At 38.8% G+C, this 132185-nt stretch overlaps 1 protein-coding gene across 1 annotated transcript; it reads right to left on the reverse strand.

Moving 5' to 3' along the window:
* Positions 1–15552: 15552 nt before the first annotated feature.
* RERG (RAS like estrogen regulated growth inhibitor) lies at positions 15553–120647 on the reverse strand. Its single transcript, XM_029205570.1, has 5 exons — positions 120429–120647; positions 116574–116737; positions 26464–26520; positions 17762–17835; positions 15553–16210 (listed from the first exon to the last, which is right to left on the reverse strand). Exons 2-5 carry the CDS (start codon positions 116632–116634, stop codon positions 15803–15805), a joined length of 600 nt encoding a protein of 199 aa, XP_029061403.1. The 5' UTR covers positions 116635–116737; positions 120429–120647; the 3' UTR covers positions 15553–15802.
* Between the last annotated feature and the right edge of the window lie 11538 nt (positions 120648–132185).

Below are 132185 nucleotides of genomic sequence, written 5' to 3' on the forward strand. Positions count from 1 at the left end.
GGTGAGAAGAGTTCCAATCTGCTTTAATTGCTCATGGTGTTTTATGGTCACGATCCGATCATTTATCAGCATCATTATTGGTACAGCATAATTTCTGTTCCCCACTTTGAGCTGTGATTTTAATGGATTGTTTCAGCCAAGGTGGTAGCTGGAGATAGGATGTTGGTTCACTATTAATTTCAACTGGAAAGATAATCAGAGCAGCACATCTCTTGTTTGTTTTTTTGTCATTATCCATGAGATATCTGGATGGGTAGTTCTTTGTCTGCTTTGTTCTCACATATCCTTGGATTATATTCTTTTTTTCCCATAAAAGCTTTCATTCGGTGCACTGGTTGACTTGGGTGCTTCATATTGATTATTAACTAGAGATTAGCTTAATAATACTAAAAGAGAAAAACTAGAAACCCACTTATTGCAGAAAGTCAATATGGATATGGAATGTCCCAATTTTCCATTAAGAATAGTTTGATAAAGATTGCAGAGATAATTAAATCTCAATTTGTCTATTACATGTCTTAATGTTTTCCTATTTCTATTTTTCCCCAAGGCCAGTAGAATGAGTTGGCTAGAGAAACTAGCAAAACGAATTTTAAAATTCAAATTTTAAGTGATGTCATTTGGCTTAAGGACAGAGGCTGAGCAGATGAATGAAAGCTGGATGCCCCTTCTCCTGAGAGAAATGGAGAAGGACCACCATATTGCTAACTTGGCTGTGGTTGCTGTGTTTATTATATGTTTGTACTGCTGACTTAAGTACCTCATACAATAAAATGTAGCAACAGACAGGCGTTGCTTTTTAATCTAAAAAAAGATTCCCTGTTTTTAGTTTGGCACTAAAAATGAGCAGGTGGTATGACTTTGTGCAGTAGATGAAGTATGGAAAATGTGTTTGCAAATTGAATTTTTGTTTTAAAGAATAACTTATTAAATTTTCTGGAGGTGGACAATTTTTAAGGGGGATTCTGTAGTGATTTTTTTAAGTAAGTAAAAAATTCTTTTTATAAATTCAAACCATAATGTTTCCATGTTAAAATAGTATAGTATATCAGGGGCCAGGAGAATGTAACTTGCATTCCAATCCCATCACTCTTTCATTACTTTGCTGTAGAATTGAGAGGATTGCATTAAATGATTTCTAAGAACACATTCATGTCTAAAACTTAGGATTCTGATTTCAATTTTTTAGTGACTGGATTTGTTCAAAATAAAGGAGGATTAAGACTCAATAGATGTTAAACTATTTTAAAGCTGTACCATCCAATAGGGTAGCCACTAGCCATGTGTTGCTATTGAACTCCTAAAATATGATCGGTCCAAATTGAGATGTGCTGTAAGTGTAAAATACACAGTGGACTTCAAAAACTTAGTACAAAAAATTGTGCAATATCTCATGAATTAATAATTTCATATTGATTGTATGTGGCAATGATCATATATAAGGATATATTGAGTTAAATAAAATATATTAAAATTAATTTCATGTGTTTCTTTCTTACTTTAAATGTAAACCTTTTTAATTTAAATAATTTAAATTTAGGCAATTAATAAGAATCTAATAACTTTAAAATAGAAAATTGTAACTTCCATATATGGCTCACATGTTATTTTCATTGCCCTGGACTCCTTTAAAGGGACAGAACATCCTACAAAGGGACACTCCTGAAGAGCAGAGAACTCTCCATTATTGATGGAAAGCCTTGATGATGTAGAAGACATTCTTTGAAGATGGGATGAAAACATTATTTCCTAAAGTATAGTTCACAGAACATTAGTCCTGTGAGGTGCAGCCCCATAGCTAAGTGAGTTTAGGCAACACTTATTGATTTACAACATTCATTAGCATAATATTAATACTTGAATGGATGAATGCTTTTCTTATATTAACATACCGTGTTCCAATCATTTGAAACATAATTCTCTTTTTTTTTTAAATGATGACTAGTAGCAGTCTACAGACTCAAGAAAGTTGCTATTGTGGGAAATGCTGTTGGATTAGATGATCACCAAGTTCCTTTTGTCTCCCCTATGTTTATATAAACTGTATGCATGCTTCTTTTCTAAAAAATCCTTCCTCTATTTTGCATAAAATATTTCCTTACACTTTTCTAGGCTATTTGAAATATCGCCAGTTGGATATGTTTGTGTAATGAATCATCCTCTTAAAAAATACCTGATTTGCCCCACTCCCCAAAGAAAGTATATATAGTGAAGGGTTCAAGGGATAGGAGGACACCAAAATGTGTGGGAAAGATGAGAGGATGCAGAAAATATATTTATCTGTTATGAAATGTTATTTTTTAATGTATTTCTCACCAAGAAAAGTGCTATGTTATCGATTAATAGGCTGCCATGGACAAGCTGGGGAACCTAAATGTGGTTTATAACTTTGTTTGCCAGGGAAATTGCATTCAGCATCCCCAAAAGCCAATTTACAAGCAAATGTTAGGAACATAAATTGTAGTTGGACACTTCCACTATATAGATTGACTCAGAAACTCAGGGAAGAGAAGCAATCAATATCCTGTATTTACTTCAATGTCCTACCTTGTTTCTCTCAATAAGCTCTTTGCTTCTCCTAACAGTGAGAAGATGAAGAGCATGACAGAATAAAAGTTTTTATGGCAATGTTTATAGGATCTGATAAATCATAAAAGCATCAAGAAGGCATCAACAAGCACTTCCCTAGATTACTAAACAGCGAGGTTTTATTCTTAAAAATACTCCTTCATAGAATAAATCAAATTATTTTCTTCTCTCAGAAAACAGGTAAAGATTCGACAGACACATGTACATACACACACTCCCACACTCCATAAGACCAAGCACTCATCTGTGTTTCCTAAGGAAAAATAAAAGGGTCTTTGGATTCACAAGAGAACAGAATGGCATTCTCTTGAAATGGTTCTCTAGTGACTAAAGGTACTTGACGCCAGGGAGCCTGAAATGATATAGGAGCATGGAGAATTTAAATGAAACTATTATTTTAAAATAAAATATTGATACTTTATTAAGAATGGAAAAGATGCAAAATAAAAACCACTTCTGAGATGTTGAACATTTGTTTTATTCTTTATTTTATTTTTTTTTGGATTCCATACATATGTGTTAGCATACGGCATTTGTTTTTCTCTTTCTGACTTACTTCACTCTGTATGACAGACTCTAGGTCCATCCACCTCACGACAAATAACTCAATTTTGTTTCTTTTTATGGCTGAGTAATATTCCATTGTATATATGTGCCACATCTTCTTTATCCATTCATCTGTTGATGGACACTTAGGTTGCTTCCATGTCCTGGGCTATTGTAAATAGAGCTGCAATGAACACTATGGTACATGACTCTTTGAATTATGGTTTTCTCAAGGTATATGCCCAGTAGTGGGATTGCTGGGTCATATGGTACTTCTATTTTTAGTTTTTTAAGGAACCTCCATACCATTCTCCATAGTGGCTGTATCAATTTACATTCCCACCAGCAGTGCAAGAGTGTTACCTTTTCTCCACATCCTCTCCAGCATTTATTGTTTCTAGATTCTTTGATGATGGCCATTCTGACCAGTGTGAGGTGGTACCCCATTGTAGTTTTGATTTGCATTTCTCTAATGATTAGTGGTGTTGAGCATCCTTTCATGTGTTTGTTGACAATCTGTGTATCTTTGGAGAAATGTCTATTTAGGTCTTCTGCCCATTTTTGGATTGGGTTGTTTGTTTTTTTTGATATTGAGCTGCATGAGCTGCTTGTATATTTTGGAGATTAATCCTTTGTCAGTTGCTTCATTTGCAAATATTTTCTCCCATTCTGAGGGCTGTCTTTTTGTCTTGTTTATGGTTTCCTTTGCTGTGCAAAAGCTTTGAAGTTTCATTAGGTCCCATTTGTTTATTTTTGTTTTTATTTCCATTTCTCTAGGAGGTGGGTCAAAAAAGATCTTGCTGTGGTTTATGTCATAGAGTGTTCTGCCTAGGTTTTCCTCTAATAGTTTTATAATGCCTGGCCTTACATTTAGGTCTTTAATCCATTTTGAGTTTATTTTTGTGTATGGTGTTAGGGAGTGCTCTAATTTCATCTTTTACATGTAGCTGCCCAGTTTTCCCAGCACCACTTATTGAAGAAGCGGTCTTTTCTCCATTGTATATTCTTACCTCCTTTATCAAAAATAAGATGACCATAGGTGCGTGGGTTTATATCTGGGCTTTCTATCCTGTTCCATTGATCTATATTTCTGTTTTTGTGCCAGTACCATACTATCTTGATTACTGTAGCTTTGTAGTATAGTCTGAGGTCCAGGAGTTTGTTTCCTCCAGCTCCATTTTTCTTTCTCAAGATTGTTTTTGCTATTCGGGGTCTTTTGTGTTTCCATACAAATTGTGAAATTTTTTGTTCTAGTTATGTGAAAAATGGCATTGGTAGTTTGATAGGGATTGCATTGAATCTGTAGATTGCTTTGGGTAGTATAGTCATTTTCACACTGTTGATTCTTCCAATCTAAGAACATGGTATATCTCTCCATCTGTTTGTATCATCTTTAATTTCTTTCATCACTGTCTTATAGTTTTCTGCATACAGGTCTTTTGTCTCCCTAGGTAGGTTTATTCCTAGGTATTTTATTCTTATTGTTGCAATGGTAAATGTGAGTGTTTCCTTAATTTCTCTTTCAGATTTTTCATCATTAGTGTATAGGAATGCAAGAGATTTCTGTGCCCTAATTTTGCATCCTGCTACTTTACCAAATTCATTGATTAGCTCTAATAGTTTTCTGGTAGAGTCTTTAGGATTCTCTATGTACAGTATCATGTCATCTGCAAACAGTGACAGCTCTACTTCTTCTTTTCTGATTTGGATTCCTTTTATTTCTTTTCTTCTCTGATTGCTGTGGCTAAAAATTCCAAAACTATGTTGGTGAGAATGGGCAACTTGTCTTGTTCCTGATCTTAGTGGAAATGGTTTCAGTTTTTCACCATTGAGAACAATGTTGGCTGTGGGTTTGTCATATGTGGCCTTCATTATGCTGAGGTTAGTTCCCTCTATGCCTACTTTCTGGAGGGTTTTTATCATAAATAGGTGTTGAATTTGGTCGAAAGTTTCTTCTTCATCTATTGAGATGATCATACGGTTTTTATCCTTCAATTTGTTAATATGGTGTATCACATTGATTAATTTGCATATATTGAATAATCCTTGCATTCCTGGCATAAACCCCACTTGATCATGGTGTATGATCCTTTTTATGTGCTGTTGGATTCTGTTTGCTAGTATTTTGTTGAGGATTTTTGCATCTATGTTCATCAGTGATATTGGCCTGTAGTTTTCTTTCTTTGTGATATCTTTGTCTGGTTTTGGTAACAGGGTGATTGTGGTCTCGCAGAATGAGTTTGGGAGTGTTTCTCCCTCTACTATGTTTTGAAAGAGTTTGAGAAGGATGGGTGTTAGCTCTTCTCTAAATGTTTGATAGAATTCGCCTGTGAATCCGTCTGGTCCTGGGCTTTTGTTTGTTGGAAGATTTTTAATCACAGTCTCAACTTCAGAATTGTGATTGGTCTGTTTATATTTTCTATTTCTTCCTGGTTCAGTCTTGGAAGGTGGTGCTTTTCTAAGAATTTGTCCATTTCTTCCAGGTTGTCCATTTTATTGGCATATAACTGCTTGTAGTAATCTCTCATGATCCTTTGTATTTCTGCAGTGTCCATTGTTACTTCTCCATTTTCAGTTCTGATTCTGTTGATTAGAGTCTTCTCCCTTTTTCTCTTGATGAGTCTGGCTAATGGTTTATCAATTTTGTTATCTTCTCAAAGAACAAGCTTTTAGTTTTATTGATCTTTGCTATCATTTCCTTCATTTCTTTTTCATTTATTTCTGATCTGATCTTTATGATTTTTTCCCTTCTGCTAAATTTGGGGGTTTTTTGTTCTTCTTTCTCTAATTGCTTTAGGTGTAAGGTTAGGTTTTTTATTTGATATGTTTCTTGTTTCTTGATGTAGGATTGGATTGCTATAAACTTCCCTCTTAGAACTGCTTTTGCTGCATCCCCTAGGTTTTGGGTCATCGTGTTTTCATTGTGATTTGTTTCTAGGTATTTTTTGATTTCCTCTTTGATTTCTTAAGTGATGCCTTGGTTATTAAGTAGTGTATTGTTTAGCCTCCATGTGTTTGTATCTTTTACAGATTTTTTCCTGTAATTGATATCTAGTCTCATAGCACTGTGGTTGGAACAGATACTTGATATGATTTCAATTTTCTTAAATTTACCAAGGCTAGATTTGTGACCCAAGATATCATCTGTCCTGGAGAATGTTCCATGAGCACTTGAGAAGAAAGTGTATTCTGTTGTTTTTGGATGCAATTTTCTATAAATATCAATTAAGTCCTTCTTGTTTAATGTATCATTTAAAGCTTGTGTTTCTTTTTTTATTTTCATTTTAGATGATCTGTCCATTGGTGAGAGTGGCATGTTAATCTCCCCTACTATGAATGTGTTACTGTCAATTTCCCCTTCTATGGCTGTTAGCATTTGCCTTATGTATTGAGGTACTCCTATATTGGGTGTGTAAATGTTTACAATCGTTATATCTTCTTGGATTGATCCCTTGATCATTATGTAGTATCCTTCTTTGTCTCTTGTCTTTATTTTAAAGTCTGTTTTGTCTGATATGAGAATTGCTACTCCAGCTTTCTTTGATTTCCATTTGCATGGAATATCTTTTTCCATCCCCTCACTTTAGGTCTGTATGTGCCCCTAGGTCTGAAGTGGGTATCTTGTAGACCGTATACATATGGGTCTTGTTTTTGTATCCATTCAGCAAGCCTGTGTCTTTTGTTTTGAGCATTTAATCCATTCATGTTTAAGGTAATTATTGATATGTACGTTCCTATTACCATTTTCTTAATTGTTTTGGGTTTGTTATTGTAGGTCTTTTACTTCTCTTGTGATTCTTGCCTAGAGGAGATCCTTTAGCATTTGTTGTAAAGCTGGTTTGGTGGTGCTGAATTCTCTTAGCTTTTGCTTGTCTCTAAAGGTTTTAATTTCTCCATCAAATCTGAATGAGATCCTTGCTGTGTAGAGTAATCTTGGTTGTAGGTTTTTCCCTTTCACCACTTTAAATATGTCCTGCAATTCCCTTCTGGCTTGCAGATTTTCTGCTGAAAGATCAGCTGTTAACCTTAGGGGATTCCCTTGTATGTTATTTGTTGTTTTTCCCTTGCTGCTTTTAGTATTTTTTCTTTGTATTTAATTTTTGATAGTTTGATTAATGTCTTGGCATGTTTCTCCTTGGATTTATCATGTATGCTACTCTCTGTGCTTCCTGGACTTGATTACCTATTTCCTTTCCCATATTAGGGAAGTTTTCAACTATAATCTCTTCAAATATTTTCTCAGTCCCTTTCTTTTCTCTTCTTCTTCTGGGACCCCTACACTTCGAATGTTTGTGCGTTTAATGTCCCAGAGGTCTCTGAGACTGTCCTCAATTCTTTTCATTCTTTTTTCTTTATTCTGCTCTGCAGTAGTTATTTTCCCTATTTTATCTTCCAGGTCACTTATCTGTTCTTCTGCCTCAGTTATTCTGCTATTGATATTTTCAATTTCATTTATTGTGTTGTTCATCATTGTTTGTTTGCTCTTTAGTTCTTCTAGGTCCTTTTTAAATGTTTCTTGTATTTTCTCTATTCTAGTTCCAAGATCTTGGATCATCTTTACTATCATTACTCTGAATTCTTTTTCAGGTAGATTGCCTGTTTCCTCTTCATTTGTTTGGTCTGGTGGGTTTTTACCTTGCTCCTTCATCTGCTGTGTGCTTCTCTGTCTTCTCATTTTGCTTAACTTACTGTGTTTGGGGTCTTCTTTTCGGAGGCTGCAGGTTCGTCGATCCAGTTGTTTTTGGTGTCTATCCCCAGTGGCTAAGGTTGGTTCAGTGGGTTGTGTAGGCTTCCTGGTGGAGGGGACTGGTGCCCGTGTTCTGGTGGATGAGGCTGGATCTTGTCTTTCTGGTGGGCAGGACCACGTCCGGTGGTGTGCTTTGGGGTATCTGTGACCTTATTATGATTTTAGGCAGCCTCTGTGCTAATGGGTGGGGTTGTTTTTCTGTCTTGCCAGTTGTTTGGCATAGGGTGTCCAGCACTGCAGCTTGCTGGTAGTTGAGTGGAGCTGGGTCTTTGTGTTGAGATGGAGATCTCTGGGAGAGCTTTTGCCGTTTGATATTACGTGCAGATGGGAGGTCTCTGGGGGACCAGTGTCCTGAATTCGGCTCTCTCACCTCAGGGGCTCAGGCCTGAAACCCGGCCAGAGCACCAAGACCCTGTGAGCCGCACGGCTCAGAAGAAAAGGGAGAAAAAAAAGAATGAATGAAAGAAAGAAAAATATAAAATAGAATAAAATAAAGTTATAAAATTAAAAATAAAAAACATTAAAAAGTAATAAAAAAAAGAAAAGAAAAAAAAAAAGGACAGACAGAACACTAGGATGAATAGTAAAAGCAGAGCTATACAGACCAAATCACCCAAAGAAGCATACACATACACACTCACAAAAAGAGAAAAAGGAAAAAAAAAACCATATATATATATATATATATATATATATATATATATATATATATATCTCGTTGCTCCCAAAGTCCACCTCCTCAATTTTGGGATGATTCGTTGTCTATTCATGTATTCCACAGATGGAGGGTACATCAAGTTGATTGTGGAGATTTAATCCCTGCTCCTGAGACTGCTGGGAGAGATTTCCCTTTCTCTTCTTTGTTCTCACAGCTCCCGGGGTTCAGCTTTGGATTTGGCCCCGCCCCTGCATGTAGGTCGCCGGAGGGCGTCTGTTCTTCGCTCAGACAGGACGGGGTTAAAGGAGCAGCTGCTTCGGGGACTCTGGCTCACTCAGGCCTGGGGGAGGGAGGGGCATGGATGCGAGGCGAGCCTGCGGCGGCAGAGGCCGGCGTGACGCTGCACCAGCCTGGGGCGTGCCGTGCGTTCTCCCGGGGAAGTTGTCCCTGGATCACGGGACCCTGGCAGTGGCGGGCTGCACAGGCTCCCCGGAAGTGGGGTGTGGAGAGTGACCTGTGCTCGCACACAGGCTTCTTGGTGGCGGCAGCAGCAGCCTTAGCGTCTCATGCCCGTCTCTGGGGTCCGCGCTTTTAGCCGCGGCTCGCGCCGGTCTCTGGAGCTCCTTTAAGCAGCCCTCTTAATCCGCTCTCCTCGCGCACCAGGAAAGAAAGAGGGAAGAAAAGTCTCTTGCCTCTTCGGCAGGTCCAGACTTTTCCCCGGACTCCCTCCCGGCTAGCCGTGGCGCAGTAACCCCCTGCAGGCTGTGTTTATGCCGCCAACCCCAGTCCTCTCCCGGCGCTCCGACCGAAGCCCGAGCCTCAGCTCCCAGCCCCGCCCGCCCCGGCGGGTGAGCAGACAAGCCTCTCGGGCTGGTGAGTGCCGGTCGGCCCTGATCCTCTGTGCGGGAATCTCTCCGCTTTGCCCTCCGCACCCCTGTCGCTGCGCTCTCCTCCGCAGCCCCGAAGCTTCCCCCTCCGCCACCCGTAGCCTCCGCCCGCGAAGGGGCTTCTAGGGTGTGCAAACCTTTCCTCCTTCACAGCTCCCTCCCACTGGTGCAGGTACCGTCCCTATTCTTTTCTCTCTGTTTATTCTTTTTTCTTTTGCCCTATCCAAGTACGTGGGGGAGTTTCTTGCCTTTTGGGAGGTCTGAGGTCTTTTGCCAGCGTTCAGAAGGTGTTCTGTAGGAGTTGTTCCATGTGTAGATGTATTTCTGATGTGTTTGTGGGGAGGAAGGTGATTTCCACGTCTTAGTCCTCTGCCATCTTGGTCTCCCCTGAACATTTGTTTTAAATAGTTTTCAGGATGGCTTTCTTTGATGTGCCCTCCTTGCTGAATTCCCAGCTGAAAGATATATTTCTTTTTCTGCTCAACATTTTTGAGGTATAATTCACATACAATAAAGAAGCTAATTTTAAGTTTACAAATTGACAAGCTTTAGAAAATGTATGTAGTCATATAACTACCACAGCAATCATAATATAGGCTAGTTCTGTCATCCTAGAAATGTTCCCTTGAGACCCTCTGTGGTCTATTCCCACTTGTTACAATTAATGTAGTTAAAAATATGATTACGTTTAAAGCCACCATCTAGCTCTTATTTTCTATTTATCCCATCTGTTATTTGTTCCTTTATTTCCTCTTTTTTCTGCCTTCTTTTGAATTGTGTATTTCTTATGAGTCCATTCTATAAACACTATTGACCTATTAGCTACATCTCTCTATGTTTTTGTTCTTGCTTTTGTTTTTAATGGTCATTCTAAGATTTATAATATACTCATTCAACTTATCACTGCCTACCTTCAAATAATATAATTACATTTTATCAGCCTTTGTTCCACTGTACATATGTGTTTCCATCCAGTACCCCCTACCCTTGGCTGCTTTTAAAATGTTCTCTTTTGTATTATTTTTCAGGAATTTGATTTTGATGTTCCTTGGTGTGTTTCCTCTGCTTTTTTTACTTGGTGTCTACTGAGTTTCTTGGAGCTGTGAGCTTATAATTTGAGAAAGTTTTCACTGTTATTTATTCAAATACTTTCTTCTATCCCACCATCCCTTTCCTTTATTTCTGGGACTATAATTATATGTATGTTAGATTGCTTGATTTTGTTTCAGATGTCACCGATTCTTTGTTTATTATTGTCTTTTTTCCTCTCTTTGCTTCATTTTGGATTGTTTCAAGTACTATGTCGTTAAGTTCACTGGTAATATTTTTTAGGATCTCATCTGATGTTAATCCTACTCAGTGTTTTATTATTTCAGATATTGTATTTTCCATCTCTAGAAGTTACAATTAGGCCTTGTTTATAGCTTTCATTTCTGTCCTTATAATGTTCATGTCTCTTTCTACCTTCTTAGGCATATGTAGCATATTTATAATAACTGTCTTAAGTTCCTTGTTTGTTATGCTGTCATCTAGCATTTCTTGGTATGTTTCTATTGGTTGATTTTTCTCCTATTTATGGGTCATATTTTCCTATTTCCAACATTCATGGTAATTTTTGACTAGATGCCAGACATTGCAATTTTTGTTTTGTTGGGTGCTGACACCACTTGTTTTATATATTTGAAAGTTGCTAAGACAGTAAACCTTAAGTAGTCTCACCACAGAAAAGAAAAGGTAATTATGTGAGGTGATGAACATGTTAACAGACCTTATTGTGGTAATCATTTGACAATACACACATGTATCAAATATCATGTTGTACACCTTAAACTTGCACGATGTATTGTCTGTTATATCTCAATAAGGCTTGGGAAAAAATAGACACTGGGTTCTAAGCACTAACAGAAAATCTTCCTTCTGATTCTATTTTTAGACCCAACAGTTATATAGTCCCAGAGTACAGTAATGTCCAAACCAAAAAATTTATTCTTAATTTTGATCACCCCTGGGAGTATCATTATTCCAGTCACAAAGAAGCAAGTTTACCACCCTTACTACATGGTAATGCAGGGTGAACATGAACTTTACATGAAAATAAAGAGCAAATGCTCTCTGACCAAAAAAAACACAAACATGTTATAACAGGAGTAATTATATTACCAGGCTCAAATTTTAAAATACCATGGTTCTAGCGCATGAACAAACAAACAGACCAATGAAACAGAACAAACAGTCTCAAAATAGACCCATATATGTGGGAATACAGAATTTGCTAAATGTAGCATGTCAAACCTATGGAGAAAAAAATATTTGTCTTTATTTTTTCTCAGACTGTCCCAATAAGTTATTAGCTCAGGACAACTTTACTCTGAATTCAACTTTACTCTGATTAAATTTGGCCAAGTGAACTGACGAGTTCCTTATCCTCAAAGTGAGCATAGGCTGTTTTAATAAGAAAGCTTGTTTGGTATCATACTTAGAATGCAAGATGTTGTGTTTATCTTTGTATATGTACGTATTACATATATTATTTAAAAGAAAGGTCCTGACTAATTGGTCTCTTCTTTCTGTGCTGTGAGGCATATGAGTACAAACACAATATATAGAAAAAAGTCTTTTGACTCTTGAAAGAAAAGCAATTACCAAAAAGCAAACGTTGGTAGTGGTAGTGTGATGATAACAACTTATCATTATTGTTCAAGAACACACGTTTCCATCATTAAAATACTGTGTGAAAAAAACCGACTTGTTTATAATCTTCATTTGTGGATAAACCTGAGGCATGAGAGGAATAACTAATTTATATTTGTGCAATCTCATGTTCTTCTGTAATTACCACTTGGTACTTTTGCCAGTGGTTCTATGTTTTAACAGGTCTGGATTTGTATGCATATGTCTAAGGAAGATGCTGGTGTTGGTGACTGTGAATTTCACTTCCTTAGTGTTTGACTTAAGGTAGCATCCAGGTATCACACTAGGCCTCCTTAGGAGCGTGCTGTTAATGGGCACTGGCTGAGCTTCATCTCCAAGTATAGTACGAGAGAATGAAAGAGACTATGTTTCTAGAAGAGGACATTTTAAAAACAATTTTACTCTGCTCTCATTTTCCCTACCCTTGTCTAAATGGACTGAAAATGAATTACAGCTAAGTTACCTACTTGGTCCTTTAAGATGCAATTACCTAAACTTGTAGTTCTATGAATTTTTGATATTCTTTCTTACTTCCAAATCCTTTATCCTTTTTCTTTCTCTTATCCCTTCTCTCTGCTTCCCTTCCCTTTTCTTCCTGAAGAATGATACACGTGGCTCTCCAAACTCTTTTAATTACTATACTTACCATCACCTTTCATGTCTCCATCTTTTGGTTCCACGCTATTCTTTTTGCCTAGATATTTTCACCATCTTTCTTTCCTGGATAACTTGTACATACAGTTGGCCCTTGCACAACATAGATTTGAACAGCATGGGTCACTTCTATGTGGATTTTTTTTTTCAACAAACATACTGGAAAGATTTTTGGAGATTTGTGATAATATGAAAAAACCTGCCGACAAAACTCATAGCCTAGAAATATCGAAATAATTAAGAAAAAGGTATGTCATGAATGCATAACACATGTAGATACTAGTCTATCCTTACATAGGCATAAGGTGAGCGATATTTAACATAAAATTAATAATGTGTTAGTTTTCTTACCATTTTATAACATTGTGTTCAAAAAATTACATTACAGTACAGTATACTGCTCTCTCCTAATTGAAGAAATTACCTGTCAGCCTATCGTCATGGGTAAGTGTTTTTTTAAAAAATGTAAATGTTTCCAATACTGTATTATGAATATGACTGTAATGCTGTATGCCATACTGTTATAACCATTCATTCATTAATGTATAGGCTAGGCTATCGTGAAGTAATCATTTTGATGACACTAGGCTACCATAAAGCATTCTTATTGCAGCTTCCTCGTTATCCATGCATGAAGTAAATATGAATTTCTTTTTCACATGGTCTTTCCATTTTTGACATTTAGCGTTAGTAATACGTATTACATCTACAGCGTTTTGTATCATATAAGACAATGTTGCTGTAGGTGCTGACAGATGATTCATCTTGTAAACCGATGATGTAAACTTACGGTATTGATAAGTACCGTACAGTATTGTAAAAGTATTTTCTCTTCCTTATGATTTTCTTAATCACAATTTCTTTTCTCTAGCTTAATTTATGTAAGAATACAGTATATAATGCATATAACATACAAAATATGTGTCAGTCGACTGTTTATTTTATTGGTAAGGCTTCTGGTCAACGGTAGGCCATTAGTAATTAAGTTTTGGAGGGAGTCAAAAATTCCACACAGATTTTCAACTGTGTGGAGAGTCGGCGCCCCTAATCCCCGCCATTGTTCAAGGGTCAACTGTATTCTTCAAGGTTCAGCTCAGAAACCATCAAATGGACTAACATGTCAAGTTACATGCCCAGTTTATCTGTAAATATTTGTTCATGAATGAATGAAAGCATAAATGAAACAAGTCTTCCCTACATTTTCTCCTTCCTGTGTCTTCATTCCACAGCTCAAGAACAAGAGCCATATCTCAGCCTACTAATATACCATAGTGGATCATAGTATGGGCTCTACTGTCTGACTTTGCCTCTCTGGGTTCAAATCCCGGCTCTGCCCACTAAATAGCTGTGCAAACTTGTTTTCCCTTGTGGCTCAGTATCTTTATCCTTACAACTGTGATCATAATACTATCTCTTGCATAGGGGTATTGTGAAAATATGATGAGATAATACATAAGGCGCCTAAAGTAGCACCTAAGCACTCTAAAAATGTAGCTATTATTATATTCAAGTGGTTCCAATTTCCTGACCCACCTCCACAGGACCTTCACAAGAACAGAGCTGTTCAGGTGCTTCTTTTCTATATCACGTTCACTGATTTGTCAGCTCTGCAATCCAACAATCTCTTGAAGTCTCTCCTAAAACTACAAACTTTTTATGTTATCACAAGAAAGACTGCCTGAAGGTGACAGAATGTGAAAGTTATGCTTTTTATTATATTCACGTAAAATAGTCAGTTACACTGAGTTGTCCAAATGCATTGGTGAATTAAAGCCTCCAACTCTTACAAATTTTTATACATATATCTATGCATTTATAAATACACACATATGTAAAAGATATATATTTTCTTCTAAAGTAAAGTGCCCAAATCTTGATATATGGGGGCATAATAGGGAAAAAAGAATCATAAAGCTTTATCAATTATAGACTGTACTTTCTCAATATAAGAATCTGTTTTATACGCATTTATTCAGGTATAGGGAACTCTAATCACTCATTCTTTTCTGAATTCTCCTAAGTGAATTAATTTATCTGAAATATTAGAAGCCACGTAGCCAACTTAATGAATCAGAGGCTGGTTCTTCTTACTGTGCCTGCCACAAAGCCTGAGCTCCCCAACGGAAGAGTAGTTAAGCCTCATTCTTAATTTTCCTGTTGTTTTGAATGTTGTCTTTCTTCTAAGATGATAAGCAGAGGGAGAAATGAACCAGACACCTCTAATTCCAAATCCTCTATTAGCATTCAATAAAGTCAGGGCTTGGTGAAAAGATTCCTTTCGTCTTTACATCGCCCTGGGCGTGGTGAGAAATGGTCCAGGAGGATTTGAATTGAGGGGTCTTGCTGCCTTTGTTATAATTAAATCTTGTTGGAGCCACAGAAGAAGAATTAGGGTGCAATGATCAATAGATCAAGGAGAGAACCAACTCAAATTGAAATGAAACTCTCTATGACAATGGAAAACTTTGTGAGAGCATGTTTGAATTTAAGAACAAAACAAGGGTTAAAGAAAAACTAGATGATTTAAGATAATTCAGAAAAATCCTCACTTCAAATAGAAACTAAGGCTCTATTCCCTGGTCCAACATCTTAAGTACTCTTCCTGTGTTTTCACTGTATTTTCTATTGTCTTAGACTTTTAGGGTGATCATTTGTAGACTTTGACAAGGAATGGAATTTACAAATGCCTTGGAAAAGACTTCCGCCTATCGAAGCAAGGTGAAGATGCCTAAAAATAGCTTAATGCGAACACAGCCATTGCAGAATCTGGTGATTACGTGTTCAAACTGCAAAAGAGCATATTTTATTCAAGCAGGCAAAAGAGAGATTGTCAGCACTGAAATTGCATTAAAACACTCTATAACTTCCCAACATATGGGAGGCTGGGACCAGTGGGAAGCCCAGATGTTTCCCAGAGTCAGAACAAGGAATGGAGTATTTTATTTGGGGGCAGAAAAAGGGAAAAAGGGCAAGAAAGTGTTTCCATTTACCCAACCCACCTGAGCAGGGCCTTCACAAGAACAGAGCTGCCTAACTGCTGATTTTGGTGAGCATCTTGTTAATGGCTTGCTTGACGTGCGTGGTGGAGCTGCGTCGCCTCGTCTTGCCCTGGACCATCCTCCGGCGACGTACCTCTCTACACAGCTCGTAGAATATCTCGGTGATGTTCCCTTCCCCGGTACAGGCAGAACACTCATAAAAAGCACATGCCAATTCTGTGGCCAGCTTCTCCCCTTCTTCTGTACTAACCTGTCTGGAGTGGTCCAAGTCAGCTTTGTTTCCAACCAAGATGAGAGTCACATTCTTGGGCTTTTTGATCTCATCCAGGATGTTCTTAAGTGGCAGCACTTCCTCAAAACTTCCTCGGTCAGTAACGTCATAGACCAGCACAAAGCCTTCCCCCCATCGCATGTGTCCTTCCCTCTGAATGGTGTCTTCCTGTTGGCAAGGAAAATACGGCAGTCGGGAGACCTGGCAGTAATTGCCCTGTATAGATGCTGCAAATGCTAACGGTGATCCCTTAACGACTATTCCTTATGTTCAGTGTCATTAAAATTTCTTGGTAGTCTGCCTGAACAAGCTGACCTTCTCAGTCAGTTTGGAGTAGAAGCATTACTTAGGGAACGAAACATTTTCTAACTGCATAGAACCTAACTTTCGGCTTCTGATTTTTTTCTTGCCACATCATTTAAGTGTGTAATCCCAAGAACTATAAAGAAATTATACTCTTAGTTGAGCATATTGCCTCTGAGACTTTTCATCACAAATAAAGAATTGGCCGGTAGGCAACAGACAAGTAGACCTTATCCCATCCTTTGAGATCAGGATTAGAGGCACGGCATAGTGAACTGGTTTTGATTTTTTTAAAAAATTTTTTTCTCTCTTCAGGTTAGAGACAATTAGCCCCCAGGACAGAAAAACAGTGAAAACTTGTATAGAGAGTCAAATTCAAAGTCTGGGGATTTGGGCTTCTTTTTCTATCTCAACACCCTCCAAATATTATGCAGTCCCAATAATGACAGAACCTCATTTGCAGTGATTCTCAAAGTGGGTGATCCCTGCTTCCTAAGAAGGCAGCATGTGTGATTTGAAAATGCATTGCCTTTATAGGCTCAAATGATTTCTGCAGGCAAGTATTTCCCTGCTGCCTCTCTTTAGAATCAGTGCTGGAAGGTGAGAGCATATATAGGGAGCAGGTAGTGATGAGAAGGAAAACTGTATAATTAGCTGCAAGCATATTTCTTGAATTAAATACTTTAATTCAAGTCTTCTTGGGATCCCAAGTAACTGAAAAGCACCATGAAATCCTTCAGCTGCCTAACCCTCATTCTTAGTGGTCATGCCTAATCTTGGGAACCAAACCTACCTATGAACTTGTTTATAATTTCAGAACGACTGGCTACAAAACAAATTTATATTAGTTTCATTTTAAAATAAATTACTATTGTTCAGTGATGTGGCTCACATTTTCAATCGGATGTGCTGAGGTCTGAAAAGAATATTACAGAAGGGATTCTTAAAATGAAGTATTCCAAAAAAAGATTCTAAGGTCATATAAGTTTAGAATATAATATATAGTAAATTTCTTAAAGATTCACCTTATACATAAGCATATTAAGGCTCTGAGAACTTCTCCAGTAATGATATCTGTTTAACTTTATCACAGCATTCCAATGGGAGTTTTGGGAGATCTCTCCAACTCCACAAAATATAGGTGGGCAATTCTATTCTAGATGATATTATGTGAATGTTATGATATTTTCAAAACCCCTTTGGAATACTGGGTAATTTACATAAGGATGCATATGCAAATAAGTTAATACTGTTGCAAATAAGTTAATATTGTATTTAAAATAACTAGATAATTAAATTTAAAAAGTCTTTAGGCATCATTAGCTAATTATAGGAAAGTATCTTAATTTTGTTCATATTATGCACATCTCATTTTTTATTTGATCCAGAAAATATTTTAGCTTATTCCTCATTCACCTGGCCAGCAGTATCCAGTATCTCCATGGTGACAACTTCATCATCAATGGTTGCTTGGTGTCGGTAGGTTGATTCTGATGAAAGGTGAAAAAGAAGGTGAAAAGGTAAATAAGTGCATGATTTAATTTGATGCTTAGACTTACCAATTATTGACAGGAGTATGTCTGTTTTTATAGCATAAGGGAATGTGCATCCCAGGAAGTCTTTGCCTCTTATTTTATTCTCCTATGAGGCCAGCTTCCTGATGCTCTCTTCCTTCTAGAATGAGGCCTGTACATCCTAAAATGAGAACGTGATTCCCACAAGTGCATTCTACCTTCATACTCCTAAAACTCCAGTTTCTGGAATCATGTTAATTCCTGTTCCAGACAAGATGGCATATAGACAGAAGCTGTTCATTTCTATCTAGACCTCAACCCTAGGAATGTAATAAACATTAGAGGGAAGTGGATGGCTATCCATGTAAAAAATGACTGTGTAAAGCTATGAGGGACCCTTGGGGCAGTAGAAGGTGGTTGGACCCCAGTGACTGGGGGTTGGTGAAGAACAGTTACCCAACATGGAGGAGGGCTGGGCAGCATGGAGGGGAGAGGGAACAAAGCAGAGTTCATGTTGCCTCTTCAAGGTAGAAAAATGGCAGCAGTTCAATACCAGCCGGAGGCTGGTAGGATGATATCAGAGTAGTCCCCCAGCTCTGCTGGAGTCAGGAGAAGTTAGCAGGGCCAAGGGCACCAGATGGCTGAGTGTGCCCCTGAACGTGAAATGGAAACCAGAAGTTAAAATGGTGCTGCTCTATATGAAAACTAGAACAACTGTCATAAAGCACTCAATAACTGATTAAGTTGATGAAGTTCAGGTTGAAGAACTCTCCCTGAAAGCAGGGAGTAAATGATAAGTAAATGATAAGAAGGGAGTAAATGATAAGTAAATGATAAGAAGGCAAATGTGAAAGTAAAATATAAGAGATATGGATAATAGAAATAGACATGTTATTTTCTAATATAAAATCAGCCTCAAAGAGAGAATAAAATCCATAGAAGAATGGAAAATATTTGAGGTTGTAGTGACTGAGAATTTCCCAGGATGAGAGGCATTGAACAACTTCATATCAAAAGGACTGACAGTATAGAATAGATAAACAACAAGGTCCTACTGTATAGCACAGGGAACTATATTCAATATCCTGTGATAAACCATAATGGAAGAGAATATGAAAAAGCATGTATATATGTATAACTGAATCACTTCACTGGACAGCAGAAATTAACACAATATTGTAAACCAACTATACTTCAATAAAATAAGTTTTAAAAAAGAACTAACAGGACACACAAGGAAAAAAGTCCCATGTCTCAACCGGTTACAACAAAATGTAAGGATATCAATGACAAAGAGGAAAATTTTAAAGGATCTAAAGGAAAAAAGCACATCACCTACAAAAGCATGTGATTCAGATTGACCCTGGGCTTCTCCTCAGCAAAACTGAATTCAGGATCCTAATGGAGTCAAGCAAAGCAATGAAACTACAACGAAAGCAATCCAGAATTACAGTTCTAGATAACAACAATTTATCAGGTTGGAGGCGGGGGAAGAGACCAGAGGCAGGTTTGAGTGAGCTAATGTACTTGTCTTACTCCAAATGATGACATGACAAAAAGGAAGAACTGAAAAAAGTGAGCAAATTATTCAACTCAACTGTTAGAAGAGGAAAACAGAATAAATCCAAGAAGATATGAGGAAAGAAGTAAAAGAGAAAACATTAGATAAGGTTGACAAAACCAAAGCACGGTCCTTGAAAAATTTAAAGAAAAAAGGGTGGAGGAAAGGTAAAAATCTGGCAATGTTGACTAATAAATTAAGAGAGAAAGTGCGATCAAACAAAATTTAGCATAAAAAGGGGAAATAATTACACATTCTGGTGAAATAGTAATAAAAATAAAATAATATTATGAACTGTATACCAAACAAATTTCACACACTTGATAAATTTTGTGAGAGAAAAAAATACACAGATTGTTGCAATGAGAAATAGAACACAAGTAGATCAATAGTGGGTAAAGAAATTTAAATGCTGATTGTAGATTTCTCTTTGTCATAATGAAATAACTACACTCAATTGGCTTTATAGGAGATTGCTATTAAACATTAAAGAAGCTGTTCTAGAAAAACAAAAAAAAAGAATAGCTACCCATTACACAAACTCCAACAAGAAGTATTGCAAAAGTAATACGAAGAGAAAAGAGAAAAAATTGTAGCCTAATTTTATTCTTAAACATAGATTCAAAAATTCTAAATAAAATATTACCCAGTTGAATCCAACAGTGTAATAAGAAAAGTACATCATAAACTAGTAGAGTTTATTTCAGTAATGCAAAGTGTTTATAACTATTAGTGCAATTAACACATTAAAGGACTAAAGAAAAAAAACCACATGATTACTTCTATAGGTAGATCTACAGCATGATAAAATGTATATAAGCTTAAAGTATATGCATATATAGAAAAATACTTTTTTCAAAAAATATGTAATAGCTAGCACATACCGCTTATCATTTGAACACGAATGGTTCTAAACGCTTTACTTATGTTAACTCATTTACTCCTTACAAATATTTCATGCAGTATGTATTACTATCAGATCCATTTTATGTGAAGAAACTGAGGCACAACAACATTTAATAAGTTGCTGAAGGTGACACAGGTGTTAAGTGGTAGGTACAGTTGAGACTGGAACCCAGAAGATTGGCTTTGGGAATTTAGGCTTTGAACCACCGTGCTAAGTGGCAACCATATTAGATTATGTACCTATGGGAAAGAGGAGGGCAGTGAATGTCAGAAGAGGGGATGCAGGAAAAATAAAGTGAAATAATATAAAGGCTTCACATACACATGACACGGTGCCAGGAAAACAGCAGCATGATTAACTGAAGTATTAATTAACTCAATTATTTGCACTTCAGGTACCCAAATCACTAACCAAGCAACTAACTAAAACTTAGAAGTTTCTTTCTCATCAGGGTAGCCAGTAAACCAGTGTTTTTATTTCATTTCCTCTCTATCTGTCTCATGTTTCTGACTTTCATTTCTTCTGCTCATCAACTATTTTACAGTTCTTTTCTGACCACGGTTTTAAGTAACTTTGTTGTAAATCAAGTCTCCTACTCAAAATAGAAGCCACAGAAAGGAAACTTAACTAAGCAGCGCTATAGCCAAGCTAGCCTTCGACCTGCCATCAGTCGCGTGTAATGATCATTGCCATAGGCATGGCCCATTGCGAATGTATTTTCTGAAAAATAAAATTTTAAAATGAAGTTTTGTTTTGTTTTGTTTTAGACTCCACATATAAATGATAACCTGGCCATGGACATTTAGGGTGCTTCTATATTTTGGCTATTGTAAATAAATGTACAGTTCAGGGAATATAGCCAATAGCTTATAATAACTTTATATAGTGTGTAATCTATAAAAAATTGAATCACGATGTTGTACACCTGAAACTAATATACTATTGTGAATCACTATTCCTCCATTTTAAAAAATGAAAATGGGATTATGTTCAATAGATTTTAACAAGTGTATTTTACGTTACTGTCATTTTCCTATAATACGTAATCCCTATGTGGTATGTACAATGATTCTCAATTCTAGATCACTCCATCCCCCTACTCTTCTATGTTAAATGGGAGATTATTGTTTTGTCTAATTGAATGCTCTAAAATACCATTTACAGTAGCTACTCATCTAGAAGTTTTCTCTCAGTTATTTCCTTTTCATCTTCAGTGCTCCAGCCTGAAGAGGAGAGGCCAGAGGGCAGCACACAGCTAGGATCCATGCCCTTTTTGTTTCTCTCTCCACTGCTCTGCAGTGACCTTTGCGCTGCCTTCCCTTTGAAAGGACTGGCATCAGCCCTGGAGCCTGGAAAACGAGAGTTCTGGGCTCTAGCCCATCTCTTTGCACCAAAAGTTGTCTGACAGGGACATTTTTCTCAGTTGCCCCCATGATAAATAGGATATGTATTTCAACCACAGAAGGTCACAGTAGGGGGGGAATAAAATATAATGAAAATGGTATGAAGTTGTGCGATTCTTTGGCTGTTTGTTAACCGAAACGGAAACGTTGAAAGGCAGGAAATGAGGGAATGTTAGCCACAGACAGAGCAGCGGGTGGTAGCAGTGATTTCATCTAAGCTGAACACTGGTTTCATGCCATTTGAAGCATTTTTTTCTTTAAGCCCCTTCTCTCTCTCATTAGGAACCCATGTCTACATGTAAAACAGTGGAAACATTGCTTACAGAGGCAAAACCTTGTACATCGTGTGCTAGAATTATCCGAAGATAATTCTAAAAAATGTACTAAGTACTTTGGAGTGAAATTCTACTATTCATTCTAAAACATGAGAATAAATGTGTATGTGTTTGGAGGGTGGAAACACTTTTCTTTTTTTCATACTAACAGAGAATGATAATTTTTAGTCTTTTTTCTTGAATGTTAGGGAGAATGATTGTTTAAGAGATACTTTGAAGTGAACCAAATATTGTATACTGTAAGGTCAATATTAGTTTCAAGATGGAATTAGGCATATTAAATATATATATATATTAAACATATATCTGAAGTTCACTGTATATGAGAGATACATGATTTATAACCTATATTCATTACCATTTTATAAACAGAAGTATATTTTGTATACTAAAAGAAGCTGATGCTCAAAGGGATGTTTTGTGTGATTAATCCTTTCACTAATTTAGCTCTTCTGCAAATTTCAACATATTAATATGGACACTTGGCTAGTACAGTAACAATGACAGTAATGTTTATTTATGCTATAGTGGGAATTGTACTAACTGGAGTTCTATTGCTGGTCTAACCACAAACTAGCCACGTAATCTTGGGTAAATTTACTTCTTTGGACTTGCTTCCTTATTTGCCAAATGACGATCTCAAAGTTCCTTGCTGTGCCAATATTAAATAGTTCTGTGAGTTGTCTGAGCACCTCTGCTTTAGTATCCAGTTGAGAGCATTTGTTCCGGGTGTGTCTCTCTCTTAGAATGAGCCTTTCCAAGCAGAGGGAATTGTAATGCAGGCAGGAAGAACCAATCTCAAAATCAAAGTGTCAGTGTGTCCAATATGTCTCCCACTTCCTACCCTCACTCTTGTCTGAGCCTTTACTAACCAAGTAGAGACACCATAATCCATTCAAACACAGAGTAGGGTGCCTCCTAGGTAGTAGTAGTCTCTCTCTCTCTCTCCAACTGCCCCCAACAAGCATAAGTACACGTACACACACAACTGTACACGATCTAAGCCTTTGTCTGTGTTCTCTACCATGATCAGCATTTTCTGAAGGTAATATGACTCTCAGAGGTAGAGATTCAGTTCTTTTTTTGGAATCTAATCAGAACACAGAAGCTGTCCTGCACCCAGAACACTGCTGCCACCTCCATCAATCAGGGGTTTTTCCTGGTTAGGTGGTCCAAGTCCCAAATCCTATAGGCTCCAGCGGTGGTTTTCGAATGCAATTCACAGACCAGCTCTGGCCTCTGACAAAGATTTCACTGGTCCGTGGCGAAACGAGAAAAATTTAAGGAAAACTAAAATTGTCCAATGTAAGGGATTGAATTTTTTCTTAGATTATATCCTTCAAAACACTTGGAGGCTAATAATATTTCCTTCTTTTATGAAATGTAAGTGCCACCAGAATGTTTAATTTTCCCTCAGCCTCTGAGCCTCCATCCCTAATTGGAATTCCTGTGATAGTTCCTCTCCTTAAAAAAAAAATATCTAAATTTTGGGAATCACTTGCTATTTTCTTTATAGAATTATCTGAAGCAAGAATTATCTGTAGCAAGCATTTTCTTTATAGAATTATCTCAGAGCAATAGATATTCCAGTGTTGTTAACATGTTGAATGGTGTTCATCGTCTTCAGCGTCTCATGGAGCAATAATTCTGTTACAGGTTGAAAAAAGGCCCCATGTTTTGGAGGAAGGCTGTGCATTCAGAATTCAAAACTGTCCTTTGCAAATATGCCATTTTACTTTCTAGGTAGCTTTCCCTTTGGATGGTGGTTTTGAAACTCTATAATAATAGTATGAAGTTACATACAGGAAATTCTTGGTTCATCTTGAATCAGATGGATTGGAAACTCCTGTAGGCTAGAACATTAGTGACTTCTAGTACATGAGTGTACACACACACACACACACACACACACACACATCCAGTTTCCAGGGTGACTGAATGAAAGCCTCACCTGGGAGTGAGCCATCTATCTGATACTCCTGAAGTCAGATGAGCACTCTTGTTGCCTAGCAACTGCAATCCTTTTGGAGCAGCACGGTACAAGGTCACTCAATAAAATTTCATTCTTCTTTTTTTTTTTTTTTGCGCTACGCGGGCCTCTCACAGTTGTGGCCTCACCCGTTGAGGAGCACAGGCTCCGGAAGCGCAGGCTCAGCGGCCATGGCTCACGGGCCCAGCCGCTCCGCGGCATGTGGGATCCTCCCGGACCGGGGCGCAAACCCGTGTCCCCTGCATCGGCAGGAGGACTCTCAACCACTGTGCCACCAGGGAAGCCCAAAATTTCATTATTCTTAGTGAAGGAATCCCGAGTTACAGATAACTGATGCAGGAGATTTCTATTAATAGCTGTCGTTTTTCAGAAGGAATAAAACCAAAGGGAAAATGGTTCCAAGACTAATTAAAAAGTAACATTAGTTACTAGAACATATTCAGAGAGAGCTCAAAAATTTTATGAGATCATTTTTTAGAAGCTTCATCTTTCATTGAGATGTACTGGTACAGTTAAATAAAATTAGTATTTTTCTATTAAACTCCCATAAATTATCAAGATTCTCAGGGACTATAATCTTTATAAAACTTAGATAAGTAATAAAAATATAAGAGGAGAGTAAGCATTTACTTAGGTGGGGCAAACAATAGATAATGAATGATTTTTTCAAACCAAGTGCATTTTTAGATCCACATATATCATCTTAAGATTAGATTGTGGCTATATTAAAACATGTCAAAAATTATTGATGTTGAAAAACATTTTATTTAAAAGCAGAAACAGAGATGATTAATGAATGTAGAGACATGCTGTTCTCTTAGATTCAAAGATTAAATATCTTAAAGCTGTGAATCTTCTCAAAGTAATTTATAGTTTTAATGCAATTCCAATAAAAATTATGTCATGTTATGATAGAGTTTTAAAAATTGACCTGGAAGAATAAACTAGAGATAGTAGCCAAGATAATTCTGTAAAAAAGTAAAGAAGGAAGGCTTTCTCTACTGGGTTTCACCATGTTCTCAGGAACATACAATTATCAAAAGAGTGTGGTAGTGGCATTGGATGTGAAAAGCAAATCTAGAACTGCCTCCTCACATGCATGATCCCATGTATGAAAAAAAGGCAGCATTGGAAGCAGTGGGGAAAGGTGGGGATGGTTCAGTAAATAATAGGAAGACAGTTGGTCAACTATTTGGAAAAGATGTTGGGTCTTCACCTTTTACTTCTCAGTAAAATAAATTCTATAGATGAAAAAGTTAAAGATTAGATAAAATATAAGATCACTCTCTACCCCCTTCCCTGTTCAGTTTCCCTTTGTAATGCTTATCACTATTTGACATGTATATATTTGTTTTTTGACTCTTCTCTCTTCATTAGACTGTAAGTTCAACCAAAGCCCATGTTTTCTCCCTCTGCCTATTGATTTATCCTCAGCACCTAGAATCATCATAGGAGGCATTTAATACATACTTGTCAGATGAATGAGTAAAAGCAATGAAAGGAGTCACAAGAGGAAAGAAAGCCCCCTTTTAAACTGAATGTGTGTAACCTTGTAGTGATAAACACAAAAACAAAAAACAAACCAGGAATCACCTTGCCCCACTTCATCATTCTGAGTAAGGCCAGCTCCGTCTGGGACACTGTGCCTGGTAATGAAACGATGTATGCCTCTCTCTCTTCATATGGATTTCAAAGACGTTGACCTTTACAAAACCAACTGAGGTCCCGAAGCATAACAAACAAAAACTCAAAGGCTTAATTCAGAGTCAAATCGTAGCTTATTTGGAACCCATGGATTTTCAGTGTTATTCTGAAGATGAGAACTAAATAGATTACGAATAAGTACTCTGCTTTGGACTATGAAAAATACATGTGACGAATACCTCATCCATTAACACTACTGCTACTTTCAAGATCCAGAGATATCAATTTTTGCTGCTTTTTTATTTTTTAAATAGGCTTAAATCAGATTCATTGGATAGAAGAGGGGGAGAAACATAGATTATTTATACATTTTCCCAAAATGAGCATTCACAAGTTTTATATTACTGTTATCCTTTCCTCCCCATGCCATTCTCTCCCACACCCAATTAGCCACGACCGCTGCATCCTCTTTCTCCCACTAGAATGACGCTACGTTTACTGATGGAAGAGCATCAAGTTGTACCCATTTCCTCCTTGTCTCTGGTTTGACCTGATTTCATTCTATGCATTAAAATTCCACAGGGTTCTAAGCACAGATGGCATGCAACGAACATCCATCTTCTTACAGGGCTTCTTCGCATGATTTGATAAAGCACTTCCCAAATAGCTGCAAGATGCTTAAAAACGTTGCAACAGAAAATGTCATTCTCTCTTTTGGGTCAAAACTTTGATCAGAGAGAAGGATGAAACAAAATTTGACCTACCGAGGGTGGGATCATATTCCCAGATGAACCGTTTGGTCAGAAATCTCACTACAAGAGCTGTGGAAAAAAAGAACAACATTTCAATCAAATTTGTTAATTTTCTTATAGTTCTTACCCTCATCAGGAAAGAGAAATAGCCCATACAACTATATGTGTTTTATGTTTCCTGGGCATATAAACCCAATATAAACCCGATATATCGATTTATGTTTATACAGATATTTTTAAAATTTCATATTGTGGCCTAAAAATTGGTGTAATGTTTTAATGGTTTGTTGTGCATTAATGAACATCTTAGATTTGTTCCTTTAGTCACAGAGTTAAAAACATCACAATGTGAAAATGCGCACATATACAGTTTTTAGCAAAACAATGAATGTAGCCGTAAAGCATTACAATATGGATGTCTAAAGTTTGAATACTGATAATGATTGATAAAGACCAGTTAAAATGTGATGATTTTTACTGTAATGAAAAGATATTTGTATTATAAAAAATATTCAGAATTACAGACTTTATTAGTGAATCACTAAAGCTTCTCAAAAGTAAGGTCAATGAAGTACTTACTGTCAGGATCTGGAACTATGCTATTCACTTCACTTGCATGATCTCCTCGACCAGCGCTTCACCCCTGAGAGGCAGGTACTAGGATTGACCCCATTTTTCAGATAAGGAAACTGAGGCTCTGAGAGGTTAACTCATTTAACTAAGCTCACCTAGCTAGTTAGTGGCTGAGTCAGGATGTGAATTCAAGAGGCTGTTTCCAAAGCCTGTACTTTCTCCATTGTCTAAACTGAATTTAAGGCCAAGGCCATCTGGCTAATATTTAACTAGAAGGTGAGTCAGAAAAAGAGCGATGCTTGAGAGAGGTGGATTCTATTGTCCTTAAAAAACCGATGGGACACATGCTGAACATTTTCTTATTCTTGTATTATAGTTGAAAACAATGGTTTTTAATCTTAAAAAAAACTTTTTTTGGAGGAGAGTATCACAGACAGTTTAAAAATAGAATGTAAACTTTGGACCCTTTCCCTGGAAAAATGTATATACACACAGTCTAGTATATAATTTCAGCAGGCTCACCAGCCCTTTGAATACCCTTGATGGTCTTTCTGGGATCCCACTGACCCTAACTAAAGAATCAATGTCTACTGTATTTTATCATTTAAAAATGTCTATTATGGTAGTTTTACTGAAATGCCTTTTATGTAGTAGTCTATAAAGATAATCCTTGGAGAAAAAAGACTATTTAGTTGAAAGTCACCGTCAGTCTCTCCTTTGTCCATTGCCTCTGTTAAGATCAACAGGGTATATACCCTCTTACCGCAGTGGTTTATATGAGAGATCCCAGTGCAAATTGCAATGAAAACCTCATAAAACAGACTACAAGTAAACGTGCCTTGGCTGGAGACTGAAAGCAGCAATGTTCTTTCTAATTACAGAGTGTGAGGCCGAATTTGAGCCAAAATATTTGCAGTGCCTAAAGTAGCAAGGCCACTGACCTTATAATACTTCCCACGGTGAGTGTACGTGTGGTTTGATCTTCAACTTGCAGAGTCTGTCACTGTCCACTCTCTTGAGACTGTCTTTTTCTTTTTTCATGTAAGAAACTGTAAGCCCTAGACAGATATTCTTCTGTTTTTCAATTGTCAGTGTTAGTCAACATAACTGCTTACAGTATTCAAAGAGTTTCACATTTTGTCAGAACATGGAGTTTTAACTCAAAATGTTGTGACCTAGAAAAATTCATTTATCTGGCATTTCAAGCCATGAGCTATTAAAATTAACAAAATTTTTTACATAACTGAAGTTTGAAGTACCCCAGTTCCCAGACCATTTAAATTTAATCATTTCGCAAAGAAATCTTTATAAAATGTTTTAGACAGGCCATTGCCTTTCAAAACCAAGTATACCGAGTAGAACTAAATCACTCTTAAACGTCTGGATCTTAGTTAAGAATCTTGATTAGTGCCCTGTGTAGTTATGTGGCGATACTTTTAGAAGCTGTAGAGTCATTGAGGCAAAACAATTCTAAAGCGCTAGGGCTTTTGCATATTTTTAATTTTTGGTTATATAAATGTAATTTTTCATATACACACATATATAATATTTTCCTCCCTGAAATACCATGGCTTTCTCTCTCTTTTTTTTTTTTTTGGCGGTACGCGGGCCTCTCACTGCTGTGGCCTCTCCCGTTGCGGAGCACAGGCTGCGGACGCGCAGGCTCAGAGACCATGGCTCACGGGCCCAGCTGCTCCGCGGCATGTGGGATCTTCCCGGACTGGGGCACGAACCCGCGTCCCCTGCATCGGCAGGCGGACTCTCAACCACTGTGCCACCAGGAAAGCCCCATGGCTTTATCTTTTTGCCACGGTTTCCGAGACTACCTTTAATAACCTATCTATAAATGTACTTTGTTACTTTTATCATTCCAAAGATGGATAAGCCATATTAACAAGCTTGTTAGAATTTTGCCTAATATTGGAGTAAATCAGTTCTGGGGTTTGGTTTTAAACAATTTGTTCCAAGAATATAAAAATGATTCTGGTGCACCTTTGAGTTATCATTTTGTTGTTGATAACGTCATTCCTGCTGACTCCTGGGTTTTGGGCTTAGTTTCAGATTGTCACCTTGCAATGGGCAGTGCTGCTCGGCTTAATCAATGAAATCAGTCTACACATTTTTAAAGGGATCTACATCTTTATGTCATGGTTATTTTAACAAAAGAATCATACATTTAAAAAAAATTCAATCTACTTCAAATGCAGTAAAAATCATCAAAAGCCATTTTGAAAAATGGACATGTCATATATTCATTTTTTGAAAACATGTTTTCATCTCTCACAGATTATTCATGGAAAAGACAAATGCATTTTATATATTATTAAGTTTTCAATAATATCATAATGTAAAATTATTAGTCAAAAGAATGCAAATAATTTTACATCTTTGGAAATGATATCTGCTAAAGGCTTTATTGTTACTTAAATTGTCTGAGGTGCGTAAGTGACATTCACCATTTATTGATGCAATTACAAAACTTCACCAGTATTATTTCATCCCTAGTTTTATTATAATTTTATTATGAAATATAATTTTCGTATGGGATATATCTTACCAAGTCTCACCTCCTCCACCACGACTACTCTCATCACATGGTTTTACCTCTTAACGATAATACAATTGCTTTCTCAGGGGTGTCCCTATTTTAACTGCACCCCCCAGTACTCCCTTAAACTACTCTCCACACAGCAGCCAATGATTCTGTTAAAACTTGAACGAACTCTCACATCTTTTCCCCAAACGTTCGCTGACCTCATCTCATTGAATAAGTATTTTTCGAGTGACTTCTCTGTGCCAGGTTCTGTTTTAGGTGTTTGCAATAATCCAGTAAACAATTGAGACAAAGATCTCTGAACTTACCAAGCTTATATTCTTCTAGGAGGAGACAGATAAAAAATAAAAATAATAAATAAATTACAATAGTCTGTTAGAGGTGTTAAGTGCTATCAGATAAAATAGGAAGAGCAAGGTAAGGGGGATTCAGCATTGGGAGATGAGGGTGTGAGAGTTATTATTTAAGATTGGGTGACCAGGGTAATTCTTGATGTGACCAGGGTAATTCTCGGTGAGAAGGTGATAGAAGAAAGAGATGAGGGAAGATATGTGGGGGGAACAGTGCTTCAGGAAGAGGGAACAGCCAGTGCAAAGGCCCTACAGCAGGAATGTGTGCTTGATATGCTCAAGGAATATTAAGCAAGCCAGTATGGCTAAAGCAGAATGAGCAATAATAAGTATAGTAGTTGATTAGGTTATTTCCTGTCTGTCATGATTATCAATATAAGCTAGTTTCCAACAAAACGGAAAATTCACTAAGTAGAACTTAATCGAAAGAAATATTATTAAAAGCGACGTCAAGATAATAAATAAATAGGATAAAATTCTGTTTATAAGCAAGAGTTAGATGGGAAAGTTTCTATATTAAAATAGCCATACTATTTCTAAAGGTTAACAAGACTGGGATAGTTTTTCAAAATAATTGCTGATGTCATTATCACGATGAGGCAGACATCTGAAGTACCAGCTTTAATGACTAGAATGATATTTTTAAATGAAAATTGATTGGATGTAATCTGTGCAATAAACCAACTTTTAGAAAGAAATGAACTTTTCAAGGTAAATGAAAACTAACACACATGATATTCTTATACTTTAAAAAAATTTAAGAGATAAATTCAAGAGAGATTCAGACAGAACTTTCAAAGGTTACTTTTTAGACTCATATTCTTAAAAAAAATCCTGTTATATATGTCATTATTTTTCACTTATACCATCATGAAATAACTTGATTAACAATCTGTATAATACAACTGTGTTGTAAGATACTTAAGCATATGAGACCCCCTAAATATTTGTGATCATTGTCTTTTCTCTAGGTCTCTTAAAGATGTATCCTTATTATTAAAAATCTAGTCTTTTTGTCTGAAAGGAACTTTTATCTCTTTACTGATGCATATTGAATGTGTTCTCAGTTAAAGCAGTCTCCAATTACCTGTCCTTTCCAAACTCTGGCTTTCTCATCTATAATATATGGATAGCAATATCACCTTGTGGCTCATAGTTGATTCTTTTGCTTCTCCTGGATCCTCATATACCTCTGCAACATGAATTTCAATCATTTCCCATAGCACTCCTTACATCACGCCACCAGACTGATTGTACTCCTTACTAACATCATGCATATTCATCTCTTAATGCCTCTAATCACATTGTTACTGCTGCCTTGAAAGTCCTTATCTAACTAATAAAATCCTAATCATCCTTCAAAATCTAGTTCAAATATAACCTCCTTTATGAAACCTTTCCTTTCTTTCTGTATCAGTTAGCAATTGCCATGTAACAAATACAACCCCAAACTCAGTAGCATACAACAATAAGCATTTATTATGGGAAAATTATCATGTGCTTATAGAATCGTGGTCAATTGATTATCTTGGGAAAAAATCCAGCTGAAAAGTGTTTAAAATAGTTAGGTCCGAATTTTTAGGATAGGAAAAGAATTTCTGCTTCAATTGAGAGTACTTCAAGGAACATTAACTTTCACCTGCCCATTTTGACTAACTTTTGAACTTGCCTTTGATCCTGGTAACACACCCAGTGAAAACCCTTAATTTCATATTATGCTAAGATGGTGCTCATTATCTCCTACATTCATATCATAATGAAAAGTTATTATGAATATGTATTAAGTGATGTATATGGTTTTTATTCAGTAACCTGCAGGACTTTCATACAAAATATATTTATTTTTAAATTGTAAGACCAGGTAACTTTTAAATACTTTTAAATGACCTTCCGCAAGAGTCTATTAAATTGAGAGCAATTATTTCACGAAGAGTTTTAATTATGCTATGAAAAACAAACAAAAACTTTTGTTATAGGAAAAGAAAGCAGATATGGATAATACTAGCATAATCAGAGTCCATTCTGGGTTGTAAGTATATTTACTGCCTGTTATCTGAATTATTTTTCCTATTTTTTTACAACCAAACTTCTCAATGTTTAATACACATGTTAAAGCTTAAAAACCATGAAAAAACATTATAGTAAACTTACACAGTATCCCAAATGTGAAACTTCTCAAAATTATGATGCATAGAAGACAGAATGTCTCTCTTTTCCTCTTCTTCCCGTTTCTACTTCATTACACTACTTACAGTGTAACTACTTGGCCAGCAAAAAATGTGAAACAATGGTATACATTACCAAGCTTAAGTGGGCGGCAAGAGTCAACACTAAATTGCTTTCAGTTTGAATTTTATGAGTGATAGGGAAAATGTCACAATAAGTAAAATATGTGAAAAATCATGAAAAAGAGAAAGAGGAAAGAGTTTAATACCACTTGGGAATGGTTTCCTCACTTCACTAAGCACAGCCTCAATTTAAACAATATCATAAAAATGATAATGGGAAAACAGTAAGAAAAATATCGTGCAGTTTTGTCGGTATTGTTATCCACCTTCCTTTATTGAGTGTGTGCTATCAGGTCAGGTGCTGTGCTATATCTTTACATGTATATGTTTACTCTTCATTGCCCCATAGCATGGAATCTATGCATGTGATTATGTATATGGATACACATATTATAGGTATGTGTGTACCTCAAGGAAGAAATTGAGGCTCAGATTATTTACATTTCTTCCTGAAATATGTGCCCACTCTTGTCTGACACCAGTGTGTCACCCTCTCTCTTTTAGTGGAAGCCCCTCTTTTTACAGATGAGGAATTTGCCACTAGAAAGCTGACAAGTCTTATTGGTATACTCCTCTATTGTTACTAGACTCTTAATTTGAAAAATTTCAGGGAGAAAGTTGTATGTACTTTAGAAACAGGGTCCATTTTGAAGAAAATATATTGTTTAGTCACCCAACACTGCTTTTGTGACCAAAAAAGGGATCAAAACCCTGGTGAAAATAAAGCCTTGAAATGTCTCTAGAAAAAGAGTGAGTTTCTAGACGCTTCTGAACACTCCTGGGCTTCTTTTCTTGCCTTCGTGTGGGGCACTGACCCTACTCCTTTCATTCTGTAATGCGTGGTGTTCTAACACACAGGGAGAAAATGTAATCATCCTGATGGTATCATTTGGCTTCATCGGAACGTGGTTTGCTGTTTGTTTTTTCAAGGTTGCTTTCAAGGTTTAATAATTATTATTTTAAATACAATGCAGAGATCCTTACTCATTTCGAGTGTCCCATAAATAATTTCAGGCTGATTTCTTTTTTAACTTTGCACCCAGGAAAGTCCAAAGAAGCTAAAAACTAGTCAGCATATTAAGTAGGTAACCCAGAATGGAACTAAATCAATGAAAGGGAAAAAGAAAGATGTATTTAGAAAGCAATAGACTCATAGATAATGTTACTATTCACCAGAGCATTTCTACTTGTGGTAACCAGTGAAGGATCACCTCCTCTTTCAAGTCTTCCCTGGCCTTCCCAAGCCGTTAATCACTCCCTCTGTGATGTGAAATTGTCACTTGTTTCTTCTCTATTATAAAACGTGCACAGCTGCCTTGTAAATTATTCACTTATACTACCTTATGTGTTACAAATTGTGAGTGACCTGAGATCAGAGATTAAGCCTTGTTCACCTTTATCTCCCATGGCTGGCATACTGCCTGATACATGATATGTGCTCAATAAATATTTGAAGAAACCAATGAGGAAACAATTAAAATCTGGATAAATTATTTGGCCCCCGTATTACTACTGTACTCAGGTTGGTACTCTAGTGTGCTTTTATTATCTGAAAACATCTTCTTTACAGCAGAACTTCCAGTGAATATATGGCACCACTTCTCAGGTTCAATGCCTACTTCAGATGTCTATTGAAAACCTGATTCGTCAACCTACAGGACCCTCCAGGCCCCTTCTCTCGGGCCAGAGGAAACCACAGCCCCAGACCTCATACTACTATCAGCTCTAAGTTTAACTCCAAACCTTCAGTGTTCATAAGCGTCAGGGAAATAAAAATGAGCTTACTTACAGAAATAGAGCGAATTCTACCTTAGACCTGTGGAGATAGTTTATTGCTGAATACATTAACTTTGTAGAACTAAGTACCTATTTAATAACTATATGAGCTGTTGGATTAAAGTGTATACACTCTTAGAAAATACCACTAAGTAGATTTTAGTTATGATTTAAATAAAGACACTAATGGAACTTCTGGAATGCTAACTCTCAAAAGGGTAGTTTGTATTGAATATTGACTACAAGCTTATTTATTTCTCATAAACACTCTCAAAAGTAGGAATTAATGTTCCTATTTTACACATAAGAAACCTGAACTGAAAAGTAAATAAACTTGTCTATTTTGCAGAGCAGTCAAGTGACAGAACTGATTGAACCCAGGTTTGTTTACTTTAAAATGCATGCTTTTTCTAATGTCCAATATTTACCACTGTATTTTAATATTTCTATGGATATGATTTAATTCTGAATGGTTGGAATTGTTTTCCCTATGAGCTTACATCTGACAAAGAGGCATGCTTTGAAGAGTGCATTTTTTGTTCATGACTAGATTTCTTCGTCCTCAGTGGAGGGAATATCCATGACCAGAAACCATGGCAACACAGAAAGAGAATATGAATTTCAAGATGCAAGAAGGAAATTTTATATAAATAAGATTTGTGTTTTTCTCTTGAAAAGGTCTTTAAAAGATGGAGCAAAAGAAAAAAACAAGTGTGCAATGATACAGACATAAAGTAGTATATGATAAGCAACTGTTTTCTTACTAGTTTCCTCAGTCATTAACAAGTTCCTTCTTTCAACAACACAGAATAGAATGTCAGGAAACATTTTAGGCAGTGAAGAAGACAGCACAGAAAATAAGACACGGTTCCTATTTTCGAGGAGCTGAGAATTTGCACTTTTGCATGTTCCAGGAAAAATCAAAAGACATGTGGGTAATTTAGAATGTTGTCTAAGTCCTGTTATGATGCCTGGGTAAAAGAAGGAAGGCCAGAGTGAGGTGAGTCTAACCGACTTAAGTGCCTCAAAGCGAGAAAACCTTCTTGTGTTTTCCAGAAGAGAAAGTGTAATAGACAAAATCAGAGTAATATGTATAAAGTGTCAATCCTATGATTGCTTCTGTTCCATCTTTCAGATGGATGGGGTTTGGCTAAAATATAAGAGGAAGTTCAGTTTTACCTTTTTCCTTCCCTCACCCTGACCTCAATCATCCTCCTGTCAAATCAAGCCTCCAGATAAAATTTCCCTATTCCCCACCCCCTGGATCTGACACTTCTGGTCTTTTGTACTTTATTCCTGGGTCTCTCTTCAACCACCAAGCCCCAAGTTCATGTTCTTCCTTTTAGCAGGCTTCTCTTTCTCTGACTACACTAGCCTCCCCCAAGAAACTTGGGCCATTGTGCCTCAAATCAAGGACTGAACTATGGAAATCTCAGCACAAAGATTTGATCTAGAAGGACCTGTGGGGGACAGCACAGCTCTTTGAAGTTTGGGCTTAACAGCTGCAAGTATGGCTGAAACCAAGAATGTGGCACTTTGGAATCTCAGGACCCCTAGTCAAAGCAGACTAAAAGCCCTTTCTTCACTGAAAGGTTATGGAAATAGGCTGCCCTGGAAATGAGATGACAAAAAAAGCACCCGGAAATTGTGTGACTTGAAATGTCAGATCTTTTTTTTTTTAATTTTTAATTTTTAAACATTTTATTGAAGAGTAGTTGATTTACAATGGGCTAATTGTTGCTGCACAGCGAGGTGATTCAATTATACATATATATTCTTTTTCATCCTCTGAAATGTCAGATCTTAAGGAGAGGGGCTCAGAGCAAAGATGTGTGCACAGAAATCAGATGTCAGATTTACTGATATCTAAATTTAATATTTTCAAATGCTTCTTGTATGGCTCTCTCATTAAGTCTTTCTCTCCTCCCCACATATATGAGATTTACACACATTTATTTAATCATTAAATATTTATTTATCACTGTGCTAGACATGAAAGAAAGCAAGACAGAGGATTCCCTAAGCAAGATCTTTGCAATGACTTCATATTAGACCTAAATTGTGAGCTAGGTCTTGGATGAGTTGAAATTGCTAACTTAGGGAGAGTACTGTAAGCAAAGAGCATCATGTTCAAAGACCTCCCATGAGTCATGGGAGACCCTGGCTCATTTAGGAATCACAAGCCGTTCAGCGTAGGTTGAGTGGTGTGTGGATGGAGCTATGTAGGGGGTAGGCTGTGAGGTTCTTCACAGCCCAGACTTTGAAGGAGCTTATATGTCACATTGACGAGCTTGGATTTTACAGTGAAATCTATGGGCACACACAGGTTCTGAGTAGGGAGATGGCTCAATTTGAGCTGGTTACCTATGGAAATTGTTGTACAAAGTGTGAGAGAGGGATTGGTCTATATGGAATAAAAGTCTGAGTTATTCTCTGAGGCAGAATATAATGGAGAAATTAGTTAAGTGCAAGTGAGGTTGGATTTGAACACGTTGAACATGAGACATTAATGAAAACATCCAGGTAGAGAAGTCTCATCTCTCCATCCATCCACCCATCCACCCATCCATCCATCCATCCATCCATCCATCCATCTTCTATGCTTCTATTTATCTACCCATCTATCATACATTCAACATTTATTTATTAAATGCCTGTCATGTCCCAGTCACTGCTAAGCACTGTCCCATAGGCAGCTGACATCATAGCATGAAGCTGGAGAGAGTTGATAATTGCTAGAATGATACTTTATAGTGATTGGCAAATGCAATGGGCATAGTTAAGATGCTCAATGTAGATAAAGAAAAGAGGACTTAGCACAGAAGTGCTATCTATCTTCAATGTCATCTCATGGTGACTTCTCTTGATTCTTATGTTCTCCTCCTTCTCAACTCCTAAAATTTCTAGCTGAACTAAAAAATTTAACAGATCTAGTCAGGGGACAAAAATTTGTTCATGTAGCCATAGTTTCTGAAGCAGTCCCATCCCCCATCCCCTACTCCCTGCTCTATTTCCTGTGATGGTCAAAATAAATTGACATAAAAAACATTTAAGCCCCATAAAAACATGGAGATTGAGCAATTTAATGGGAATTTTAAATTAATGCAGTATCAAAGTGGTTGCTTTATAATGCCAGAAGTTCAAATGAGATGTAAATTAGTTCCAGATGGGGGTCTAAGGATTGCTTTTAAATTATTGTTTATTTAAGCCTGAACATTTTGACTTGTCCTGCATTCTGACAAAAATATCACTCTGAGAAAGAGTTACAGAATTAAAGTCAGTTCTCTGTGCAGGAAATTTTTAAAGATAAATGGTGTAATCTCCAAGAATTATTAGGGAGATGCTTTTGTATCTGAAAACCTAGCCTTGGAGTCTAGCTTCAGCGCATTTCAAGTCTTGAAAATTGACTTACTTTGGTATGGAATGGTAAGGTAAGGATTTGGTACTGACAACAGTGCTTTAGGAGGACAAATGAGAATGGGCAAAAAGCAGGACCATGACTTATAATTCTTAACGTGTTTAATAGGGAGTAGAGATTTGAGAATGCTTGTAGAGTATGTAAAATCAAGAAAAAACTTTATATTAAATTAAAAATTAGCTTGTATGTTTGAATAACAATAAATTTTCCAGAATTTAAATTGAAAGTAGAAACAAGAGAAATTAACTTTGAAATATGGTAATCAGCTGATTTGGCTTTGTCTCTTCATTTGTTTTTGAAGGTTAATAAGTCAAAAGCTATGGATTCTGTGCCCAGGAATTCGAACCAGTTTTATATAAGTTGGAAATTATTATTCATTTTAATCATTATTCATTTTAATTATAATTCAATTTAATTATAAGTGATCCTTAAGAAATAAATTACCAGATTTCCTAAGCCAGAGTTTTAAATTTAATAATTTATAATTATTTTCATTAAAATAATATTTTATACCAAGCCATTATATTTAAGAAGAATTACCTGTCTTGTATTAAGTATTTTTCTAAATTTTTCAAGAGATTTGGATATAAAATTCTAATTTTTAATTTTTACTCTTTTTTGGAAGAGGAACGTGTATGGTGTTAATGTCTGAATTTCTTTTCCTATGCTTATATTACGAGAACACACAAGAAATTGGCAACTGGAAACATATGGAATTTGTTGGAGCATAAAACTGATTCAGAATGACTAAATATCCCAGACAAGCAGAGGAATATCTCATATGATCCCCACTGAATGCCTTCTTTTACAAAGAACCAAGGATCTTATAAGTTATTCCTCTCACACATGGCCTCTGCTCCAGACTTATTTTGGTTCCTGCCTATATGGGCACAAATGGATTTAAGAGGCTGTGTCTATGACTCTGGTCTTGAAGACTTACCTCTAGCAACTGCGTGTCTCCATTTGTAGCCCCATCACCACTCCTATTGCTATCTTCATAACCTCATAAGATAAAAACAAAACATGGAGCCTTAAAAAAGTCAGAGTTTGTATGGAGAACTAGAGCTTGGCAAAATAAGACTGTAAGTGAGAGGAATTGTCAGAGATTGGGTTGGAAAAGGGCCCACACTATGAACAACCTATAAGCCAAGCTAAGATATTTCTACTTATGCTTAAGATGGTGAGAAGCCATTAAGGTATTATAAACACAAAGATGACATGATCATCTTTTTGTTTTATAAAGGCCACTGCTATTTCAGTGCCAAGGTAAGGCTGGAGACAGGGGGACTAGTTAAGGAGCTATTCCAGTACTACAGAAGGAAAAATTCACTCCTACCCACCAGTAAATGTGTCAAGTCATAATTGGAATTATACAGTATATAGTCTTTTCAGTCTGACATCTTTCACTTAGCAATATGCATCTTAATTTCTTCCATGTCATGTCCTGCCTTGAGAACTTATTTCTATTTATTGCTGAATATTCCATTGTATGGGTATACTACAGTGTATACAGTCACCAACTGAAGAACATCTTGGATGCTTCCAATTTGGGGCAATTATGTTTTGGCCATAAATATTCACATGAAGGTATTTATGTAGACATAAGTTATCAGATAGTTTGGGTAAATATTTAGGAGTACAATTGCTGGATTATAGTGAGACTGCATTTAGCTTTATAAGAAACTGCCAAACTGTTTTCCAAAGTGGCTGTACCATTTTGCATTCCCATCAGAAATGAACAACAGTTTCTGTTGCTCTGTATCCTTGTCAGCATTTAGTATTGTCAATTTTCTTTTGATGTTTTTTTTTTTTTTGCCATCCTATTAAGTGGGCATTGTTATCTCACTGTTGTTTTCTTACAATTCTCTAATGACAGATAAGGTTGGGAATAATCTTTCATGTAATTGTTTGCTATCCATACATCTTCTTTGGTGAGGCATCTGTTCAGATCTTTTATCCCTTTGAAAAAAATAGACTTTATTTTTTAGAGCAGTTTTAGGTGTTCTGCCTTGCCATCCCTCCCTCTCTCCTAACTCCTGGCTACCACTAATCTTTTTATTGTCTCCATAGTTTTGCCTTTTCCCAGAATGTCATATAGTATGAGAGTTCCTGTTGCTCCACATCATTGCCAGCATTTGGTGTTGTCAGTGAGATTTTGGCCATTCTAATAGGTGTGAATGGTTTATCATTGTTGTTTTCATTTTCAAATCTGTAATGACATATGATGTGTAACATCTTTTTATATAATTATTTGGCTTCTGTGTTTTTTCTTTGGTGAGGTATCTTCAGATATTCGGACCATTTTTTAATTGTGTCGTTGTTTTATTTTTGAGTTTTAAGAGTTCTTTGTGTATTCTGGATAGCAGTCCTTTATCAAAATATCCTTTGCAAATATTTTCACTCAGGCTGTGCCTTGTCTTCTCATTCTCTTGACAGCGTCCTTCACAGAGCAGAAGTTTTTAATTTAGAAGTTTTTAATGATTTTCATCAATCATTTCTTTCATGGATTGTGCCTTTGTTATTGTATCTAAAAAGTCATTGCTATACCCAAGGTCACCTAGATTTTCTCCTATGATATATTCTAGGAGTTTTATAGTTTTTCATTTTATATTTAGGTCTATGATCCATTTTGACTTAATTTTTGTGACGGGTATAAGGTCTGTATATAGATTTTTTTTTATGTGGATATTCAGTTGTTTCAGTACCATTTGTTGAAAGACTATCTTTGCTCCATTGTATTGTCTTTGCTTCTTTGTCAAAGATAGTTGGCATTATTTATGTGAGTTTATTTCTGGTCTTTATTGTGTTCCATTGATCTATTTGTCTATACTTCACCAATACCACACTGTCTTGATTACTGTAGCTTATAGTAAATCTTGAAGTCAGGTAGTATCAGCTCAACTTTGTTCTTCTCTTTCAATATTGTGTTGGTTATTCTGGGTCCTTTCCCTCTCCATATAAACTTTAGGATTAGTTTGTCTATGTTCACAAAATAACTTGCAAGGACTTTGATTGGGATTGTAGTGAATCTTTAGGTCAAGTTGGGGAACGTTGTCATCTTGACAATATTGAGTCTTCCTATATATAAACATGGAATTTTTTAGTTCTTGGATTTTTAAAATCAGAGTTTGGTAGTTTTCCTCATATACATCTTATACATATTTTATTAAGTTTCTATAGAATCAATTCATTTTGGGGGTGCTAATAAAAATGATATTATGGGGACTTCCCTGGTGGCGCAGTGGTTGAGAGTCCGCCTGCCGATGCAGGGGACACGGGTTTGTGCCCCGGTCCGGGAAGATCCCACATGCTGCGGAGTGACTGGGCCCGTGAGCCATGGCCGCTGAGCCTGTGCGTCCGGAGCCTGTGCTCTGCAATGGGAGAGGCCACAACAGTGAGAGGCCCACATACCGCAAAAAAAAAAATTATATTATGGGCTTCCCTGGTGGTGCATCGGTTAAGAATCTGCCTGCCAATGCAGGGGACACGGGTTCAAGCCCTAGTCCGGGAAGATCCCACATGCCACGGAGCAACTAAGCCCGTGTGCCACAACTACTGAAGCCCGCACTCCTAGAGCCCGTGCTCCGCAACAAGAGAAGCCACCGCAATGAGAAGCCCACGCACCACCATGAAGAGTAGCCCCTGCTCACTGCAATTAGAGAAAGCCCATGTGCAGCAACAAAGACCTAACTCAGCCAAAAATAAATAAATTAAAAAAAAATGATATTATGTTTTCAGTTTCAAATTCCACTTGTTCATTGCTGGTATAAAGGAAGGCAATTGACTTTTTTAAAAATTTAATTAATTTATTTTTATGCAGCATGTTCCTGTTATCTATTTTATATATATTAGTGTATACATGTCAATCCCAATTTCCCAATTCATCCCCCCCCCCCATTTTCCACTCCTTTGTGTCCATACGTTTGTTCTCTACATCTGTGTCTCTATTTCTGGGAAGGCAATTAACTTCTGTGTTTTAATCTCATGCTGCAACCTTGCTATAATCACTTATTATATCCAGGAGGTTTCTTTCTTTTTGTCTCTTCTTTTGGATTTCCTACATATATGTGATGGCATTATTTCCTTCTTTCCAATCTGTATACCTTTTATTTTCTTTTCTCGTCTTATTGCATTGGCTAGGATATCCAATACAGTGTTGAAAAGGAGTGGTGAAAAGGTCATCCTTTCCTTGTTTCTGATCTTAGCAAGAAAATTTCTAGCATCACACCATTAATTATAATGTTAGCTGTTGGGGGTTTTTTTGGTAGATATTCTTTATTAAGTTATTCCTCTCTATTCCTAGGTTGCTGAGAGTTTTCATCATGAATGAGTGCTGAATTTTGTCTAGTGCTTTTTCTGCACCTATTATTGTGATCATGTGATTTTTTTTCTCTTGCCTATTCATGTGATAGTTCCATTAGCTTATGTCTAGGTAAGCTAATCTTGGCTATAATTTTCTGTATTCACATGTCTCTCTCTAGATTTCAGGATATGGTATATTGCTCAGCAACTTCAATTTTTTTGATTGGACCAAAAAAAGTAATTGATTTTGTTTGTTCAGCTTTTTTGTTGCTGTTGTAAGGATAAGAGTGATGATTTAGAAGCTCTTTACATTTCAGGGTTGAAATTGGAAGGTTGTTTAGATATTTTACAGGATAAGTAGGTTTCAGAGCTTCTTCATCTTACTGTTATTTCTGCCTTTTCAGTATTCTCTCACTGTTCTTTCAGCTCAGCCATATGTGATATATATTCTAGCATTTTTCATGTGTGCAATGCAAAATGGATTTCACTGACCTACATTGGCATCATAGGACTTAGAAACAGAGTTCAATTAACAAGTATTTAATATTTCACCATTAGTTTTATTTAGTTTTTTCTAACTCTTTCAAGTTACTCATATTCACCTAACTTTAGACATATACACATATATATGATTACATACTCTTAATTATCCTCTACTAATAAATAAAAATGTGTTAAATTTTTTCATATACTCATAAACCTACATGTGTTATCTTTTAGTCTTAATAATCCCAGAGTCATTGTTTTCTTCAAATGAGCAAGTTATACTTCAGATTCACTTTGCTAGTCTTATTTTCTTTTCAACGCAAATGACACAAGGATATTCTCTTGCTAGCAATTTCTCTAACGGTAAATTGTGAGACAAGACCAATATCTAATATCTAGAAATTAATAAACACAGAACAATGTTTCTATGTTGCTCACTAGGGTATTTTATAAGAAGATTTCACTTTATAATTACCTTTGTTCTGAAATAAATTAATTTTAAAAGCTCACCAAATGATTGTCATGTTCATTTATTTATTATATACATGATCCTAATATGTGTGTATGGCTGATAATGCTCATGTGGTGTAATCTGAGTGTCAACTATGGATTATTTGGTGGTGAATTATCAACTAGTTCTCTTTTTCTATTTTAATTTTTCTAGTATCTTCTCTGGATAATAATAATAATATTTGGGGTCTAAAGGAGGAGAGAAGAGAGGGAGTGTGGGGAGAGAAGAAATTAAAAAATGTAATACCAGTCCCTCTTGTTAGATAAAATTAAACTACTAAAAAATTCACTGGCGTGTAAGGACATTGATTGGAGGCAGAGACACATCAGAAAAGAAGTGATATGATCTGAGTGCTCTGCAGATAATAGACTATCGGGAGTAGGGCAAGGGAAGAAGTAGGGAGAACAATTTGGAGGTTATTGTGATATCTGATATCATGACAGCTTGGACCAGGGAGGAGCCATGGAGGTGGTGGGAAATAATCAGATTTGCTTTTGGACTGGCTACAGAGTATGAGAAGGAAAGAAGGTTGGAGGATGACTCCAAGGTTTATGACCTAAGAAACTAGGAAGATGAAGTGCCCTTTCCTTACATGGGGGAAAACTATGAGTAGGGAAGATTTTAGATGAAAGATCAGGAGTCAGTTTTGAACAAGATAAGTTTGTGATATCTTTAGGACATGCAATGGAGATGTGAAGAGGTAGAGGATATCGGAATCTGGAGTTGAGGGCAGAGATACAGGCTAGAGATGTAAATTTGCAAATATGTCAATATAAAGATGGTATTTAAAGACACGAGACTGGATGAAGTCACCTGAAGACCGTATAGATATAGGAGCACCCTGAACTCTGGGGCACCTCTAACCTTTAGTAGTTGGGTTGATGAGGTAAAAGCAGTGAAGGTGACTGGGAAGGTGAAGTAGGAGGAAATCGTAAAGGGTTTAGAATCATGGAAGCTATGCAAAGAAAGTCTTTCATGAAGAAGAGATTGATCAACTGTTTCAATGTTGCAAGTAAGTAAGAGGAGGACTGAGAATTGCATTTGGCTGTGTGAAATCACAGTATGGATGGCAGCTTGATTGGAGTGGGCTCAAGAGAATACAGAGGAGAGGAAATGGAGAAGTAAATGTAGGCTTTTAAGCTATTATGAAAACGTTCTGAATCACATAAAAATCACAGAGATGGACCCATTTCAAACATTTATCAGTCATCATTTTGTTTGATGATACCATTTTTAATCACAGAAATTTAAGATGTTTATTTAGTAGTTTAAATGTGGAATGCCACAGAAAGAAGAGTAGAACAAAATGAAAGAAAGTTGTAAAATGAAAGAGGGGGACAATGTTGTGAACCATTTACTCAAGTGGGGTTTTTTTAGAAGATTTCTTGGATTTTTTCCCCTTTAAATTAGACCTTGACCTTCACTTCCGCAAGGGAAGGTAAGACAGAGCACAAATATAATACCAAGAGAAACCAGACAGTTATTCCTGGATTTTAGCATATTCCAGTGACCAAGATTTTGGCATTAACAATTAGATTCTAGACAGAACCCCTTGTCTATCCCTTCGCCCTCCAAACACCTCCATCCTTAGATCCCTGAGATAAGCACTCTTTCTAGCCTAGGAAGAGAGAGGTCAGAGAGAAAAGTAAGTGAAAGAAGTGCTGATGTGGAGCTATATCCCTTTCCTCTTCGGCTGAGCCAGAGATGTTGCAGAAGGGGCACAGGAATTCCTGGTTAGCTTTAGGAGGTTTAGAACAAAGGGACGCCTCTCCTCCGCAACCTGTCTTGGTCCTGAGAGCCCTCTCCAGACCCTTCGTGACTAAGGAGGAACAGTAGCAGTAGCTCATGGGATGAGTGGGCAGATGCATCTCAAACAGGGTCGCAGAGCCACTGTCCAAGTAGGACCCAGAGCACATACAAAAGCTTGCTCCGTGGCTCGGAAAGTGCCACGGGTGTGTCATCAAGAGCCAGTGGACCTGAGCACATCCTATAGTCTGATGAGGGGATTTCAACAGCAGATGTGCTCAAGATCATCAGCACAGAGGGATGGCCCTGCCTGAATACCAAAGCCAGCAGACACCTTCAGGGACAAACAGTGAAGAACTTCCAATGCTTGAGGGAAGCCCCTGTAACTTCCACTTCACACAAGGGAATACATAGGCAGCAGCAAAACCCCACAGTGGACCATAAGTCCACTACACAAAATCTGAAGTTTCAGAATAAACTCATAAAAATGGACGATTTTAAGTTCATTCAGAACACAGAATATGATTAGAGATTGAAATTAGGTAGTTTTAGAAAAATGTATACCAACCACCCGAGCCCACAATTACACAGAAAGTGTGTTTACAAGCTCTTTGGGAGAAATTGCGGTATAGGGAAATACAATACACTGTACTTGAAATGGTAAGAATTAGGTTTGGGTCCCACCTCTGTAACTTTCCAAAGAATTTCAAGCAAGGTAATTATGCTCTCTGAGCTCTAGTGCTCTTATTTGTAAAAGGAGAACAAGTAAATATATCCTACAAGACTACTGTGATTATAAAATGCCACATTACATATAAAAGTGTTTTAAAAAGTATAAATGTTCCAAAATAAAGGGTAAAGAAAGTGACACCAGATTCTGCAATGTACCAGGCTCCTTGTACTGGTAAATATTATATGTATTTTGTGTTGTATTTAACATATTATATGTAGCAATTATATGTAGCTATTATATTATATTAGTTTATATTACATTATATTTCTGGCTTGTCTGGGAGAGCCTTATTTTACTGCTATTGCCTTGGCATAATTTTTTAAAATGCAGCTTTTACACTCAAAAGTATTTTTGGTTTGGATGATAACTAACATGGTCACCCTGCATATACTTTCCAGATCCTTGCAAGGTAAAGTAGGTATTTTTATTTTCTTTTCATAGGTGAGGTGCCTAAAGTTTAAATGGCTTGAGCAGTGTATCTATGCTCTCACAGTTGGTTATGCTGTTGTATGGAAAATCAAATCTAAGCCCACCAGCTTGAAAGGTCAGTCTGTTTTTCTATCTACTGTGCCCTCATGTAAGGTACAATGTTACTCTTTTGATTTACCTAAGAACTATGTGTATGTAAACAGAGGCAATTTCTCTGAGGCACAGAGGAATGGACCCACTTAGACTGAAGCAGCAAGTCAAAAGCAGAGTGAAGGCTAATCCTTGAATTCCTGAGCAGGCAGCTTCCCAAATCCTGTTTACCTTTAGGGATTTGGCCTTTGCGTTGGATTGGCAAACCGTTCAAAAACACGCAGATTAGCTTTAAGCAAATCAACTTAGAAATATTACATTAACAACCCCTCTCTTCAGTTTTCTTTTCTTTTTTATTTTAGTCAAACATTCTTAAAAGAAAATCTCTATCTCCCTCAAATCTGCCTTTTCCTTGGTATTCTAAAGCTTTTAATTGTGTCCAGTTTGTAAATCTAATTTAGTGAAACCTCAAAAAAAAAAAAAAGGTTATGTTTACTTCAGTTAAGCCTGGAGTAAGGTTCATGCCAGATCTCATTTTAACAAAATGAATTCACTATCCCCTAGTAAACATTGGTTGAAAGTTATAATTATACTGGTGACCAGAAAGACTCTGGCTGTGGTTTACAGAATTATTTGACCTTAAGTTAATATTATAAATCAAAAAGATGAAAATCTGGGCCTGAAAATGAACATAATTCATATTGTAAACTTTGCTCAAAGAAAAAAGCCTTTTGCAACATTCTTTAACTAAACTGTGTCTTTACAAGCCAAATGAGATGAATATTTGGAGGAATGGTCTTTAGTTAATTCAAACTGAAATAATCTGAATAAAGATGGAGGAAAAGTGGAATCATTTTATAACTGTAATTGTGCAGATATATTTATTTTTCAGAATGGTGAGTGCATAAATTAGCATCCTCTTATACAGACACAAGACGGGGGAAACTGAAACTTTGAAAAAAAAAAACATGTAAATGTAGAACCTGTATCTGAAATTATGCCCACTGACCCAGAATACCTCTATCAAAATGTGATGAACTATTTAGCAACATTCAACAGAAAACAAAGCATTGCTCCAGAATAATTAACTGAAGAAAAGATCTGAACACATTAGATGGTAGACTGTGAGAAATCCATGTATTAAAATGCTGAACAAGAGAAACCACTGAATTGTTTTTTACTTGGAAAAATGTGTGTTCATAAAATTGGGGCTGAGCCTTCTACCTTTTCTATACAAATGTGTCTCTGGAACCAGACAGCATGTCTTGGAGTTTTGATGGATAATAGTTGTCTGTGTACATGAAACATGTCAAACATATATGTAAAGTACATCAGATTCCCTCAGAATAACGTGGAGGTGCGTCGGGATCTGAGATCTCCTCTCGAAGAGAGAGTGGTTAGGTAGATCCAAGAAAACACTGCCAAGTTTTGTGAGTGCAATATCTTCTTAGATAATTGAACTGAGAGGAAAAAGCCAGAGGGAGCAGTTTCCAGAAGACAAGGCTACAGGTGCGTTCAAAACAAATTGCAACTGAATTGTAGGTAATAAAGTCAAAGAACACAGAAGGCTAGGCAGACTGGCCATCATGGGGACTTCGGGGGTTTCCAAAAGGACCACCAGAAATGCTAACTGGAATAAAACAAGAAGAGGTGAATAAAGAATGTAGAGACCCAAACCAAAAATGACCTAAAAAAACCCAAAACACAAAACCAGCAAATGATGGGGAATGCCAGTGATGTCAGCACAAGAAGCTTCATAAAGAATAATCTTAGCGTATTAACAATTTAAAGAAAAAGCTTTATGTGAGGTGACTTGATAAATCAGCCATTGATGCCAGGGGCAGAGGCACTGAGGGGACATGAAGTGAATTAAAGAAGGTCACTTTTATTAAAACTACCGATTCCATAGGTATTTAGAGATTTTTTAAAACTCATATATTCCTGCTCCAATATTAATGTGTCTATTTAGCTCTGAAATTTTGCTCTCTACAGTGAACATCAATGCTCTGGACAATGGTTCCATGAAACTCATTAGTGGTCCTTTAACTGTTATTATTGTCCCTAAAAGTAACTGAGAAGAACAAGGCACTGTTTGTTTATTTGCTCTATATTAAATTCTAGAAAATTTTCTCCTATTTTTTTATTAATTCATCTCAGGCTTTCCTTATGTAAGCTGAATTCTGTCACTTAATTCTTAGCATTTCATTAGAATATTAAAATGTATCATTATTATTTAAAGCAAAAAAATATGTACCCACATCTATTATAGAAAAAGGAAACACCATGTTAGGCACTGTTAGTGGGGGAGGGGAATGAAATATAGACACACAAAACAGAACTTACACCCAGGGCTTTGCAGTTCTGATGGGGAGGTGGATGCTCACTAGTACCAATAATACAGGGCAGAATGTGACCTGTGTTACACATTGGCGGGGCAGAGTTCTCCTCTGTAGAAGAGTATGGGAGATTTAACGCTAATGCAAGAAATTCCAGTTTTAGTAATTTATCCCCAAAGATGTTTTTGACAAATACAGAAAGGTATGCGTACCTAGGTGATTCCTACGTCAGTATTTAGCCTATCTGTACTGAACATTAACCATCTTTACAGAATTTGGAGTTAACAGGAAATAAAATATTTAAAAGTGTGTATACATACTTATGTATATGTGTATAAATGATACCTAGGGCCAGCCTACAGACCCTTACTATCCCCTTCTGTGCCTGTGGCAGACATTACTAACTGATCATGGCATACTTTGCTAGTGCTCTCACCATGGCCTATGAGCCTTCCTTCTTGACATATTGATCCTGAGAGTTGCTACCAATTGACTGAGGTGATGCAAGATGAGTGCATTTTATCATCCAGGATATAGGCACATCCTTGTGCCATGCTCCTCGGATCTGTTGTCGTCCTAGGAAGCAATGAAGGGAAGGCAGTGCAGGTGGAGATCTGAGGTTTCTCACTTTTGCTTCTGCCACAGCAGCTCCTCTGGTTAACATTTTGCACTTCAACGTAAGATTTCTTTGGGGCAATGGACTTGTTACTAAGAATTTGAAAAATATTAAAACTTTCCAATGTGGTCCCTTTCTGTCTTCCTACAATCTTCCTAATTAATAAAGACAAGATCTCTGATATTAAACAGCTGGTTCTGTGTGGAAAACACAGTTTATGGATGACCGTATAACATGCTTCCAAGCACACCAGCAAGCGAACTATCTATTCCATCCATGAGATACTTTGCTGTAAATACCACAGCTGTGCTTACTCTTTTTATTCTTTTAATTTCTTGATATTTCATTCACATTATGGTATTTAACTATGTCAAAAATGAGTTATTTTTATTGTGTAAGTAAATTTAAACTTGTGTACTTTCATGCTGCAGCGCAACTAAGCCTGTGCGCCACAACTACTGAGCCGGTGCTCTAGAACCCACGAGCCACAACTACTGAGCTCATGTGCTGCAAATACTGAGGCCTGCACGCCTAGAGCCCATGCTCAGCAAGAAAGAGAAGCCAGCGCAATAAGAAACCCACACACCTCAACTAAGCGTAGCCCCTGCTCACCGCAACTAGAGAAAGCCCGCACAGCAACAAAGATTCAACGCAGCCAAAAATAAATAAATAAAAATAAATTTATTAAAAAAGAAAAACTCGTGTGCTTTGCAGGAGCAACTAATTATTAACTGACTTTATTTTTTAAATCCAAAAATTATTTAGATCAAACTATCTTTCGTTCTAATGGTTTTAAAGATAAAAAGTGGCCTCTAATTCTCTTATATAGGTTAAAAGTTAACTCTCTAAAGAGTGTAAATTGCTACAATTATTTTGGAAAAGTATATGGCAATAAATACTAAAGCTAAAAATATGCTTACGCTATGACCCAACAATTCCACTCCTAGGTATTAATCCAATGGAAAGGATTAATCCTTTCCAATCCAAAAGTCATGTACAAGCATTATTTTGGTAGCAATATTCATCATATTAGTCCCAAACTGGAAATCTTCCAAATGTCCAAGAGTAGAATGGGTACATTGTGATGTGTCAATGGCTATAATGCTATATAGTAACGTGGATAAATCTTGCAAACGTAAAACTAAGTGAATGAAGTCAGACATAAAATGGGTTGTCCTGTATACTTCCATGGATGTAATGTTTAAAAACAGGCCAACCAACCTATATGTTGGAAATGAAGTTAGCAGTGACTGTTGGAGGCATTAGAGACTGGATGCAGGCACGAGGGCACTTTCCAACGTCTGGCAAAGTTACGGTGCTGACTTCCCAGGTGATTTCACTGGTGAAAATTGGCACAGCTTTAAACTTATGATTTGTGCATTTTTCTATATATAGCTTATACTTCAATAAAAATTAAAGAAGCAAAGTAATAGTTAACCCACCACTTCCAACCACATTGAAAATAAGATGGCAAGCTCAGGCTTTATAGATAGTCAGATCTGGGCTAGGATTTAGGTCTAGGGGTAACATGCCATGTGATTTGGACAAGTCACTGAGGTTCTCTGTTTCATGTTCGTTGTCTGAAACAGGGCAAGAATATCTAACTCATAGGATTGTTATGGTTACATAACAATTACAGAGTGCTTCCCAGGTACAGAGCGTTCAATGGCATAATGAATAAAGAAGAATGTAGTATAATGTCTAATATATCATCACAATATAGTAATAATAACATCTAATAATTACAGAGTGCTTCCCAGGTACCCAGATCTGTTCTAGGGACTTAATTTTCTCCTAAAAACCCTGGGGGGCAGGGCCTTTACTTGACAAAGGAGGAAACTGTAGAACAGACTTCAGACTCATCCAAGATCACACAGCTGTTAGGGGAAAAAGCCAGAATTAAAATTCAATCGGGCTACATACTTAAGCACTGTATTATCTTGTGTAATAAGAACCTAATAAATCGTAGTTATTACTATTACAAGAACAAATCCTGGCAGAGATAGGGGAGGCTATAGGGAAAAATTGACTTTGGACTAAATTGCTGTACTCCATGAGGCAAATGGTGACTCTCGGGTTAGGCTTTGAAATTCTGTGCTAACTAAATAAATAGCTTCTATTATTGTTATGCAATTAGCAGACCTAATTTGAGACAGAAAATGAAAGTAAACAAATGCCGTATTATCATTGCACTTTATGAATTGAGAAAACAGCTGCGAAGAAGGTTAATGACATGCTCATCTTCAGTCCATTAATGCCTGTTCCCCGAGGTTATACACTCCAGGGAAGCAGGATAGATACCTTGTCAGGCTACATCTAAAATCCGTCTTGGCTTTGGTGGAATTCCAGATAATTTTTTTGCCTCTGTCTTTTCAACATTTCCTATAATGAACACACTTTATTTCACTGTGGAAAACTCACTTTAAAAATAAAATGAAGTACAAACAAAGACCAATCTCTGTAAGGCAATAAGAACCACATGTCTTGTAAATGGAAAACATGCCGATTTCTCCTTTGTGTCTTGGAAGCAACTTGCCAGACACACAGTCCACAGCTTTGAACTGTTTACATAAACACACTCAAGCCAAGGGTTTGCACGCAACAGTTAAATTGCACCCACACTGGCATCTGATAGACTTGGAAGGGTAACAACTGGTATTCACTTCAGTTGAATTCACCTTAGGTGTCTCTTACAAACCACACACCAGCAATATTTGTAGTAGACTGTAACATCCCAAGTCACTGAAAGAAAAGCCTGTTCATGCTGAGGTGGGGGAGTGCTAAGTGGTAGCTAAAGGTAAAATAGAGTGTCCACGAATTGAGTGACGCAGAGGATCGTTAATCCACCAGGGGGCACTACCAGTAAAGACAACAATTTCTCAGGAAAAGTGTCCATCCCTCCCACCCTCCAACTGTGTGTTTTTTTTTTATAAAGATGTATGAAGTTTATTTATTTATTTATTTTGGCCACGCGGAGTGGCTTGCAGGATCTTAGTTCCCCAACCTAGGATTGAACCCATGCCCTCAGGGCCCTCAGCAGTGAAAGGGAGGAGTCCTAACCACTGGATGCCAGGGAACTCCCTCACCCCCCAATTCTAAGCAGAGAAAGCTGATGGGATTAGGTCAACCTAATTCCATTTTATTCTGCTTGCTCTTTCTGCATGAATCAGGTGAGGTCTTTCCTCCCTGTGAAGGGATCATGGACTATGGGTTACCTTTACTCTTATGACTCAAATTGCCATCATCATTTGATTGTAAACATGTCATTTTACAATAAATGTCGAGTGTTTCCTATGGGCTAAGTCCTGAGCTTGTCACCATGACGATAATAAATTAACTACAAGACCACCCTCTTGCCTGCAGGTTGGAGAGAAATAGCTTCTGAGATAACCAAGAGGCACATGAAATAACCCAGGAACTAAAAATATTAGAAGGTTGGTGTTATTTTGTTTTGCATTGCTAATTACTGTTGTTGAGTGATGGGAAAATTGGCCACGGTCATTTTGGAAAGCCATCTGAGGAAAGCAGAGAAGGATGTACTACTAGAATAGGCAGAAAGGAAAGCAGAAACCAGCATTAGCAAAGTCACAGAAGTAGAAATTTCATTACTAATGGAAACTAATGCCTTTCGTTTAATATTTCTGGCTGTCTACATTGATTTAGAAAACTTCTAAATGCACCAATTCACCTACTTTAGAGACCAAGTGATATATCTGTCCCACCTACTGTAATAAGTGGGCTTTTCATGTTTTCTGAAGCTGTTATCTATAGTGTTTTATTTTCCCTAACAGAGTAGACTCTGAAGCAAGCCATCTCTGGGAGAGAAACAAAGTAGGGGTTTGCTCCAAGAACAAAGAACACATGACATCACCCCATTTGTGTCACTGAAATTCAAGTCATGTAGCAGTGCCCTAGGGGTGAAGTTTTGTTTTGCGGTACGCGGGCCTCTCACTGTTGTGGCCTCTCCCTCTGCGGAGCACAGGCTCTGGACGCGCAGGCTCAGCAGCCATGGCTCACAGGCCCAGCCGCTCTGCGGCATGTGGGATCTTCCCGGACCGGGGCACAAACCTGTGCTCCCTGCACCGGCAGGCGGACTCTCAACCACTGTGCCACCAGGGAAGCCCCCTAGGGTTGAAGTTTAGCACTGACAACCTGAATTGAGAAAACCAACCCAGCTGGAACACCTCCCTGTGGTTTCCCATGTACTAGGAATAGAAATTTGCAATGAACAAATATAGTTTTTAGAATTTAATTTTCCCATAGTATTGGAAATTTAATAGAACTTTTTTTGATTGGAACCAGATTTATACACATATTCTTAGATACTAAAGCCTAATACAATTTTATTACTATTTGGAGGAGAAAAAAGGATTCTTTTGTCATAGTAACTCTTCAGAAATAACACTGCTTTTCACTTATATTAAATTCTCTACTGTTTATGTTATGCTACTTAGGAAAATGCTATTTTCTTGTTAAATTAATATGTGTGGACAAGCATTTACTCACCACACATCAACATGACCTCCTTATAAGTCATCACTCCTAATATTTATGGTCTAAGAATGAGGTAGTTTGGGTGAGTCACAGATTTATACTTAGCCCAGAGATTAAGAAAAAAATTAACACCACAATTTCCCTTAAGTAATGGAAAAAATTTGACTTGTTACACATTTATTTTCTGGGTCAGTGTTTTTCCAGCAAGTCCACAGAGCCCTAGGTTTAGCCCAGGTTTCTTTATGTTTTCTTGAAAGGAAGAAAGGGGGGAGTTGTGATGGATGCTTAATTTTAAATTTGATTACAATCGTATGCTACTTTAAGAGAACATATCTAACCGTATCTAACCATCTAATGTGATGGTTATTATTCTGAAAAATATGGAACAGTGGTACAGACTTTGAATATTACAAATGAATGAAACTGAATTAAGTTTCCCAAGTAGCAGGGCCCCAGACACGTACTTTACTTACAAAAGAGATCCTTTACTCACTCTTTAAACATTTGCTTATCCAGTATAAAAGAGGGAGAGTCTAGTGTTTATAAAATGAAGGGAGAGCGATGAAATTCAGAAAAACGCCAACAAGGTCTATGAGAAAACAATAGGGAACCATAGTCCCTGGAAGATGTAGGAATAATTGAATAGCAATGATAATTTACAGAAAAAGAACATTCATGGTGCATTACTTTTGGCATCCTATCATCTAAATAAGATGTCTAGAATAAATAAATTCACTGAAGGCAAATTATAGGATTCCCATAAATTTTACTAATAGTTACAAATTATCGTCTCTGGTGATTTTTCGAGATAGATATTGTTATGGGTTGAATTGATATTGATATTGAAGTCCTAACCCCCAGTGCCCTTGAATATGACCTTATCTGGAAATAGGGTCTTTGCAGGTGATCAAGTTAAGATGACATCATTAGGGTGGGCCCTCATCCAATATGACTACATTCTTATAAAAAGGAGAAATCTGGACACAGAGATAGACAAATACAGAGGGAAGACAGTGTGAAGACACAGGGAGAACACCGTCTGCAAGCCAAGGAATGTCTGAAGCTACCAGAAGCTAGGAGAGAGGCAGGAATAGATTCTCCCCAGCAGCTCTCAGAAGGAAACAGCTGTGCTGCTGACACCCTGATTTGACTTGCCTCCAGAACTGTAAGATAACACAGTTCTGTTGTTTGAGCCACCTAGTTTGTGGTACTTTGTTATGGCAGCCCCTGGAAACAAATCCAGATATATATTCCTGAGCCCTGTCTTTTGGCTTGTCATTTACCACTGAGTCTCTCTGGCCATCAACAGAGCACAGAAGTTGTGTCCAGATTGCCCTTAGATTCAACCACCTGATCTGGTTCTGGAACATGTCACACCGCCATTCAGCTAAGGCAAGTTCCTTTTGGAACTGGCCAGAGCAAAGCAATTAGGAGGGCGATTCTGTTGTAAAAGCTCACATATTGCATTATGAAGCCAAACAAATTCTATTTTTATTATTATTCCTCATGAAGGAAGCAGTGGCCCCCAATAATTAGAAAAGAATCAGGGGTTGATTGTGTTTCATTTTCTTCAAGGAAAATTTGGCCAAATAGCTAGAGTAGTCTGATTTGTGAAAATTTTGCAGAATGTAAAAAACACTGGAACTGGACTTCCCTGGTGGCACAGTGGTTAAGAATCCACCTGCTAATGCAGGGGACACGGGTTCGAGCTCTGGTCCGGGAAGGTCCCACATGCCACAGAGCAACTAAGCCCGTGCACCACAACTACTGAGCCTGTGCTCTAGAGCCCGCGAGCTACAACTACTGAAGCCCACGCGCCTAGAGCCTGTGCTCCACAACAAGAGAAGCCACCGCAGTGAGAAGCCCGGGCACCGCAACAAAGAGTATCCCCTACTCTCCACAACTAGAGAAAGCCCGTGCAAAGCAACGAAGACTCAACACAGCCAAAAATAAATACATAAATAAATAAACTTATAAAAAACAAAACAAAACACTGAAGCTACCATAGACATCCACTGATGGCCAGAAGTCTTCTGGTGCTTCCATAATGTGGCAGTTCATTGGTCCCCTGCCCAACAGGGTAATAATGTAGATTAAAACTTGCCTCAGTCACACTCAGAACATAAATGTTCACGTTTATGAACATTACCTCTGATATTGTTTGGGTCAGATGAAGACTTAAAAACTTGCATGCAAACAGAATTTTTACATTACCGTTTTTAAGATATATTAAACTTCAGAATGGGTCTGCCCTAATAGTTGATGAAGGAGCCTTGGAGAAGCTAATTTAAATGTGATGATAGTATCACACATTTTCCATTTTTGAAATATAAGTTACACATGCTTAGGCATTTAGACACTGATGTCACACTGTCTTGATCCTTGCTCTATAGAGACTTGGGAAAGAAACTGAATAGTATATGTATAAAATGATCGGTTATGATGAGAAACTCAGCTAAGACCTATTTAGACTGCATAAATGAATAAATAATAAAATAAAATAAAGAGACCAAATAAGGAAACCTAAATGAAGAAAATATAAAGCGAAAAGAAAAAACAAACAAACAAAAAACAAAAAGGAAAGGAAGCAGGCATTGTATTTAGAATATATAAACATCACTAAGTTTTTTCGTCCTTCATTTTCAGGAAGGGTCTATGATGCATTGTAACTATCAGAAAAATATGCACACACCTGGGGCCACTTCTGTAGGTGTGACCAGAATCTGCCTGTTGGAAAATAAAGGATGAAAAAACATGAAATTAGAGAAAATGACACATAAAAGGACAACTTAAGTTTCCAGCAAAGTAAATATATGGCTAAGTTAATCAACCCTCCAGCAAAGTCCTCCTGGGATGCGTTTTCACAGGAAAATGAGGGTGGAGAGGATCACAAGAGTCTTGGCTCTGATCTACCCCCGTGGCCTACTGACACGGGCCCAGCTCCCCAGAGCACTGGGGTCGCACTGGAGCAGCTGCCGGAAGAGCTGCTTTCATTGAAATTGAGTAGGAAGGAGTACAGGCAGTGGGGCTGGGCAGAATAATAACTGCCCAATCTTCTGGGACCTGGAAGGGGTGAGGGCTAAAGGGAGGAGGTTCCTGAAGCACTGGGTAGGACACGCTTGGTAGGACCTAACAATCATCTTGTTCTAGCATTTAGAGCTTTTCTCCATTCCTGGGGTCACTGCAATTTTCCGGGGGACTCTGAAAGCAGCCAGTTGTTAAGCCACGGTATTCCCCACTCAGGCTATGAAGGGGTTCATGCCACAGAGCAGAATTCCTAACTATTTTCATGCCATGGAGCATTTTGGCATAGCCTGTATATCGATTCTCAGAATAATATTTTATAATATATAACGTAAAAAGTGTAATTACAAATAAAACCTAGGTTGAAATACTACTATTAAAATATTGATGTACTGTTTTAAAAATATTTAAAAACACAAATTTTTGATATAGCAATTACATGCTTCTTTGTTAACATTTTAAATAAGATCTAGTCACGAGTTTAATTAATAATTATCTACGAATTATCATAATTTCAAGTAAATTATGAGTATAGATGACATTTTGAAATTTCAGCTGCAACTGATATATATGACTGAAAATATCTGTGGTATCTATGGGTGACAGTTACCGGTATTGCTAACAACACTGTGCTTTGTATCAACATTTGTAATGGAAGGCAAGGCTAAATTTCGCTTAAATGAAATTTAAAGGTTAGTGAAAATGAAGATGAAATGTATTCCCATACAAGTTGACAGACCCTCTGAAGACTGCTTGGTGGGTCTGGACCTCAAGGTTAGAAACATTGCTGTAGAGGTTTACCCATCCTGATACAGAAGTTTACCACAAATGCCACATCGGTCTTCGAGCAGTTGTATTATGATTACCTACTTCAAAAAAGTGTTAACTTAATCTCTATCTTTCTGGTGATTAAGAAGTCACTTCAAAATCTTGCAGTATGGGGCTTCCCTGGTGGCACAGTGGTTGAGAGTCCGCCTGCCGATGCAGGGGACACGGGTTCGTGCCCTGGTCCGGGAAGATTCCACATGCCGCGGAGCGGCTGGACCCGTGAGCCATGGCCCCTGAACCTGCGCGTCGGGAGCCTGTGCTCCGCAACGGGAGAGGCCACAACAGTGAGAGGCCCCCAAAAAATCTTGCAGTATAACCGAGAGGTAACAGTGTGAGGATCAAATACTATTGGCTTGTAGGTTGGAGGAATGTTAATGAAATCACTGGGTTCCGAAAACAGATAATAGTTTTGATATTTTCTGTCTAAACCAAGATATGCAACAAATTCTGCAGGAGTGGATGACATTATCACTGCACCATGTGTCCTCGGGGGGGGGGGGGAAGAACAAGTAGAGCAGGGTATTCATTACAGTTAATAAAACAGGATAATTAAAGCCTAATGAGACTCTGAAGTCAGGCAGCATTTCATTCAAATCTCAACCCCACCGCTCATATTTGGCAAATGATTTTAACTCTCTAAACTTCAGTTATCTGAGCTGCCAAATGGAGATAAAAGTAGTGCCCATCTCAGAAATATTAAGGGATTACATGAGAAAATGCACGGTAATGTATTAAACCAGTGCCTGCCGTAAAGTATCCCTCGCCTGTCGTGAAATGAGAAAAGAAAGACCAGCTACAGATTAATAAACATCTCTCACTCTGTCTTCCCTTTCAGCTTCTTTTCTTGGACCTGCTCTAGGGTCTTCCCTTTAGCGGATGGGCTGTTTTTCATTCTGACCTCTGGATCTCTTCGGTTCAAGAAGGCAGGAAAAAGAAAAGAGGCCACTTAGATTGCATTTGAGAAAGATGCACAGGACATAGCAGAATAGCTTAAAAATATTTGCAGTCAGCAGATAAGAGTGTAGGTCTGGTATCAGCTCTAAAATATTTTGTAATTTGGGGAAATAGTTTACAATCCAGCCACCCCCAGTTTTGCTTTGCCAAAATGTCAGCAGGGACATGCAAGAAGCTTGAGAACTAGCAAGTAATTTTTCATACGAATTCCCACTAGCCGGGGTTGACTTTAAGGATATAATTTATGGCCATTCTTGGGAAACAACCATATTCCTGTTTCATGAAAATATGGTACTAAAACTGATCAACTGCTTCCTGTCCCTGAAGTGGTAGCTCTAAACTTACCAGGAGTGTCCCATTTTTACTCTTTTTGGCTTCCACCTTATACTTAAGGATGCAAAAAGTAAAAACAAAACCACAGAAAAGAACTCTAACTCCAAAACACACAAAGATAACTGATGACTAGGAAATGAGAACTTAGGCTGCTTATTTCTGCAAGCTGGGCTTTTCTTTCTTATCACAGTGAAATTCAAATGATGGCGTCTGCTGATGGGGAAATTTTGCTTTCCAATTTTTTGGGTCACTTTTTTGGAATATATTTTCAAACCTAGAAAAAAACCTACAAAAACAGAATAAATAACCCTCATATACTCTTTATTGAGATTCACTCACTGTTTACAATTTGTTCCATTGGTTCTATCATTCTCTCTTTCTCTTTATATGATATATAATATATATAATTTGCATTTTTCTTTACCATTAGAGAGTAAATTGGAGATATTGTGCATACTTACCTCTAAGTATTTCAATATATATACTTAATAAGGATATTTTGTAATGTAACAAAATAATTACCAATATCAGAAAATTTAACAGTGACACAATAATGTTATCTAATCCACAGTCCTTATTCAAATTTCTTCAATTGTCCCCATAATGCACTTTATATTTACTTTTTTTTTTCCTGGTCCAGTATCTAATCCAGGAGCAAACATTAAAATTGGTTATTATACATCTCTACTCGCTCTTAAATTGGAAGATTTCTTTAGTCTTTAAAAAAATATATTTCAAACCTTTGACATTTTCAACGAGTACAAGGCATCTTGAAGAGTATACAGTTTTTGAATACGGACAAACTAAAATGTCCCTCAACTGGATTTGTCTAGTATTTCCTTGTGACTAGAGTCAGCTTATGCATTTGGGGGCAGAAATGCAACAGAAGTGACAGTGTGTCCTTCTCTGTAAATCATATCAGAAGACACATGTTGTTGGTTTGTCCCATCGTTGGTGAAGTTAACTTTAATCACTTGATTTAGGTGGCATTTTTCAGGGTAAAGTTGTTATTTTTCTGTTTGCAATTAATAAATAATTTGTGAGAGATCCTCTAAGACTATGTAAATACCCTGATCCTCAACAAACTTTCACCCATTACTTCCAGCATCCATGGATGACTCTTACCTTAATCAATTAGTACTACAATGGTTCCCAAGTGGTAGTTTTCTAAATCTGTTATTCTTTCTACACTTATTGGTTGGTATTCTACCGTAAGTTATTGTTTTTATCAACATAGACTCATATATTCTTATTTTATTCAAGGTTGTAATCCATTACTATCAACATTTTGTCCCAGAATTGTCCAGCAAGTGCCCTTTCAAGCTGGCTCCTGTGTCCTTTTGACAGGCCCCCATCATTTATTTGTTGAGCACAACAAAAATAGTATTTCATTCTTTTGAAAAATTTGCTGCCTTGCTATACAGAAATGAATCTTTGGTTCTTACATTAAAATGATTCATTTTACTTTTACAGAAAGGAGAATAATGATTAATGATTGATTTAACTATGTATATGTATTTTTTAAAGTACGTATTTGGCTTTTCAGGATTTGTGGTTTCTTTATGTCAGTTATTGATTTCAGGCACTTTATATTTATGGATGCAAGAATAAATCAGGCCAAAGCCAAAACAAACAACAAAAAATTCTAACCAAGTTTATCTTCCTGAGAACGGAAAAATAGAGACTTGGTGGCTTAGAGACTTAGCCGAGGCCTTAGACAACGAAGGAAAATTGTGATAGTCCATTGTTCACATAAGAAGGAAGAGAGCAGTAGAGATTACCTTAAATGTTGGAAAACGAACAGAGAGAAAAATGCTCATAGCTATTTTTCTTTGTATAAATCTGCAAATATGTTTCATTAGAATGGCGGATGTACTCTCTGTAGTTGAGCAGGTTTTTTGGGGTGTTCTATATATATAGTAGCACATTTGTGTCATTTTTGTTTTAAATCCTTTCCTTGATACTGTACTGAAAGAAATAGTGTTAGATTGTACGGATTTCACTAATTCTCAGTCTGCAGCACTGTGATCCTTGTTGGGGAGCACAGTAGCCTTGTTGGTCCCAGGCCACTTCATGAGCTAGAATGCAGCACATGAGGACTGAAGAGATGCAAGAGATGTGCAGATACCACTGAAATATGGCTCTTTAAAGCCCACATATTTGGAAAAGTTTGTAAAGCCTCCATCCATAAAGAAAACATAAAAGAACCATACAGTAGAAGGTATGCAGAATTTGGAGTGTGACCTCAGAAATGTCTTTTAACCTTCAAACCACAGTTTCATCATCCCTAAAACAGGTATGATAATAATACTTACCTTACCTATCCCACAGGTTATTATAGTAAAAAAAAATCTGTACAATAAAATACTTGGCACGGACAAAGAGTCATATTAATTATGATCACACTTCATTCAAGGACATTTGAGGACATTATATTGAGTGTTGGAAATTAAGAATCCATTTGCCCCCATCACATGGATGATAGCATAGTGGAGATGAAAATTTAAGAACTGAGTTGGAAAAATACATCTTGAGATGCTCAGTAAGCATTAAAGCCTAAAGGAATAATGCTTCTTGCAAGTAGAAGCATCACTGAATGTTCCAGTCTATCTGGTATAAAGTATGCCACTGCATCACACAGCAAAACCTTCATATATGGGCAATTGTAAGGAAAACCTCATAGTCAATGAAAGTATATTCTTTGGAGCCCCTCTATCTCCCCTTGAAGCACTCTCTTATCTCAGGGGTAAGCTAGTTACTGAAACCCCCTTGTATAGTGCACAGACCTGCTCTCCATACTCTGGACCTTCTTTCTGCCTTCTTCCCATTTATATCTTGCCTCTTCAGGAACTAGCCAGATTCCCTTCACTCAGTGTGAATGGCTGATGTACTCAATTAATTCTCCTAGAAATACATGCGTTTTAGAAGAGATTTTAGGGATTCATTCATTCATTCAATAGATATTTCTCAAGCACCTATTCGATGTTAGGAGTTTGGACTCTGACCATGCAAGAAGAAACATACAATCTCTGCACTCTGTAGTTACAGTTTGGTGATGGAGAGAAATAAACAATCAATAATGTCAATAACAATCATAATAATAACAGCAAACCATATTGTTGAGCACTTACCAATTGCCAGGCACTGTTCTAAGTGTTTTACATAAAAAATCCTCCCCCCAAACACGGACGTATATGCAGTTATTATTCTCATTTTAGAATCTTAAAAATTGAGTCTTGTGAAGCTTAAGTAACTTTCACATGGTTATTACCTGGCAGAGGCAGAATTTAAAACCAGTCTGGCTCCAGTAGCTCTTCTCCTTGGTAAAGAGAGTAGAGGGCATCATAGAAGCAGACTCTAACCCATGCTAGAGGTAGAAATGAAAAGCTTTCCTGAGGAAGTGTTGAATAAACTGAGATTTGAAAGATGAGATACTATCTTAATCAAAATGAATCTCATGAAGCTTTAGGGGTCCTCACATAGGACAATGGCAGGGGAATGGGAAGAGGAAGGTTTGAGGGCAAAATAATCCAAATCTCATAGTTGAAATGTTTAACTACTCTGGTTATGCACAAAATGGACCAAGGCCCATACATAACCCTGAAAAGGCATTGCCACCAGGATAAAACATGGGTGGGTCAATCAGAATAAAGGAAAAATCAGGGGATCAAGTCTTCCAGTATACCAAAGCTAAGATATTCCAAGCTAAGAAGAGTGGGACAGCTTGGGTTTATGAATACTAACTACACAAACCGAACATGCAGAATCAAAAGCCCATTGGTCTTTTCTCTCACACTTAGCACTGCTTCTAGGGCAAAAGGATAATATTAAGCATGCATCACACATTAAAGGAAAAAAGGGGTAATATGGATGGGAGTATTGAAGTGGGAAAAGCCAGCAGAGAAAAGTTTTTTCTTTCTTTGCTCATGACAATCTCTTTTGTTCTCAAGGAGGGAAAATAAAGCATGAACAGTGAAAAAGAAAACAAAAAACCAAATTTACTATACAGTTATAACTTTATATTTATGGGCTCTTGGAGATTATCTAGTCCAATTACCTTATTTCACTAATGTGAAAATGAACCCAGAAATGAAAGTCTTGCTTCTGGTCACACAGCTAATTACTGGCACCATGAATAATGGAACCCAGGACTCCTTATAATGTAGTACCAGACCTTGGAGTCCTATAATATACAAATGTATTACGAAAAATTTAAATTCTACCATTAGCAGTAGCTTCACAGAATGATATTCATGGTAAGCCTAAATTTTTGCTAAGAATTTTGACAAACTTTGCTGAAACAATACAAGTTATTGTTTTCTCTTGAGTCCCTGGCTGTGTTAATGAGGATCCCTAGCTTCATGGTGACATGGCATTTCTGCCCTTTGTTGAAATATGACAGATGTAGGTGGAGATGAGTGCTTTCTTTTTGCTGTGAGCCAACAATGCCAGAAGCGCTGTAGAAACTCAAGCAGACATTACCCTTGCCAGGTGGCCTGATATTCAGATAGCAGAAAGGAATAACATAGTTGGAAAAGTGGATGACCCAGGCTGTAGGGAAGAAAGGATGGGAATTTACATTTATAATTTTATTTTGTGACTCATTGAGCCATTTTTCCTAGGTTGTATTTCAAACAATGCCAGCTAATTTTAAGATGAATATATAGATTTGAGATGAAAAGAACACAATGACCCCAAGGAACTAAAATTCAACATGGATGTGAACAATAAGGCTAGAAAGGGGAAATGTTTCCAGTAGAGGATAGGACATAAATCTGACACAGGGGAAAGAGAGTAATTTAATAATCATATGCTCTCTGATGCAATTCCACATCTGCTCAGTGGAAGTGTACCCTAGGGTCCTGCCAGGAATACAGAAACCACCATCGATCTTTCAAACTGAAGGCACTTAATAGAGGGAAATTGTTATCCAAAACAGTGGAAGAACTGAGAAGCCGGTCAGGAGACGGGGAGGCAACAGCAGAAAGCTATAACCACAACTAGAGGTGATGGGACAGCAGGAGGAAGTGGAGGGCCTAGCGTATGAAGACTTCCAGAAGGGGCTGGAGTCAGTGGAGACCGCCTTGTGGGAGATGGGCTCATGGAGGGAGGGGCTTTTTTGAGGTAATGAGAGCTCAAGAGGAAATGTTGATACTACAGGAAACACAGCAAGGAGCAGAGAGAGAAAGAGGGAGACATATGGTGGGTTTCCCTCTTTCCAGCCCTTCAAACTTCTGTCATTGCCTCGTACTGGCCAAACATGCCAGGGAGGCAAAGGACATGGGAGCCTAGGAAATGTGGTTTCATTTGAAACAGAGAAGAGCAGAAGAAGGGCAGAAATGAATCTGAAATTACTCAGTTTGTTGACCAGAACACATAGCAGAGTTAATGAAGTCTGACTCTAGCAGATCCCGTTCCATTGATCTCTGAGCCAATCCTAAGTGAAGAAAGTTTTCCATTAGGACCTCTGTTGCCATGGGGTCTGGATTTGTCCATCCTCCTCTTTAGTGCTTTTGAAGTAAGCTCCAAACTCATTGTCTATTTGCCAAACTTTAGAGTTTCCCTAAACAACCAAAGTGTTTGGTCGATTATAAAGTCAACCTCCAGCTCACCACAAGAGTCTACTCTGATCCTGAAGCATTTTTCTGAGACTCTGAAAGCCTGTTAATAAGCAGCTCTTATGAACTCGTTCTTCTAAGGGATGTGAGTAAGGCCTGAACCCTTAAATTTGGATGAAGATACTGATCCAAAACGAACAGATCATCTGGTGTCTAGGTGCAGCCACCTATGGGATGTTCTTGATCACCACCAGTGTGTCCCCAGGCTCTGTGTCCCCACCCACCAGGTTGAGTCTCTTTGATATGGTCAATAACAGAATTTCCCAAGCAGCACCATGCCTTCATCCAAAGTCTACCAGCCTTGGGGGCAATACAGCCTCGATTCAGCTCTCTGCACTTGGATCACCCCTGGTCCACTAAGCAGTCAAATTGAATTTTCCTTCTCTATCTGTCCTTCAGTAATTTGCCATCCACGAGAGAGATAAATTAGCACAAAATAGTCAAAGGTGTATGAGAATAAGATAGAAATAAAACTAAATTTCCTTGGGAAACTTGACTTCTTGTCCCTGGAGAGAATCGAAAAGGGTGTGATTGAAGTTTTCCATTGAAGTGCTCTCTTCATAAAGCCAGGGTGCCACTTTGAAAATTTAAATATAAGAGCAAATAGCAAATAATCTTCTTGGCACTGAGGATCAAGGTCTCAATCTGCTCCACCAGAGCAGACTCTGAGCTAAGTAAAGAGGGGGAATGAAGTATCCCGAAACCCCCAGTGGATTTGAGGACACAATCAGCTCCTCAACCACTTTTCTTCTCCCTTTGGCACTTGAGAGCTGAAGATGAGAGGAAGGCTCCTTGCTTCCCTGCTGAGCCCTGGTGGCATTAGTCATGGCAGGGCAGCAGCCACTCGAAGACTGCAAATTACAGCCCTGTGCCTCTGCATGCAAACTGTCCCAGTACCACTCAAGAGACTGGATTGGAAGCCCATATACCAACCCCTTCTTCTAGCCAACAATCTTTAACTTCTGCCAAGACCTTTTTTCACTAAAATAAAGTTGCTCGGCCTCCAAAAATAACATTTTCAAACAACATAATAAACTGTACTTCCAGAAAATATACACTCTGTATCTCCCTAAGGGTCCTCGCAGAATGGATGATGTGGGATTCTGGGCTCCCTCCTTCCATGCACCGCCTGCCCTTAGGCAAATGGTTTTGCTGTCATGGGTGGTGCTAAGAGTTACCATGTGGAAGGTGCCTTCACGTGCAGCATGCCGTGACCAGAGAGGCTTTAAATAACAGCCCCGCCCAGATTTGCTATGCAAGCTTTCACAAGCAGAATATTTTCCTTCTAAACTGGGGTCATGGTGCCCTGAAGTTAGTACCGGGGAGCCCCAAGAAGGTTAAAAAATAACAATAACCATAACACTCCCAACTTGGTACATTTTTAGATTCCCTGAAAATTAACTTTGCTTTCAGGGATCAGCTAACGCCCTCTCTCCAACATCCCAGGATTACTCTGCAATTTGCTAATCTTAGAACCATATCCTCTCCATCTCTCCCTGTCAATCTTCAGAGATAGAAGGAGGTGCTTCGATCATGGTCTGCTCCATGACTATAATAAGCTCCCCTGACCATCTCCTAGGTGTAGGTCACTAATTACAGGAGAACTGGGAGAGGATATGGTGCTGTACAGTCATGAACAGCACTGGAGATAATTCAGAACACTCATTTCTGTATGTACAGGGTGGAGAAGGACTTAGATCCATGAAAACCCATCATTTGTAATTTGGGCAATAATTCCAAAGACATTTGTATTGTTATTAACCTCTTCTGCCTTGGAAGAACCCTAACCCACCCCCAAGACAATGCCTGTCTCTTCTGGAGCAGCTGTTTTCAAAGTTCAGAATCACCTGGAGGGCTTGTAGCATAGAGATTCAGGGACCCCAACTTCAAAGTTTCTGATTTGGTAGGTCTAGGGTGGGGCCTGAGAACTTGCATGTGCGAGATGATACTGACGCTGGTGTTCTGAGGACCACTTGCTGAGATTCACATTCTGGAGGAGCCAGCATATATGCTGGCTATAAAATAACCTATAAAATAACCAGCATATATGCTGGCTATAAAATAACCTATAAAATAACCAGCATATATGCTGGCTATAAAATAACCTATAAAATAACCCTCTAAATGTGCCTCAGAAACAAGCAGCCTCTTGAGTTGATTCTGATGGCAGCTGGAATAGAAAAAGGTGCTTTTAAAAAGGTGGATAATGGATATAAACTTTTAAGATAGATGATATTGTTATATAAATTACATCCAAATAATATTATTTTTTTCATGTAGACTTCAATTTTTAATATTTTTATAAAGACACAAAATCACCTGGTATCTTTTGTTTGTTTGTTTAATCTTTTTACACCCCTCGGGCTATAAAACTGAATAATGTTTTAATTGGTTCTTCACCCAAATCAAGGACAAAGCCTTTCAGACTGGCAACACAAATTTACAATTTGTCCTTTGAAAGTTGAATAAGAATTAGAAATTATGCACTGAGAGAAGGTAAGGTCAATTTTCGACCTCATTTTCCCCCTTCATTATACTTGCAAGTTTGGTTTATGATTGCTTCTCATCTAGTTAACCAGTTAAGCTCTTAGCCCTTTTTGTTGTCACACACAGAGCTCCAAGCCTCCACTTTAATAGTACACTGCACCTAAACAAAATGTGTACAATTCCCTGATCTCCTAAAAAGGCTACATTTCCTGAGATTTACGTGTTGTTTTCATGTTCAATATTAATGACGTGGATGTGTCCCCTCTAGCTTCAATCATCCATCACAAACCAGAATGAAGTATAAGCTCAGTCCAGCCTCTGCCTCACTCAGTCGGCTTGCCTACTTAGCAAGCAAGCAACCCAGCAGTGAACGTATCCTGTTCTGAGTCTAAAGACTCAGCCTCCATCCAGCTTTAATGCTCATCGGTTCCAGAACCTCGACAGAGCCCTTGACTCACCAGACTTTTTCCATTGTAAAATGGAGCCAATAATCAGTGCCTGGACTACTTCACTGGGTTGTTTTGATGATCAAAATAAGAATGAGATAACATGAGTGAGTGCACTTTGGAAACTTGCCTTAAAAAACAGCAAGGTTTCCATCTTCTTGGTGTCATGTTATGGGTGCCCTGTATTCGCAGTGATGGATTGTTAGTTTGCCCTGGTCCCTGTTCACAGGCTGCATTCCTGCTCCAAGTGAGTGGTTTCTCAAATGTATTCTTGGAGACTGATGTGAGAGGATGACAGCTCCACACCCACTCAACCACCACGGCAGTGCTAACATTTCACTGCTGCGGTATGGGTAATAAAGTCACTTCCAAATACGTGACCCCTCTTAACCCTTAAACCCTGTACAGTTAATATTAGTTCCCCCAATTTACAGATGAGTAAACAAAGGTGCAGATTCTTATTGTCTTCTCAAGTACAAAGTAAGGGACAGAACCCAGCCCTATCAAAAATCCATGGTCTTACCATCACTAAGCTGCTTTTCTTCTGGGAAACCAAATTTAAATAACTAAATGAACAGGTAGGTAGATAGGTAGGTAGACAGACAGGTGATAGGCAGATAGATGATACATAGATAGATAATGGATGGACAGACAGACAAGTAGACAGATGGCCAACCAAAGGGTGTGTTCTGTTGATACACTAAAGTTTCCTCCTTTGTTTGAGAAGAAAATTATTTTAATGACTTTTGGAAAGAAACGGTTTGATTTAGTTTACAAATCAAAGGGATACCAAGGCAGGGAAATAAAGCAAGAGAATGGGAGTTACCTCTGGTTTGCCAGTGAAATGAACCATAAGCCCAGACTGTAATCTATAAGGCTTGAAGTGATGAGGTTTAAATGGCTTCAGCTCATGACAGGTTCAATAAGCGCCAACCTATAGAGACAGATCTATAGCGTTCCTTCTAGCTATAAAGGGCTCCCCCTTAAATGTGTACAGAATTTTATTTTTATGAGTTTCTAGTCAGTCATTCATGTGACAGCAATTCCTGGCCTGTACTAAACTTCCTCTTTTAATGATTAATCTTCACTTCTTATGGAGAACAGGAGGTGGGAACATTAACAGAAGCCAGACACCGCATAAGCAATGGAACAAGGAGGGCACACACCAACACATCATCCACTTAAAAGTATGTGTGTGTGTGTGTGTGTGTGTGTGTGCGCGCGCGTGTGTGTGTGTGGGTATCAGAGATCTCAGCGCAGGAATTCTGAGGGGACCAGATATTAAGATCCAGCTTGCAAAGTGTTTTGTATTTTTAATTGCTGTAAACCCCATCGAATATAAAGTGAGACATACATATACAGAAATGGCAATCATAACTGAATTCAACTACTCTAATGATAATAAGACTTAGGACCATTTTAACATAAAAATACAACTTTATTTAAATAAAATTAATGTTCTAAATCATTTAAAAATAAATATTAAAAGAGTGAACCCTAATGTAAACGTGGGTGACAATGATATATCATTGTATGTTCACTGATTGTTACAAATGAACCACTCTGGTGTAGGATGTTGAAGCTGGGGAAAGCAGAGAGGGGCTGGGGTTTAGGAGTTTATATGGGAGCTCCCCGTACTTTCCATTCAATTTAGCTGTGAACATAAAACTGCTCTAAAACATAGTCTATTTTTAAAAAGAAATATTCATAACTTTTTCAGGTCACACTTTCTGGAGTTGTAGCCTTTAGGATCACTGCTATTAAGGGCATTTCACGAACATGCAGGGGCCAGTGATTCCAATCTCTGAGTGAAATATGTTGATCTGAAGGCTAGACTCTAGTTGAACTTTTGGTCACAGACCTTTGTTCTGAATGAATGTGTTTTGTAGAGCATACGATGGGCAGACACATTTTAAGGAAGCCTGCAGAACTCTGCAGTGTTAAGGCACTCTGGGTCAAAATGACATTTCCAGCTCTCACTGAAGGTACCAAAACTTGCCCATATGCTCTGCCTACTAACTACTTTAGCTCCCCAAAGAGAAAATGACCCTAAACAATCACTTTTTAAAAATTGAAATCACTTCCCTCACAACCAGGGGAAGTAGAACCCTATCTGACTGACTGGGAGCCTAAAGCTCTGCAGACAACTTAAGGGAGATATAGAAAATCTCAACTATATGCATAGGTTATTATTCTCTGTGATTTACCAACACAGAGGCTTTAATTGATGTATTTATTGGTTTTATCACTGCATAACATGAATGAAGATTTGCAGGTCTCTGGCTTATGAGGATCACTGCAGTGTGATGCCACTGTCTTGCTTTGGGATGTGTGTATCCCTCTGTTTGGGAAGCTGTAATCAGAGCTGGTGATTGGAGCTGAAGTTTGGCCTCCTTGCTGCATTTGTATGAATTGATTAATACTGTTACTTTTTACTCTGTCTTGTGGTCTTCTGATTTCTCGCCACATATCAAGACCTTGAGATCATAGTAGTTATGATACATGGTAGACATTGAACAAATGTTTCCATTGAAAGACTAATGAAATAAATGATGAATAAATGCCAGGTGAGTTCAGAGCAGATAATTTGAATGACTTACAGGGTTTATGTAAGAACAGCAGATAAGGCTGGCCTCTGGATTGGAGTTAGACTGTGGGAAATCCTGCATGGCCAGCAGAGAAGCCTAAGGGGAATCGATAAATCGTTCTCAGTGGGGCAGGAACACAATGAAAACAGGAAAGCACGCTTTAGTAAGAATGTGGTTAGGAGCGATGATGAGTCAAAGTAAATATACAATAGACACACCTACAAAGCAATTGTTCTCTCTTTTAATTTTATATTGTTACTAAATTATTTTGAAATGCATTTTAGGTTAACCTGAAAAGGTCTTGAAATGTCAATAAAATTATTGTAAATTATTCTGTTTCCTTGAGCTCATACAAATGAGTATTTTGTAAGTGATGTATTTCCACAGGAAATAATATTAACACATTTGAAGAGTGCAGCCTACCTAAAATAATGGGAGTATTGGTTAAACATCCTAACGATAAAAATTGTTAGTAATTAATAAAATAATGATTTGTAGCACTCTAATTTTCATGAAGTATTTTAACATGTATAAGACCTAACACTTTTTGTTTACATTTTTAAGCTATATAATAGCATTTTAAAATTAATTTTTATTGGAGTATAGTTGATTTACAATGTTGTGTTAGTTTCTGCTGTACAGCAAAGTGAATCAGTTATACATATACATATATCCACTCTTTTTTAGATTCTATTCCCATATAGGTTATTACAGAGTATTGAGTAGAGTTCCCTGTGCTATACAGTAGATTCTTATTAGTTATCTATTATATATATATAGCCAGGACATGGAAGCAACTTAAATGTCCATCGACAGAGGAATGGATAAAGAAGATGTGGTACATATATACAGTGGGATATTACTCAACCATAAAAAAGAACAAAATAATGTCATTGGCAGTGACATGGATGGACCTAGAGATTGTCATAATAGCTTTTTAAAAATAGCTTTATTAGAAGATTATAATTATCACAACACAAAATTCACCAGTCTAAAATGTACAATTCAATGTATTTTAGTGTATTCACAGAGTTGCACAACCATCAACACAGTCTAATTTTAGAATATTTTAATCACCGGAAAAGAAAACCCATGCCCATTAGCAGTCACTCTCCACCCCACCTCACCTGCCCCCAGCCCTATGCAACCATTAATCATTCTGTATCTACAGATTTGCCTATTGTAAAAATTTCATATAAATCATACAATATGTGATCATTTGTGCCTGGCTTCTTTCACTTAATGTAATGTTTTCAAGGCTCATTCATGTTATAACATGTATTAGTACCCATTCCTTTTTATTGCTGAAACTATTCCATTATGTAGATATACCATTTTGTTTATTCACTCATCAGTTTAAGGATATTTGGGTTGTTTTCATTTTGGGGTTACTATGAATAATGATGCTGTAAACATCCATGTACACGATTCTACGTAGACATATGTTTTCTTTCTATTGGGTGGGTATATAGCTAGAAGAATTGCTTGGTCATATAGTAACTCTATGTTTAACATTTTGAGGAACTGCTATTTTTTTTCCAAAGGGCTACACCATTTTACATACCTATCAGCATTGTTTGAGAGTCCCATTTTTTTTTACATCCTTGCCAATATTTATCACTCTCTGTGTTTTTCTTTATAGCCATGCTAGTGGGTGCAAAGTGACATCTTATTATGGCTTTGATTTGCATTTCCTTAATGGCTAATGATGTTGAACATCTCTTCATGTGCTTATTGTTTATTGTATGTCTTCCAGGGAGAAATGTCTATTCAAACCCTCTGTCCACTTTTAAACTGGGTTATTCATCTTTTTTATCATTTAGTGTAAAGTTTCTTTATAAAATTCTAGATATAAGTCCCTTATCAGATAATTTATTTGAATGTACTTTCTCATGCTCTGAGTTGTTTTTTTCACTTTCTTGATAATATCCTTTGATGCATGAAAAGTTTTTAATTTTGGTGATGTCAAATGTATCTATTTTTCCTTTTGTAGCTTGTGTTTACATGTCATATCTAACAAACTACTCCTTAACCCCAAGTCACAAATACTCCTAGTTTTTCTTTTTTCTTCTAAAAATGTATGTTTTTAGCTCTTATATTTAGATTTATGATCCATTTTGAGTTAGAAATTTTATATGGTGTGGTACATGTCCAAATTCATTCTTCTACATGTGGATGTTCAGTTGTCTCAAAACCATTTGCTGGAAAGACTATCCTTTTTCCATTAAATTGTTCTCGATACTTCTGTCAAAAATCAATTGGTCATAAATATGAGTTTATTTCTGGGCTGTCAATTCTGTTCCATTGATCTATATTTCTATCCTTATACCAGTAGCACAATTTCTTGATTATTGTAGCTTTGTAGTTAGGGAATGTGCATCTCCAATTTTGTTCTTTGTCAAGGTCATTTAGCTATTATGGATCCATTGAAGTTCTGTGTGAATTTTAGGATCAACTTATGAATTTCAGAAAAAATGTCAGATGAAATTTCAATAGGGACTGCAGTGAGTCTGAAGAACAGTTTGCGGGGTACTGCCATATTGCCATCTTAGCAATAGAAATTCTCCCAATATGTAAACAGGGGTTATCTTTCCACTTCAGTATTCTTTAATTTCTTTCAGCAATATTTTGTAGTTTTCAGGGTACAAGTATGGCACTTATTTTGTGAAAGTTATACCTAGGCGTTTTATTCGTTTTATGCTATTTTAAATAGAATTGTTTTCTTTATTTCATTTTTGAATTGTTAATTGTCAGTGTATAGAAATATAACATTTTTGTAACTTGATTTTGTATTCTGAGGTCTCAATATACTCATTTAATACTTCTAGTAGATTTTTGTGTGTGTGTGAATTCCTTAGGATTTTCTGTGTACAGGATCATGCCATATGCAAACAGATATTGTTTTATTTCTTCCTTTCTAATCTGGATCCTTTTACTAAAACATACCTGTAAGTTGCCTTTTATATTTATCTATGCAGTTACCTCTACTGATGCTCTTTGTTTCTTCACGTGGTATCAAGTACTCCCTTGTGTCTTTTCAATTCTTCCTGAAGGATTTCCTTTAGTATGTTTTGTAAGGCAGATATATTAGAGACAAATTCTCCCTCAGCTTCTTCTTTTGGGGGAAGTGTCTTAATCTCTATGAAGCATAGTTTTGCTGGATATTGACTTCTCTGTTGACAGCCTTTTTCTTTCAGCACTTTGGTTGTCTTTCCACTGCCTTTTGGCCTCCATAGCTTTGCAATAAAAGTTAGTTGTTATTCTTATTGAGGATTCATTATATACAATGGATAATTTTTCTCTTGCTTCTTTCAGAATTCTCTCTTTGTCTTTGCCTTTTGAAATGTTGACTGTGATATGTATAGAGTGGATCTCCTTGAGTTTATCCTGCTTGGAGTTTGTATCCTACCTGGATGTGGAGACTAATTTTTTTTTAAAATCAAATTTGTGGGGTTTGGGGGCCATTATTTCTTTAAATATTTCTGCTTCTGTCTCTCTTCTACTCTGGGATTCCCATTATATGTATGTTAGTATTCTTATTGTGTCCCACAGGTCCCTGAGACTCTATTTATATTTCTTCTTTCTTTTTCCTTCTTGTTCCTTACACTGGATAATCTCAACTGACCTATATTCAAGTTCACGGATTGTTTCTTCTGCCAGCTAAAATCTGCTGTTGAGTCCTGCTAGTGAATTTTTCTCATTTTAGTTCTTGTAACTTTAAAACCAGAATTTCTATTTGGCTCTTTGTTTGTAATTTCTCTTTCTTTATTGATGTTCTCTATTTGGTGAGATATCATTTTCATACTTTCCTTTAATTCTGTTGACATATTTCCTTTAGTTATTTGAACATATCTGTAAAAGCTGGTTTAAAGTTTAAACCCATGATCTGGGATCACTCAGGGACAGTTTCTATTGACTAAGTGTGTCTGGATGATACTTTCTTATTCCTTTGTGTGTCTCATAATTTTTTGTTGAAAACTAGACTTCTAAAATAATATGGAAACTCTGAAGTTAGATCCCTCCTTCCCAAAAAAGTATTTTTGTTGTCATTGTTGTTATTATTTTTGTGTCATTGCTGTTGTTGCTGTTTGTTTGTTTTATAACTTTCCCAGACCAATCTTGAAAAGTTTGTATTCTCTGTAGCATATAACAGCTGAAGTATCTGTTCAGTTAACTTATTGATCAGCTAGAGATTGGTCCGAGACTTCTTTAAAAGTCTTGAAAAAATAAGTCTTCCAACCTTTTTTGTCAGACTTTCCCTGTGTGTTGGGACATGATTTCAATGCCCAGGCAGTCAGTTTATATCTCTGCCTTAGACTTCATTTTCTACTTGCACAGAGCTTCAAGATTGGCTAGAGATGAGAGATTTAGGCCCTTTCACATCTTTTCTGGGCATGCACATAACTTTGTACATGAATACAACCTTCTAGATCCCCAGGAACATGTTAGAGCGTTTCAAAACCCCCTATGGATGTCACTTTTCCCTTATCTTCCTTTTAAGTCTCTAGTTGCTTGTCTGTAATGTTAAACAATCACTACTGATTTTTTTTTGACAAATGCCCTGGGGATAGGGTTTTTCCTCCAGCAGCTGTTCTGAGTCAGATCAAATAACAACACCCTGAATGGGCTTTTCCCCAGGCTGTGAGATAAATCAAATGATGACAATGCTCCATAGGTAGAACTTTTTGAGGAGCTCCAAACCCAACCTGACGGCCCCTGCATTGACTCCAAGGCTGCCATTTTTCACAGCTATGTGGTTGTGAGGCTGGTTTTCAAGGTTACTGTGCACAGTTGGGAAGAGAGTAACAATAGCAGATCAAGTTAAAATGCCACAAACCCTATAGTTCTTAATGAGGTTCAGCAGTTTTTCCCAAATAAACTATTACCAGATTGTTACAAGACTTCAGTTAATTTCCCGTGGTCTAAAAAGTTGATTTTGATGGTTTTGCCATTGTTTTCTTTGCTTTTATGGGAGGGTGAATTTACAGAGCTCCTCATTCAGCCATTCCAGAAGTCTCCTACCATTATTTATTCTTAAAGAGAAATGTAATTTGATTGAAACTTTTCATATATTATAAGTGATTCTTGATCTTTGTTTTCATCTAATTTATTTAGGTGATTACACATTTTAGTTCAAAGTTCATGAATTTATGACATGTGGCAGAAACCTAAATTTTCCTACTTTTTTCCAGTCCCTTCTTTATATCACATAGTTCCTCATATTATAAATAATATTAAATCTCCTAAGTGATCCTCCTTTCTTTCCCCTTATTTTGACTGTGTTTCTTATCACTGGTACCCAGAACAGAACACAATATGCCTATGCTATCAGACATTTGCAGAACATAGGAGGGCTTTTCCATCTCCCCATAATAGGTATTATGCTTCTATTGCTCTTATTTTTCAGTGTACACACTTGCTTGAGTATGCGAACATGCACAGATCCATATCAGCTTAAAATAGGACACCGAACAATGAAAATTGTAAAATAGAAGCTGAAAAAGTTAGCTTTTCTTTGTTGGAGGTCAGGTACTTAGGTATACTGCAATTTGAAAATGGTCAGAAGGCTAGTCAGTTTGACATCTTTCAAACTGCCTACCATGATACATAAATACTTTAGGAAATAATGGAAAGAAAAAAAGTCCACCCATCTTTCATGATTATAAGGATATAATTTAAAATACCAGCACACACAAAATTTTACTTGGTACTTTCTTTTGTATTCTTTAAAGATATTTTAATTTAAAAAAAACTACATTAATCTAGTTTCTTCTTCTGGGTAATGCATTGCCTTAGAGAACTTTTCTAATAATTGATCTTTCAATAAAAGAATACACTCCCATTAACTAACTACCCCTCACACCCCTTAAGTACCAATAATACAAACAAAAAGGGTAAACACATTTATTTGTAAACACATTTATTTGAGGGTGGCTACACCTTTCTGATAGCTTATTAAAATGTTATCATAATGTGTGAAAATGATTGATTTTATTGAAAACGTCATCACTTGGTTTTTCTACATCTAAATGATACACAGGTGTTCATAATCCTTTCGATTGCTTTCAAATAAATTTAAGAATATATTTTGGCATGATAATTTCTAATTTCTTAACAATTTTAGAACTCATATAGAAAAGTCCTCCCTCTGACTTAGCTGACTTGTTTACGAATTTCTTCTGAAATTCATACCACTGCTTAATAGAGTACCTCACAGTGTATTTCTTTCTGATAAGTCCAAGGGCTCCATGTTTGATCATGAAAGGCAGCAAAAACAATCACAGTATTTTAAAATTAAAGACACCTAAGCTGTCAGCTTAAAGGAACATTTGTTATCAGTCTCCTAGCCTATAAACACATTGGAAAATCTAGAGTAGAGACGAAATATATACATATATATATATATACACAATATATATACTGAAAGACAGAACCTATAAAGGACATGAGGAATAAAGAAGCAAGAGACAAAATGAGACTAAAATTGTGATCTCTCTTGATTCCATCTCTTTCTTTTCTACTTGTATCATCTATTATTTTTGCTGCTTAAAAGCATGATATTAGGGCTTCCCCGGTGGCGCAGTGGTTGAGAGTCCGCCTGCCGATGCAGGGGACACGGGTTCGTGCCCCGGTCCGGGAAGATCCCACATGTCGCAGAGTGGCTGGGCCCGTGAGCCAGGGCCGCTGAGCCTGAGCGTCCAGAGCCTGTGCTCCGCAGCGGGAGAGGCCACAACAGTGAGAGGCCCGCGTACCGCAAAAAAAAAAAAAAAAAAAAAAAAGCATGATATTACACTTTACTGTTTTGCTGTATTAACCAGAAACCCAGAGTACATAGAACAAAGGGAGCTGGAAGCATATATTTAGACATTTACATGCTATCATCCCCAGATCTGCCCTTTTCAGCTTTTTTTTTCCCAAATAGTTTGAAACCCTTCCCTGGATGACTGAGGGAACAGATTTCACATTTTTACTGCTATATTGGAGCAGGAAAGGGGAAAGCTAAATGGTATAATGGAGGGATACACTGCAATTCTCTCATTTTGACTATGTGTTAAGAACTTGATTCTATAATGAAATAAGTTCAAGAGTAGCTTTAAGCTCTCTAGAAACTCACTAACTACACTCTTCTTATTCATTTCAACCATTCTTCTGACTGAAACATTGTATTTTCCCACTCCACTTAAAATGACACCATTGGGTTTTCTGCAATATTTACTGTTATGTATTTTGGGAGACTGTAGTAAAAATGTGAAGACTGGGAGCTTGGCAGTAATGAATAGACTTGATATATGTTCTGCAAAGTTAAAGTACGAGAAATGATCAACACAGTATCAAGGAAGGTACACAAGACAATATCCATCTATTTCTTTTCTTTTCTTTTTTCGTTAATTTTATAAACTGTTGTTTTATTTGGGGAGAGAATATGCTTTGGATTCATGAAGGCCTGGACTTGAGTTCCAAGTTCATCTCTTACTGTGTGATCTTACGCAAGTTACATATTATATTTGAGCCTCAATTTTCTCATCTGTAAAATATGGATAATGAAACCTGATGTGAGGGCCAAATCATAAACATAAATTAAATGACTGCATTGAAACGAAAGTTTGACCCCTACAAACCTCCAAGACATTCATCTAGGACATGTGCATAGCAACATTCTCCAAGTTCCTCAACTTACGTGGAGATTTGGTAAAGGGACCATCCTATTACAGATGTGAAAAAACCATGCTTTCCTGAAGAAAAGTTATTTATTGGTAAATAACTGTTTTCTTTTCTGGAGTTACAGTTGTATTAAAAATCAGGTCAACTCTTTTATCTCAGAAGAGGTGAATGCCTACAGTAAAAGTTTCTTAATTAATTACTAAAAGTTTGTGTTGAAGTTATAACTCTGCTTTCTCTAGTTAGTGTGTTGCTTAAAACGCAATTCTTTCCCCATGCCCCTGTTAAATGAAGATTTTGGACATCAGAAATGTGAAAGGAAAAGACAGAAGGGAAGGGAATTCCCTGGCAGCCCAGCGGTTAGGACTCTGGGCTTTCACTGCTGGGGCCCGGATTTAATCCCTGGTCAGGGAAATAAGATCCTGCAAGCCACGTGGTGCAGCCAAAAAAAAATTTTTTTTTAAATTTAAAAAATTCAAGATGGAGAGAAAGAAAGAAGAGAAGGGAAGGCAGAGAGCAAGAGAGAATGTGTGATTATGTTGGGGGAGGTGGTGAGGAAGAGAGGGCGGTAGGAATGAGTGTGTATGTGTGTTGGCCGGGGGCTGCTGTGGGTGGCTACTGCTTAGCTATCCTGGGACCAAGGTAAACCCCTCCATTGTCCTAGTTAAATTTGTATTATATTAATTAAATACAACTGCTTCTAAAGACAGCAGCGATTTTCTCCTTACCTGATCGGCCACAACTTCTTGCAATCTCAAAGGCAGTTTAGAAGGAAAGGATCTCCAAAACCAATGTAGTTCAGAAGGGCTGAAAGCTAGGGCTTGGCACTGCTTTTACCTAACTAAATTGAACTGTAGAACTACATTAAGGACTCTGCCATCAATCACTGTTCAAGTCCAGGATGAGAGCTCTGTACCTGCTCAAATGCAATCTTCTGCCCCACCATGCTACAGTTAAATGTAGAGATTTTCTGAATTTCCATCAAAAAAATTCTGAAGTGTCTGGCTTATTCCGCTGAATGCATTATCTTCCATATTTAGGTTGCATCGCTCTCCAAAAAACTGTTAGGAAACATTTGCTTGCTGCCACGTAACATCCAAAAATATCAAGGTATTAAGAGAAGTGTGAGAAAATGCCTACGGGTTTTCTTATTCCAATTGCCATCTCTGAAAGCCACAACAGTGATTCATGGCTTTTGTCGGAGAAAATTACCAATCAACAGAGAAAGCAAAATGAGGCACTGAGGGATGCAGGGTGGGCAGTTCCAGTTATAGTCACACTTTATCGCAGCTTCTACACTGCACAGCGGGAGCTTCAAAAGATCGTTTCTGGACTTTGCATGAAGCGCCTAGGACAGCACTTCACAAGCCTGGACACAGATCTTGAGGGTCAGTGACCAGGCCAAAGTTGTAATGTAATGCAAAGCAGATGGGTTGAGTTTAGTAGTTTGGGGAAGAAGAAAGAAGTGACATAAAATTCACCCATATGAACCTATCTGGGGAGATTTCCAGTGCAAGAAAATTAAAGAAAAAGATAACAGTATTTCTTAGCTAGGGATTTAACATTTTCTAAACTGCAAAGTCAAAAAAATCTCACGGAATACTGTCCTTTCCAACAGAGAGGAATTCCACATGAAACCTTGGAATTTTACTGCAAAGTGCTGATATAGGAAGTGAACAAAGGTCTGAATTATCAAATTATAAATAAAGATGGGTTAGGAGTGATAAATTAGGAGTTTGGGTTTAACATAAACACACTATGATATATAAAATACATAAAAAACAAGCACCTACTGTATAGCACAGGGAACTCTACTCAATATGTTGTAATAACCTATAAGGGAAAAGGATTGGAAAAAGAGCTACACATACATATACATGTATAACTGAATCACTGTGCTGTTCACCTGGAACTAACACAACACTGTAAATCAAATATACTTCGAAAAAAAGATAAAGATGCAACCCTATTTTCAGTGTGAAATGAACCCACAAGGCATATCCACCGTGGATCCTGAGAGCCCCTGCCTTGGGCCATTCGGCCCCTCAGGAGCCTTCTTCAAACTACTCCTTCCTGTCCTGGAGTGAGAGGTGGGAGAGCTGGGGCCCTGAGTGGGGAGGCTGGAGCTCCTAGCTGAGACTCTGTCAGGAGGAGGAAACCTGCCTCTCTGCACAGTCCTGACGGCCCAGCTTCCTGTAAGTAGTAGCTCCACAGACTGTGGCCAAGAATGTTCAAATGAAAAGCTCCACGCCCTTAAGGCAAATCCAGTAGATCATCCCCAACACCCTGTAACTGGAGGCACAGGCTTTGAGACTGAAGTCACACTGGCTGAAGGTGATAGGAAGTATGTGGAGCCCTCCTGTCTGCTAGGAACTAGGTGACTGAACAGCCATCTGCTCCTTGCACTACTCATAAATATCCGAGGTGGCTGTCTGCCTCGCTCATAGGTAAAAGCCTCACTCAAGACTCCATGGGGGGGCTTCCCTGGTGGCGCAGTGGTTGAGAGTCCGCCTGCCGATGCAGGGGACACGGGCTCGTGCCCCGGTCCGGGAAGATCCCATATGCCGCGGAGCGGCTGGGCCCGTGAGCCATGGCCGCTGAGCCTGTGCGTCCGGAGCCTGTGCTCCGCAACTGGAGAGGCCACAACAGTGAGAGGCCCGCGTACCGCAAAAAAAAAAAAAAAAAAAAAAGACTCCATGGGGACATATCTTCCCCCTCTGATGTGGTAAGGGATGGAAGGGGAGGCCCCTAGCTTTCTGGGTGGAAGGTCGTTAGGCAGACCATGGATTATAAGAATATTTCATAAATTCCCAGTCTCAATTCTTCTAATATGTACAAAATGATTAAGAGTAACAATTCTATTGCATCCAGACATTCATTTTTTCCACTTATTCTTTTTCCCTTGGGAAGAAACCAAACACAGATATCAATAGCTTTGAAAATTTGTTTTTGGTTCACCTTCTGCATCTGAGACTCTGGTTTCATTTAGAACCAGCACATACAGAGTAGGCCAAAGAAAGCCTTCAACACTTGCAAGGCAGTGGAGGCCCAGAGCGATTCCCATAATGACTGAGTCATGAGAATTTAAGTCAGGAATCCAACCTCCAGTAAGGGAGTCTTCTTCTTCCTGAAGAATCTTAATGATCTGAACAATATGTGAAATATTAAGCTAGAACCCTTTTATGAAATTTTGCATCCGATTCAAAAGCGGGCATGGGGTTTGTTTCCTTCCTCGTGTCCACAGGTATGCCATTTATCAAGATGGCTAAGCGCTGAGCTTTGCAGACTTAAAGACAGAGCAATAAGTAATTGTAGGGACACAGTGTAGGGTGTTGGGAGCCAGGGCTGCTAGGTTTCGAATCCTGGTTGTGCCACTTACTTAACCTTCTCTCCTCAGTTTCCCCATCTATAAGCAGGGATACTGTTAACTATTTCATAGAGTTGTTATGGACTTAATTAATATACATAAAATGTTTAGAACAATTCCTGGAACATCAGAAGAGCTCAATAAATGTTAGATTTTATTATTATGTCTGGGTGAACCTACTCTTCATCCCATATAGGAAGAAAGGAAATGATAAAAGCCTGCTGGGGGTAGCCCTCTAAGCTTACTTCAATGAGGAGAGAGTAGAGAAGGGAAGAAAGAAGGGGAGAAGTGAGGTCACACATACAGCCAGGTGGAAAATGCCCTTGGGAGGTCGTTGCAAAGGTGTGGCCAAATGGCTCTGCTGTTCACACAGTAAATTCTGGAAGAATGTCTTTATGGCCACCAGGAAATTCAATCATTTTCTCTTTTATACTTGGAAGAATTAAATTTCAGTTCATGAGATAATTTTATCTCAGAAGAAGAAAACAACTGGCAGATTAATCTTGAAAAAGGTCTGGCTTCTTGCTAAAAGAACTATCCATCCACACCAAGTCCCAAGGGTTAACCATAATGAAATCAAAGAATAGCTGTTGGGTAGTAAGAATTTCAGAGGTAAAAAATAATCGAATATTGACTCCAAGATGTAAGATCACATCATAAGGTACACGGCTTATTTCTTCTCTCCTCATCTAAAGCCATTAAACGATATATAATTCCAGGAAAAGTGAGTCAATTGCTAAATTGCAAAACATGTACTTTCTACATATACACGTTGATTCCAGAACAACACCAATGTCGAGTGATATAAACTGTTCGTCTTGACTTTCTGACTTAACAATAATGATCTTTCACTTCCTGATGACCTCAAAATATTTTACAGACATTATCTCATTAAGAAAGTAATAAAGGGAGATTCGTGTCCAAACATTATGAAAAAGTGGGATGGAAGCTATGTGGGTTGGAAGACATAAATTGCAATGAATGTAATAATAATAACTTGAAATATAATAATAATAACATGTAATAATATATAATGTAATAATAACTCATATCATATCATCTTTAATGGTTTAAAAAATGCCTTTTCAGTCATGATGTCATTTAAATTTTAACATAAACCTGTGAGATAAGTGGGAGAACATAATAATCTGTGATCAAGAAAGCACTATAGCATTCAAATTGACTAATCAACTTAGTTGAGAATTTTAAAAAGTAAATGCTAAATAAAAATAATTTTGTTTACAAATTTAAACGTGTAATGGTATACTCATTCCCCACTTTGTTTACAACTCAAAAATTGGTGTCATCTTCCGGAAATATATGCTGATAAAAAAAGCCTTTCTTTTTAGCAGCCAAAAAATTGTAAGCATCTATCTCAATTGCTAGTGAAAGAAAGCCAGTGAAGGCATGAAATATGGTATTCGATCCAAACTTCTTGTTCAGGTGTACAATTTCTAACCTAGGAAGAATATTTTCCCTGATGTTATGTAAAGTTTTATGCCTTACAGCATGTTTATTTTACAATGTGTCATTCTGAGATTTCAAAAAATTATAAAGCTATTAAGATGTTTTCTTTTCTTTAAATAATTGACCTGCACATATCATTTTAGAAAAATTATTTTATTACAGTTTATCCTAAATCCATAAAAAGCACAGTTCTTACACAGGCCCATGAATAGCATAGAAAGAAAAAGCTCGTCCTGATTAACCCTAAACTCACACATTTCAGGATTAGCCTGCCATGAACCCAGCTGGGAATAATGCCCAGTTTTATTTCAACTATGTATCTCTTCATCTTCCCTGCAGAGCCTAATGAGGAGCCTGTAAGCAAACACTTAATATCTCTGTCCTCCTATCAGATTTTTGTAGGAAGCCAAGTAACTTTTCCAAAAGTAAAATGTGTGATGTGAATTTATGGAAATCCACTCTATACCGCTGTCACTCCCCAATTCCCGTGACCAAGACACCCACATCAAACCCAGTGACACTTAGCAGTCAGAATATGGTGCTGAGCACAAATCAGGGAAGGGAAGAAAGGGGTGAATCACAACACCTTTTATCCCATTTCCTCACACACACCAATAGTCTCCAAAGGGATGCAGGGAGAAAATATTCAAACTTCTGTTTCTATTAATTTTAATCTCTTAAAAATGTCTACATTTTATATTTTTTTATAAGGCAAATAATATATCAGTACCACAGTGACAGGTGATTAAACCAAACGGGCCCAGTCCAAATAAAAGGGAAAGATGTTCCTTTGTATATAGGACTAGCTTTGCAGGAAAGCAGGTGTTATTTATCCTCGAACGGAAGTTGTTTGTTTTTCTAAACTATCGGCTTGCTTCTTCTTCAAAAAAGAAGTATGACCTGCGACATGTTTTTCTAGAGAAGATACAATAAGCCAGAATGTCTGAAACTTTTTAATCCCTATGCGTGCTACGTGATCATACGGGCCTAATTTATCAGGAATGCACAGAGATCCAGATCATTATTACAAGCTGTAAACCTGGGAAGAGAGTGTGTTTGAACTGATGAATTTAATAGCATCCAATGACAGCAAATCATAATGACAGAGGGTGTGTCACAAAAGCAGTCAGGGGAATTATGAAAAATGCCTATTACCAAGTCAGTTTGGGGGTGACCGTACTTCTTACTTCTTAAGTGGGCCAACCCTCAGGAGTTCTTTCAGAATATGAACCGAGGTACTTAAAATGTCTCCCTTAACTGGCATGATCTGAAATACCACAAGGAAGAACGGAGGCAGGCATAAAATGATATTCTGTTTTAGATGTAATTTTATTTTCCCGTAACCTAATATAACACTCGGATGGAAAGTGACAGAAAAGCAGCTCCAGTAATTTGTCAAACACAGACCAAACACTGCACAAGTAGCCTCCATACAATTCCCCCAACGCTTACTTTATCCTTAAGCCGGCAAAGTCTTAGGGAAGGGTGCATGCCCCTGATCATTTTTTTCCTGGTGGCTATGTTTATATAATATTCATTTCCCCCCAAACATTTAGATCTTATGTTGATTGCCACAATTGCTAGACTACACACAAATTGAATCCAAATCATGCAGTGTTTCAACAAGTAGAATATAGAACACGAAATATTTAATTTCTCTGGTCCAGCGGTATGTTCCATATTCCTAAAATAGTGCCCGTTAACAACCTAAACCTCAAATGCGTTCCTTAAAAAGGGATAGTATGAGCTGGGAGAGGATTCTGGGAGCTATAGCTTGATATTCTAAGACCTTCATTATAATCTCCATGGTAAAAACTGTGCCTCTTTCTTCCTTTTCGTAGGGAGGGGGAAAGTCTCGAGTAATTAAATTACCTCAGTTTGTCTGATTATTTTTCCGTCTATATAATCTGGCCCTGGAGGATTCAACTGGAGGTTTCCCCTGCACGCTTATTAGAGGAGTTCATACGTACTAGAGAAAAGAAGTTGTATTGTTTCCAGATAGGTTGCTGAAATTCCAGAAATTGAGTTAAATGAAAAAGAATTTAATCTTGGTGACTTGATCTTGGGTTTAAAGGACTCAGACATACTAAAATAATCTACCGATCACTCTTTTTAATGGAAACTAAGACTGATTGAACAACATACAGGAACTTTCAAATACACATGTAATATTATATTTACAGTTCTATAGAGTAGGTGTTAGTTGTTCCCATCTTACTGGAGATAAAACTGAGTCTCAGAGTTTAAGTAACTAGTCTAAGGTCATGGAGCTGCATGACTGCAAAGCACATTAATCCCAGGGCTCTCTCTTCTACTTCACCTATGCCACCTTTACTGAGTTGGTTCTAATAAATCAACAACTTCAATAAAATGCCTGTTCAGAATATTGTGGTCAACAAACACAATATAGTCACAGCAATGAGTCCCAACCTGTGCAAACCCCTGCCCCACACATCTTCTTGAATGTAGAAACTGTGACTGGCTTCGAACCAATGGAATATGGCAAAGGTGATGGGACGTCTGTCCCATAATTATGATGTTACATAAGGCTGGGATAAGAGGGACTTCCCTGGTGGTCCAGAGGGTAAGACTCCATGCTCCCAATGCAGGGGGCCCGGTTCAACCCCTGGTCGGGGACTAGATCCTGCATGCATACCACAACTAAGAGTCCACATGCCACAACTAAAGACCCCGCATGTCGCAAGGAAGACCCCGCATGTCGCAACGAAGTCCCCGCATGCTGCAACACAAGGTACTACATTAAACACCTGTGAAGTTTTAAAGAGTTAAACTGCTTCTTCTATGGTAATGCACTTCTGAAGGAAGCAAAGTCAATCTCCTTAGTGATATTCATCTGTGCCAATCTGTAAGGCACAGCGCATCCACCCCCTCAAGGAATGCTGATGAAAGATGAGCTTTTAAATGTTTCTCTCTATGGCATGCAAGAGTTGCAGAAGCCATCAGCAGCATATTGGCATTGCGTGTTTCAACATGAATCCACAGGCTCTGAGGTTTGGTTTGGAAGTCAGAATTCCTTGATTTCCAAGATGGTAAGGTAAATCAGAGTTAAAAGTGGTACTCCTTCTTAATCTCCTCTCTTCTTTCACTTCCTGTCTTCAAATGTGCAATAAACGTGCTCTCACTTGTGGGAGTGATTGTTACCTTGATCCTTGCGGATTCTTCCCTTTACCATATGATGCTGTGAAATTCTACATTGACACTAACGATTAAGTCCAGTGCAGCAGTTTTGGGGAATGCCTACAGGCCTTCACGTGCTGAACGGCCAATGTCCTCATGGGAGAATCTTCTGTTTGCTTCGATAAGGGTGACAGTATTCCGGAACGATCAACTGTCAGAAACAGAGGCCCCCCTTCACGCTACTTCCCTCCCTGAATCACCATTTCCTGCCACAATAATTTTAGAGTTGTCTTACTACTCTGAGAGCATAATATATTAATCTGACAGCAAGGATGAGCACACACAAAAAAGTAGTAAAAACAAACATTCATTCCCTGGAGCTACAAATTAGTCGCTCCTGCCTGTTCTGAAGACCTGTAGGTCTGATTCATCCAGTGTTTGGGAACACTGCCCTGCGCTCTCGTTCTCAGCTATGACGAGCTGGGACCGAGTCAGGTAATGAGTGAGACGTTCAGTGATGCAACTGGAAAACAGGCTTTGAGCCTTTACTGTGGGCAACGAACTAAGCTGGGTTCTGTGCTGGGCGATGGCCCTCAACGTTGGCTTCTCACCGAAGTCAGAAGGGGAACTTTAAAAAATGCTGATGCCTGGGTCTAGGATGTGGCTGAAGATTTTTTTTTTTCGCGGTACGCGGGCCTCTCACTGTTGTGGCCTCTCCCGTTGCGGAGCACAGGCTCCGGAAGCGCAGGCTCAGCGGCCACGGCTCACGGGCCCAGCCGCTCCGCGGCATGTGGGACCTTCCCGGACCGGGCCACGAGCCCGTGTCCCCTCCATCGGCAGGCAGACTCTCAACCACTGCACCACCAGGGAAGCCCAGCAGAAGATTTTTTTAAAAGCTCCCACATAATTTCAATATGCACTGACAGCTTGAGAGTCAGTGGAAAAGGGGAGCAAAGTGAGTATGAAGCTCCTCAGGAAGCTTGCAATTCAATTCAATTTAATGAATTAAAATTTGAACCCTCAATAAACAATCAAAACATTTTTCCTTGGACTTCCCTGGTGGTCCAGTGGTTAAGACTCGTGCTTATGGGCTGCAGGGCGTATGGGTTTGATCCCTGGTTGAGAACTAAGATCCCGCATGCCACGTGGCAAAAAAAAAAACCAAAAATAAAAACACAACACTTTTCCTTGAGAGGCTAATGGCATTTGACCCCCTCTTTTCAACTTCCAAGTTTCTTTTCTCTGACTACCAGGTAATCTCCACCTTCGGAGGCCTAGCTCTCCATGTCTTCCTCTCCTTTCTGACTCCTGACAGCATTCTGGGCAACTCCAACCTTTTTTTTGCGAAAAATGCATTAAAAGAACTCATTTGTTCCCATTCATTCAAAAAATATTTATTGAACGGCTACTCTGTTCTGGGTATTGTGCTTGGCACCAGGATATAAAACAATATAAAACAAAACCAGTTAGTTCTGGCCTTAGTAACTAGAATCTAGTGGGAAGACAGATGGGCCTTTCAACCATCAGCATACTTTTTACCCTTTTCAAGGTAGGTACAAAGTTCAGGAGGAAAGTTACCAAAGGAGAACTTAAGTCTGATTATGGAAGTTGTAGAATGTTTCACAGGTAGAAACCAAGCTAAGCCTGGAAGGATAAATATTACTTTGCCAAGTAAACAGTCAAAGAAGATAGCTTCTTCTGGTTAGAATGAAAAACATAAATAAAATTATAGAGGCATGAACAAGAATTGTGAGTACTGGATCATCTGCTGTGAGTCTGTGAGAACAGAGGGCACATGGAACAGAAGCAAGGTGTAGACCAGCGTCATCATGCTAAACAAGGTCTTAATTATTTATTAGGTTCTTGGGAAGTGTCACACATTATGTGTGTGCTCTTCTTTCTTTTTTTTTTTTGTGGTACACAGGCCTCTCACTGTTGTGGCCTCTCCCGTTGCAGAGCACAGGCTCCGGAGGCATAATTATTCTCATTTATAGATGAGAGAACTGAGGCCCAGAAAGGTCAAGAGCATTGCTGCAGGTTTCAGGCATCAGTGCTAGTTCTTATCCAGGTCTTACTCCAGAGCCTATGCATCACCTCCTCCACGTAAGGAGAAAGTGAGACGGCCAGGCAGGTACCCAATTTATAACTGTGTAATCACTTGGCCTCCAGTGAGAGCTCTTAGTCATTTCTCATCACCAATTTCTCCTTTGGAGTTATGAAACTAATAACCTCTCCCCTTAACAATCCCCTCTCACAATGGTCTTGGCTGTGACCTAGACATCAAGATTTGTAAAGCTCCCTTACCTAATTCTAACCTGCACCCAAAGGCTGAGAATCAATAGACAGAGGACATGAAAATGGGTAGGGAAGTTCCTTAAGGAACTTGCAGTTCAACTCAATGACCATCCACCCTGGGAGCCCGTCATTCCCCTAGATCTCCTCAGATGCCACTACCTTCCACTGGGGGAAGACACTTCATTTAGTGTCAGGAAGCCTCTTAAGTGTGTATGAAAGCGATGGCATCACTTTTGAGCAATAATAAGGTATCTTAGGGGAAAATTCTGAGGTTGGACTCTCTGGGGACAATAAGGATTTTAAAAGATCTTCCTGTATTATTATCAAAGTGTGGTCTCTGTTACCACAATTAAGAAATCACTAGCATGATGACAACATCGAGAAGTGAAATGGTTGATTTTTTTCCTGTTCAGCTTTGACAGCCATCCATAGTGTCTGGATGTCTGCTGAGCCGTGCACTCAAGCCAAAGATTAACCCCTGTGCGGGAAACATAAAAAAGCAATGCACGTTAAATTCTAAAGTTTTAAATCTTTGTCTGAGGAGGAAAAGGTTAGAAGGAAAATAAAAAATCGTGATATCAATCTGATATATGATTTAGAGAATCTGTCTTGGAGTCAAAGAGATGAGGGAGAAGAGGGTGGAGAGGAGGAGAGTAGGAGGAGGGAGGGAGGGAGGGGGAAGGGGAAGGGAAGGGGGAGGGGGGAGAGATGGAGAAGAAGGAGGGGAGGGGATGCAGGAGGACGAAGGGTGCAGGGAGAAGGTGAGGAGGAACGGGGGAAGAAAGAACGGGGGAAACTCCTTGATTCAGAAGGAGAAGAGGAAGAAACAAAAAAGCCAAAAGGGCTTCCCTGGTGGCGCAGTGGTTGAGAGTCCGCCTGCCGATGCAGGGGACGTGGGTTCGTGCCCCCGTCCGGGAAGATCCCACATGCCGCGGAGCGGCTGGGCCCGTGAGCCATGGCCACTGAGCCTGCACGTCCGGAGCCTGTGCTCCGCAGCGGGAGAGGCCACAACAGTGAGAGGCCCGCGTACCGCAAAAAAAAAAGACTAAAGATCAGAGGCTACTTTGTCACAGCCATATGGGATAAGTGACAAAGAACAGGCCCTGCGATTAATGAAAATAAGCTGCCGAAGTACAGGACTGTGCAGAAAATAACAAAGCATTTAATTTTACAGTGACAGTTGCAGCTCTGGGGATTTCCCGGAGATTAATGGAGCAGCTGGGAAGAGTCGATGGCCCTGGGGATGGCCAAAATGATGCCTGTCAAGGAATAATACCCAGGAAAAGCCTCTTGTTAGCTTCGCTATGAAGCAGAAAATGGAGGAGGACTTGGGTGCTTGCTTTTGCTTTCTTCTTTTTCTTCCTATTAAAAAACATTAACGCAGGGGACAATTTGGCTTCAATTCAGATTCCTACAGAGATCATTAGACTGCCTATCTCCTCTCTCACTCTTCAAGTCTCTTAACTATAGGTAAAACTTTTCCACTACCCCAGGCTAAATTGGGAGTTATGACCAGGATAATTTTTGAGAAGGTGGGAAAGAAGTAACAATGGACTTTAGGAAAATTGGGATTTCAAGAGGTGGTAGAAGCAGCGTTCCAGTCAACAAGTAGGATTGAGGCACCATGATGATTCCTAGGTAAAAGGCACTACTCTTTTGGCAGAGCAAAGCTTACAACGAACCTGAGAGTAAATGTAGTATTTAGCAAACCAAATGCTAAATATGAATATATTAATGCAAAATTTAAGTATGATTTGACTGGCAGCCAGAAAGTTCTTTAGGTCTGGGGTTTTAGCACTATTACTAATTTGCTCATACTTCAATGACCAGCCATAACAGTTAGCTCTTAAGTGTGACAATGTTAGGTACAAATGGGAATTAAGGTCATACACATATACTGCTTTTTCTTGGTCTTTTGGCTATTTCTAGCAGCAAAATGAAATACTCTGAGACCTTGTTTTTTGTTTTTTTGCGGTACACGGGCCTCTCACTGTTGCGGCCTCTCCCGTTGCGGAGCACAGGCTCCGGACGCGCAGGCTCAGCGGCCACGGCTCACGGGGCCAGCCGCTCCGCGGCATGTGGGATCCTGCCAGACCGGGGCACGAACCCGCGTCCCCTGCATCGGCAGGCGGACTCTCAACCACTGCGCCACCAGGGAAGCCCCGAGACCTTGTTTGCATTGTACTAGGGGAACTACATTGAAGTAAGATTTTATCATAATTTTATAAGACTGCATATTGTTTTCCTCTGCATTATCAGGAAATAAATACCAAAGATACAGGAACCTAGAAAATTTCTTCCCACCAGAGTAAATAAGGATAAAGAACACCAAGCTGGGTTCTAGAGTTACAGAGCTAGAATGGGTTCTTGGACGAGCAGTAGTATTACTATAAGGATGAGAAATAGATATACAAAGAGCTGGATAACTTACTTGCCCAGGGTCACAAGGCTAATTAGCGGCAAAGTCAAGACCATAAATTCTGCCCCCTCCTTCGCCCAATCCAATGTTCACGTACTTCCGCCAGTGTTTTCTTATTCTCACATGGCCAGAGTTAATGCCTTCTCTGAGGAGATGTCTATCTTTCACACTCTAACAGAATAGGCTTTTGACAAAGGATAAGAAAGCACATTCTGCTCAGATATCCAAGGTTGGGTAACCACTGCTACTTGGAGAAGGTCACAGTGTCTCTACAGATATATTGAGGAAGTTACACAAACACATAGACAAAGGTTTTGAATCTATTAACATTCTTCTTTGATCATCATGCATGAAGAGATGCTCAGAAAGGAGGCAGTACAAGTACATCAATGAAAAGGGAACGGTCTTTGGGATCAAGTCTTGCTCCAGCACTATAGCTCCTACTCTGAACATGTCATTAATTTTTTTCTGAACTGTGGCTTTACAAAGAAATGAAGGTATCCTTTACACATTCAGTGTGGAGATAAAAATGAGATACCATTTAAACTGTATTTAGCACAGAATGGGTACACATAATGTGTGCTTACACCAATGTCATATTAAAACTGTATTTAGCATGTAACGGGTGATCAATAGTAAGACGTTATTTGCTTTTCCTTCAAAGGGTTTTTCTAGCCCCAATTACAGTTCTTAGAGAGAAATAAATGTTATACTTGAGAGAAGGAGGAATCTATTAACCCTTCCATAGCTCTCCGCTCTCCACTGGCAGGAGTTAAGAGAACACCCCAACCCCACATGTTCTTTCAGAGTAAAGAGATCAAGGGATCTCTTGACATCAGTCACCAGAAGAAGCCAGGGTATCCCACACTGTCCCTCTTCCCGATAAGTCAAACAGAACTTTCTTTGTTGATGGAGATGTTCTGTATTTGCACTGTGCTACCTGGATTACTGAAATAGTCTCCTAACTGGGGTCTCTGTTCCTACCTTTGTTTTCAATCTCTCTCCCCCAGTGCACACCGTATTGTATTCTTAGTGTAGAAATTAGAGTAGTGTTAGTAAAGCATAAGCCATATCATGTCATTCCTCTGCTTAAAAAATTCCAATGGTTTTTCATGTCATTCCAGTAAGAGTTAAAGTCTTTACAGTGACCTAAGACCCTATGTAGTTTCACCATCCTCAAGAGTCTCCTTGACCTCTTTCTTCCTCCACTCCTCTCTCTCCAGCTAAACTGGGCTTCCTCTTTGGTGTCCTTTCAGACATAAGATCTTTGCACTTGCTGTTCCCTTTGCCAGGAATGTTCTTTATTCAGATGACCATATGACTCACTCCCTCACTTTCTTCAGATCTTTGCTTAAATGCAGTCTTCTTCCTGACATCTGCTCTGATCAGTCTATTTAGAATTGCAATCCTCAACACTCTGTTTCTATTCCCATCTTTATTTTTTTCCCATCACAGCTATCATGCTCTGACATAATGTACATTGCAAATATTCATGTTCTTATTATATCTCTGACCCTTTATAATGCAGATTCCATTGTTCTTAACTATTTTGTTTATTGCCATATTCCCAGAGCCTCAGACAGTGACTCGTATATAAATATTGATTGAGTAAATGATTCTACACCTAGACTGTTAGGAAGAAAGGGCTTCTGGGAGAGGAATTTTCACAATAAGTGAGGGTTATGAAGTGAAGAGTTTGGTAAATCCCATCCTCAAAAATTTATGAATAAGGCAGAAAGCCACAGTTTCCTATTTATCACCTATTTCATCAAGGATACAGACCAGAGATCTTGACATTAAGAAATCCATATGATTTCTTAGACTCCATACATCTCCACATATGCTCTTTTCATAATCATCTATCCACTTCTTAATATTAATTTTAAATGTTACTATTCTTGGTAAGAGAAAGGGAGGAGTTGGGGGTGCGTTATATAGAGTCCGGCTTAGGGATTAGATTAGGGGGTTCAAAGAACTGCAAGAATTAAAGCAGCTTTTGACACCTTAAGTAAAGCCTGAAAGACCTCCCATCCACAGGGCCTATGGCAAGGGACATAGGAGAGCGCAAAAAGGCAACTTGGGTCTACGACGGGTCCTCAGAGATTAAACAGTGGGAAGACCTTTAGGCTGCTCCAAAACCTGAAAGCAAATGTCACTGGTCATGGGTTATGTACACGTCATAATCCAGGGTTGTCCAAAGGTGGTAAAGATGTTCCTTAATTTTTAAGTTAACCCAGGTTCTGGTACTAGAGCCAAAGAGAGTGTTTGATATTCGGAACCTCCAGGTTTAATAGCTGAAAAATATAAGGATAGGTAAAAACAAGAACAAGATCCCTGGTTGAAGACCCTGATAATGGACAGAGCTAAAGATAGGAAATACAAAAGAGGGAATAAAGGCATCTGGAGCAAGTGTATTCATTTTCTGTGACTGCATAACAAATTGTCACAAACGTAGTGGCTCAGACACCCTTTAGTATCTCGTAGCTTCTTGTCCCGCCACACTGCTCAGGGGCTCCCCGGGCTGCCACCAAGGGGTCAGCCGGGGACTGTGGTCTCACCAGAGGCTTGACTTGGGAAAGATGCATTTTCAAGCCTCCTCGGGTTGTTGGTACAATTCAATTCCTCATGGTTGGGGACTAAGATTCATTTTTTTTGCTGACTGTTGCGGGGAGGAGGGCGTGTGTTAGGGGGCTCTGAACACCTAGAAGTTACCCATAGTTCCTTGCCACACAGCTGTCTCACAACAAGGCATCTTACTTATTCAAAGCCAGCAAGGGGAGGGTGTCTCTCTCACTCCAGTCTGCTAAGACAGAGTCTTATGTAATGTAACTTAATCAGAGAAGTGACACCCCATCACCTTTGCCATTTTCTACTGTTTAGAAGCAAGTCACAGGTTCTACGTGAATTCAAGGGGAAGGGACATGGCTCATTAGGGGTCATCTTAAGGTGTGTCTGTCACACTCACACAAGCATCATCGTAGATCCCCAGATAATCATATTTGAGTCACAGGCCACTGCCATACATGATAGCATCAATCTATGTGTAGCCTAAGAAATGACGTATGGAGTCTAGATGTGGAATTGAACATTCTCCACAGTAAATCTTCCCTCTCCCTCACCACCCTTATGCAATCAAGCATTGACCTCTGTTAATTATGCCTTCCTGAAACCTCTTAAATCTGTCCACTTTCTCTTTAAAGCCCTCACTGTGGTGTCAAGGCTGTCACCATCCCTTGCTGGGACTGTTGTAGTGGCCTCCTAGTTGGTGTCCCTACCCCTCCACCTCTGCCCCACCTCCCTGTATAATCTGGTCCTCACAAGGAAGCCAGAGTACTTTTTCTAAAATATAAATTTGATAACATCACTCCCTGATTAGAGCTCTTTACTCATTGCCCCTCACATTTTGGTTAAGTTACAAGCTTCTTAACATCATCTGGTTTCTGCTTACCTTTTTTTTTTTAAATAAATTTATTTTATTTATTTATTTTTGGTTGTGTTGGGTCTTCGTTGCTGTGCGTGGGCTTCCTCTAGTTGCAGCAAGCGGGGGCTACTTTTCGTTGTGGTGCACAGGCTTCGCGCTGCGGCGGCTTCTCTTGTTGTAGAGCACGGGCTCTAGGCGCGCGGGCTTCAGTAGTTGTGGCTCACAGCCTCTAGAGCGCAGGCTCGGTAGTTGTGGTGCTCGGGCTTAGTTGCTCCGTGGCATGTTGGATCTTCCCGGACCAGGGCTCGAACCCAGGTCCCCTGCATCGGCAGGTGGATTCTTACCTTTCTAGCTCCCCTTGAGCTTCAGGATCCAGCCAAGTTCATTATTTCTTTGTTTTTCCAAAGTTCCACGTTTTTTCCTGCTTCTACTGTTGATACACTGTTTCTACTGCCTGTTACTTCCCCCCAACCCTGCACTCCATCTTTACCCAATCAGTTTGGCTTGTTGGTACTCATCTTCAGCTCTGTGATCTCTGACCCCCCAAGCCTAAGTTAAGTGTTGCTTCTGTGTTTTCACATAGAACCATGTACTTTTTATGCTGACACTTACTGATTTGTCAGGAACTGTCTCGCCTGTTAGCTGCTAAATCCCTGAAACGAACACAGTGATTCAACCTAGTGGCTTCTGAATAACTGTTGAATGAACAAATGCCAAGTTTTCTTATAAGCAGCTCTCTTGCCACTGTCCCGGATGCCTTACACTCATTTATTTTCCAGTGTTGAAAAATATAGAGAGATAACTAAATATCACCGATGCAATAACTTTTCATTTTGAGATAAATTTGGACTTACAGGAGAGTTATAAAAATAGAGAGTTCTGTACACCCTTCACCCACATTCATGCAATGATAATATCTCATGTAACCATGGTGCAATTATCAAAACTAAGAAATTAACATTGATACCATACTATTAACCAAACTACAGATTTTATTTGGATTTCGCCAGTTTTTGCAATAATGTCCTTTTTTTTTTTTTCCCTTCCAGGATACAATCTAGAATGTCACATTGCATTCGGTTATCATGTCTCTCTAGTCTCCCTACATTTTGTGACAGTTCTTCAGACTTTCCTTTTCACAGCCTTGACACTTTTAAAGAGTACTGGCCAGCTCTTTGCAAAATGCCCTTCAATTTGGGTTTGTCTGGTGTTAATCCACGGTTAGACTGAGGTTATACATTATTGGAAAGACTGCCACAGATATGATGTACCCTTCTCAGTGAATCATACTATGTCGATATGCCTTGCACCTAGTGATTATTATTTTATTTCGTTGTTTTCTTATTTAATTTCCCCTTTAGTACTCGGTTAAGGTGGTGCCTGCCAGGTTTCTTCATTATAACGTTACTATTTTTTCCTTTGCAATTAGTAAATGTTTATTTTAGGGGAGATCTTTTGAAACTATGCAAGTGTCCCGTTTCTGCTTAAAACTTTCACCCACGAAATCCATCCATGGTTGCCTGCATAAATTACTCCTGTGATGTTATAATGTTCTATTCCTCTCATTCATTCTATATTTATTAACTGGAATTGTTTTGTAAAGAAGACTTGTTATTTCTTCGTTTTTATTTAGCTGGTTGTTTGTTTATATCAGTGTGGACTCAAGGAGAGCCATGTTATCCATTGAATTATAATCAATACTATTATTGGATTTATGTTGTTATTTGCTTTGCTCGAATTATTCCAACTCTGGCCATTGGGAGCCCTTTCAGGTTGGTGGATATATTTCCCTCCTCTCTCGTTTTCCAGCACTTTCTTACTTTCTGGTGCCACAAGATGTTCCACATTCATCTTTCATTTGCCTACCCCAGCCCTGGAACCCCTTCTCCAAGGAATTCTTGTTCCTTTTAGTGGAGAATTATACCTGCCTCTCTGCCATTGTGACAGTCTAATCTGTGCACTCATTCTCATGCTCCCACACTGAAATCCCCTCTTTTATTTCCCCCAAAGAAAGACACACTTAAAATGACAGTTTTAGAAACTCTGTGGGTCCAGGACATAATAATGGAGACACAGCAATACGGTGTAGCGGAAAGAGCGCTGAACCTAGAGCTGGGAGATGTTTCTGATCATCTGGCATTTTGACTCTGGGTCTGGTTTGGAGAGAAAAGTACTGTAAGTACGGGAAACTATAAATACCATTGCAAGTGAGAGAAATCTGCCTCCGAACGCTTGGCTATTACTTCCCCTGCATTCATTCTCCTGTTCCTGAATTTCAGAGGTAGGCAAACAACTCAGGTTATTATTCTATAAAAAGGCATGAATCGGGGAAAAGAGGCTTGCTTCTTTTTATCCTCAACTTTCCCACCCCTCCTCCAAGATAATTTGAATCTGAGATTTTTGCTTTGCCAACAGGAAGAAAGGTACGTACCTTTACAAGAACAATCAAAACGATGACTCACAAACTCGGTGCAAGGATTTAAGATTATTTCCCTGTTTTGAAAAGCTTCAGAGGATTATGCTAAATTATATGCTGAAGGGTGAAAAAGAGACAGTGTGCAGCTGGACTCCCACAGCTTGCCTGACACACACTTACAGGATCCAGGCTGGGCTCTAAACAACAAACCCTGACTTCCTTCAATGGCACATTCCAGGCCTGCCGTGAAGGAAGGAAAGGCAGAAGACATTTCAGCAGGATTGTAAATGATCCTTTCGCAGTCACTAGAAACAGATCTCTTGAAACACCCTTTTCCTACCCCCTCTCACATATGGTCTGCTGCCCCTCAGTTCCCCAAATCTATACATTCTCCCCTCAGAACGTATACTTTTGAAAATAGGTTTTATTAGACTGTTTTTAATAAGAGAGAAAAAAAAAGTTTTCTGATCTCCTGAAAAAAAAAATGGTGTTCAAGTGAAATCTGTATGAGGAATGCTTTACTCTTTTACTAGTATTTCATTAGCTCAGATTCATGCACAGTATGTACAGTCTTGGTGTCGTTTAAAAGCCTGGAGCCCATCTTTCCAAGAATGCTACACATGACGTTCTCTAGGCAGTTGCCAAGAAGGAAGTTCTACTTTGCTTTATTTTGTTAAAGCAATTCTGTTGACAGCAGGATCTCTTGCTATGTCCGTTTTTCACCCTCGGCTTGCTGCAGGATCCTGGGTTGCTGGTCTGACCACTGAGAACTTGATGAAATCCACAGAGAAAATCGTACCGGTGATGTTATGATTTCGCCACCAACTTGAAATCCACTACCTCTGCAAGACCAATTTCCGGTTGCCAGATGGCATGGGGTAACGTATGTCAAGGAGTCACCCCTTTACATCCATCAGAAAGGGAGAGAGTTTTGGGTTTGGTTTGGTTTTTGAAACATCTACCTATATTATCTTCCAGAATACACTTTGTGGAAAAGTTTAATGCACGACCCAGAAAGCTAGAGAGCCTCTCAAATTAATGCTTGCCAAGTGACTTGGGTCTAGCCCTTCTGCACGTCATTATCATCTTGGCTAATGAACAAATAAGGGATGAAATGGAAAAATTCTAATTAGCCACCAGGAGATGGTGGCAGAATTGAGGAGATTCCCGCACTGCCTTCAGGTGTGTTGCTTTGGATAAGGTCCAGTATGGCTGAGGGTGAGCCTAAGGTGTCAGAAAAGGCATGAAGTGCCAACACTACAGGATCACCTCCCCTCCCCTTCCCACCTCAAACATAAGGGGCGATGCCTTGAATGCCAAGGGTGCCTAATTAGGAAACAAAGAGTTGGATCAACAGAGGTCATTGGTAATCTCTGAATAGGTTTTGCCCACTCATTTTTTTTTTTCTGCTAAGTAGGTGGCTTTCACCCTGCCCTACGAATGACTGTGTATCCTGGTTCTGTAGCCACCCACGGGAAAATCTCCACTTACCTTGTTAATGCACAGCAAGGTTGGCTGTGGGTTATTTATTCATTTTTCTCCTGTTGGTTTAGTTAATTACCCAAATCTATCAGCATTTTTTGGTCTCAAATTGAACTGAGGTCAAAAGAAAATCAGTTCAGGAAGGTGGGAGGAAACAGCGTCGGCCGCCACGTGGCACCAAACTGAGGCACGCAGCTACCCAGAAGCACCGTCACTGACGATGAAGCCACTGTCCATACGCCGTCCTCCTCCCCGGAAGGTTCACAGCTTCAGTTCCACCCTATGTTCCTGTCCCCAGATCATGGCTTAACTTGGACAACGTAAGGCGAAGAGCCACTCAGTCAGATGGTTTTGGGTTTTGTGTATCGTGAGCCACATTACAAGCTAAACGGACAAGCACATGGAAGGGATGCAGCCATCCGCCCATGAAGCTCAGTGCGCTGCAGACGTGCCCCATCCAAAGCTGAGTGTGTGAGCCCTGACTACCTGAGCAATACAATCCCATCACTTCCCGCCTCCTTTCAGGACATTTAAAATCCGAGAAAGGGGGGCTGTTCCTCCACAAGTTTACGTAAGTGAGACCTCTCTAGTTAACGATTTGGTGAACAGGATTCATCTTAAGGCAAATGAGAAAGAAGCCCAGGAGAAGAAGGGGCACACCGCCCATCCCAGTGAAATGGTGTAGAGGCAGAGCTTTCGTTTAATTCTGGGGGGAAAAAAGAATATTTCGTTCTGCCCAGGCAGAGCTTTTCTGACTGAAGAGTTGACCCTGGCTCCTTGGATGGAGAGAGTTAACATTAGCAGCTTGTTACAAGGTTGGCACAAACATGCTAGAAAATGACACCTTGTCTTAATCATTCTTTTCCCCTGAGCAAGTATTTCTCAAACAGATGCAACCCCACACTTGGGCTTCATATTAGCAACACTGCTCAAGTTTTAAACCCTGGTGGAAAGGTCAATCACGTCTCCTCTGCTACCAAGACTGTGGACCTTGCCCCCAGAATATACTAAGAATCAACTCCAGTAAACACATTGAAGGGAAAGCTTTTGATGATCTGTGAGCGTCTGGTTTACACTAAAAACAAAACCCATGCCACTTCTCTGGGCTGAGAAATGGTTTCCAAAGACCGTTAGAAATGGCGACTCTCCAAGTACTGTCAGTAATTCATTCAGAGAAAGGTATTTTGTACATAACTCTACTGCAGAGGAGAGGTTATTCTTCAGCATTCATAGCACAGTTTATATTTTAGAAATGCTGTGTAATCTTTAATTGTTCTGAAACAGAACAGTCCTAGGTGAGAATGAGAGGAGAAATAAGAAAGGTTAGGAATGAGGGAGAAAGGTTCTAATCGTAAAACAGCCGAACCTCCTCATGGCTGGCATCTTGAGGGATCCCAGGCCTATTGGACCACAGACCAAGCATGTCAATCTCATGTACAATAACAATCGCTTACATTGGCTGAGCACTTATTCGTTGTCAGGTGCTGTTCTAAGTATGTTCATGGATTCTTCCACTTAATACTTACAGTGACAACTGAAGCAGTCTTTTATTCTCCAAATATCTATTTAGCACCTACCATGTGTCAGACGCTAGTCTGGGGGCTGGGGCTATTGCTCCGATCAAAACACACGCAAATGCCTGCATTCTGTAACTTACATCCTAGCGCAGCCAGGATTTGAACCTCAGCAGTCTGGCTACTGGGCTGTAAAACCATCCTAGTTATTAGTAGGTGTCACAGAATGCAGCCTCTTTTGGAGACCAGTGAGAATCTCTTAGATCACGAAGAGTTAAATGTGAAACTCCTGGGAGAGAAGCACCTGGGAGAGAAACACCTGGGAAAGAAACACCTGGGAGAGATGTGCTTTCTGTGACTGATGTGGCTGGATTGCTCTTCTCGATGGAAATAGGAGCGGGGCCTGAAACTGAAAAGAGCTGGCGTTTGGATTCAGCAGACCCAGGTTCAAGATCTGGCTCTGCTATATATTCCACAGATGCTTGGGGCAAGTTGTTAAGCCTCTCTGAGCCTCGTCTGGAAGAGAGAAATTATAACAAGACCTACATTCTTTGTGTTGTGGTGAGCTATTCAATGAGATAAGAGAAATAAAATACTTTGCCAAGTGCCCGGCATTGTAGAAAGTAAATTATTCTTCTTATTTGTTTCTTATGGACCCGCAAAGCCAGACAATAAAATGTCAGAAGCCGACTGAAGTCGTCTTGGAACGTCAGCCCTGCACTGTATAAATGCCTGACTGCACGGACTGAGGCAGAGCAGAGGTCTCTAGCCCATGTGTCTTCAGTGTGTGTGTTCACGGGCACAGGCAGTGCAGAGAGCAAGATGCAGTGCACAGCATCCTGTGTTATCCAGGGGCACCAAAACGGAGCTCCCTGTATCAAGGAGCCTGAGTCTTTTATCCTGTGTCCCCAGCTTTGCTTGCTTTAGGTCTCTGTCCACAATATGACCAGGTCACGCAGGGCCCATAGAAAGCAGAGATGCCTAAAGGTCACAAACCGCTTTGTCTCTTGGTCTGGGTGCTCCACCCCTGGGGCCTCAGCTCTCTTTCCTTTACAACCCCTGGATCTACTTCCTTTGCTCTCTATCTTCCTGTCCTCTCTCGTAGTAAGGATGCTTCTATTGATCAGTCCATACGGTCTGACCTGTGAGCAGCCTCCTTTGGGTGTAGTTCTCAAAGGCACTCCCCTTCTTTACCAAGAGGGGTGCAGGACTCAAATCCCCTTGGGTCATGCCCACTCAAGTGATCGCTCAATGCAATTCTCTAAACTTGGAAATTGACCAGTTATGATTCTTCGGGATATTGATCATCCCCATCCATTTGGTCGCCTTCAAGGCTGATTTGGGCTCCATTCCTTAGTTTCCACAGATGATTCTGAACGTCAGGGTAAGGGGGCAAATGTCCGCACAGACTCAGAGACCTCATTCTGTGAAATACATATTGATTCTCAGCAGGCTCTTAGTGTATGAAATCAAAGCTTCTGGGAGCCACACTCCATTTTCATGAATAAGAATCCAAATGGTCACAAGTTTAGTGCCCTGAAAAAAACACAAATTTGCCATCTTACGCTTCCATAGGTTAGAAGTCTGACACAGGTCTTTAGTGCCTCTCTGGAGGCTCTTGGGGAGAATCCATTTCCCTTCCTCCTCCACCTTCCAGAGTCTATCCATAATCCTTGGCTAAAGGTTCCGTTCTTCTATCCTCAAAGCCAGCACCATTACATCTCTGTGACCATCCCTTCTTCGCCACACTTCCCCTTGGCCTCAGCCTCTGACCTCAGCCTGGAAAGGTTCTTCAATGTCAGGGAGTCATGTGATTAAGCTGGACTCACCTGGAGAATCTAGGATAGTCTCCCCATGTCAAGGTTCGTAACTTCAACCACGTCTGTAAAGTCCCTTTTGCCCTGTAAGGTAACATATTCACAGGTTCTGGAGATTAGGACGTGGACATCTTTGTGGTCATTATTCTGTCCATCTCGTTCCTCTCTCTGGACCCGCAAGGGAATTCCACTTGCAAATATATTCATGCCGTCCTAAGATCCTCAATATTCTCAATCCATTACAGCATCTACTCAAAGTCCAAAAATCTCCTCAAAATCTCATCAGCTCAAAAGTCTCAGATCTCATTATCTACTTCAGATAAACCAGGCAAGGCTGAGGCTCTAGATGGCAACATAAGGTAGCCTTTTTCTAATGTGAATGTTCTGAAATAATTCAACTGTTTTTATTTCTATAGTTTACACATTTTGTCAAAGGTTTCCACTCCTGATGGCATTCTGAGGCGTTTATTGAAAAGACCATGAGTGTTCTTTTTTTTTTTCCTGCATGTCCCACTATGTCTACTGTATGCCATTACAATCTTCCCATTCTGATTGCAACTCTCTACTCCCAGGGCAGAGCTAGTTATATGTTTTTCTTATATTCCTATATTCTAGATTTGCCACATATGGAGGAAAAAGCTAAACATGAGACTAAATAGAGACTAAGTATTAAGCCCATTCGTATCTAAAAGTTTTCATGTGTTTCAAATGTAGAAACCACTGCCATTCATAATTGATTGAGGTTCTGATCTTCTGGACTAGCATTCTTAGCCAACACACACACACACACACACACACTCACATACACACTCACACACACTCACACACACTCACACACACACACACACACAAACTCACATACACACACTCATCAAATAACAGTGGAGATTTTTCAATTATCTAATTTGATCTAATGGCTAGTCCAGTATCTTGAAAACGTGGAGCATGAAGAATTCAGTTTTGTTTCTAACTTTATCGATACATCTTTATAGAAAGAGCATTCCAAGATTAAAATGAACTTGATATTTCTTGGCAAGTTCTTTCTTTTTGTTTGCATGTGTCCCTCAATAAAACGAAACCCTTTCACTGTAATAAAATTACTCTACAGTAATTTTTAAGCCATTCAAACCAGAACACGTTAGAAATAAAACCTATCGATATTGTGAATGCTATTGGAACTGGGCACAAGGTACACAGGACTAAACAATAGTCTTGGCTGAGCACACAGACAAAGGCATTTGGGAAATTATAATGAATATCCTGAAGGTGACCAAATAAGATAAAAGTGTTCACTTACTAACTATGGCAATGCTACATTGCATAAATAAAAGATAATACAAAAGAAATCTTCTTTCATTATGCCTTAAATAAAACCCATTTACAAAAGCTCATGTTTTCTCGTGATGGTTGGCTTGAGGAATTTCTTAATTTGTACTGAACAGCATCTCCTTTTGACTGACTCTGAAAAAAATGACCTAAGAAAACGATATGTAGAGTTTCTGCTTTGCCATCAAGGCTATTTACACCAATTATACACCCAAAATAGCACCACCATAATGTAATTTTGCATAATGAATTATGGAGTCAAAAACAATCATCAATAATGATGACAGGGGTCCTTTGCCTTTATAAGAAGCGTCGTACTCTTCAATAATATTTATTGACCTAGAAGTCTCCAGCAATAATTAATCATGAATTATTCATAGCAGATAAAAGATTTCCAGTTATCTGATGGGATCCAATCTGCCCTCATAAAATGTTTGAAGCCTTCTGGCATTTTGCCCCGTGTAGGAGCCCGATTCTTCCAGCTATTTGGTTCACAAGAACATCTTGCATTTCAGTGGAGAAAAAAAACACCCTCTTATTGTGATAAGTAATGAAGCAACTCTCTGCAATCCAATATTTTTAACACACCCCATCATTTAAAATTTTTGACTTGACTATATATTTTCCTTAATGTTGACATCCTAGGACTTTCACATTTTTAAATAGCTTCTGAGTTTTGCTTTTGGGGCTCTTCCAGGTCAAATTATTAATGTATCCTCCCTTCCCACTGAAGATGTTTAACACGCTTCGCATTTTTTCACATATTCAGTGCTAAGCTCGCCCATCTTTCTGTACAACTTCCGCCTTTCTCCCGTAACACCTCCTTCGCATACAGCTGTGCCTCAAAAGCCCAATAAGTGGTTTCAGCATGAAATCATAGGCAGAATTTGGAATAGAAGTATTATTTTAAAAACTGAGCTGAAGAAAAGTGTAATATAAAGCTAGAAGATCTCTTGGTAGTTTAAGCACCGTTTCCTCTGTTCTGGTTCCTCATTTTCCCTAGTAATGGTTCCAGTGAAGTAAAGTACTTTTCATGGATACTGATTAATCGAAATGAATGTTCCCAAGTAACAAGGAAGAGAAGACAAGAGAGGGAGAAGGGAAGAAGGCAATCGCTGAGCATCTACAACTCTGCATTGGCATTTTGTTGGAAATTTTCCGAGTACTGTGGATAAAAGCACAGACACCAGAGGCAAACTGCCTGGGTTTGAGTCCTAATTCTGCTAGAGTCTCGTCTCTACCTGTAAGGCCCTGGGCAAGTTATTTACACCCTCCTCAAGCTTCTCATCTGTAAAGAAGGGATAATAACAGGGCCAATTCATAGAGGAGTGGTTATGATTATGTGAGTTCATATGTGTCAAGTTTTATAACAGCGGTTGGCTTATAGTCAATGCTATAAACATTAGCTAATTATTGCAATTGCTGGTTATCATCAGATCTCATATGGGCTTGGCGTACAGCAGCCCTAATAGAAGATGGTTATTATCTTCTGCATTTTATTGAAGACGAAACTGGGGTGCACTGAAGTTAAGTAAGCTGACCACACACACAGTTAATATATGGCCTGTCAGGCTCCAAACCTGTGTTCCTGCCACTGAAGGGAGATGAAGACTGAAAAGCTGGCTCTGGGAAGCTTTATAAGGGCTTTTCCTGCAACTGAATCAGCAGGATGCCCAAGGCTCTTCACCCTCCCTAAGCATCAATTAGTTCCTATCCCTTTCATTTATTACTTGGTTGTCCTTTTTCCCCTCCTAATTCCAATATTAATGACATATGTGAATTGGTATGAAGAAAACATCATAATTTTGAAAGATAAGAAATGAAAGGGAACCATAAAAATCTCACTGAACGTATGGTATTTCAGTCTCCCACTGCCTCCCTCAAAGCTCCCCAAGTATTTCCCACTGATTTCTCTCCCTCTTCTTGACTCTTATAGCATTTATGGCCTGAACTCAACTGCTAGAACACTGTCTTGTGTACAGTTTAAGACACTAACTTGCACAGATCTCAAAAAATAAATTTCTGATAGTAAATAGCTTATTGAATTTCACCTTTTGAAAACCCATGATGAGCTTCATTTGAATAAATCCCCTCTGGCCAAGGATTGACCAATTTGAGCCTCAACAAGAATAACTACAATAAATTAAAATGCAAATTATGACAACATACAACAACAAAAAACACATAAAGATGAGGGTGCATCACTTTTGCAGAATGCTAAGGAACCAACTTATTATTTTGACAGCTGATAATAGAGAGTAAGAATTAAACAATTGTTCTGTCTTTCCTATATAAACTGAACCTCACAGTAGCAACACAGTTGTTAAGAGGAAGTTTCTCCTTATAAAAATATTCCCGCTAATAAGTAAAGACTGATATGGAACACTTCCATCACCACAGAAATTTCTGTTGGAAAGTGCTGTTCTAGAAAGTCTACTCTAGACAATGAGCTTCAATTGCTACCAGACATTGAGTGACAGAAGTATACAATAACACCTTGCAAAAAACAAAAAAAACAACAACAAGAAAACCTGAATAAAATGAAGCCTCTGGATCTAACCACCAATTTCCTGTATTTACAGGAAATACAGGGGACAGAGGACTGTGTTACACAACACCCTGGGGATCCAGATGGCAAATTCCAGTTTGCAGGACACTGCTTGGAACAAATGATGCACTTTTCTTAACAAAAATAATACCCAAAAAAATTGATGGAAGAGGAAATTTAAATCTCATAAATTCCATGAATTCCATATGTAAGACATGTATCAAACAAAATTACAGTCCATAGCCTTTATTAAAAGTCTGTTTCAAACAGACTGTAAAATAAATAATTACTAATTTTAAAACAACTGAAGTCTCTCCTTCTGTATCGCTGTTGTCTTTTCAAAAGGGTCCTGAGCCTGAATTGAGTCAAAAATCAATCATTCTAATATTTACAGCATAGTTGTAACCATGTCATACAATTGATATAGTGTCTATGTCAGTTTCCTGGTTTTGATAATGTATTGCGGTTATGTGAGGTGTTAATCATTGGGGGAAGCTAGGTGAAGGGTACACAAGAGCTCTCTGTTTGTTTTTGCAACTCTGACAATTTTCTAAAAATATTTCAAGATGCAAATTTGTCAAAATCAATCATTGTGCTGGAAACCATCACCAGCTGATTTCTAGTTGCAAGTCATACAGGCCCAACAAAACACTAAGGTCCCTGAGACAAGGATAATCATATAATTCTCTGGACTTCCCCCCAAATATTGGCATTTTATTAGGCATATGGCAGGAGGATGAAGAGGGTGGAATAATTGGGAACATAGGAGGAATTTCATAAATATTTGTAAATTGATAAGTGGGCAACATTAAGAAATCATGGGTTAAATTTTGGGACTCAAGGATTTAAATGTATGGTTACTGTGCTCTTGATTTCACCTCTTTTGGAAACTGCTAGAAAAACAGTTTCCAATTATAAAATATATGAATGGAAAAATAGTCCCAGGCATTGGAACAGATAACCATTACTCACACTACTAAGTGTGGTTGAGTCTTCCTTTAAAACATCTAGCTCAACACATGTTGCCAAATGACTAGGAAGCTGGCTCAGTTATTAGGTTCAGTTGTAATTTACAAGATCCTTAATGGAAAAAGAAGTCAAATACTTTTCAGACAGATAAATATTCACAATTTTATTCTTACTTTTTAATTTTTGGCTTCACCACTTAAATTACTGTCCAACAGCATAAAGCAAAAGAGAACTTTAGAAAACATTTAAAAAAAAACCTGGAAATGCATCACTGAGAAAAAGATGTTATCTTTCTATCCAAAACAGTGGAAACTTATGAACTTTTCTCAATATCGTAGTTCTGTCTACACAACCATTGCGTAAGTTTTATAAATGCCACTGTCAGCAAGCAATTGAAAATTGTTTTTTTCCAAATGTTGGAGAAAGAACAACTATCTTATATTAATTAAAGCTAATCTACACTGGCTTTAATTGACTGATGGAGCATTGTGTTAATAGGCTCAAGTTTATTAGGTTCAATTCCTATGTGGCCTACTTAGCTTCTGTCAGTAGAATATTTGGTACCATGGTCTTCGACCATGCTTAACTCCCAGACTCTTAACACTGTAGTTTAGCCCAACCCACCCCTACTGTTGCCAAATAGCTCAAAGTATCATCTTAAAATCAAAGCTCAGCATGTCACAGTTGTTGAGGTTTACACTTTTTTTTTTAAACAAAACTTATCTTACTATGAAGCGAATGGAAAATTCTAGTCTTAAGGAACCACAGGGAAAGCTCACATTTGCTCTGCCCCAATAGAGTAATTTTTGGCCTAGTCTACTCCCGCTAGAATGTTAACTTCATGAGTGCAGAGACCCTGTCTGTTTTATCTACCCTGGTATCATTGGTACCCATGACAGTGCCTGGCACTCAATGTTTATTACATGCAGCTCACAAAAAGCTGTATGCTTTTCCAAAGCCGAAAACACCTATTTCAAATGGAAACTGAATACTCAGCAGACTTAGTGTTTTCCAAAATGTGGATTCCCAGCATCCTCTGGGAATTTGTTAAAAAATACAAATCCTCGGGCTTCCCTGGTGGCGCAGTGGTTGGGAGTCCGCCTGCCGAGGCAGGGGACACGGGTTCATGCCCCGGTCCGGGAAGATCCCACGTGCCGTGGAGCTGCTGGGCCCGTGAGCCATGGCCGCTGAGCCTGCGCGTCCGGAGCCTGTGCTCCGCAACGGGAGAGGCCACAACAGTGAGATGCCCGCGTACCGGAAAAAAAAAAAAAAAAAAAAAATTCTCTGGCCCTACTACAGACCTGCTGAATCAGAACCTCAGGAGTGCTGACCTGAAATATATATTTTAACAAGCCCTCCAGGTGATTCTGAGGCATGCTAAAGTTTGATATCTACCAGTATAATCTAAGGAAGAAAACTCTTTCCAAAATTCAGCTCTGATTTGCATCACATAAACTCAGCTATTTCAGCACAGAAACATACATATCCTGGAATGATTCTCTGGAAAATGACTTTCTGTAAAGACTAGATATGTGGGCCAATAAAAGTTGATCACTGTTATGCACTTTATATAGCAAGATACCTTGAATCGTAAGACAAGACTGTGTGTAAGTCTTCCCCCCAGACAACCTATTTTATGGCAAATCTAAACAGAACTTATTTAATGAACATGGAAGTAACGTGATATGGTGTTAATGTCCCCACACCAAGAGTCAAAGACCTTTGTTTTTCTTTACTAGCTGAAAAGTATCCAAAAAACTCACTGGGATTCCTCATCATTTCAGTGAGCTAAATAATACCAAAGTGGAAAATTCTATGATTCAGTAAGAGCATCCAGGGCCTAAAATGTTCCAAAACCAACATATTTCTATGACAGAAAGAAGAGAAGGATGATACACATGCTGTATCCAAAAAGCTCCTGACAAGCCAGAAGTATAAATTAAATTTAACAAAACAGTATTTTAGAGGATAAAAATTAACTTCTGCACCTGAATGAAACATACACATACTCAGGTACAAGTATGGGAAGATTTGACTCAGCAACAGCATATATTTAAAGAAAAAGACTTCATTTGCAGTATACACCCCATGAGCCAACACTGTACCCACTGTCACCCTGAAAGCAACAGTGACCTTAGAATGTCTTAGCAGAAGCCAAGTATCTGGTATCAAAACCACAGCTGTGCTCTGATCCAGTCTGGGCATCCCACATCTGAAATGCCTGCATTCATTTCCAAGCCCTACACTTCGTGGAGTGCACAGCTGGAGTGGAACAGCAAGGATGATGCTGTGACCAGAAACCGTGATCTCTGCAGAGCAAATGAAATCACGGTGAGGAACCAGACAATGGAAAAGAAAACTCAGGCATGGGTGGAGGCATGCTGGTTTATCTTCAAATATGTTAAGGGCTGTCATAAGGAAGAAGAATTTAAAGTGCTCTGTGGAACTTGAAGGGGTTAAAGTCAGTGAGTAGAAACTGGTGAACAGCCTTTGGTTGCAAAAAAGGTAAAGTAACAGACAGGAAGACTTGTGATAGTTTTATGTGCCAGTTTGTCTGGGCTCTAGGGCCCAGTTATTCAATCAAATATTACTGTAGGAGTTGCTGTGAAGGTATTTTGTAGATATGGTTAACATCTACAATCAGTTGACCTTAAGCAAAAGAGATTAGCCTGAATGATGTGGGTGGACCTTAGCTGATTACTGGAAGGCCTTTAGTGCAAAAACTGAGCTTTCCCAGAGCGAAAGACATTCTTCCTCTAGCTTGCAGCATTCACTCCTCCCTGACTTTCCAGACTGTCATCTTTCTCTACAGATTTCACTCTTGCCAGCCCAAATAAATATAGAAAGACGTAATGTGTGTGTGTGTGTGTGTGTGTGTGTGTGTGTGTGTGTGTGTTCTACTGGTTCTGGTTCTGTTTCTCTGGAAGACTGTAACTGATACAGTTGCCCAAGGATAGAATGGTCTATTTCTTCTCATGCTGAGTTTCTGTTACCAGAGATATTCAAGCGCAGGAGAGGAAACCACTTTGGCAACAATAAAGAGACCATTTAGAAGATATGATTCTTGATGGAATTATATAGCACATATAGACCACATACTCTATCTCAATTTATTCACTTTATTGAGGAGCCAGTCTTCATCTGCTCTGGGAATATAATAATGAGCAGAAATAGTTACTACTCTGCTTTTTTGGAATGTACATGAATCCTGTACTATGTGCAAGCTATTCTAGAACACAAAGTTGGCACTCAACAGATACTCGTTGAATGAATAATTGAATGAATGAATAAAAACATAGTTTAAGATTATAGGGAAATATATAGATACATATATTTATATATTTTTGAGAAATGTTTCTATCAAAAATATGTAAATGTTTTAAAGCTTTAATTTTTTAATAAGGATAAGATTTGATTATCAAAAAACTCTATAACATGCCATATTTCCTTCTCCAGTAAGGCATAAGTCCAAATTATTTTCCTGAACTCTTCTCCTTTTTTGACCCCCTTACATACTGAGCCTAAAAAAAAGCACCCTGACTTAATGTCTATTCATTTCACACATTTGAAAGTGCAAATTCCTTCAGCATAGAATCTACAACCTCTGGATAGTCTGTAACATTATACACTCAGTGGAGGAACCCTCATAGCCAACTACTGACCTGAGCGTGTTCATCCAGCCTCCAGTGATGGACAGCCGGGAAACCGACCATACTGCTTTTCCAAACACGAATGTTAAGGAACGCAGGGGAAGAACTGCACAGATTTCAATAATAAAAGCATGATAGTATTAGAACCATATTTATATCACACGTGTAACTTTTCAAAGTACCTTCACAGCCTATCCGACCTGCATCACTGCTAAAAAAAAAAAAAAAAAAAAAAAAAAAAGCAAATAAAAGTATCATTTGATGGATGAATAAAAAGAGAGAGTCATGGATGGGATGAAGGTGAAGTTTAAACCCCAATCCTTTCACTCGGTTCGGTTGGGTGCTTTTCTTTTTCATTCGATCATACTGACAGGACATGGAGCATCATAATCTCTTTTGACAACAACGGAAAATGTACCCTTTAGTAGAAGATGATTCATCGGTCTTCTTACCCTTGATCCAAAGCTATAACAAATGGAATACTGCATTACAGGGGAACTTTCCTACATATACAGGGTGCTGAGAATCTTGGTTGTATTGATTGGCAACTTACCCCGTACTCCCAGGGGGCTTTGCCATGCATTGATAATTCACTGATTACTGGAAATTTCTTATGACAATAAAACCCTTTAGATTTTTTTTTACAAAATTCATATTACAAAAGTCTAATGATCATTTCATTTCCTAATAAAAGGTGTTTGAAAGAAACAGGGTGATACAAAATGAAAACACTTAGTAGCAAAGTCGCAAAAGCCTCGCACAGTCATAAACTGGGATTCTAGACTTGGGTGCGGCTCCGGTAAGTTGGATGATCTAGGTAAGAATCTCTCTCATGTGTATGTATAGGAGCTTTACCTATTTGCGTATTCCAAGCTGAAATTACCTATTTCAGGCTGCCTTGTCTTCATAATATAACTACTTTCATTTTTAATGGGATGGAAGAAATTATGGCTGTTTTTCTGAAACCACATCAATTTTTAAAGGCAGCTGGAGCAATAGGGATGCGTTTGCACTGGAATTTTGGCTTCAAGGCCAGTACCACCTTGAAAATTTGGCTGATTTCCCCAAACCCATGAGTTGGAGAAATACCAGTAATAAAAAGGGGAATTACAAGGATGATTTACAATTTTCTTCACTCCCTCCCTCAAATTTAGTCTTTGTTGCGAAGAAAACAAGTCATGATCAAAATGGAACCAATTGGTAACTGATAATTAAACTACAGCAAAATATTTCAATAAATAAATTAGCCATCAGATAAAAATTAAGGACAATTGAATTTTGATAATATATCCCAGCAGAAAAAAGCAGAGACAGAGATATGTCCTTTTGACTTTGAAAAACAGTTCTTGATTTTGTTTTGTTTTCCAGTATTGTTTCTTTCCTAATTATATTTTTCTTGGGAGAAAAGCTTAAGAATTGGCCACTGCCAGCCTACAAAAATGTTTACCCACCAATAAACAACTGATTTTGATTCTTTTAATTTTTCTTTCCTCTTCTTTCTTTCCTTTCTCTTTCTTTTTCTAAGTCTTTATATGCACGATTCCTCATCTTTGCTTAACTTCCTGGGCATGCAAGAAAAGTCTGCGTGACTTAAGCCTAGCACAGAAGTCTGACTTTTTGTACATATCCATAGGTATACACCTGCAGTTTGAAAACACCCTTTTAATCCTCTTGGGGTGGAAGAATCAAATGAAAATAAACTCATTTCGGCTGTTTGTCTCTTTTTGCTTTTCTATCTTTGCAGGTAAAGGAAGGTATAAATGATTGAAAGCCACAGGTAACCACATCACGGTATTTTATGACAAGAGAACAGCTATTTTTCCTGCATTATCCTAACTTGTCTCAATGCCACCTTCCTCCCTTTGGCCCAGTCCATTAAAAAACAATTATTTCTCTAACCACCATCTACATAGGAACCAATGGACCTGATTTCTGGTAATCTTTAAATTTCAACAACCACTTAGGAAAGGCTTCTTCACACACACACACACACACACACACACACACACGTTTCCAGGAGCTGTGGAACTTCTGTACCCACCTGAAACACAACCTGTCCCTCTTTTTACCTAAACAAATATTTAAAGAAAAATTACCATGAATATTAGATATTAATTGAATATCTAATTAATTGAATAATTGAATATTAATCTTAGAACAAGAATAAACGAGAACTTGAAGAGCTGCTTGGCAACGTAAGTAGGTAGAAAGTGAGGTCCAGGACCATTGCCGGTGCTCACATTCATGTGATGCACACAGCTGAGGCTATTTCCTCTGCTCGTGGTCCTGAAACTGGACCCAAAGCCTAGGCATTATTGAAGCCACAGATCAATTTGCTATATCTTCCTGAAGAGTCCATTTTAGTCACCGATTTGGGGATAAAATTGTTTTTATATTCAAACAAACATAGACATATTGTGGATTAAAATTTGCCTATATTTCTATAAGTAATAAAACATGCAAAACAATTACATGATTGTAATGAAATGCTTGCATGACCCAATCCCCTAGATCTTTCTCCTCCTTCTTTCAGAAGTACTTTGAAGACAACGTTTAAGAAGCATCATACTACACCATGAAGTATAAATGAAGGGAACGAACTGGTATAGCTACTTGGGTAAAGAAAAAGTTCTAAAACACAAAGCTGAGCTCTACAGCATAAGGAAATTGACCTACCTAAGATGCTATTGATATTGTCTTTATTTAATATATATGAGATCTCATAAACATAACTCAGCCATAAAGAAACATATATGTTAAAGCAGTATCTGGTGCTCATTGGAAAAGTCACAATTAAAATCAGAATTGTCCCTGCCTGTCTCACTTGAAAATAAAATGAAAAAGGCTTTTTAAAACTTTTAATAATTAAGAGAGAGGGGGAAAAGCAAACAAGAACAAGAACAAGGAAGAAAAAATAAATCTCTTTGTGCCAAGGGAAACGGTATCCCATGCTTGTTTGTGTTTGGCACCCAATTCATAGCCCAGCAACCTGAGTCTAAGAACTTAAGCCTTCACGGATGAGTGCATCAATTGGTTTTGAATCAGAGAATAGCATTACTCCATTAACTTTGAGACTATCCCTTTCAAGAAATATATTTAGCTATGGCACACGATATTTCAGTCCTAAAATGAGAACGTCAACTGTGAAACGCAACTGAAAATTTCAGTTGTTTTTCTCTCGACTCCTCCCACTTACTACACATTCGAATAATGTGAATCCAGGAAGCATTTACATAAATATGGTGTGCATTCTAGGTTTTATGGCAGGTCTTTTTGCTTTCATTACTTGGAGCCTGCCACATTACAGGCTGGCACACACGAGTAAGGAAATCTATGCCCTACATGCCATGTTATTACTGGCTGCCTTACCCTTAGCCAGAGAAGGGAAACGTTTACTCTGCTGGGGCAAGAGAAGAAGCAAAGGGCTGGGAAAACTTGGCTCTCCACTTTGAAGATTCCACACAGTGTTCCCCATGCTGAACCAGCAAGCTAGCCAAGCCAGGAAGCTCACTTGAAGACAGAACTGCAAGAACTGCCAAAACTAGGCAAAAGGAAGAAGAATCCTCCTGATACAAAAGACCCTGTAAATACTGCAATATACATACACATGTACACATACCCGACATGTTTTGTAATTAACACATTATTAAGTTTCGCCTGTGCTGACGCTTCTAATGTCAACCTGTCAACCAAAGACTTCTGGTTAACGTTAAATTCTGTTTTAAACATGGAAGGCTTATCTGTTACCTGGGCTTAGGAAACCATCCACCACATACCAGAAGCACTTTCAAATTTAACGGTGTTAATTTATTGATGACACCATAATACTTCTGGCTGTTTTTCCAAGATTTCCAAGATATTAGCCAGGAGAAGTATTGTTATGATCAGCAGCGGTCAAGCTGTAATTGACATAAACCAGACTCTGGATTTAAGACAAAGAGAGAGACTGAGAAAGTGTGTGTGTCTGTGTCTGTGTGTGCGTGTGTGTGTTTAGGGTGTGCTGAGCAAGCAATACAAAATTTTTTCTTATAAGCTTTCTGACTTTTACTGAAAACCCAAATATCCACTTGAATGTAGATATATCTTTTTTTTTTTTTTTTTTTTTGCTGTACGCGGGCCTCTCACTGCTGTGGCCTCTCCCGTTGCGGAGCACAGTCTCCAGATGCGCAGGCTCAGCGGCCATGGCTCACGGGCCCAGCAGCTCCGCGGCACGTGGGATCTTCCCAGACCGGGGCACGAACCCGTGTCCCCCGCATCACCAGGCAGACTCTCAACCACTGCGCCACCAGGGAAGCCCGTAGATATATCTTTGATTGTATGGTTTCATTAGACAACTTACAAATGAAGAAGAGCACACCTTGAAAAATTGTAATAATTTAAGCTAATATACTTGAGCACTTACTACGTGCCAGGTACTGTTCTAAGAGACTTGCGTGTAATAACTCAGCCAGTCCTAACAACAACTCTTTGAAATAGGCACTATTACATCCTTCATATAATTGCAGAAATTGAAAATTTAAGTACCTTGTTCAAGTTGCTAAATTCACACAGCTAATAAAGTGTAGAACTGGGAGTCAGACCTAAGAGTGTGACTCCGGGTCTCCTGTTCTTGACTCCATTAGCAAATGGCCAATATGGTCTTATTTACCCCAAATTCCAAATTGGTATTCAGCGTGCAGGAAAACAGATGGGTCAGGTAAGGCTTGAAGCCTCTGAAGCAATTCACACAGACCCAGGTTCAAATCAGAGACGCTCAAGTTTCTACCACTCCAAGATCACAAGCTGCCGTCCCTTTGCAGGAATGTTTGGTGAGAAATGGATTGTTTGAGCCCACGGGTGGGTCAGGACCATTTGGGGGAGGCATCTGAGTAAGTGAGGAGCCGTAGTTACATTCCAGCAGGTATAATTTCTTGCAGACTTAAAAAAACAAAAGTTACTTATGAGACAAATTGAATCTGTACAATAGGAAGGCGAAGGTGGGATACAATGGTTAGGCAGAGATCTCCATATTAATTAAGAACTAGTATAAACGTGAATTCACAGTCTGGTTTCAAAGTTGAGAGATGAGATATGAAGTACTCTAGGGTTGTTCTCACCGAACTATGGGAAAAGGTCTCAGAACTGTCTCCCATGCATAAGTCAAACCGGTCTACTTTATAAACGGGAGGTGTGGTTACAAGGTCTCAGGAAAACAGTCTCATGTTGAAATAGGAAAACACTGTTTATAGATGACAGACAAAAAGGCAATTGTTTAAAGACATGTGGTCTATCACTGTCATTTTCACCTAAATGAAAATAAACACGCACGGTAGAATGTATATAAGGTGGACAGGAAAACCAGTCCAAAGAAGAGTCATTAACCAAGAGTCATCGGATTTTCGAGTTGGAAAGGACCTAAATGAACAAGTTCAACTTCTGCCCTTTGCATAAATTAAAACCAAGGTCAACAGAATGTGGCCTCTGTGCGCAGGTGTCATCTTCAGCTCTGGGTCTGAGGGCTTTCCCCTCGGGAGAGGGTCCGCCATGAGAGGACCAGAGGATGGTATGTAGAACCTGAGAGCCCCAATCTTCGAGAGAGGTAGGCGAGTAAAAAGCAGTGCACGAAGACGGCTGCTTAGGGTCAATGGAGAGGTGGCAGGAAAGCCAAGAAGTGTGATGTCATGGGAACCTGGGAAGGAAGGAGCTTTAGGAAAGCGTAAGTGGTTATGTTGAAGAGTTCTAAGAAGACCAGAACTGAGAAAGATTCATTAGATTGGCTGGTTATTGATCTGTGGTGACCCTCACAAAAGCAGTTTCAGCAGCATGATCACAGTGGAAGATTGCCATGTTTAAGCAATGAATGGGAAGGCCAAAAAAGTTAAGACAGTGAGGCAGAACCCAAGTTCAATAACCTTGGAGAAAAGAAAAAGATGGAGTAGTGGACAAAGAAATGCTCGAGGGGAAAATGTCAGTAGAGAATGAGAAGAATCCTTGAAGAAATAATTGAAACAACTTGGGGGAAGACAAAGGAAACTGAGGTCTAATTGAGGTCTAACTGATGGATCAGGCTTGACGGAAGAGATACCCAGTTTGCTCTGAGATAATACAGATGAAAAAGGGTGGGTATACGGTACACAGAGTTAAGTGGTTCTCTCCACTGGATTTTTATTTTTATGTTTCCCTTTTCAAATGATGCAGAGTTTATTTTGGTAAATGATATAAGGGTAAAAACTCCCCTTCCCTTATTGCCTGTGTTAAATTTTGCATGCATGAATGTTAAACGCTGAGCTCTAAGTCTAGATCCCTCGGTCGCGAAAAATTTAGACCAGCTCTTGTTAGAACACGTCTTCCCACACACAGCATCGCCTTGGTCCTCCACTCACTGGAACAGTTTCCTCACTCTCCAGAGCCTTCCACCAGCTACGGAAATTGTTTGTTCTCATGCCATCAGGAAACACTGAGGAGATTAACAGGGAGGAGTTTGACGATCTTCGATCTCCTGAAGGCTGGCGGTTTCTTAGCCTTGTCAACTATCTTTTTTTTTTTTTTTTGCTTGGTTTCTGCCAGAGGCCAGAGCAAGTGGCAAGCAGGAGGAAAGGGTGATGGCAAAAAAGAGCCCTCTTGAGAAAATAAAAAGAGACAGAGAGAGAGAGAGAGAGAGAGAGAGAGCGAACGAGAGAGACTTAGAACTTAGAATAGGGAAGATTTATTGCTGAAATTATACCAGAGAGCCGGTTTGGAAAGAGAGGTTGGTCACAGAATTCAAAGCTGCTCGTGCGTGTTTGTTTAAGATTATGTGGATGACTTGTACTGGATGATCCGAATGGGTTTCCCTCTACAAACACACACCTACTAGGTGTCTGTTTGAGTCCTTTGCTGAGAGCCAAGAGCTCAATGGGCAAAGTCAATTATGAGTCTTTCCTCCAGTGAGAGATCAAAGCGACGTTGTCTGAAAAAGCACGTTGCCCTGATATTTCAGCAACACGTACTTAACATTTAATTATAAAATCTGAGATCCGTTTCTCAAATTGGATTAGATACATTTTCACTTCCACCATTTCACCCTTCATCTTAAAGGTCTGCAAACCTTTACTGAGGTGTGAAATACAAAAGCCTCTGAATTACCAACGTGGGCCACAACTGGATCATTTAAATTCACCCCAGAGGCTCTGGCAATAGCTATCTTACTTGAGGTCACACACGCCCCAGCTTTCACCAGTCCTCCCCAATTTTAGACGTGTTGGGTGATAATACAATTCTGTTTCTTGTAAAGATATATCCCCTCTGCAAGCGTTTACTCAGCACCCAACACATGCTCGACATTGAGCCAGCTGCATCAAGACTGACGAGATATTACATTGGCCCTTCAAGATCTCATATAGAGAAAAAAAGAGCAAATGTACTTCTTAATTTCTACAATCTGATTTCTTTGGAAGTTGAACATCCTTCCTCAAAATACCAAGACCTGTGTTGTATCCATTGCCTTGTGTATTACCAGCAGAGCTTCTTTACCATAGAGAAGCAAAAGAGGACATAAAACCTGGTTATGCAAAATGAAAATTTCAGATAAAGAGAAAGAGGCTTCATCTAAAAGAGCAACACAGGAGAGCAGGAGAGAGAGAGACACACACACACACACACACACACACACACACAACCACCACAAAAATCTTACCTGACTTGCCCACGCCTGCTCTCCCAAATATTGCCAGTTTGACCTCTGAACTTTTAGCCATGCCGGCTGCTGGTAGGCAATTCACTGTGGTTCAAACTAAAGAGCTGAGAAGATCTTTTTGGTTCCAGCCCTTGGTTTCACCATATCATTGTAAATCAGCAATCCTTCAACAAAAGAGATTTGGGAATTCATAACTGACTGGAGAAAGAAACTCATATTTATTGAAGCATCTCCTACGTGCCAGCACCATTCACTCGATCAACATCTTCCCTGGTGATCTTCACCACAATCCTGCGAGAGGGTTCTAGCAATACACTGTAAACCATTCAACTAAAAAGTGATAGACCCAGGACTTGCACATAGATCTGTTTGGTTCTAAAAAATGCATTTTTATACAAGATAGCATTTTCAAAAGTACTTCCTCAAAGAATGTTTTTTGTCAGTCATTGATAACAAATACTTGGCTGTGAATACGTGTATTTACCATATGTCTGCAAACATCCAATATACATACACACATGGGGAGAGTCACGTTTGGAACTCTTATTTCCCTTTGGGCTGAATAATACACATTCATATTAGTGTATCCCATTGTAATATGATTGAATTTGCATTCCAAGGTTTAAATTTTATCTCCGTTCACACCGGATCACATGGTTGAGTCATGTGACAGATACCCATGTTCCAAAATTGATATATAACATCTAGATAATATTTTTATATTTTTCTGGGCACAATGCCCTGGTACACAAAAGATAAATGACATGTGCTGACTTCTGATTCCTTTTCTATGACAACCTCAAGTAAATTAGTTTATGGTACTGTCCTGACACTTGGGAAATGACATTATATACAATGTAAGCACATTTTATATAGTTGGGTGCTTTAGGAAGGACACCTAGGTCCTTGGTACCATGGAAATGTAAAATTGGAAAAAGCCTTGGAGTCAATGGAAAAATCCATCCAGCCTTCCTTTTTGATCAGACAACCATCTAACAAACATCCTGGGTCTAATTTATGACTTCCAGGTATGGGGGGAGGAGAAGCATTATATCACCTTTTTCTTTTCTTTCACTCAGAGCCCTTCAAGTAGCCAAGCAGCTATTAGGAACCTTTGCCCCATTCTAGATGTCTACTTTCTAGGAAAATGAGACCCAATCATCTTCCCTGGTTCTTCATGGGACATCTGTTCTTGTTTATGTTTTTCTGACCCTCACCTTCCCTCCTGACCATGTGCAGCTCTCTTCTCTGGTATTTGCCATTTTAATCACTCTAAGAATGTGGCACCCTCTGCATTCGCCCCTTGAGATACGACCTGACAAATGACCCAGCAAAAGTTTCATACGATTCCTCCTCTTCTTCATCTGGCACTGTAGCTATATTTCAGTACGCTCATATCAAGGCTCCCATTTTTCACGTGAATTGCAGGCTCCCCTATTCTGAACTTCTGCTATCGATGTTTTCAACCTAAGTACAAGACTTCACTTTCAAGTCTGTTATCTAAACACATGAACTGTTCCTGCCAGAGTTTTGGCATCTACAAATTTTCAAAAAGAGCTTTTCCAGAGAAAGAAAAAAGTAAAAGTCTTTCTGAAAAAGTGTTTCTACAAAGACGTTAACGTGTAATCGTCTCCTTCATTACGCATCTAAACTATGGACCTGCACCTCACAAATTTTGTATTCGCTGATTTCCACAGTGCCAGAGCTTCCTCCGAAGGACAGAAAGGTCAACAATAACACTGGCTGTTGTTTACTTCATCCCAATAATGAACAAACTCCCTAATGATCATTAATAGTACAAAACCCAGAAGCTTTTACATCTGTAATTTGTCCAGTCCCACACTTTTGGCTAAAGATAAAAAGAATTTCATTATTTGTCATTTTATATGCATTCATTACGAAAAGGCCTCGGGTAAGCTGGGATGAAGTGAGAGAGTGGCACTGACATACATACACTACCAAATGTAAAATAGATAGCTAGTGGGGAGCAGCTGCATAGCACAGGGAGATCAGCTCTGTGCTTTGTGACCACCTAGAGGGATGGGATAGGGAGGGTGGGAGGGAGGGAGACTCAAGAGGGAGGAGATATGCGGATATATGTATATGTATAGCTGATTCACTTTGTTATAAAGCAGAAACTAACACACCATTATAAAGCGATTATACTCCAATAAAGATGTTAAAAAACGAAAAAGATACAATCTAAAAAAATTTGAAAATAAAAAGAAAAGGCCTCTATGCTTAAGGCTCAGTGGTTCATCACAGAAGCATCACAGAAGCATAATCTATCAAGATGTATTAACTAAATAAATTCCGAATAAGAATGGCAAGCATTTCTTTGAAACATAGAACGTGCAAGTGTCTGGAGCTTGTGTAAACAACAATTTGTTATTTCATACAGAACTGTTCATTCCCATGCACATAAAAATCCAAATAATTTACTATCTGATTTACGCCTCAAGAAAGTAGCCATCAAATGTGGTTTAAAAAAAACAAAACAAAACATTTGTTAAGTTAAATTTTTCAGCAACTCCCAAATGGCCTCAGAGGCATAGGAATTTCACAGAAGAAAGAAAAATTGTGTAGGTTAAATTTTCCATACATAACCTAATAAAGATGTAGCTAGTTATTGTAAATCTTAGGTTATGTTTAGAAAAATCCCTTAAAGGAAGACACAAAACTGACATATATCCTTCAACATTTTCTCACATGAAAATGTGAAAAGTTACATTTGATAAAGATAGAAAAGAAAGATAAATGTGTAAATTCTTTTAATAAGGGACCTGTTGCCAAGTCTTTGATGTTCAAAATAATTCATGATCCAAGAGCTTCCATAACACGGATAGAAGAAAACATTTTTTTTCATGCTGTTCTGCAGAAATATTCTGGCTGGGTCTTGAAGCTGCCATCCACTTTTTACGTGGACAGTGCTTTATTAGGGCAAAAACGTCTCAGTTCTCGTCACTCCTAAAGCTAAAATCACACTTAGGTATTTAAGAGATTAAAGGTTTTTCCTAAACATAAAGGTACCAAAAGAAAGCTTAGAAAGAAGAAGAGAAAAAAGCAAGACCCCAAATTCTGTGTTACATTAATGCATGCATTGATTCATCCCGCATTTATGCTAAATGGCCACCTTCAAGGAGCTTACAATTCAATAGGCCTATGACATTGAGTTCACTAATAGCCCTATTTTCATATTTATTTAAAAATAATGATTTATCCATAATAAATCAATCCCAAGACTATTACACTTATCAAGGTCCATGCTTTCTATTTCCTTTTGGAAAAAAAAAAAAGGCAAGCATCTTTATACGGTAATAGTTTTGTAACTTCTATATTTATGGTCTCATCAAAATAAAGTGCAGGTGTTTAGGGAAGCAAAGAATCTGGTCTGATCGTGGGAATGAGATTCTCTTTGGGCCGCTCCTTCTCTAGCTCTGAAATCAAGTTTTCCTGGTCTCATTGTCAGAAATTCTCCCTTATCACAACGCAGCACGCACAGGAATGAGGATGATTGTACGAGACCCCTGGCTATACCGTTGCTCGGAAAGCAACAGGTATCCTGGAATGATAAACAAACAAGCCCATCGTGGACTGCAGGTCACTTGCTCTCGACCTAGGAAGCAAATGCAGCCTAAGTCAAAAGGGCATTCTCGGTTGGTCTCAGCTCGGACGGAGGGCGCTGTCAAGCTCTGGGCGCCGGCGCTCACATCTCCCTCTCAGTGACCCACAACCCCCGCCTGGGAGGACCCAGCGACCAGGAGGACCGCCCCAGAGGCCGAGCGTTCAGGGGCTCGAAAGGGTCTGCAAGAAGCAATCCCGAAAGAGCCACCTGGGCACGTGCGTGACACTCACCTGTTCATACTCTCCAGGCCCGGGAGAGCCGCGGTCCCCTTGCAAGTTCGGAATCGGTCCTCCGGGACCGCTAACCCTCCCACGCTGCGCAGCCCAGTCTGCGGGAGGCGGGGGGGGGCGTTTCCCAGCTGATGGGCTGCGATCGCGGGTGCGAGAGGCGGCAGCTGCGGCAAGTGCTGGCGGAGCGGCCAGGATCTCCTCGCCGCCACTCGCTCAGACTAGCCGCCGAGGGACTGCGGCAGGACGCGAGCTCAGCCCGGAGAGGCCGCCAGGATGCTGCAGTGCGGCGCTCGGGCGCCCCCTACCGGGGCCAGCGCCCGGCTCTTCCCGCGAGGCCGCCCCAGGCTGGTGAGTACGAACATCCAAAGATCCGCCTTCGCGCCGCACCGGAGACAGGCTTCCCTTTGCCCCTGCTCAGTTCCCGGCCTCTAGGTTCCCACAGAAGGACCTCTTTCCTTGGTCAAAACCTTGCGTGTGAAAGCATTACTAGGTGATGTTTTCTATTCCATACTTCAAACCATCCTCACAACGTCCCTGAGAGACACGTTTAATTATCCCCATAATACCCGAGAGGAAACTTAGAATAACTTGTCCAAGGCTAGTAAATGGTTGGGATGAAATCCAGACTGGATTGGAAACTGAGATGCTAGAAGAGACATAAATAGTGAATTCAACTGAAATTCATATCTGTATATTTGAGAAAGTTCCAAAAGCTTCACACTGTCCTTACAAGGTCAGCATTTACAACGTTTGAAGTCATCGTCCATCATCCTCAAAGCCTAACAAAGATGGTTAATATTCGTGCTGTGCCTTTCACATCGCTCATCTCATTTGGTGTTTTATAACCTCCCTTGAGGTAAGCACTAGTATTTAAAATTATTAGCCTTTCAGAGACGAGGAGGTGAGTTTCAGAGAGGTGAAATCATTTCCCAAAGACTGAGAGACTTTTGATTAGAGGAGCAGGAAACACCTACATTATTTTTTTCCTTTGAAACCTAGGTGTTCTTAGCAAGATATCAGGTGGCCTCCAGAAAACCACCGCATAGAGCAGACCGGGACCTAGGGCTGAGTGAACAGTCTTCAGCGTGTCCTTGATGGAAGAGATGTAGCCAGGGAGGCAGTTTCCGGGGCCGGCTGACCTGGAAAGCCACTGCAGACGTGAGTTGTGGGCCACGCTGACCGGAACAGCTGCGTCTGCGGCAGAGGTAAGACTTGCCTCTCTGTGCAGGAGTAGTCCTGCAAATTCTTGGAGAAAGCTCAAACACTGTTTGCTCTGTGACTTAAAAAACTACAAATAGAACTACCATATGACCCAGCAATCCCACTACTGGGCATATACCCTGAGAAAACCATAATTCAAAAAGAGTCATGTACCAAAATGTTCATTGCAGCTCTATTTACGATAGCCCGGAGATGGAAACAACCTAAGTGTCCATCATCGGATGAATGGATAAAGAAGATGTGGCACATATATACAATGGAATATTACTCAGCCATAAAAAGAAACGAAATTGAGCTATTTGTAATGAGGTGGATAGACCTAGAGTCTGTCATACAGAGTGAAGTAAGTCAGAAAGAGAGAGACAAATACCATATGCTAACACATATATATGGAATTTAAGAAAAAAAATGTCATGAAGAACCTAGGGGTAAGACAGGAATAAAGACACAGGCCTACTAGAGAATGGACTTGAGGATATGGGGAGGGGGAAGGGTAAGCTGTGACAAAGTGAGAGAGAGGCATGGACATATATACACTACCAAACGTAAGGTAGATAGCTAGTGGGAAGCAGCCACATGGCACAGGGAGATCAGCTCGGTGCTTTGTGACCACCTAGAGCGGTGGGATAGGGAGGGTGGGAGGGAGGGAGACGCAAGAGGGAAGAGTTATGGGAACATATGTATATGTATAACTGATTCACTTTGTTATAAAGCAGAAACTAACACACCATTGGAAAGCAATTATACTCCAATAAAAATGTTTTAAAAAATGTGGTATTTCCACATGTACTGACATAAAAATATTTCCAACACAAAACAGGATATAGTATATAAAATTTGACATGATTTATGTATAAAACCCTATATAATTTCTATGTGGTTACACAAACATGCACACATGGCTTCATAGTAAATATATGAAGGCTGTAAAGCCGACAAATGAACAGTTACCTGTGGAGAGGTATCTAGGGTTGGTGTTCATAGATAAAGGGGACATTAGGTTTATTTATAATGTTTTAGTTGGTTTTATTGAATTCAGCTTATAATGAAGATTGTGTATTATAATTGTTAGAAAGCAAAAATTATATTGTTCTTTAAAATAATAATGAAAATACAAAGTTAATATTGATACATGCGTTCTGGAGATGGTTGAAAAAGCCTGTTCAAGGAAAATGGGCCCAACAACAAAACCATCAGTACAAAAAAGGATACATGGTCGGCATCTACAGAGTTATATCTGTAGAGTTATATCTCTTACATGAACGCTGCCAAGATGCCTCATACGCTCTTCTCCTGCGGTGGTGAATGATATTTCAGCCAGCTTGCTTACGAAAAGTGATGACAGGAAGGCATGAAAGGGAGTAGAAAGACGCTGTCACTCATGTCTGAGACTGGGAACGGGAGCTGTGCTGCTGACAGTCCTGCTGGTCCCAGGCATGTTAGTGCTACAGGGCTGATGGCTCAAGGGGCTCACTTTTACAAAAGCCTGACTCCAGTACAGCCCCCTTTAGGTGGCCTTATTGAAAGTATCCTTTTCTGTATTTCACACACAGTTTGCCTTTATTCCTATCTTTCCTTTAGCCAGAAGGTAATATCAGGAGATAGCACTGCTGGAGCAAGCACCAAACTTTACAATTAACTTCTTAATATAACATGGAGCTCAGAATTTCAGAGGCAGGCAAAACACACAAACCAAGAAAAAGCTATTTCTAGGTGTTTACCAAAAACATTGGAAGAAAGCAATTTCTTTTACATTGTAGTAGCTTAAAGATCTGCAATTAAAGTAAACTTTTAACTAATACAAGAGCTGAGAATTCTTTAATTCTGATACAAAGAAGTGACTGTCACATCTGAGAGTGGAACCTAAAAGTAACCTAAAACTGGCAGAAGAACATCAATAGAATCTGGATTATGTAATAAAATAAATTGGGAATCAAGGAGGAAAGAGCTTGTTCTCCTACTGCTCATCTTTTACTAGTTGCCTAAAAGGAATGAATTGGGAAGTAACATCAACTATCGGGCAATATAAGCAGATTGATGTGTAATTATTCCTAATTTCATAACGTAAGACAGTCATTCTTGGATTATACATTTTTGTTTTCATTGTAAAGACTCAAGTTAAAGAAATGCCTCAGATAGGCCCAAGTTAAGATGCTGCAAATCAGGTAAGCAAATCTTTTATCAAAACTAGGTTGAAAAAAATCTTAAGCATCTGAAAATATTCATGGTGCTGTACATCGTATAGTCTGATGAATGCACAGCGAAAGAGGGCAAATTTGATATTTAGAGGTTTTCAAGTGTGCTGATTCTGGCTGGTGGAAGAGAAGAGGGATGAATACCCGAGAAGAAGCTCTTACGTTAGAGCATGAATCTATTCTTACAGCATTTTACCAAACGCTATGAAAATGTTTACCTCGTATGAACTGATCTGTCGCCCCAGCCAGAGAGCTTTCTCAAGGACTGGAGTTACGTAGACCAGGCAGGACAAGCCAAGGTGAAACAGGAGGATGTGAAAGTCTAGGGAGTTGTTCAATGAAAGAGGTACAGACAGGCAGGTTTTTTTCAAAGTCAAAATATAGAAGCAAGAGTCCTGGACTGGGAGACAAGCAGAAGCAAAGGCTGTTTGGCACTAAATAAATATATACATCTCTTTGTCAATTGTTTATTTAGGATTTCCATCCTCTTTTCCACTCCCCCCCAGATGTCCAGGTGCCCGCGCTGTCCAAGTCCACCATGCTCTCAGCTACGATGACACTCAAGTCTGTGTTCTCCAGTAAGATACCCACACCATTCATGTCCCTAGTTTAACTCCCAGAAAGTAAGTATATTTCTCTTATTTCCAACCTTTCCAAGGGACAGCTCAGGGCTACTTGAACACATAGAAGCCTGGTTATAGTCACCCCATGGCAGAAAGGCTGGGATACCAAACTTAGGATTGTTGCCCTCTGTGGTGTATTTCACTAGGCATACCTTTATAGTGGGGAGACACCATCAGCATAGAATCGACTTATTTAAGAAAATACCCACACATATTAAATAATCGTTAAATATATAGACAGGATGAGACTTGTGTATCTGCAGACACAGTGTTTAGAGCGCGCATCCTTCTCCCATGTCGGAGTCAGGGATTCTGGTCCTCCTCAGCCCTGTCCAGAACCTCAGCCTGGCTTGCTACTTCTAGCTGTCACTTAACTATGTTCCTAGATCTTCACCTTTCAAGAAATACTTTTAAAATGTGACTTCCTGCCTTCCCTGGTGGCGCAGTGGTTGAGAGTCCGCCTGCCGATGCAGGGGACACGGGTTCGTGCCCCGGTCCGGAAGGATCCCACATGTCGTGGAGCGGCTGGGCCCGTGAGCCATGGCTGCTGGGCCTGCGCGTCCGGAGCCTGTGCTCCGCAACGGGAGAGGCTGCGACAGTGAGAGGCCCGCGTACCGCAAAAAAAAAAAAAAAAAAAAATTTTGACATCCATCATTTACCATTACCTGGAAGCATTCCATAAGGGATGACATTTAGTCTTAGGAGACTAGGGTGTTCCTTTTCCAAAAAGCTTTCACGGTTGTGATGAGGGAGGTTTTCCACAGTCCCTTCCCTGCTATGGTGAGGGAAGCTTTGCAGGGATGTAAAATTCTCTAGCAACCTTGATGGGATATGAAGAATTTGAGACTTGGGTCCTTCCTGGAAGACATTGTGCGTTACTGACCTAAACCTTCACTTTATAGTGAAGTGACTTTTATTTTAGAGCTACCTATTAAGTATCCTCAGGCCTGAAAGTATCCCCAGGCCTGCCCTATATGGAGAAAATCCATCACTTGCTACTTTTAATATGTTATGACAATATACTTATGTTAGTTTTGGTTCAGGGAATAGTTTTATCTGTGGGGTTAATAGCAAGGATTTGTTAATGGCAGGGACAGAACATGGAACTATTTAATTTTGCGTTTTCATCTCTGAATTAGATAAATCCATAAGGTTTTAGACAGTTGTGTGTTTCTACATTTTGATATAAAACAGCAGGCTCAAAATCTGAAACACAGGTAACAATCAGGCTAAAGTACTTGCCAGTTTCTTTTAACCACAGATGCTATCTTGCTCCACGGGAAAAAAAAAAAAATTAGTATAGATGAGCTGATACATGGTAAATTATAAGCACTTGAATGAACATACACAACTTAATTGGGAGGCAGATATGCATTATTCTCATTTTAAAAGCAATAAGAGGAAATAAGTGATTTGCCTCTTATGCCCAGCAAGTTACAAGATGAGCTCCTATAAAGGTGTCACCAAGACACATTATTTTTATTATAATGCAATAGACTTCCAAATAATTGTCCTCAGACTGTAACAACTAGATTATCAACCTCATATTGCCAATGTGAGTAAACACAATAATCTCCAATACACAGACAGCACTTTTATGATGTTCTAATTTCTTTCACTCTACCATTAGCTTCATTTTAGAGACAAAGAAAGGGAAACCCAGAATATCTTGTCTACATTTACAAAGTTGGTAATTATTGGATGCTACTTGGTTAGATGTTCTTAAATATAGAATATGGATTTTATTTTGTAAAATATATATTTGAACCTTTAGTCTTTTACTTCTAGGTTATCTGTATCATTTATTTATTTAATGAACATTATTGAGGCTCTAACATAACCAAGCACATAACTGTGCTAGATTCTGAGGATACTCCAGGGAATAATTCAGTCACAGTTCATTGCCTATAGAATTTACAGCATGTTGGGGGGAAGAGAATATTAAACAAGTTTTAATTCTTATGAAACACTTTCAAGGTGTTTTTGTCACCCTTGCACCCTAGTTAGTCACAGATATAGTGTGTATATTTGCACTTGCATTCTGTGTTCTACGACCTACTAGTAGACCGAGATACATTGAATATTAGTTTGGTGGTAACTTCTCTGAATGAACCAGCTCATCAGCTACACATAAAGAGGGCTGGTGGTGTTCAGGAGACAAGGATTGAAATCAGTGAAATGGGAAGGCTCTGAGCCTGAACTCCAGTGCAGAAACCTGGAAGGATGAACATGAACAAGAATACAAAGGCAGGAAAGGGAGTTGGGGTATGTTTTTAGGAGTAAATTCAGCATTTGCAGAGGCAGAATCCATGAGCTACATTCAGTAGAAGAGAGCAAGGGATGGTTAAGACACGGCCGGAAGCAAAAGCCATAGTCAATCTCAAAAGGACAGTTGTGACACGGAAGGTAAGCTGGCTGGCGGATGCTGCCTTTAATGCAGTAACTCAAAACTTCCCTTGAGAGACTTCTCTGGGGCTCTTCTAGTCCAAGAGAGGAGAGTACTTCCCGATAGAGTCCATCTCCTGAATACAACTAGGACTCAACTAAGAAAGCCTTTTCTAATTCCAATGAAATTAGGAGGGGAAGAGGTGAATCTTGTTTTTCTCAGCAGAAAAATATCACCTTCTAGGTAAAGACTAACTTTCGTTGGATAAATATTTTAATAATGTGGTTGGAGAAGAGCTAAGATTCTCAAAAGGTAAGTGGAGCACCAGAGGATAGTTGATAAATTGCCTTTTTTTTTTTTTGCGGTACGCGGGCCTCTCACTGTTGTGGCCTCTCCCGTTGCGGAGCACAGGCTCCGGACGCGCAGGCTCAGCGGCCATGGCTCACGGGCCCAGCCGCTCCGCGGCATGTGAGATCTTCCCGGACTGGGGCACGAACCCGTGTCCCCTGAATCGGCAGGCGGACCCTCAACCACTGCGCCACCAGGGAAGCCCCCTGAGTAGTTCTTTAAGTGAGATCATTTAAATTTTGGGTGGAATCTGAATTTGTTGGGACAATAGAAAATAATTTAGAGATTTATGGGGAAAACATCAAGAAAGACACCTATTGGCTGGTAGCTAAAGAATCACTCTTGGAGAAAAAGTCTAATGGCGATTACTATTAAGTTGTTTCCTATGAGCTGTGGAAGTGAATTTGCTCTTTTAGTTCCCCAATTAAAATCTTCATTGCTCCCTAATGCTTCTGTGAAGTCCATTTGACTTTGGAGCACATGACTGAGTATTGAGTCCTTATTAAACTTGGTACAGGAAACAAAATATGTTTTTCAGATGGAGAGCTATATATAAATTACAGTATTAATAAGAATAGATGTCACTTAGCAGTACTATGCCCTAATGCTTTACTTCCGTTATCTTATTGAATTGAATCTTTACCCCAATTATATGATTTAGTGTACAGTTCTGGTTTTAATTGCCTTGGCCTTGAATTGACACATACTACTATTTCTCATCTTTCATTGGCAAAACTTAGTTACGTGGTTACACTAGATATAAAGGGAGCCCAGAACTGCAGTCTCCACCTTGACAGCCTCTTCTCTACTTTGAAACAGAGAGCATACATTCGCAAGACAGCCAGCCAACCTGGCCACATCAGCCAGGTAAGTAGGATCCCTCTCATGTAGATGAGAGAACTGAGTGCCTTCCTCAATGGCACACAAACAAAAGTGGAAGATCCTCCTCCATGCCAGGTATTTCTTAGATGCTGAATGTTCACGTTTTAATTTAAATTTAAGGCAAAGGTTCTTTAAGTGAAATGAGTTAGAGGAAATAAAGTTAAGTTGGCAGACCCAAATACCAGAATTAAAAGAGAGCAGAACCCACTCAAAGGAATGAAGGAACAGCCTCTTTATGTACTGCTGAGGAATGAACTACAAGATACGTTGATAAATGGGAAAGAAGGAGCAAACCAGTACGATACAATTTGTATATTTTTAAATTGTCTTTATGCACACGCACGTGTCCTCATGCATACCTAGACAAGGCGCTGGTACAGTGGTTTCTTCTGGGGAAAGGAACTGAAGGCTTGGAGAGGAACTTGCCTTTCATTATATACCATTTATACTTTTTGAATATTTTATTGTGCCTATGTAATTACCTATGAAAAATTTAAAATTTAAGTTAAACTACAAAAAGTATCAGAAGAGAACATAACCCTTTGAGAATTGCTGCCCTATCTCCAGGATGGAGAGAACTCTTTAGTACTAACCTTCCACCCACACTCTTTTGGCTGGTGTGGGAACCTACATGTATATACCACTCCTGACTCCCTTTGACTTGAAACTGTAGTGATTCCTGGCAACCTTCGGGGCATTGACCCTGGTCCCATGGCCAATAAACAACTCTGACGTGGTTCCACTTCCCCACTTCCTGGCAATTGAACCATCCAAGTTGACTGAGCACCAACAGAACCCGCATCACATTTACCACTTGTGCCTTGATCAACTCCCCTGAGACTGAACGTCTAGCTAGACTTTCTGGATGACTGACCCAGTGCAGCACACATGTAGAAGATCTGCAGAAATGAACCAAGATGTACAATAGGCAAATGAGTGATTTGTGGACAAAGGATAATAAGATTTCAAAAGTGAATTCCTACGATTAAGGATTTTAAAGACAACAAAAAAATCACTTTTTTCTGTTCATGTTTATTGGAGCAAATCGTTAGTGGTTTTTATGCCAACTGTCTAGTCAAGTCAAGCTTTACCTCAGCCAAAGCTGATTTTCCCAAACATGAAAGCAAACAACTTAAAAATAGCCTTGAATGGAAATAATTACTACTTTATATGATTAAGAAAGTATATCTTTTTGCCAGAAGGTCCCTTTTCTACTTGGCAAAGACCTAATTACCACTGCTTACTAAAAGAGAATTGATGCATTTGTTGAAATTTCTAGATTCCAAAGTTTAAAGTTGTTTACTAGAGTTTAGAAAATGCTAAAGGTTATCTTTCAGTCCAAAATGACTTCACAGACAATAATATTGTTCCAGTGATGGATAAAATATTGTTCAAGCCCTTTTGTCTTACTTTTGAGCCTTTTTTTTTTAAGGGAGAGAATGCAACTAAACAAATATGGAAATTAATCCTTAATCCTAACAGTTAAATCTTCATTTAAAATTATATATACAATAACTGTCTCCATTAGAAGTTAAATACTTTGAACCACAAAGTCAAAACAAAATTTATAATTAAAAGCTTCTCAGACCCTAGGCTCTATTAGGATAAGTTATACCACATTCTTTAACTAGAACATGATGCCCTGCTTAGAAGGCAGATGGAGAAATATTAATTTGACTTTTCATACAAACTCAAATTTTTCATGTTGCTTGGGGCATGGTACCCATTGCATACATTCTTTAATTCATTTGTATATTCATTCATGCCAGACAAACATTTTTAAGATTATTCATTTTAATTGCATTTGGACAGTAAAAACAGTCAGTATACAATATGCTTATTCTACTTCAGCCTAAAAATGGATGTCTCCGCTCAAACGTCAACTTTGTGAACCGAATAAGAGAACCAGCAATAACGTTTAGTAGTTAGATATACGAGAATGAAAATGAATACTGGCTGCTTTCCTAACAGTTTTTTGTTCGGCTGGTTGGTTTTTGTTTTTTTATTTTCAATTCTGATTTTTATTTAAATTCTCCTCTTAGTGCCACAGAACTTTAAAACTGAAATGTGCCCCCTGGTGCTTTCCATTTGTTAGATTTTATTACTGGTCAAATGAACTAAAGACAACTGACTTCTATTTAAAGGGTTGTTTCATGAAGTTTTTGGTTCACCAGCACTTTTAATCTTAGTATCAATTACAGTATGTCCCAACATGAACTAATGCACTAATGGATTATGTCTGTCAAAGAACAGGAACGAAAGGAAGCTTCATCTCTGGTGGAGAAGGATATCCTGCGGTAAGACTTTGCCTTTTTTCTTCAAAATGCTGTGATACCAAACATCTATCTTTCCCTTCATCTCTGTGCCCTCCCCGCAAACTCCTTTGCAAGTTCCTCGCTACCTTACTTCTGGATACTGAAGCTCCTTGGAGCCCTTAAATGGGTCTCTCTGTTTTCTCTCTCTCTTCCTAAATTTTCTTAGGCAGTCCTATAGTGCAAATGCTATCTCCGTCTCTGTGCGCATGATGCCTACATTTATATAACACTATAATAACTATGACATGTTCCTTGTCTGGAGCAAAGGCTGAGAGCAATGCAATGCTGTGCAAGGATCTTAGAGGAGAGGCTAAACCAGGTGGGAAGGTCACGCCGAGGGACTGTGAAACCCCCACCACCCTCGTTAGACTGTCAGCTGCCTTCAGAATCTATGAAGGAAAGCAGGGAATCCATTGGAGGATGCAGCAGCCAATAGCACAAGTTTCTTTGGAGTAAATTGTCAGTGTGTTGTATATTTCACCCTTGTTCTCCACCAGCCATGAGGGTGGGAGGTATTCCTTTCTCACTTAAAGCCTGTAAGTCAGGATCTGTAGAACCATTTAGAGTTTAGCACACAGGTTTTGAAACACACGACTGGTATTGGAGTCCCTTGAAGGACAAGAGCTCCGTAAACGGAGGAAAGAAGGTGGGAGTGGGGTGAGTTGCAAGTTGACAGACTTAGAGGAAAGATGTATGTTTTCCAGGTGTCAAAGGTGAACTTCATGAGCTGTCTTGAAAGAGGTGACTTCCTGTTTCTCAAGAGGGCTTCCTGCCGGAAGTGAGGTGACCTCTGCATGCATTGGCTTGGAGTGTACCAGCTGTTCACTTTCACCCCACCCAGAAGGCACCGATGCCACATTTCAATTATACCAGTTATTCCTCCTGTATCCCACCAACCCCTTGAAATCCTGCAGAGACCCAGAACCATCCTATGCTACTGGAAGAGTTAAGGTCAGTCCCCACTCTGGGGACTCAACATCCATTTCCCTCTGATTCTTTATACCCTTAATTAGTAGCACAGAGGTGGGCAAACACTGGTGACGAGCCCATAGAACCAAGTCCTAACTGTCAGGCTCCCCTCATACCTACTCCTCCCCCCGCAACAAACTCTGAGGCTGATTAGGAAGGAAGAGAAAAAGAAAACGGAGGTTACGTAATAACCACATTGCCAGGTTCCAAGAATCTCTGAAATCAGTTCTAACTCTGTTCTTCCTAGGATCCACGTATACGAATACATTTCCAACTGGAGCCTGTTTAGTTGGGTTTCTATCACCTACAGACCAGAAAATAGTGACTCCTACTACTACACATAAACCAGAGGGATTTATCTAAATGCAAACGTAGCCAAGGACCGAGCTCAACAGCAAACGTACCAGGAGTGCTTCCTATTCTAATACGTGGCTTTCTGGCTGCTGTGGGTGATTGTTTGTTTGCTTTGTTCACGTTTGTTTTCGTTTATGTTTGAATAGTACAGCGCTACTAAAAGCATGGTCCCTGACAGAATAAGTACAGGAATTGAGAGCAATTTGCCATTGACATAACTTTCAAACATATGATCAGTGAACTCATCTCACTGAAAAAAAAAAATAGACCAGTTTGGGTGTTTTCTTTATATTTCATTTTCCTAGTAATTCATTCTTTTTTGCAACAGTAGCAGTCTATGGGAAAGAAAGAAAGAGAGAGAGAGAGAGAGAGAGAGAGAGAGAGAGAGAGAAAGAAGAAAGAAAGAAAGAAAGAAAGAAAGAAAGAAAGAAAGAAAGAAAGAAAGAAAGAAAGAAAGAAAGAAA

This window comes from Monodon monoceros, unplaced genomic scaffold (assembly GCF_005190385.1).
Source record: "Monodon monoceros isolate NGI ecotype Baffin Bay Population unplaced genomic scaffold, NGI_Narwhal_1 Super_Scaffold_6, whole genome shotgun sequence".
In the NCBI taxonomy this organism is placed as follows: domain Eukaryota; kingdom Metazoa; phylum Chordata; class Mammalia; order Artiodactyla; family Monodontidae; genus Monodon; species Monodon monoceros.

Excerpts from the sequence above, each read along its gene's own strand:
- RERG (XM_029205570.1), bottom strand. The coding sequence starts at position 116,634 with ATGGCTAAAAGTTCAGAGGTCAAACTGGCAATATTTGGGAGAGCAGGC. Across the intron at positions 17,836-26,463 it reads GGAATATGATCCCACCCTCG|AATCAACCTACCGACACCAA; the intron begins GTAGGTCAAATT and ends ACCTTTCATCAG. Across the intron at positions 16,211-17,761 it reads TACTGGATACTGCTGGCCAG|GAAGACACCATTCAGAGGGA; the intron begins GTGAATGAGGAA and ends CCTTGCCAACAG.